General features: G+C 36.2%; 3 protein-coding genes and 1 non-coding gene across 5 annotated transcripts; 1 reads left to right on the forward strand and 3 right to left on the reverse strand.

The window, feature by feature from the left end:
* Positions 1-5531: 5531 nt before the first annotated feature.
* On the reverse strand, positions 5532-5604 carry Trnaa-agc. The gene has a single exon. It is a non-coding gene; the product is annotated as a tRNA-Ala (tRNA).
* Positions 5605-15560: 9956 nt separating this feature from the next.
* On the reverse strand, positions 15561-16180 carry LOC121733673. The gene has a single exon (XM_042123999.1). The coding sequence runs from the start codon at positions 16178-16180 to the stop codon at positions 15614-15616; it is 567 nt and encodes a 188-aa protein (XP_041979933.1). The 3' UTR covers positions 15561-15613.
* Positions 16181-25620: 9440 nt separating this feature from the next.
* On the forward strand, positions 25621-93381 carry LOC121733628 (probable serine/threonine-protein kinase DDB_G0276461). 2 transcript variants are annotated; one of them, XM_042123940.1, is made up of 6 exons: positions 25621-25727; positions 25968-26107; positions 58009-58095; positions 87908-88058; positions 90968-91089; positions 91308-93381. In XM_042123940.1, exons 2-6 carry the CDS (start codon positions 26045-26047, stop codon positions 92571-92573), a joined length of 1689 nt encoding a protein of 562 aa, XP_041979874.1. In that variant the 5' UTR covers positions 25621-25727; positions 25968-26044; the 3' UTR covers positions 92574-93381. The 2 variants fall into 2 exon arrangements, with proteins under 2 accessions (XP_041979874.1, XP_041979875.1); XM_042123941.1 differs by lacking the exon at positions 25621-25727 and having other exon boundaries at positions 25741-26107.
* A 324-nt stretch (positions 93382-93705) lies between these two features.
* On the reverse strand, positions 93706-120551 carry LOC121733905. Its single transcript, XM_042124306.1, has 16 exons — positions 120424-120551; positions 111751-111922; positions 111009-111237; positions 110389-110644; positions 109877-110199; positions 108819-109113; positions 107898-108079; positions 106849-106999; positions 104241-104336; positions 98204-98375; positions 96751-96979; positions 96213-96468; positions 95644-95966; positions 94943-95237; positions 94141-94322; positions 93706-93863 (listed from the first exon to the last, which is right to left on the reverse strand). Exons 1-16 carry the CDS (start codon positions 120539-120541, stop codon positions 93714-93716), a joined length of 3429 nt encoding a protein of 1142 aa, XP_041980240.1. The 5' UTR covers positions 120542-120551; the 3' UTR covers positions 93706-93713.
* Between the last annotated feature and the right edge of the window lie 5596 nt (positions 120552-126147).

The following is a 126147-nucleotide window of genomic DNA, read 5'->3' on the forward strand; positions in this document are numbered from 1 at the left end:
AAATATAATATAATTTTTGAAGCGATTTTAACCAGTATAACGGCAATAATCCTTATTCAATTAAATACTTTTAATACATTATTGATTTAATAAAGATCTATATGGCCCTTTACAGCATAATATTATGATTTAAATGAATATTGTTGAAGATATTACAGTTTTATAAATTGCGGGACGTAGCTTTTGCGGCGGTACCGACCAATGCGGGCCACGGGTAGAAATGAAACTACTAATCATTTCTTCAGTGAGTGACATAGGCTATAATAATTATATTTTATACTCCTGCGAAGCTGGGGCGGGTAGCTAGTTAACCGGCTTCCAAAAAGGAGGAGGTTATATGTTTGGCTGTGGATTTTTTATGCATGCTCAACGATTACTCCGCCGCTTGTGAACCGATTTTCAAATTTTTTTTCTTTTGTTCTATAGGATGTTGTTTCGAGTTGGTACCATGTTCACAAAAGTGGTGGTCTGATGATGGGAACCATGAGGAATCGAGGGGACTTCTTAAAATTCAAATGGGAACATACGGTTTTTTATTACTTTTTTGGACTCTATGGTCATCAAAAGAAGTGTCTGAAACAGAAGCTTGCAGTCTGCACCCATATGACCCCTACCTAAATCATCAGTAATTATTGACAAAGAGGCCAATGATGACAATGATCATATGCTACCAAAATGTAAGAATTTGCACCATCGTATACCACGGTTCCGAAGGTGCTGAACAGAACTCCTGATTCCTTATAGATATATGTTTGGGAGTTTCGGCGTTGCTTAAACCACCAAAAGCATTAGCTACTATGCTGATTACATTAATCATCATCATCATCATCATCACTACACTATGCAACATCACAATATTATGATCCTATTATTGGTACTTTTCATAGGCTTATAGATCGACACTGATGTTTTTAACCCCCGACAAAAAAGAGGGGTGTTATAAGTTTGACGTGTCTGTCTGTCTGTCTGTTTGTCTGTGTGTGTATCTGTCCGTGGCATCGTAGCGTCCAAACGGGTGGACCGATTTTGATCTAGTTTTTTTTGTTTAAAAGCTGACATGATCGAGAGTGTTCTTAGCTATAATTCATCATCATCAGCCTGCTTAGTGCTGGACAATCAGGGTTTATCTGGTTCATGAAAGGCCGTTAGCAACTTGTTGTCGTTTGATAGGTCTTATATTTCATTCTAGTTCTTATACACATATTACTGGAAAGTTGACCTGGTGCTGCAGCATCACCTGGTAATCAATAGGATATCCAATTCCTCGCCAACTTAGAGCAGAGGTTTCGTGTTTGGGCTTATTTTAATTGCGACAACCAGTAAGATGTAGATAGACAGTAAATATTTACATGCTGCTGCTGCAGCATCACCTCGATTCCATACCTAGGAACCGAGCTTCGTATGAACCCAAAGTGGAGGTTTCATGTTTGGGCTCATATTAACGGCCTCATTGAAAAGAACATTGATAGCTGGTAATCATGAGAATATGATTATTCTGCACTATAACCAACACAAGTTTAAAAAGTATGAAATAAAATTAAATTAAGAAATTAAAAAAAAACCCTCGCCAAACAACTTTAAAAAGAAATGAAATAATATTTACTGCCTTAAGTTCAAATAATTTCTAACTTGTCTAAAGTAATATTTTAGTCCATAATTGTTGTCAAGGTGTGTCGGGGGACCGGTAATGTAGATGTTTGATTTCACATAACATTATAGTTTAAGGATCAGTTCACAGCAAACCGAATCGAGATAATCAGCGTCATGGCGGTTGTAGTTTGTAGTTTACTTGGCGGTCCCCCGACACACCGTGACAACAATTATGGACTAAAATATTACTGTAGACAAGTTAGAAATTATTTGAACTTAAAGGCAGTAAATATTATTTCATTTCTTTTTAAAGTTGTTTGGCGGGAGGTTTTTTTAAATTTCTTAATTTAATTGATCATTATTCTGTAGTTTGTCTATCGATTTTAATATTATTTTGTTATTTTAAAGGCTAACAAGGCGGAAATTTGATTACGGGGTATCAATCGGGGTATTCATGTGGTATGTAGGGAACTCCTCGAAATTTATTGTGACAATTGTAGCGACAATGATCTTGTTTTAAGTAGGATAAATAAAAAGAATAAAATTTTTATTTTTTAACAAAAATTAAAACCGAGTTCCAAGGTAAAAACAATAGTAATATTCTTAAATTAACTATAATATTTCTTAAATAATTCTTATTCTCTACTCATTACCTATTTCTGATCTCAATCTCCATAATTTTGAAGTCGGTAGCAGTCCTATTAGTTGCAGTTATACTCGCATTCTATCATAGAACTGGCGATTAGGTTAGCTGGTAGTTGGTACCGATTTTAAAATAATGAAGATTGAGAACAGAAATACTGAGTACAGAATAAGAACAATTATTTAATAAGTTTTAGTTCATTTAAGAATATTACTTTTACCTTGGAAGTCGGTTTTCATGTTTTGTTTAAAAATAATTATTATTATAAATGTCAAAAGTTTTCAGAGTATCGTCTTGTTCTTTCTGTTCGTCCGCTACCTGACGGTGTTCGTGCCGCTGTGTGTGGTCGGCCAGCGGCTCGCCAACGTGTTCGACAACATCCACGTCACCGCCGCCGTCATGCGTGACTCCAGCCATGTGCTGACCAGTGAGTATGTCAGAGTATCATCGGGTCGATGCTGTCCGTCCGCTACCTGACGGTGTTCGTGCCGCTGTGTGTGGTCGGCCAGCGGCTCGCCAACGTGTTCGACAACATCCACGTCACTGCCGCCGTCATGCGTGACTCCAGCCATGTGCTCACCCGCGGTGAGTTTAATAAGTGGTAAAGTAAATATTACCTCGTCTCTTTATTATAGCTAGTGGCTATTGACGAGTATTTTTGAGCTACTTATTAACCATCGTATGTGACAGCCAGTGACAGGGCTACACTATCATTTAATATTTTCTCGCTACCTAAGAAATCCACTCTACCGATGTCCTGTCACGGGCTAACAAGAAAGGTCCAAGAAAATCAAAGCCACACCGTCGCTCGCTCGGAGCTTGTGAGGTTTACCGTAGTTCCTCATTTCAGGCTCGTACGTCCGCAGCGGCGCGCACATGTGCACGGAGGGTGCGCTGCGCGTGCGCCGGCTGCGCGGCTGGTGCGAGCTGGACGCGGCCCTGCCACTGCGCCTGCTCGCCTTCATCGGCAGCCTGCTCGTCGTCATCCTGCAGCTCAGGGTCGGCTTCACCGTATTCGACATCTGATGCAGATATCTGCAAACACGACAGATCCTAGTCACGCATCATAACGGTTACCCGCCTTCCATAGGTGTCTGCCAAATGTGAAACGACGACTCGAGAGACAAACGGAAATGTTTTATTTGCAAAACGACATGTTCCCCGCTTGCGCAGAAACTTTCGGAATTAAAGTTTCCTTTATTTGTTTCGGAATAGATAATATCTACATTAAATTCATATAAGTAATATTCGCTAGTCCACGGTCTGTCTCAGTTTAATTATTAAGGTGCGCACTCCCTTGCATTAATAAATTTTGCTGTGGCTTACGACACTGTTACATCGCTATTGTATAGTACATGATCTCGTCATACCAGTTTCTGCAGCATGCACGGTGTCACCGGTCAAGGCCATCGCGTGTCACCTGTCACGTGACATGTCACCCGGTGTCATGCGACCTGTATATTAAGTTTTTTTCACTAAACAGTGTCTCGACTATATTTTGTATGGCATAAAATTAGTCATCATTATTGCCATGTTAGGGGCGCTGTTTCCAGGTTCAATTCAAGACGAATTGTAGTTTAGGTCCTCGCAGTGGAAACTGCAGAGAAGCCAAAAACTCACACTCGAGTAGTTTTCAAACAAACAACGCATTGCTATTTCTGATTAACAGGTAATTAACATACTGCTGTTCAACTATAATAATTAGAAAGTTATTTTTTATTGCTATTTCTAGTTAAGTATTTTTTTTCATCTATATACATCTATATACTCTATTTACATATAAATAAAATTAGAGTGTCTGTTTGTAATATTGAAAGAAGCGTTTTTTACTAGATGCATATGAATGTATATAGGGTACATACACCAAAACAACATTTTTTAAAATTTTTGTCTGTATGTCTGTCTGTCTGTTTGTCTGTTTGTTCCGGCTAATCTCTGAAATGGCTGGAGCAATTTTGACGGGACTTTCTTTGGCACATAGCTGATGAAGTAAGGCATAACTTAGGCTACTTTTTAACCAACTTCCGAAAAGGAGGAGGATATATTTCACTTTTTTTATATTGGTTCACGGACAACTCCGTCGTTTGTAAACCGATTTCCAAAATTCTTTTGTCGTTGTATGTGATGTAGCCCGAATATGGAAACATATAGTGATTTTACATTTTTCTAAAGGATTTTAAGCTTAAACTACCAAAAAATAAGAATTTGCGCCGAAGTACACCCTGGTTCTGAAGGTGCTGTACAGAACTCTTGAATCCATACCTATAGATAAATGTTCGGCAATTTTGGCGTTGTTTCAACAATGAAAAGCATATTATTATGTCAATGTGTCAATAATACTAATCAGCATCATCACTATAATGATGCCATGAATCATCATTCATCACATAATAATTTTCAAAAATCTTGATTTTCATTATATTATTGTTCCACCGTTTGTTGACTGATTTTCAAAACTCTTTTATTGCTACTTAGAGTTTATAGAGATACAATAACCCGAATTTGGTGCAATGCTTACGAAAGTGGTGATCTGATACTGAATTCGTGAGATATAGAGGAAACTCCTGGATATTTTTTGGGACACACATAGACGCGTCAACTATTTCTGTATTCAATCTTCATAATTTTTTACTCCGTAGCAGCTAACTTTAGCGCAATTTCTATGTGCAATTTACCGCTTTTTTTTGTAGATCTAGATTAAAATAACTAAAAAGTATTAAATAATAATTCATATTCTGTATGAAGTCGGTACCAACTACCAGCTAACCTAATCGCCAGTTCTATGACATAATATAACTACAACTTACCTATGTGACTGGTACTGAGTACCGACTTCAAATTATGAAGATAGAGAACAGAATACTGAGTACAGAATATGAATTATTAATTTATACTTTTTACGTTCATTTAAGAAAATTACTATCCTTATTTATATATTTATTTTATATATATATATTTATTATTATATAATATTTACCTTGAAAGTCGGTATAAATTTTTATTTAAAATTTGAAACCGAAATAATTTTACACTTATTCGTTATCCTTAAGATTTTCTATACAGTATTGGCGTTTTTATCTAAAACTTTAGGTTCATGAAAAGTGATCAGATCAACTACTTATAAGATCCCATTTTTAATATATGGGTAAGGAAGGGGAAAATTTCTCTCTTTTTCGTTTTCTTTTTTTATCACATTTTGCTGCCGCGGACGAAGTCGCGGGCAACAGCTAGTATTCTATATACTTCTAACTTCAAAAGAATAAAATTTGTTTCACACAAAGTAGGAGAAAAAACAGTTTGGAGGCGCCGGGTATCGATCCCGGTACCTCTCGCATGCTAAGCGAGCGCTCTACCATCTGAGCTACGCCCCCTGATGACAGGAATCCGAAATATTGCTACCGCTAAGAATATCAAATTAACTTTAACTTGAACCTAACTTGTTCCCTTTCCAATTGCTATCGCATTGCAGACAGACAGACAGCTCTCGCAAGATACGTGATACGGGAGCGGTTCACGCAAACTTCGTAGCAATTTTTAAGAAATTATTTGGTCACGAGCAGTTAGCAGAAAGATCAGTTGCTGGTAATAGCCACCTACGGTCACTCACATAAAGTAGTTACAGTAGTTACACAACTAAAAGAGCGCCCACGTGCTGGTCGGGCAACGGCTGGATAACAGCAACCAACAAGTCGCTTTCCGGCGCGAGAAGGAAGAGAATGGCTCCCTCCAAGGCTCGGTCACGTAGTCCTGGAGAGGTAAGGCAGGGGCTTATCCAACCGCACCCGCCAAGAAGGTTGTACTGTAGGCCTGTGGGCGGATGATCGGGGGATCACCGCCCACAACGTAGGCCCCGAGAAGGAAGGCTCCCGCGATGCGGGGAGCCTCTCGGTGTAGGCAGGTGGCGGCACAAGCTGCCGCAGTCAAATGTGGTGTAGAAAGCGGCAAGCGCTGTAGAGTGCGGAGGGCGCGGTAGAATGCTTCGCGATCCCGCTCTTTCGCATGTAGTGTTGACGAGGCCATGGGGGGGTTTTAGTCGGTAAACCTCTGCGGAGGGAGTCCGACATACCCCTGCCCCTTCCCCCGAGGAGCGGGAGCGGGGGATGCGTAATGCAGTAGGTAGTTACACAAGTAATAAATCTTCTGGTATTGCTCAAGAACCCCTTATAACCACGTCATGTTCGGCAAACAACGGAAACATTTTCACAAGTGTAGGGGTATTATATGTATATTGTATGAGTATTGTTCATGTATGTAAACGGCAGTACGGCCAGTCATCGGGTGTAAGTGCGCGCGATTAGTTGCGCCCAATAAATATTCAATATATTATCTCTGATTATCATTCCCGTTAGGGGTCTCCTAAATTGGTGACCACCGACAAGAACACGCATCCTTCTGGACATCAATCATCATCAATACTCCCCACCCATCCGCACCACGTCAGCAGAGATCAAGCATAACTTTATGCATGGGCGTTTTATTTGGCCGGGCCTTCTGCCAAAGTTCTCCCATCATGATGATCATCAATCAGCCCTCTCGTTGCCACACCGGATCCCACAATTTTCCTTCTTAAAATGATCTTTGGTCAAATTGTGTAACGCATTGAGCGTAATGTGGCGCCCCGAGGTCGACGCTCGTTATTGACTAAATTACAGTTCACAGCGTTTAATAATGCCCAATAACTAAGGCTCAACCGGCCCTCGATTTAACGCCAATTTGCCAAAATGGCGGGTTACACGCCATAAAAAAATAAAATAATTTAGGGTTAATAAAATATTATGTTAAAGTTGCATCAGTTTATCATGGACGTTTTTTGTGATTTATTTATTTAATAAGGTTTGTCAACAATTGCTAACACTTACAATTAAGTACATAATGCGCTTAATTAATTATCATTCAGTGTTACAACTTCTTACAGACAAACACCAATAAAAATTAACAACAAAATTCTATAATAAAGTAATCCTACTAATATCCTACTTCCTACTAATATTATAAAGGCGAAAGTTTGTTTGGATGTATGGATGTGTGGATGTATGGATGTTTGTTACTCTTTCTCGCAAAAACTACTGAACGGATTTTAATGAGACTTTACAATAATATAGCTTATACATTAGAATAACACATAGGCTACAATTTTAACCGACTTTCAAAATGGGGGAGGTGTTATGTTCGTTTTCTTATATTCAACGATTACTCCGCCGTTTGTTAACCGATTTTCAAAATTTTTCTTTTGGTATATAGGGTATCATCCCAATTTGGTATTATATTCACAAAAGTGGTGATCTGATGAAGGATCCATAAGTAATCGAGTGAGATCCTCAAAACTTATAGGGAAACATGTGGTGACTTCGGTTTCGTGAGAAGTATTCTAAGCATATGCTACCAACAAGTAAGATTTTGCACCGAGATATACCTGGTATACCGTGGTTTGGAAGGTGCTGAGAGAGCTCCTGAGTCTTTATAGATACAAGTTTGGGAGTTTCGGCGTTGTTAAGCATATGCTACTATGCAAATTACATTCATCATCATCATCTTCATCATCACTATCATATTATACCATTTCATAGTCTTTTAGATCGAGACTCGGGTTTGTCAAGCGATAATTAAAAAAAATCTATACCTACCTCATATTATAAGCCTGAAGAGTATGTTTGCTTGAACGCGTCAATCTCAGGAACTACTGGTCCGATTTAAAAACTTATCTCAGTGTTAGATAGATCATTTATCGAGTAAGACTATAGGCTATATTATATTACCACTCTAAGACTAATACGACCGAATAAACTCAGGAAAATATGGGAAAAACGGGGGAAATATTTTTATGGGAAAATGTACGGTTTCTGTAAAATTCCTAATTAACGCGGGCGAAGCCGCGCGGGACATCTAGTACGACTATAAAATTAACATTACATAGGAAGAATCAAACAATACAATACAACAAAATAGAATAGTTAAAATTTCAAGGTAAATAGACAGCAGAAAAATATTTTAGATTTTAAATACTTACACTATTTATCTATTTTTTATACTGAACTAATTTTAGACCAATATTCAAGTTTTCACTTTTGGAGAGACAGTTGTAAGCCTTATAGATCCTTGGCAGAACAGCTGAGAGTCCAAGGTTTGAATTTGAGGCTGGTATGTTAAATAAATTGAAAGCATTGATTCTAGGTAAGTAGGTAGTCTCGAGGGGGCGTTTATTTCCAGCATGTGTAATAACTCGGGGCAATCTATTTCAGAGTTAATTATTTTATGTAAAAAGATTAAATCTATCTTTTTCCTACGACTTTTCAGAGTAATCATCTTGATGTGATTCAACCGGTTATCGTACCCGTGAAGTTTACTTGTCGATATATTGTAGAAGAAACGTTTTTGGACGCTTTCTAGGCGCTTAATTTGAAATAAGCTTTATCTTGATGTAACTTAGCAGCTTAGCTTTTCATTTTGTTCGTAGTTAGTTCTTCTGAAAAGGTAAATCCTAGCCTGTATTATCTAACTGTAGGGATTCAGACGAAGATTTTAACACTTTAGAAGCTAATAGGTGTGCGAGTAATTAGTCTCTCAGTGCGCAGTTAAGTAATGCATCACATACTCATACATATAAGTTATGACTACTCCATTTCTGTAGTTATAACATACTCCTAGTATAGAATTTACACTTTTCAGTGATCACATTTGTCAAGTGTTTTAACCAATCAGTTCGTACTGAGTGACTCCCAAACATTTTAACTAATTTGGCGGTTGCCCACACCATGACTAAGATAGAAGGTGTTTAAAATGGGTATAAACATAAATTACATACAATAAATAAGTAGAAAGAATAGCTGTTGTTTGCAGTGAAGTGTTCCAGTGCCCCTGACCTGCAACTGTCTAATGCCCCATTGTTTGAACTCTGTAGGTGCTTTAACCCTATGTTAGTCATGTCTAAAAGACCGTTACTGCCTTTAAAATGTCATATCATCTTAACAATATACAAAAACTCGAAATCGAAACCAAAATATTATAATATTTATATACTTACTACACAAATTATGGAAAATTATGAAGCAACCATGTTTGTGAAATTCAATAGTATTTGGCAATTTATTTACACATATTGCCTATACGATAAAACATTTAAAACACAATTTTAAAAAGTTCACAATAAAATACAATAGGCGATCTTTAGTACCTACACAAAAAACCTAAGTAACCAATAATTATTATACTTAATCAATGTAAAATAAACCCATAACAAATTACAATAAATTAATCTATGAATCTTGGTCAGTAAGACCGGGCTTATAACTTAAGCGTTAAGCAGTGATTGTGTATTGAACAAATATCGGATGCGCCGCCCGCGCTGCCGGAGACATAATACCATTTTTAACCGTCAACCGACAGGAACTGCGGGTTACCATGCTGTACTAACTTTTAGGACATTTTACGCTAGCTGGTAACGCCGACTGTCCGTTTTGATCATGGCCGAGCATATCACAAAATTGAGATGTACTCGATTGATTTAACGAGACAGCAACATACGAGTAATATTATGTTAATAAATTACTATTTACTTCAACCCTCGTGCGAGTGGGCTTTATATTACTGGAGTTCGCAAAATTTTGAAATGTCACAAATTTTAAGAGTTTTAAGTTTTTGGCCGCTAGACTCATCGCACGGAGTCAAAAAGATCGGCCGTCAAAAACTCATAATAAATTGCGAAACTGAACACGTGGTGCGTGGTAATGAAAAAGTATATTTAAGATAATTTGGCAGCGCGGTGTCGAAAGCGCCATCTTTGGTCATGTCCCCTAATTACGTGCAGTATGGTCACGTTGTGCAAGTAATTGTCACTCGGCCCGAGCGGCCTCGGAACTGCGGACTCACTCGTTTGTCAAGCTCCCCACTCGGAGACAACACAAGGGAACAGTGTAAATCATGCATTTACACTGTTCCCTTGTGTTGTGTCACAGAGATAGCCTTATTAATTGGCTATGGTATGGTTAAGTGTGTGACTGAAAGCGTACCAGCCGAACCTAAATACCCTAGATATATTCTTTGTCTTTAATTCAGTACAAAAATTATCTGAAAATTCCAAATAATTTGGACATAGTATGGCAATTTCGTTAAAACAAGAGGTAACTTTGGGATTTTTTTCTATCGAGTGAAGTTCATGATATTGTGTAATGGAATATAAATTCCACTGTGTTAGATCCTTAACTAACACATATATTTTTTTCAGAATTTAAATTACTATATTTTTATGCCTCCTGTCTCTTTTAAATCTTGAAAATCGTAAGTTTCTGGGAATACAGGGCCTTAATGGTACTTTATGAATTGTCTCACTACATTGAATATGATACCGACAGATCATTGCAGAGAACGATCTCGGTTCATAAGACTCTGTGCAGTCTATAGTTGGGTATAACTATCTGCAGTAGTGTGTTATGGACTCCAAACAGTAGTTAGGGCCTTTTCACACGACGTATTTTTTCTGATACGCTCGTCTTCTGCGCGTTTTCATCGCGTTTTGGCAGATATAAAGTTTAAAACGTGTTGGCTTCCTTCTGTTTGCTGATCGTTCAACTTGCGTTTGTATCGATACAAACGAGCGTAAAAAAGCATCCTGTGCAAGGGCCTTGTTTGCAAAATATACCTATGCAAATCTTAAGAACGTGTAAGCAGTAAAAAATTGTTCGCTCTTATAACGTTATAACGCCCTCCTTACTTCCATACGAAGTCTGCTTGCCAAAATATCAAAATAACATTCAAATAAAACCGTCTCTACATGGAAGTCAGCTTTGTATGAAGCGCATGTAGTGCTCCAAATAACTCACCAACTCGTTTCAAACGCCTGTTTAGATATCAATTCATCAATTCAATATACATTATAAATATGTTTAGATAATAGTGTAGAAGGTATATGGCGAAATTATTTCGCCATATTTATTTATTTATTTTATTTTCTTAGGAAAACTTACAGCATTTTAAGACAACAGTGAGATACACGTTACACAGCGATATGCCAATTAAAAGTTTCCACTAGTGTATAATAAGTTACACTTAAATCTAACACGAAGCATCAAATCATGACCAACACAACACAATAATATGACTTACAATAAGCTACATAAATTTAAAACTGTTAACTAACAATAAACAACAATGCTTATTAAACCACAAGAATATAAAATGTATATATAATAATAATATATATAATAATAAGAAAATACGTTTAAATATAATTGTTATACTGACGGTAAATAGAACAATATAATATGCAGTAAATTACGATAAAAAGGGAAAGAAAATTAGAGAAATACTTAATGTAAATAAAGAGTTTACTGAATAGAATTAAAATAGGTATCAGTTAAAAGTTTTCTAATTTAATTCGGTGTAAGGGAAAATATGTCTTCAAGCGGATTCATATTTAGAAATCTGTTAAATTGTGCACTCGATCTTAACACGAAGGAATTCCTACGATAGAAGGTGTTGTAAGGTGGGACATAAAGTGGCATAAAATGACGAGCGTTTCTAAATGGTATATTAATATTAAATCTATTGAGCAACTCGGGTGCATCTATTTTACTTTTAAGTACTTTACATAAGAAAGCAAGGTCGCTAATGTTCCTTCGTTGGCAGAGTGGAAGAAAATGGATATTTTTACTGGAGATATCTAAGAAAGTGTTTTTGGATAGACTCTAATCTATCTATGTATATATTGTACGCAGGGTTCCCTAGCTCCGAACAGTACTCCATGATACTGCGAACATAGGCACAATTCAGGACCTTGACCACTGTAATAGATTTAAAATTTCATATACCATACTTCACTAACTTATCAGTTATCTATACTTCTATCAGGTGATCTGACAGTTTCCCATCACACCTTACCCGGGCCGGCGGCGAAAAGTATCTAACGATGGCGTTACCACACGTCTGGTCACGTTTGACTCGAATGGGTACCACTAATTACTATTGTTTGGAGTTCTTCTCCAAGGACTCTTGGGAATTAAATTTGACATTTATAAGTATTTAGAAGTCATATCTTATAACTTTAAACGAGCAATTCTTGTATATACCAAATTTCATGAAAATCGTTGGAGCCGATTCCGATATAGATATATATATATATATATATATATATGTATATATTATATATTATATATTATCTCGGAATCGGCTCCAACGATTTTCATGAAATTTGGTATATAGGTATCATTTTTAGAAAATGTCATTTAATTACTGTTTTATACAATAGTAAATAGCTAGTAGTTCTTTATCAGCGAAGACTCTTCGAGGCATTTATGGTTGTGGCCAAGTGTGTCTGTAAGCGTTTACCATAGTATTCTAATTAACAACATATTATTGGTTTGAGTCTAGTATAGGCTAGTTTTGATTACGTAAAATGTATGGCTTATGAGCGCTTTCATTGTCCAGACACTTACTTGTCTTGAAAATCTTGTTAAACATAAATAAATAGGTGGAACGAGGATGTCCTGCAATAAAATTATTCAGTTGTGTTGTTAAATCATTGCTAAACGACATACAACTAGGAGCTAGCCATTGGCACTAAACAAATCAACCAAAGCTTGTTTAGGTTAATCGTTAGTCGGATATTATTATGCATTTTTTACATTATTAATCGCCGAGAGCGATAGCATGATATTTAATCAAGAATTACAGACACTACCGAAATTGGAAGTAAGCTTTACAATGAGCAAGTTATTGCCACAGAATTGGCAATAATTAGCCACGGGTTATGGTCACTAAATAGCCACAACTATAATGATCCCATCACCGACCTCCGACGCCATCAGACATTATCAGATAAGTCACAGCCGGCCAATATCTATAAAAGTCGCGATCGTGACGTAAAGGTCAGTTTGTAAACTGGGACATTAGCGGCTGATATTATTACGTTTAATGGTTGTAGCTTAGGAGCTAGCTGGTTAATAAGGATACCTAGTAATTTTGTTGTGTAACACCAAAAACATGTTTCGCTTTTCAATTTGTTTGAAGATTCTATTAATTTCTTTTCAATCGTGGAAATATAATATCATCTTTATTACATTTATGCTGTTAAAGTTCCATAATACATGCAAAACTAAATATTAATATTATGCTAAGCAGGGAAAATTATGTTCTCTCTTAATTACGACTAGAAATGCCTAGTCTTTACTTTGACATTAGAACATACACGCGTATGTCACCCCAACCGGACTCTGAAGGAGTGAGGGACGGCCCTCTTTTAAGCAATAACACTAATAACTACAGCTCATCTACCGTGATAACTCGTACACAGCTAGTTTTTGCTACCGCGCGTGAGCAGCCTCTCTCGTCAGAGAGTGAGTAAGGGGTCGGACCCCTTAAGAGGAGGGGGGACCCGTGTCCCAACGTCAGATAAAAATAGCTTATTTTCGTAGCTCTTCCCAACATTGCCCGATTAGAATGTCACACGTGTGACTTTAGGGGCCAGGCCCCCCTCATTGTTTATCTAATATCTCCAAGCCAACTAGAAACAGACTAGTTATAGCCATGATTAAACTACCATGGTCTTAACCAGACCAGTAGCTTAGAGCCTTAGGCTCTTTGGAAAAAAAAGACCTAGTCTACCTCAGAATATGACATTACATGTCTTCTCATAATATGAGACTCATATCCATTACCATTTTAACTGACTAACCAGATAAAAGGCTTTAATCGTGGATCGTAATACATATTAGCGTTTATCTCTTGGACTATTCGCGCGTGCAGTATCGCCCCAGTTTCGTCACCTATTGTGGATGCTCCGATTGTGCCAATTCCAAACATTACAAAATTATTGTTAGAATAATATTAGATTATTATTTATAGCGGATATGAAATTATCTTAAATTTTTATAAATTTTTAAAACTCATTCTCTGAGTCTCCGGGCGCTGGATTTCTGTGACGGTATCGCCTGCAACTCACCCAGGGCCAGGTCTCGTCTTATGGACGAGAGGAACTTGGTGGATGGCAGAGCGCAGGCGCTGTACAGCAGGTAGTCCTTTTTGATCTTCTTGTATCATCGAGGAAATTGATTTCTAGGCAATTAACAGAACTTTTGGCTTAGGTCAATTCAATGTTAGCTGTGATGGGTCGGATGGGTTTGACTTCACGCGACCAAAATATTACTTAGGTCCTCCATCTGCCTAGGAATCAACTTCTCTGATACGTTGTACCTTCCCTGGTACCGCAACCGCTTAAATTTTGCTGCGCATAAAACCTACCAAAAACCTTTAAAGGGATCCCTCTTGTCGACACCCAGTATTAAACTTGACAATGTTAACGTTAAATGCAAGCAGTCGCTCTGTTATCTCGGGTTTCACTTAGAAAATAAATTTTCACTTTTAGATCATATTAATTCAGATTTCAGACCGGTGAAAAAGCTAAACGTAACTTTTATTAATTTACCAAAATATCTACCTCAACATGGGGTTTCTCATTTAAAACTCTTTAACTATCTACTCAGCGACATATTATTATCTTGGTACTATAATATGCTACGGGGCTCCCGTGTGGGCCGAGTGCCGACCGAGTAACTATTGGTGCGGCTCGTCGTTAATACAAAATATGTTTAATACATATCTAATATATAAAATTCTCGTGTCATAGTTTTCGTCGCCATACTCCTCCGAAACGGCTTGACCGATTTTGATGAAATTTTTTGTGCTTATCCGGTATTTATGAGGATCGGCCAACATCTATTTTTCATCCCCCTAAATGTTAGGGGTAGTCCGACCCTAAATTTTTTATTTTATTTTTTAGACAAAATTTTTAATTTCTATTTTTTTATGATACAACATACAAAAATACATACAACCCTAAATTTTTACTTTTTTATCACCAACCCCTATAATTATTAATACTCGAGACTGACGGCGACCATTGTTTGTGCGACGGGATAGCCGCGATGGACGTTGCCATGGTGACATACTTATTTAGTCACTTCAATAAAATAATATGGGCGAAATACTTTATTAAGCAAAACAACGTTTGCCGGGACAGCTAGTTGTATAGTATAAAAGTATTAAATATATTTCCGTTGTCTGATACCCGTAACACAAGTCCTTCAGGTACTTAGTACGGAGCCAGACTGACGTGGTGTGAAGCGTCCATAGATTGTTATATTACAAATAAGAAACTTATTGCAAACCTATCATGGACGTTGGACAGAAATAATTTTGCTGCCATCTTATCTTATATTGCAAATCATGGGTTATTTAAAACAAATCGCTAAACGTGGGGAGCCACGAAGCAGATGCATAAAACTACACCCGCATGGTTTTTATAACATAACGGAGAAATATAATATTATAAAAAAACTTGACATGTTGCCAATTTAATTCTCATTCGCTTACACTGTCACAATTAATACATCAAGGCGCGCAGAATCTTTGCGTCTCCATACGCTGGACTTCCTCAATGGTGGCGATGACCTGCTGCAGCTCCTCCTCCGTCTGGTCTCTCCTCCTGGACAGCAACGTCTTAAAGTTGGGTAGAGCGCACGTGTGAAACAGCATATAGTCATCGTTCACCTTCTTGTACACCTGCCCTTCGTACTTCTCCGTCTCGAAGAATATTTTACTCGGATCCCAAGCCAAGAATTTAGCCTGACTACTCCCTGTGAGCATTCCTTTGTAGTAACCGTCGTGCCGGTCGAAGAGAACGGGCTTGGTGTCGAATTTCAACGCTTCGTCTTCACCGTGGGCCGTTCTGTAGCGCTCCACTTCGTCGGATGGGGCTTCGGTGATCTTGATGTTCACGCAGGATATCGACGGCGGAAGATTCAGCCACATGGCGAATCTGTAGACCTCGTACCAAGTCCCGACCATGAAGTCATTGTCCAGGACTTCCGCGTTCTCGGCGGCGCAGGCTCTCTCCAAGTTCGTCAGCCCGGAGACCAGCTTCAGTAGACACAAGACGAGTACCAGGCGGGAAAACATGTTGGCTCTCTCTGACTCGGTGGGCGAGCTGATACCGTATATAAACATGAGCGTTATCATTAATTATTATTATTATTATGTTTTGATTGATTGTTATATGCCACGTTCTGTAGAAGATAGTGAATATAGTGTGATATATTTAAATGACTAGCTCAAAGCAAAGAAAGTCGATCCATGTGTAGACCTTCGCTAGTTCTCTCGCCGGTCGTGACGGTTAGCCTCCCCACCTGATGGAAGACAGTGATGGAATAAAAAGTGCACCCTGTAATGCCCTGTATATTGCGAACACATTTGGGCACTTTCATATCTCCAGCGTATTTGGAGATCTCGATGAGAGCGGTAGCCGGCGGTCACTGGACTTGGAAAATATTATTTGCATTTGTCTGACTTCTGAGTTTCAATCAAACTGGCCTAACGTCTAAAATACTGTAATACTGTAGTCTGTAATACTGTAAACGCAATTCTATTCTTTACATAATGCCAATCAATACTTTGACATTTTATTAGGTAAGGATTAAAAATAAATAATAGTTTAAAAAACTAAAAATACGATTTTTATAGTAAACCAAACCAAAAATTGAAAATAAATTTCAATAAATATAAATTAATAATAGTGTGAATAAAAAAAATATTTTATTTAAAAAAAAGCTTGGGGTGCTCTTTCTTCGGTTTGCTATAAAAAGCGTATTTTTAGTTTTTTTAAACTATTCTTTATTTTTTACTTTTTAGTTTGGTTATATGTATATACAGGGTGCAATTAAACCTTCCTGCCAAATTTTTTCCAGAGCTTAGGTATCATTAGGAGAGTCTATTTAAGTAAAAAAAAATTGGGTGTTATTTTTTTTCAATGACATATTTTATCCCATTTAAAATCGTTGCAGTACGGTCACTCGCGGCACGGGGGAATGAGAGGGGGTGACGCGGGAATATAGCTGTGTGATCAAATCCATAGTAATAAGGGCTGTGTGATCAAATCCTAAAATCAACACAATAATAATATTATCTATAGGATGGCTGTGTGATCAAATCCATAGTAATATTATTATCTATATAAGATCAAGGATGGCTGTGTGATCAAATCCTAAGATCAACACGATAATATAATCTATAGGATGGCTGTGTGATCAAATCCTAAAATTATCACAATAATAATATTATCTATAGGATGGCTGTGTGATCAAATCCATAGTAATATTATTATCTATATAGGATGGCTGTGTGATCAAATTATAAATTCAACACAATAATATTAGGCTTTAGAGAAACCCAGTCCGCATAATAACATAGAGGCAAAGCATCTCCTATCCGATACCTTAAACAATTTGTAGAAGACATGCAACTAAAACACTTTATGCTATAACTAGTCCCAGATCAAATGATCCAGTCATCATCAGCCTATTGCCGTCCACTGCTGAACGCAGGCCTCCCCCAATGAGCGCCAACCATCCCGATCTTGGGCAGCCCTCATTCATCCGCTACCAGCCACTTTCTTTAAATCGTCGGTCCACCGTGCTGCGGGACGGTCTCCACTCTATGTCAATGGCCCAATGGAAACAGTAAATGGTACCATTACTGACGGACTGAACACTATGTCTTATATAAATATATAAATGAAACTATTTCGGTTGACAAATTAATGGATATAGTATGGTGTATAAATAAATTACCAGCTATTCCATCCAGTGGTCCTAGTGACCGTACTTCGCAACGACAGGCATTAACTGAAAGAAGGACAACAGCAAAACTACTAATTGATAGAAATTATATGACTGTTATGAAAATAGACAAAACTCACAAGAAATGTAGGAAATATTCAGTCGGTGATCTTGTATTGTGGAAAGGGGAAGTTACTAACGACCCCAATGCCAAAGTGACCCAAAAATTGAAAAGTAAGAAGTTTTCAGCTGTAGTAAGGAGTGAGGTATTAAGGCCTTATAAATCAGTAACTTCTGATACTGACGGTTCAACTAGTGATGCTGAAGTAGACACGGATGATCTAATTGACTAACTTATAATTTTTGTAATAAAACTAATACGATTGGAGATAATAATACAGAAAACAAATTTTATTAATATTAAAATTTAATTTTGCAATGATATTACAAAATCGAATAGGTATATACAAATTTAATAACTATTTTATAATAATCACACTTTAGATTTTCTACTTCTGTAATTTTCACAATTGATATTAATAAGAAACTGGTTCCGAAGCTGCACCTAAAAAAAAAATTATTAACATAATTCAAGTCTCTGTGACCAAACAGTTACAAAAGTATTAAAACATAGTCAAAGCTGATGCTAGAATTTATTTTAATTTAGAACTAAACTGATGTTTAGTTCTAAATTAAAATAAATTCTATGTGACCTGATAAAGTAGTCTGTGTGGCCAGCATCTTACAAGATGTAATAAGAGTATTATTTAGTACAAAAATGAACAAGGGTTATATTATAGTCGTCTATGTCCGATGTCTACGTGACCGATGTCTACGTGACCTAATAAGTCTGTGTGACCTTACAAATATTCTAAAATCGAGCTTTTAATTACTACAATAGTAAAGTTGTCTGCATGACAAAATATTATGTTACTGATAACAATACCACAAAAATAAAAATGCATAAATTACATTTAGGCTTCAGAAATGCCACGTGTTGGCTGGAGATGAGATGTGATACTAGTAGATTTTTCTATCATCAATGTATATTTAACTTCTTTTTTTTTAATTTTTACAAAATACTGTTTCTATGTCTTCCGCTGTTTCAGACCACTGGCAGTTCTGGCACTGGTACAGCACAGGGGAGCAAACCATGGGAACGTCGTGGGACACTCCTAATGCAGGATGGCCGAGTGTTAGCGGATGTCAATGGACAAGCTACATGATATTATAATTATTTATTTAAATCGGTATATTATGTTAGTCACTATGTATAATTTTAATAAGTGATTATTATATTTTAAATAGTAATAAGTAAGGTACTTGATTTTGACAATTAGTTAGTTATAAATGGGCGGGAGGATTATTTACTTCAGTTATAACTTCCTCTTCTCATATTATCTAAAATATGAGAAGTACATTAATTAATATTTAGAATGACATACTTAACTTATTCTGAGCCATTCTTAATTTTAATGTATTTCTTATCGGTAATTGAAAGATACTTAAAAAATAGAAACATTGCTGAAAGAATGACTCTGATAGCTTAAAAATTCACCAAGATATGACAATTCAAATATCTCATAAAAAAGCCCTGCCCGAAACGCTACATACAAAGTGCTACGAAAGTATGACGTTAGTCTTTCGTAGTTTGTACGCATCGGGAGACAACTTTGTTCGACAGGTATATCAAATATTGCGTTTATGAAAGTGGTTTCATAACAAAAGTTGCTTTTAATTGCATAAGTTATCGAATTGTATACAAATATTAAGAATATTAATTGAAAAAAAATTCGACTTGAATATCCAACTCTGAAGGCGCATAACAAAAAAAAAAATTCAAAAGCTGAAATTTTGGGAACGCTTATTTTTTACCGTGATTTCTTTATTTTATTAACATAATTCGCTAATCTTTGACCTTGTCATCATCCCTATTGTCAACGGAAGTTCGTTTCTTTTGTGTAAAATAGTATAAAAGCCAGCCATATTGCATTGATTGATTCATTCTCTAATTAACTTTGAGACATGTAAGGTGAAACTCTGCTCGAATAAATATATGTATAATTCAAGACTTTTATTATTCTCTAACACAATAAACAGATTGCTATGATATAATATTATTATGTTTTAGTCGTTTTGTAGTTTGTATGGAGGGGTTCCGTACTAAACGACTCAATAATTGCGTCGCTTGCTGTATGCAAACACTTCTTAAATTATAATATTATTCCTTTATCTTACTTTGTGATAACTATTTTTGGGAGTAAAATGATATAACGATTTTTTAGGTTTATAAAATATAATAATAATTATTAATTGCATTTCAAAGTGGAACACCATGTTTGAATCTAATTAAAAATAAGAAATAGGTTTATGCAGCTGGGAAGATAACGAGCTCTTAGTAGATCGTATCTCATGATCTGATAATATTCGATAACGGTAGTGATAATAATCGGTGGCAAAGTGACACTGATAACAAATGCACAAAACAACATACAGTTTGGTCAGTGTAATGGAACGAACGTATTGTTGGGCGAAGTAGTAAAACAATAATTATGAATAGTTAGAAAAAGCGTAGGAGCGATTTTGGGACAATCATTAACAGGTTTGGTCGCGTTATTTATTTGCATAATGTTGGTAATTTTGCTGAGACGTTTGCACTGAAACAAATTTGAGGTTATATTAATCTCTTTTTAAGGGTTTTATATAGGGCATTTATACATTTAAGTTTTTTTCAAATATTAACATTATTTATATAGTAAGTATACAATATTAACGTATTATTTATATACTAAAATACTTATATCTTTTTCGTAAGATTTAAACTTTATTATTCACTCTTTTCCAAAGTTCAATCCTGGATTTAACGTCAAACAAGGAAGTTTTTTGCTCTGGTAGATTGTGCGAGCGTTTTATATTCAAAAGGTTAATAATGCAATACAACATTATAAGAAGCCTTTCAAAAGTCAAGCCACACGTAACAGCTATCTGGACATCATCTCGTATCGCTCCATCTTCGATTGTGAAGCAACAACAAAGACGATTGTGCAAATTATCAATTTGGAGCAAACATATTAAACATATTAATTATTCGCATTCAGCATACTGTTATGCAAATGAGATGGTCTAATGAGGAACATCTGTTTTAGTTCTTTACTAATATTTTTAGTATCTGTCTGTATATTTGTACCGCTTCCCTGAAAAACGACTTTGATGTTGGAATGGAGATATTTAAATTTCCAGGATAGAAAATAGGTCAATTTTTATTCCGAATAAAAAGATGTAATTATTTAAGAAGAATTCCGGGAAAGAGAATAGGATAATGTTGGAAAAAGTGTATAATACTTGGGCGACAAACGTATTAGGCGCAACTAAGTAGCGGGCAACATTGCAATTACAGACAAACATTACAACTCTGTTATATGCTACAGGTACGTAACATTAACCTATTTAAAGTTGTGATTGACATTCAATTATATGTACCCGAAACTCATTAGCTACATGACACGTGTGGTGGGTTTTATGTCATGACGCAGCATTGACACTGCACCAGCTTACGTGGTCAGGGCCTCTTATTAATCCTCGTTTGATGATCATAATATTATTATGATAAGTGCAATAGAAACAACATAGTCGTAAAGACAGGTCCAGTGTTGGTTGAAATGTCTCTATTTTGCGTGCCCCATTGCAACCCGACTTATGTAAGACCTGTCAAATGATTCTACTATCCGAATAAAACGCGTGTTGATTGACATGATAAAAAAAATGCATATAATACGAGTATATACATTGAATTCAATCAACGTTAAATTAAGATTTAATGTCCGGCGGGACTTGAAACCACTACGACAAAAAGGCGTTAGTTTCGTGTATAGAACGCTGATTTTAATGTTCCAAAAGGCTAATTCTTAATTTCAAACTCACTGAAAGACATAATTTTATTAGTTATCGTGCACTACGATTGCCGTAAGAACATGATATAACTTTTTGTGTCGATGATCGAGAATCGAGATTGGTAATTAGTATTCCAATTACATAACATAAGATCGATTGTTTATTGTTTGTTGCCAGTCACTTCAGCGTGCAGTTTAGTGACTTACCCGACTGTAGTATATGATGAGTGTCATGACACGAAAAGTTTTCCAGTGTTGGATAGTTCTACCTTAAATCGTCTAGTTGCTTCTGTAAGGCATGTAACTGTTCTCTCTGTTTAGCTGACTCGTTATAATTAACTTCTGTTGATGATTCAGAGAACGACATGTTAAAAAGATGATTGATCGGAGCGATATCCCCAAAGGAACCCTGAGAGTTTACGTGTAAAGTGTAAAAAAAAAAGTTTGCGTACTGTCTTCTTGGTGTGAGTGAACTGAACAGTCCTTTGACTTAATCAAGCATCCTTGTTTGACGCTAAACAATCCTGACTGGAACAATTGTGTAGAGCTTATTTCGTCGTCACATAGTATGTTTAAAGAGCAGTAGTCACAGCAAAAGTAAAAATATATGTTGGTCCTGTGAGTGTCGATCCACATCCACATGGTATCACACCCATTAATACTTGAACTGCAACTATAAAGTTGTTGTATTTCTCGATCATCTTTTTTTGTCAGACACTCAGATTAAATGTGTTCTAACCGAACTTGGAACTCACGACCACCTAGCTAAGAGCCACGCTCTAAGCCACTGGAATACGGGGGCGTTGTGTTGGATTGTTAAGTACACAATGTGTGTCATAATTATCATGAGTAACATGTCAATTATATTAGTATGTATCATAAAAACCGTAGCCGAGCCACCTGCATCGCCTTATGCGAGGCGGATGTTGGCATTGTTGGCACTTACCCCGTAATACCGAGTTACTATGTGGATAGGCTACGGACAGATTGTGTTTTTTTTATGAAATAAGGGGGCAAACGAGCAAACGGGTCACCTGATGGAAAGCAACTTCCGTCGCCCATGGACACTCGCAGCATCAGAAGAGCTGTTTCACGCCGGTTTTCTGTGAGAACGTGGTATTTATTTATTTATTTATTATTTTATTTATGGCTCTCCCACGTTTAAGTGTGTTGGTCGAATATAGTTCTTTAGTCGCTTCGAAAGGAATATTTTGACTACATTGGGTGTTAAGTTTTATACACTAGTTCTTAAACAACTGTAAATTTTTTTAACCGACTTCCAAAAAGGAGGAGGTTATATGTTCGGCTGTACATTCGGCTGACAAATTGTATAATAAAATAAATAACAAATAACTTTTATAACAATGCACATAATAGTAGCTAGGAGTAGGATACCGTTTAATGTATGGCAGGCGTAACAAAAATGCTAGCGTGGGTTGGACCTCGGAGCTTTTACTAAACATAAAGATACTTTTTTCTAAAATCAGTACTTGCAGTCAAGGCCTATTACTCATCGGAGCGATATAATGTTTAGCATTAATTACGCTGTATTCGGGCAATATTAAGATAAGCAGTTCCCACAGCGTTGCGACAGCCGCAATATAATGTACTAATTGTAGAAAGGGCACAAGACACCCCTGTTAAATGTTATTTGTGTGAGAATGTAACACTGTCAGGAATTGACGTCATGTCTTGCAGCCATCGAGAGGTGAAGAAAGTGGACGCCTGAGCGGACGGAGGCTCCAAGGAGCATTAGAATAGAGTCGAAACAAAGGAGGAACATAAAAACATGATTAAAATATAAATACTTACGTTGTTAAGAAGCACATTATCATAATCAGAGAAGTTGATTCCTAGGTAGGTAGAGATGGGGGACCTATCTCTACCTACCTACCTACGTAGTTTGGTCGCGTTGCGTCAAACCCAGCCGATAGATCATAATAAAAATTGAATTGACATGATCCGACCAAATGGCGTCAGCTTGTCAACTGCCTAGAAATCAATTTCCCCGATGATACATAATCATTTCGTTTAAAATGTAATTTTCACTTAACTTTAAATAGAAATAAGTAGATCTTAAACTTAAGATCTACTTATTTCTATTTAATGTTAGTCTCGATCACTTCAATAAACGTTAAAAAATAACTTTAGAACTCATTTAATCAATAGCCTAGGCTTCAAATTGGCCAGCTGATTCGACTAGACGTTTGCAATGCTGTGTATGTCGTCAGCACAGCTGTTACCGCTGTTACCGGAGTGTGAGAAAATGAATTTCATACGAGTAAATGTGGCACAGACTACTCACTCACACCGCACAGATGACAACCGATAAGTATTATTGGCATGACAAACGCGGGAAACGCGCACGGCGGGCAACGTTACAAAAATTGTGCTGATTTATAATTTCATAAATCTGTTTGTCGTAATTCCAATATTTTGATACACATTAACTCGTACTGGCCCTTGAGCCAAGATCTGTTCCTTATCGCTTATTTATAGAATCGCCGATTCATCGTCAACGTCATATTAAGAAACGCTTTAAATGTCAATTCCATACATTTTCATCGGCGATTCTGTATTATTTCTACTATGAATATAAAAAGTAGATAAAAACCTATCCTCGGGCCTAACGAATGTACATACACTATTTCATTAAAATTTGAGCTTTTTTGTGACACGAAAATTTTATATAATAATAAATAATAACTCCCACACGGGTTTTGGTGACGGTGGCCGGTTTCATTGAAACCAGGCCAGTTACGCAGGAATAATTTTATTGTGTCCAAGTGTGTGCGCAGTACACAAGAGCACTCTCTATTCCTTTTACTCTCATAACCCAGTGGGACGGAAGACCGACACGACTGGCGAGAGGTCAGGCACAGTACCGACTTTTTACATGCCCATTCGACGCATGGATCATCTTACTTTAGACAATCACATGATCAGTCTGCATTGTCCTAACCAAACTTGGAAACAACAATATTATGTTTCCAACGCGGGATTCAAACCCATGACCTCCGAGTCAAGAGCCATGCTCTGAACCACTGGACCACGGAGGCGTTCAATTTGATATATTTTATGTTTTAACTCCAGGAAACGTGTAGATACAGCCTTACCTATCATCGTGGGAAAGTGATGCATCACCCGAGTTATTACTATAATATCGACAATAACACCATTACTGTATATGTATACTTGTGTCTTGTGTATACATGACGGCGGCTGTAACAATGTTATTATAGGTATAATAAGCCGCCATTAGCCCGTTATTATATTGTATTTATAATGTGTCATCATTTAACATTTTCCAATAAGGATCGTATACTCACGAGGATAAAGCAAAAAGAGTTTAGAATGAGTAAGAGGTCAACATAAGAGCGCTGTTTCACTATTACTACGGATTATACTTAAGTATTCTTATCACACCAAACATCAAGGTGAATCTAACATACCTCTAGAACAATATTTACAGTCTCTGTGTATTTTCAAAGCAAATTGTCAGCTCCAAAACCTTTAACCTAAGAACATTATATTTCACGTCTGATTTAAATTCTAAAAAATACATACTCTCCTACTACATTTCTATCGCTGATAAATTACATTTTCAAATTTCAATAGTCAACATTAGAAAGGAAATATTTAAGTGTTTTAGCGTTAACCTTTTAAGTAAAATACAAGCACTTAAGTTTAAATTCCATTTTAGTGGAAACCTCTAAAATGTAGAGACACGCACTTCCTCAAAGGAAATATAAAGATCTTATTATGGTCCCGAGTCTGTTAATGTCAGTAGGTCAGCTGAGGTACTCCTCAACCCTCAAGGACGCAGGGAGCAGGGGCATACTCCGGGGGCGAGCAGCTGGGGCACCCGGCCGGGGGCACGCCAGTCTCACCGGTGCGCGCGAGAGATGCGCACGCGTTAACGATGCGAATCGATAAATAACATCGATACGGAGTTTGAAAATCGAATCGTTTAGTTAAATTTTTGAATTGAGAATAATAACGGTAATTATTTTATTGTTTTTAATAGTAATATTTAGATGGGTTTTGTAAAGTTTTAGCCTGTGATCTAGTCTGATGAAACTATTCCCACATCGAGTGTGGGACTCGGCCTTACATTACAGATTGTTATAACGATCTGATAACACATTTAGATTAATTCACTCGTAAATAATTACCATTATTATTTCTAAGTGTCCAACCGTCTGACGATTATTTTTTTTCACCTAATCGGTCTGGTTTCAGCGTGTAGTCTATGGTCGTTGTTGACACCTGAACTGTATTATTTATTGTCAAATAGTCAGTGTAGTGACAGTTTCACCATGGACAGAGTTTTTGCAGCAGCGCTGTCCGTGACAGCATTGCTGTACTTGGCCGCGGCTAAGGTGAGGTTTTTGTTTCAATTTATATTAACAAATAAACAAACAAATATTTATTTTCACTTTAATTTTTCTACACGCTAATCTTACACAATCACTGATCTCCACAATAGCTTCTACACCGGTTTCGGTGACGGTGGCCGGTTTCATTGAAACCAGGCCAGCTACGTAGGAGTAATTTTATAGTGCCCAAGTGTGTGCGCAGTACACAAGAGCACTCTCTATTCCTTTACTCTCATAACCCAGTGGGACGGACGACCGATACGACCGGCGAGAGATCAGGCGCAGGACCGACTTTTTACATGCCCATCCGACGCATGGATCATCTTACTTGTCTGACAATCAGGTGATCAGACTGCATTGTCCTAACCAAACTTGGAAATAACATGTTTCCAACGCGGGAATCGAACCCACGACCTCCGAGTCAAGAGCCGCGCTCTATACCACTAGACCACGGAGGCGTTACAATATAAATAGTCAGTACTCAAGATGCGACCCGGTCTCAAGACGCGGTTAGGCTCTGTGATTGGTTTAAATTTTGACAGCCAACCAATCACAGAGCCTGAACCATGTCTTGAGACCGAGATGCATCTTGAGTACTGAATATTTATACCAGCCTAAGATTTATCATATTGAAATCATTATATTCAAGCTGAGTGGAAAGTTGAATCCAACAATGTGTTTTTTTTATTTGAGTTTCAATAGCTGCTCTAAACGACGTTATTCGCAGCTAGGTTTTCATTGTATGTTTGTATTTTTTTTACAATTACCTTCAAAACGTCTATGACATAATAGTATAACTTTTTTAATGTTTAAATTCATAAATTAATAAACATACTCGCACTATTTCTTTTGCTTTGCTTTTTCCAATAAAGCCTTCCCCAAGTCCGAGTTATTACTAGAGTCTAGAAGATACCAGAAGGTAATAGGCACGTATATGAGTAAGCGATTTGGAAAATATTCAACGTTTAAAAATTACGTCCTACACTAATATACTAATATTAAATAGTTCATTGTTCCTAATTTCAATAGAAAATTACCAAAAAACTATCCCTTTAATAGCTATTACGTCAGTGAATATCACCTATATACATATATGACTATGTCCATCGATGCAGTCACCGATGACCTGACATATTGAGGGGTCAACAAAACGGGTAAAAGTGGTTTACTTGTTTGTTCGTGCAGCGAGTAACAAACCGTCCATACATAAGACATCAACGCGCTGCGCATTCTAAACATTTTTTATTTACTTTCCTTACCAAATATTTTAACATAAAACCTGTACATTTTTAACATGCATTGTTTTAGGTACGTGTTTTATGTATTAAAAAATAATATATAAGAATATTTTACGTTAAAACTATACCGAATTTTCAGGTATGTAATTCTGTTAGAAAATGTATATGAAAGTATGGCTTGAAAGTATGATCAGCAGCAGCTGACCTTTCAGACGTGTTTGTCGCAATCAGTTTACTCCCGTCAGTATTTTACTACATATTATATTACCTGATGGCGATAGTGTTGTAATAATTGTGAAGTACTGTATGTAACGCAATATTATTATTAGAAGTTTCCCGAAGCTGAAACTCCTTTCAGTTTGCTGGAATAAAACGATTATGTGTCCTTCAGTAAAATTTCAGTCCTTAAGTAGCCTGATAAATAAATAAATAAAAAAGCGGCCTCTCCTAAGCGGCCAGTTTTCCCAGTTTTCGCAAATTAAAATAAAAAAAACTTCTCATAAGCGGCCAATTTTCGCAAATTGTTTAAAAATAAAAATTTCCTCATATTATTTCGTGTGTGAATATTCTTATGATAAAAACCACGTAATCGAATACTTTTAGTAGTTACGCTATATTCTTATCCACAAATATTCATAATATAACTAGCGTAGAGTGTAGCGAAGTAGAATTCATCCAATATTACTATTATGATGACATTCTGACAGATATATAGAGTATATTTTGGTGACAGACACCTTTTTACTGCTGCTAAATGTGTGATTCGGGAACGGAACTTAAAATCGTGGACTAAAATTATAGTTAATAACGACTTATAGTAGATATCACAATGTTGTTTACTAGTGATAACCCGCCGTGACCCGGCCGGTTATCAGCATGTTCCCGGACCCAGGTCAGTTTTACATAATATTTGTTATTTATATGTTTAACTAATGCGCAAAACTACGTCTAGATGGTTCCTATATTTACAGTTCATGTACACCTGTGTATTATGAGCGTATTAATTCTTTTATTTGTAACGGCACTTCTGAAGTTGGGAAGGCGATCTTCTGATGAGTTTTGGCAATGGTATTTGCTTTCCATCCTAGGCTTGATATAAAAAAAAAACTTCCAAGTCCCAACATAATACTATATAATATCCGAGCCTTAACCCTTTCCCTAGCTTCTTTTTATTTCCTTTCTATGATTTGTCCGAACCTTCAATCTTTCCCAGCTTCCTGTATTCACGGCTCATTTACACTCCTAATAAAGCCTTAAATTTTCAACGCACTTCCGAGTCCCCGCGCACGTCCCGCCGTGACCCTGCTAATTACTCAGTTAACTTTAACTGGCCGTTAGCGCTCATCACGACCACCATGACTTATCGGTTTAATTAATAATATTTCGACGTTTTGTTGAAAAACAATCGATGGATGCGAAGGTTACTCATCGTGTAAATTAAAAGTACTCGATGTATAATTACAAAACAGTAATCGCAGCATGAGCTCTGATGAGATTACAAAATAAACAACATGAGATTGATTAACCGTATACAATTACTTGTAACATTAACGTATGCTAACTTTTCTTCACTCTTTTCCTTATCTAAACAAAGTCTTAGATATATGTTTGATGGTTACAAAAGTCCACACGATACGTTATTGTTAAAGCTGTCTACGCGAGAAAAAATCTAGTGAGGTTTTTTTGTACCGAGATAACATCGATAACGACAAAAGATAAAGTATATACATACTAATAATAAAAATATGAAAGTCTGTCTGTCGGTCTGTCTGTCTATTACCTCTTCACGCTCAAACCGCTGAACCGATTTCGTTGAAATTTGGCATGGAGATACTTCGAGTCCCGCTTACTTTAAAGAGCAAAACAACGTTTGCCGGGACAGCTAGTTTATAATATAAGTATGGATCCAATGGCAATTAAATAACAAAATAATATCCTTCCTCTTCATGACGATGATATCGGCTGGTGATGATGGCGGTGATGATGCTGATCAGACGGAAGGCCCGTAAGGTCACAGGGCACTATCGCTCACCTCGCTACGGTCAAATCGAAGGAAACTGACCACCGCCGCGCCAGTTTCACTCGATTGTGTAAATACTGTTTTACATGGTTTGTTACAGCTTTTTATACAATAAAACGTTAGGTCGAGCCTCATTAAAAAAAGGTGGAAATGTTGATGGTGATAAAATAATGATCATAAAAGGAGAAAAATACGTAATTAGAAAATCAAATTTATCCAGCTTTTTATGGGATACGGATGAGAGACAGACAAGTGGAGACATCGACAGTAGACAAGCTGGGTTGTTTTAAATCTTTGGGTATCGAAACTAATAAAACGTTTGCATAATCCCATACTATAATATTATAAATGCGAAAGCGTGTCTGTCTTACATCATCACGCTCAAACCGCTGAACCGCTGAAATTTGGTACGGAGATACTTTGAGTCCCGGGACAGGACAAAGGATACTTTCATCCTGGAAAAAATGTAAAGTTCCCGCGCGATAAATGTTTTTGGCGCAACGGAGTTTCGGGCGTCATCTAGTAATCCATAACTGATCATGTGGACTGTTAAATTAATCACTATTTTATGGAGACTCAGTAGCTGTATTTTTTTACATATTGTGTTTAAGAAGCTGTTTTTTTCCTAATCCTCAAGTTTGACAGCATCAGCAAAGCTAAAAGAGCTTTCACTCTACCAATACGAAAATATTTGCAATAACAGTCTATTGTATACGTAATGTTACATAACAACAGTAATCCGAACTTATTGTTATGTCTAACAGATGAGCGGTCACTCGGTCAGCAGGATTTCGAAAGTAAGGATGAGCCTCTACAACATTAACATTTTGCCTTCTTCGTACTTCTAAATATACGTTTGGTATAATATAACTCAATAGTTATTGTAGAGTGCTTAGTCCAAATGCATTCGCTGGGTTTGAAATTGAGGTTGAAATATTGCATGAGGCGCTATGACTTAAGCTTTTTCAGCTTTATTTCAAAGCTCATGTTCGGATTCGAATATTTTACTGAAATAAAAGCAAGTAAGACTTCTTACAACAACCACAATATATTTTCAAGTGACAGTTGAATACAAATTTTCCGTTTGATAGGGACATCCACAGGAATGTAAAGCTACATCTAAATAATATTTACACCTTATCATCCCATACATTTTTAACATCTAACTTCGCTATCGAAGCTAGCGAATGTAATTTCCAATTTGTTTATGCACTTGATCTTTATCTGAAATAAATATTTTTTTATGTTCAGCAAAAAAGGAGAAAGGCACTGTCCGAGTTTGAATGTCCGACATTGGTGGACCCCATTGGGACTATTATCATATTGTATTAGTTGTCAGATTGCCATAACACAAGTTTTTACTTAGCATGGGATTAGACCACCCATTAGTGAACCCACAAAATATTACGTATTGAGTTATGAATTACGTTCTTTAGATGATTTAGAACAAGACTGCATTCAAAATTTAACAACAAAAAAAAATGTGGGTTAGGACACTTTAATACTTAACAGCGACTAGTTAGTAAATAATAATAAATCAGACGGGTCGCTTTGGTAGATTTGCGTCGAGCGACAAGTAGATCTGGCAATGAAACAATGTCTTACTTGATCCTAGTCCATTTAGTCAGCCTTAAAGTCAAGTTACATCAGTCAGTCATGAGAGTGTTCAATGTTCATATCATGCTAGCGTCAATCTTCAGAGTTACAAAATGACAGTTTCAAGATACTAATATATATTGATGGACTGCCAAAATGGAACTGAGATCTTATTTCAATATGTGAGTATGTCGTAACATAATGCGGTAGATCAGCAGTTAGGTTATCTTACTCCAATTTTACTACAGATTCGATTTGGTTTAAAAAAATGGTATCCTCGTTATATGGTGAGTCAGTGTCATACGCGTTAAAAGGACTATATCTTAAAGCAATAATATTATTGTCGTCGAGTTATTATTTTGAATTATGAATATTTTGACACAATATTTTGGGCACCAAAATTTTAATTTCATTTAATTTTTAATTTAATTTATTTATTTAATTCAGGCATATTGGCCCATATTATAAATACCTTATAGACTAACATACATACAATTATACTAAAACTAACACTAACACTAAACACTGTCTCAGTCTGTCTGCGACGTGGGGCGCGACGCGTTCGGAAGTCGTCCTCGGAACCTCCTGTAGATGACTCCAATCGGCCAGAACTCAAAATTATTTCAACAATTATTTTAGTGCCCAATTTTATATCGGTAGCTCCGGTATCAGTGGCTGTGGAATGACAAATAAGCATCATTCAAATATTATAGTAATGATGAATGTTCGGTATTTGAATTTTAGTATAATGCTTTAAATATTATTAAAAGAATGACAGCGCTTTACTAAACTTTTATGGCATAATTTTAACTTCGTCACGACTTTAGTTTTGACTAATTACTAATTTTTATTAACTTTCAATCTACGCTACAATACTTAAAATATATAATATATAAATAAAGCGCGCAGCTCCGTTGCGCCAAAATTAGTTTATCGAGCGGGAACCCCCCTTTTTTGCGGGATACTAAGTATCATATATTGTCCTTTACCGGGACTCAAAGTCTCCATACCAAATGTCAGCAAAATCAGTTCAGCGGTTTGGGCGTGAAGAGGTAACAGACAGACAGATGTCTGATATACAGATAGACAGACACACTTTTATATTACCTATAAATTACAAATTATACGTGGGAGAGCCATGCTTCGGCACGAATGGGCCGGCTCGACCGGATAAATACCACGTTCTCACAGAAAACCGGCGTAAAACACCGCTTGCGCTGTGTTTCGCCGAGTGAGTGAGTTTACCGGATGCCCAATCCCCTACCCTATTCCCTTTCCTACCCTCCCCTATTCCCTTCCCTTCCCTACCCTCCCCTATTCCCTTCCCTTCCCTACCCTCCCCTATTCCCTTCCCTTCCCTACCCTCCCCTATTACCCTATTCCCTCTTAAAAGGCCGGCACCGCATATGCAGCTCTTCTAATGCTGCGAGTGTCCATGGGCGACGGAAGTTGCTTTCCATCAGGTGACCCGTTTGCTCGTTTGCCCCCTTATTTCATTAAAAAAAAAAATTAGAGTGGATTATCTTGTTGATACATTCATGTGTGATGAATGATGATGCACAAATAATTTTTTCAAAATTATAATAATGGCGGAAATCCTGCGCACTACCGCAATTTATCACGGTGTGGGTCAAATGTTAATGTTTTTTTCATTAATAAAAGAGCACGATGCGGCGACATTTTTACGTCCTGTTGTCATCGCGTCATGATTTTTATAATTTTTAGCTTTTAAAACTATGATGCCAAGTTTATTTTAGTACTTTAGCTCAAGACGCATTTTTTTAAGAAAAAATATTTCGTACTCTATAACAGGTGCCTACTTATTCTACCCAATCTGACTACATAGTTCATTTCATTTTATTCACAACAGATATAATATTGTTATTTATTATCATATTATTAATTATTAGCTCATCTATGTATGACTAACTATAGTCATAAGTTTTTGTTTAATAATTTATAGAGGTTGACAGTGCAATATCTTCTTACGAAAGCTGGCAAAAATGTATATCTAGATTAATATTATGATATATTTAATCTTTTTGTGTCCAAGTTTGGTGTAGGCGGACACGCCGTGGGATTTCGTCACCTTACATGATGTTGGCGCCACATTACTATATTATACTGTCTATTAGTATAATATTATTTACTTTAATAAATAATAATAACAATTACAGTAACTAGTCCACAAATGCATGGAACGCCTACGAGGCTTGCCGTAGCACTAAATGAGGATGCGTTGGACGCAAAATTTTTTGTTTGCTAGTTTTGCAATATATTTTTTTATTTTTCGTAAATAATGTTGTGATTTATTATTTAACTTATCAGTCCAGTCCAGTCCTACATAGATTATTATAAAAGCGAATATGTTTGTCAGATGCCTTAACACGCTTAAAGCGCTATTTTGAATAGACTTTTGTGTAGAGATATTCTGAGGGCCGGCAAAAAGTGAACTGACAGGTTTATCACAGGAAAACGTATTCGTATGGTTCCCGACCTCAATGTTGTAATGTCATGATACATGATAGTACGTTACGGGCAGCATATTTTGTAAATAATCATTATATTCTGATATAACAGTGATTGAAATAAAATAATGTTTAACTAATATCTGTAATTTAACATCACTTTACACAATTTTCATTTTTAGCGATTTCTTGCGAGTCATGATTTCTAGAAAGTATCGGAGAATAATTTAATCTATGTTATTATCAAAGTGATTATGATTTTTGTGCAACTTATTAATTATCGTATGCACTTATTTACGCTTATCTTATTTGTTATCGATAATAATTATTACATATTGGGCCTTTCAGATTAAAGAATCGATCTTTTTATATCAGATAATAAATACTTTCATGCAAAAGTAGTAATAATAAGGAAAGTAGAAGAAGGTCGCACCATATTGGTCTGGACCAAAATGTTCGCAACATCGGAGGCTGGGAGTCAGGACAGAATCGGATATTACAAAATCATTAATTAGTTGCAACACAAAACGGTAATCCGTTATCTACTGTTTAATTTCTTTTTATTTCATGCGTAAATATAATATGGTTGAGAGTACGGCTCTTGACGCGGAGGTTGTGGGTTCGATTCCCGCGTTGGAAACATGTTATTCCCAAGTTTGGTTAAGACAATGCAGTCTGATCACCTGATTGCCTGACAAGTAGGATGATCCATGCGTCGGATGGGCATGTAAAAAGTCGGTCCTGCGCCTGATGTCTCGCCAGTCGTGTCGGTCATCCGTCCCAACTCCCACTGGGTTAATTTTATTTCTTTACGTAACATGTCCTTTCCGAGTCTTACCAAACTCGGATATCGGAATCGCGATTAATATAGATATTTTGACGTATTACGTCGGCAGGGTGCGTCGCGGCTTAGTATTTTATTTATTTATTTTATTTTACTGGAAAACAAAACAGTAATTAAGTAACAATATGAGTAAATACATATAGTATTGAAAGATGGCAAATTATTTTTCCTGTTTTTATGTAATTTGTAGCTTGACTAAACTTGGTCTGAAGTTAAAAATTTTTAGTTATTGTGTCCACTTAAGTATGATAAGTAGATTTTGCTCACAGTTTCGTTGAGTCAAATATTAGCATAAAATATACTGTTCTAGCATGTGATCTGTGAATGAGGTTAGTATATGCTATATAATATAGTACAAAATATATAATAGTCGAAGAGCCGAAGGCCGCGGAGTGGTAAACTCAGTATTTAACTGCGCGCGTAACCTTTTCGCTAAACCAATTATAATGTCAGAGTCTTCGCTGTGCCGAGTGTGGGTATATAATATGTCATATTAATAATGATAATATTATATTTGAAGATGCGAAATCCAGAGATTTATGTGCAGTTAATAGTTATTGAGACCATGGACTAATTATTATACATCGTCTATGTTGGGGCCTGAGACTGAAAACTTGAGATTTCGTGTGTGAAACGTCAGAGGCCGCGAGTCTATTTCTTTTTTTTTTTAGTTTTAAATGGGGTTCTTTTTTATTTACTTAAAATGGCTTGTAAAATATATGTATAGTCATTACTCATTAGCGACCACTAAAACAAACAGTTAAAAACGATTTGTATTATGTCAAACCATACTAAATAACAATAATAGTTTGTTATTTTGATCGGCCCTAGTTTACAGTTTTACACTCATTTAATTAAAAGTGGTGAAAGGTATTGTAGATTTTCTTTAATGATACTAAAAATTATTATCAATACTTTTATAATTCGGTGGCATTTCAAATTAGTTTTACGACTAAATGATTTAAATGTGCTTAGACGATATACGTCGTGTCTATTTGTAAATGCCAGACTTAAAATATGTGAACTTCATTTATTTTTAGTGGACGCAATATTAAAAAAAAGCTTAAAAATAGTTAATACATTTGATTTTGACTATACTTTGGATTAATTCATATAAGTTATTTAAATATTTCATGATGCTTTAAAATAATAGGATACAAAACTCCGGTCATATACAAGGTATGTTATCTATATATATTAAACTCAAAGGTGACTAACTGACATGGTGATCTATCAACGCACTGCCCAAACCACAGGACCGATCGGGCTGAAATTTGGCGTGCAGGTAGAGGATATGACGCAGGCATCCGCTAAGAAAGGATTTTGATCAATTCCACCTCCCCGGGGTTAAAATACGGGAGGAAAGTTTGTATATAACAATGCTTCTTAACGCGAGCGACTCCGCGGGTAAAAGCTCGTCTACCATGTGACTGGACTTTATACTCCTTCTCTATAATATGACTGGACTTTATACTCTTTCTTTGGTAGACAAAATTTATTTTAAAAAATATTAGTTAAGACACATTTTACAGACACGACAGTCATTATTACAAAATATGTAATGACAGAATCACAGAACGCTGCACATAATTCGAAATGTTAAGACACACATTAAGACTGTTAAATCATTACCCACTTCTTTCGTTGTACTCGGTAAACGGTCTCAAAGAAGTCATAAACGATCTAAGTAACAAAAACAACCAAATATACTATGAATAGTGAATAGAGTTTTGCAACGAGCCACGTGCTCCGAGCGGTCGTCACGAGCGCAGAAGAAGGTTTGACCTAAATCTACTTCTCTTATAATGAGCTTAGTGTAGCAGAAAAATAAAAGTAGCGAATGCAACCCTACATAAAAGGACACTGTTATTTTACATTACACTTTCTTTAGCACTTAATGTTACTAGGACTATTCTAGTAATAGCGAAAACGATGCCATTTAAATTTGAAATATGCAAATCTGAACCTAAAAAATGTATTACAACCTTTGAATAGCTCAATTACAAACGCATTGCAATACCTTGTCACTTTGCAATGTGAAGTGACCCTAAGTAAATGTACCCTATTATGTAAACACGAAACAAATCTCTCTAGGCCGGTATAAATAATCAGTACTCGAGATGCATCTCGGTCTCAAGACACGGTTCAGGCTCTGTGATTGGTTGGCTGTTAAAATTAGGACCAATCATAAAGCCGAACCGCGCCTTGAGACCGAGATGCATCTTGAGTACTGACTATTTATACCGGCCCTATATTATGGTAGTTACTAACTATAAGCCTTTGTCGGCGGTCATCATTACCAATAGACATGTTTGTTAACCGCACTGCTCACAAGCTCATAATATACAGTGAATATTGCCAGTTGCCACACGACCGCACCGAATGTTTCATGTTACACAGATAAACGAAAAGTTGTAAAAGAAGTACGGGTTAGGAAATACAATAAAGTTCAAAGTTTATGACCTAACCAGTAGGTTAGGTCATAAACTTTGAACTTTATTATATGTATTATTGAGTATGTATAGTAATACATACTAATATTATAAATGCAAAAGTGTGTCTGTCTGTCCGTCAGTCTATCTGTCTCTCTGTCCAGGACAAAAGGTATCCTATGTCCTTTCCCGGGACTCAAAGTATCTCCCTGCCAAATTTCAGCAAAACCGGTTCATTGGTTTGGGCGTGAAGAGTTAATGTATCCTATGTCCTTTCAAGGGACTCAAAGTAGATACTTTGAGCCTGAACCCTGCCAAATTTCAGCAAAATTGGTTCATTGGTTTGGGCGTGAAGAGGTAACATCTTCACGCCCAAACCACTGTTCTCGCGCGATAAACGGAGTTGCGGCGTTATCTAGTGAAATATAAGCATCGATTCAGCGTTGATGGTAGCCGAGCTGTGGTCATCATTTATGTTATAAGAAATTCAATTCAAATTCAAACTTCTGTAATAGAAATAGAAAGAGATTGTAATGTTAGTAGGAGAGCGGCAACAAGTTCTACATAGAATAATATTATGTTTGCTCACCGCTGTATAACGACCGCTATATTACGGCAACGGAATCTTAGAAAATCATAACTTTGTAACAGATTACTAAATAGTAAAACGATCTGTATAGATATAAAATATGTGAGTGTTTTCCATTAATATTTAATGTCCAAGTGAATAACATTAGAAAAGGGCATGATGCCTATTTGTTTGTCTTGGTCATGAAGCTATATTAGCTTCATAGTCTTGGTAATTAAAGAACAAAAGTAGAAACATCGGCAAAAGAATTAATGTGTCAGTGCGCGAGTCCAACTCGCACTTAGCCGATTTTTTTCATAAAGTATTTAGTGCCGGGTGCTCATTTCGTGTTGTTTATTTGGAAACACAGCCAATTTTGGTAACGATACATCTAAGACGTATTGTTATAATCAGATTCACCATAAATGGCCTTCACATTATAGTGCTCATATATAATTTGAATATAATAGTGTGTTTGTATGTGACGTGGGCCGCGAGGAGCTCGGGAGCCCTGGGGCGGCGCGGGGCCCACACACTTGACATTATCGTCAAGTCAAGTGTTATATTTACATTAGTCAGTGATGAAATTAAGTAAATATAACACGTCTTGACATTAACTAGATATACAACTTCGCATCGAAATTGGTAGGCTTTACAATTCACTGAAACGATTGTGCTCAATTAAAGCTTTCATCTCAGTGGGCCCCTAGACGATCTATTTTATTGTGCAATATCATTGAATAATTTATTTGACAATAAGATTGAAAGGCATGCAATATCAACCGTAGACGGTCAATAGTATGCCACAATACGTGATATTGCACTATACAATTGATCTCTTAGAGTTTAGACCCTCACCGGGAGCATTCGCTTGTAATGTAATGTTACAGAGTCGAGCATTGCAATGCGCACCTTGTAATTGATACAAAATCGAGCATTACAATGCGCACCTTGTAATGATACAGTGTGGAATATCTTGATACAACTTGTTACATAAACTAGCTATGGAATGCTCAAAGTCGAATGTTACATTACACGCGAATGCTGTCATCCAGGGAGATAGTATTGTAATGTCATGCTCAAAGCGAATAATTAATATTACATTACACGTATAATGTAATGCTCAAAAACATAATATTATCAATACTTGCTCCCTCACCGCGAGCATTCACTTGTAATTTACAAGTGAGTGCTCGCTGTGAGGGAGCACCTTTATACAAAAGTAATAGTGTAGACGCCGCGCCGTAGACATGCGTAGAGGGTTGCTAGTTGCTACGAAACATAACAGCTATTAATGTTTCAATAATTACATACACGCTCTTGCCTACACTATAAGCAGGTAGAGATAGGCCGAACAACTCCGCCTGCATGCAAACATTCCTTCAAAAGAAAAGAGTGTTCGGATAACAAATTAATATTATTATATTATCACTTCGATCGTGGGAATCGCAGACACAATAGATTTTCAATGTTATGCGACAGCCGGGTGCCGCTTGTTTAATAATACTACCATGTTTAATATCGTCAAAATCGGTTCTATGATTTTTGCCTGGAAATAAATAGTCACAAAAAATTATTGACATCCAAAAATATTCATAATATTCATAATTCGTAGGACATTTACTTGACTTATGCCTGTTTTCACCAACGGTCTCCTAACGCTAAGTGTTCCCTAGCGATCTTTGCGGGTCAAATATCTCTTAAGCATCTAAAAAAAAAAGGTAATGTTTTGCAAACGTTCTTACGCCCTGAGGACGAACGTGACACACAAAAATTCGTAAAATCTTGAAGGATATGTACCCTCAATGGCCGCTAGGGGACCACTTAGCGTTACGAGGCGGTTGGTGAAAACAGGCATTACTGATTTTGCAAAGTCCGCTTTGCGACACTGACAGGGTGGACAAACGACGACAGGACAGGACCCTTATTCTGCAAAAGAGACAAAACTAAATCTAGATGGAGGTCATAGGAAGTACTCGAAGTACTGGCCGAGTATCGAGTGTGGCCAAATCGCCTGACCGGATGAGTGCCGTGGGATTTTCACAGATAAACTTATCAGATAAAAAGTGTTGTAAATATTGCCAACTCCGGCGCCCTTCAGCTCGCCTCTCACGAAGTGTCATCACCTAAAAAAACAACTTAAACCATGTTCTAATAGTAAAAAAAAAAAAAAAAACAATATATTATAATAGTTAAAAAAACTAAAAAAACACTTCTTGTTTTTTTAAACTTTTAACAAATTATTGCATTGTCTTGCTCTCAATGCGTATGCAAAGTTTCGAATTAATTAGACTACTGGAGATAGGTAAAAATCGTGCTCAAAGATTCCGTTACATACACAGCCTAAGCTAATAAAAATATGTTAAAAAGGCAACATACAATTATATGTTACGGCAGTTCCGGCAGTTTGACAGACAATGTATTGCTTAATTATGTTGCTTATGTTTATGTCAGAATCTTCATTTAACTACTATAATTAAATACTCCATTATTATTGGATTCTGAGTGCAGCAGTTAGCAACTTTAACGAGTACCCTGCCTCTTCAGAGTCAAACTTTTGACTCCGTATCCTCGAAACTATTTAACGTCAATGTGTAAAGGAAAAAAGTGCATCATCTATACCTTAATGTTTGATCCAAAAGAGACAATAAAGTGCAAGGTGATCTATTAGTCTAGTCCACAAGTGCCATTTTCCTCAAAACATGATCTCATGCACCGAAAATTATGATTTTGGTCTCATTCGATTCGGAATACCATCTAGAACATTCTAACAAAATTGCAAGAGGGGCTGAAAAAAAAGCAAAAGTACGTAAACAAAAAAGAAGGGCTTTTTTAATATTACGAAAACTAAATTTGAGATAATCAAAATTAGGAAATAGATCCTTAAAGCAGGAAATTTCATAAAAAAAGTTCTAGATCCTGGAATCTTATAAACAATTCTTATAACTTTAATTAAGTAAATACGCGTGATTCGGTGATTTGCCGCAATCTGCTACGTGAACTAAAAAATATATTTTAACTGATTAAATATTAATATTAAGGAATAAAAAAAATGAGTACTAATAAGACATATCAATTAACAATAATCCGTCAACAAAATAATTGTCACCATTTGTTTAATTGTTACGCTTTTCCTAATTTGTTAATAGTCACCATTTTAATGTTAACATAAAACGCTGATTATTTCAAAACAATAAATCCAATTTTTTTTATTATTCTTTTGAGCTAATTTAAAAATGGTTTATAAGAGAACGGGGATCCCGTTGAAAAAATTCAAAAATTTTAATTTTTCACTTTTTTATTAACATTCAAAGGCAATTACTTACGGTATTTTTTATGTCCATTTTTTTATGAAATAATGGAGGCAAACGAGCAAACGGGTCACCTGATGGAAAGCAACTTCCGTCGCCCATGGACACTCGCAGCATCAGAAGAGCTGCAGGTGCGTTGCCGGCCTTTATAGAGGGAATAGGGCAATAGGGGAGGGTAGCGAAGGGAATAAGGGAGGGTAGGGAAAGAAATATGGGAGGGTAGGGAAGGGAAAAGGGTAGGGGATTGGGCCTCCGGTAAACTCACTCAGTCGGCGAAACACAGCGAATTATTGTTACTATTTTGTTTTGTTATTTTTAAAAGCCAGATAAAAATATATAATATATTTTTATTTACTAATAAAATTTAAATAATATTTTTTATTGATGAAAAAACCCCTAATTGCTTTTGATTGTTCATAGAAAAGTAAAAAACCAAAATTGTTGAATTTTTTAACGGCGATCTCTTCTAAGCCCTTTTAACATTAGCTCAAAAGAATAATATAAATTTCTAGATTTCTTGTTTTGTAATAATCAGCGTTTTTATGTAACATTAAAATGGTGACTATTAACAAAAGCATAATAAATTAAACAACTAAGCAAATTGTGATAATTGATTTTTATTGACGGATTATTGTTTATTAATATGTCTACTTAGTACCCATTTTTTTTATTCCTTTATATTAATAATTAATCACGCGAAACCCGAACCACGCGTTTTGACCGTTACTTTCGCCGCTCAATCAAAGTTATAAGAAGTGTTGATAAGGTTCCAGGATCTTGGACTTTTTTTTTGGAAATTTCCTGATCTTTAAGTATCTATTTTTCAATTTTGATTATCTCAAATAGTTTTCGATATATTATTAAAAAAACCAAACCCTTCTTTTTTCGTTTACTTAATTGTTTATAACTTTTGCATTTTTTAGCCACTCTTGGAATTTTGATAGAATATTCTAGATGGTATTCTGAATCAAATGAGACCAAAATCATAATTTTCGGTGCATGAGATCAGGTTTTGAGGAAAATGGCACTCGTGAACCAGAATATATCGGACGATTAAGCTACCTGTGTTTATCGCACGCTTATTATTTTATTGTATTACATTATTTTGCGTTTTGATCTAATTCGTCTTTAGCTACAAGCTAATAGCCATGAAGCAAACTCAATATCGTAAATATTATAATAGCATAAAGTCCTAAGTTCCACATAAAACATATTTTATTCAACTAAACAAGTGTTTCTGAAAGTTTAGAAATATAAGTCTTTATCCACAAATTTCAAGTAGCCAATGTTAAATTAGCACTTTTCGCCTGCGCGTACGCACTGTAATAATTAATCGTTTCGATCGAGGTCGGCCGAAGGTCGCTGACCTATTGACAGTGACGTAAGTGTGACATTGACAGCTCGCGGGGAAAGTTGTCCTCCCTCTTCTGTCACCGAAAGTTGGCTAAGCTACTTTCGTAAAGGTTTTCAGGTTACTTTTATTTTCAGTTTCAATGTCAACGTGACTCATTGTTTACTGTGAGAACTTGCGCTGTTGTAACTGCCGTCACTTTGTTTGTTGAAAATAATAATTATATTGTTTCAATTTAAGTAAATTAAGAATAAAATAGGAAATTATTTAATCTCAAATAATGCAAAATTTTATTTACCCGCTAGAGCAAAAAGAGTCTTTATTATAAATATAATTTTTAATGTTTTAAATATTTTATTATGTTACTGAAATCATTATAAATGCATCCATATCACTAGATAGGTATAGCAACAGCCAACACACATTTCAATTAATATAATAAGTATAATTATAAGAATATATTAATGATGTTGCGAAGAAAATTTTAAATATTTTAGCATATTCATTACAACTTTATTGACTTCCGTGATCTTTTTAGGTCACGAAGATTGCGATTTTATTAATTAGTATTATTATTATAAGCTGACAAAATTGCACAGACAAAAATATTTTGAGTACTATACAGAGTATAACAAAACTAAGTGATAATAATTTAGGGTGCGTATGTGTTCCTTGTAGAGAGTTCACTGTGAAAGTAGCAGCGCTGAAAGAGTTACTTTTTTAACTTTTGTATGGAAAAATTCATGACTCTGGGGCGCTTGCCAATACAAATCACAAAAAAATATTAATTTTGCTCTTTCTGCGCTTCTCCTTTAACACAGACACAAATAAGGAACACATACACACCCTAAAGCATTATCAGTTATCACTTAGTTTTGTTACACTGTAGATTACAGTCACATAATATCAGCTGATGATATCGATATCATAATGAGACTGCATTATTGCAAGATTGTACAGCAGAATCCAATACCAACTGTCTACCTCTAGTGATTTTTTATGTCTAACGTATGGATTTTTTCGCGGGGCATTCTTCTTATTCCCGACGTCTCTTGGCTACTTCCAGCAGGTCATGGACTGACCTCTCATTCATAATACACAAAACTAGTATATTAAGTCCCTCCTGCTAAAACCACTGAACACGGAAACTTGCACTCAACCTGTCTGCCGTCGGAGTATTGAGCTCTCGACAATTACGTGCCAGTTTTTGTCCAGTCATTGTCTCGATGTGAATTGAGAATACTTTTTACTACACTTATGTAAACAATGAACTATGAAGCATTAAGGATATAGTGGTGTTTGTGTTTATATCTGTCCCCAAGGCAGAGTCATCAGAATTGTTTGCGTATAAAGATCTTTTGTGGTTTTCCAAATTATATAGAGGTATATTTTTATTTAAAGAGAGGATTTAATATTTCGATTTGATGGTCCTAAAATATGGATTGTTCTATTTGTAGCACAATGTTACTCTTAAATTAAAGACGGAGTCAACGAGAACTTGTTGATTACAGAACCCTAAAACGGAACCCTAACCAACCTTTCTATCTCAGTTAGCTAGGTACATCTTTTGAGAATTTTCGCAGAGGAAATTGTTGTTCGTGTTATCAAAATGAAGCTACTCACGAAAAGTTAGCCTAATAGTAATAAATGAAAAAAATGTTCTAGGGAAGATTCCCTAGAATATTTTTTTTATTTATGTAACACAAACAAAAGTGCTGTAGTACAGTTGTACTACAACACTTTTTGTTGAGAGTTTTACTATAATAATTGAACCATAGCATTTCTAGTTTCTATCATATCTGCTTCTGTGCTAGTCGGCACGATTGTCGATCTAAAATGCTTCAAAAGTAGGCTTGGCAGAATCAGTAATCGGTGATGGCGCCAACGCCACGCCACGTTATAGTTTTCCCGTCGCGGAAAACTTGAAAATTAATATGCACATAAATTATGACGTCACAAGATACTTAAATAAATATATTTTAATTAGTATAAAGCGGGGCGCGCTCGCGTGCTCAAGAGTCAACATCCATGGTGATTACGATTATTCCCGATTCGTTTGAGGAAATTTGAGAAAATTGTAAATATTTTCCTCTTTTACTTGCCTCTTGTTGTAGCAAATTTTCGATTACTTAGAATTTTTATTGGTCAATAAATATGAGGTGTGTAATATTAATGAAATAATATTATGAAGACTTCTACAGTTTATTTGACTCAGTCTCGATAGGTCTCAATTTGCCAGTAGGTCGAATGTATTGAATTTGAATCACGTCACACGATGTACGTAAATAAAAAAAAGTTTTTAAATTTGTAAGGGCCGGTTTCACCACTTTCTGATAAGTGCCGAATAGGCTATTCACAACTTTTTTATCAGATTCTCCATACTACACCTGTCAAGTTAAGTGGTGGATAGCCTCTTCGGCACTTATCAGGAAGTGGTGAAACAGGCCAACTCGAAAATGAGTGACCGATTTGGCTAATTAAAGTCTTGAAATATTTGTGACAGTTCAGGGGAGGTTTATGTTATGAGTGCAGAGTGAGTGACACGAAGTTTACCGGGTATAATACTAGTTTAGACTATATTCTTATTGAATTTTAATTTTGCTTAAAATGAATAATTCACAGTAATAACTTTATAGTACTGTTTATATGTCAGTAAGTAATTATACATCGTGCAATATTTTTTAGCTAATTGGCTAAACTGTATGAAAATTGAAAGGATAATAGAATATGTAAATCTATAAAACCTTGTTAAAAAAGAGTAGTCACTGTACGCAATTTTTTAATCATGTAAAAAACATGAAAAATAAGCGTTAACTGTGGAAATACAAAGAGAAAAAACCATATTTTGAACGTAGGCTTATAAAATTTTGTACTGCATCTACTCTTTCTTGACAGACTGTATGTAGATCCATTATATCTTATATCTTTAAACGAGCAATTCTTGTATATATAATATATAATTGGAATCTCGGAATCGGCTCCAACGATATTTATGAAATTTAGTATATAGGGGGTTTCGGGGGCGATAAATCGATCTAGCTAGGAATCATTTTTATAAAATGACATTTTATTCGTGTTTTATCGAATACCGAGCAAAGCTCGGTCAAATAGCCAGTAGAGATTTATGTAAGTAAAGCAAGTAAAGTTTCAGCTAACAGAAACATGCACATGTTAGTATATCGTACTTGTATGCAATTTTTTATATTGTTGCATGATTACTTCCCGCAATTACATCGTACAATGATGATCACCACAAACAATTGAAACTAAATTGCAATAGGCGATTATAAAACATAGATTTATGTCATAATATGATTTGATATTAAAGTTTATTGTTAAAAAATATGTAATATTTTATAGATTTTATTTATCACCAAATATCTGATGATATTTATTATGTTATCGGCCTTCAGACGAAAAGAAAGCCGGTTTTAAAGATACGATAAAATAAAGTAAAAAGTTGTTTCAAGGTCACCTCTGGAAAGTGTACGGATGTCATAATATAATGCTTTATTATATTATATTCTAATCACGTGACCCGACTGATTTATATAATACTAGATGACGGCCGCAACTCCGTTGCGCCTAAACTCGTTTATCGCGCGGGAACCGTACATTTTCCCGGGACTTAAAGTATCTCCGTGCCAAATATCAGCAAAATCGATTCAGCGGTTTGGGCGTGAAGAGGTAACAGACAGACACACTTTCGCATCTATAATTATTATGGATTACAAATATTAAATACTAGATGACGCCCACAACTCTGTAGCGCCAAATCTCGTTTATCGCGCGGGAACCGTACATTAATCTGGGATAAAAAGTAGCCTATGTCCTTTCCCGGGACTCAAAGAATCTCCCTACCAAATTTCAGAAAATTTGGACGTGAAGAGACGAGAGAAGAGAGAGTAACAGACAGACAGACAAACTTTCGCTTTTATAATATGAGTATGGATAGTATAGATATAGATATTTCAATATAAGGTGTTTCGTTTAAATGTAACTAATTAAAATATTAATAATTAATTATGTGAACAGTATCAGGCCGAGTTACTTAAATTGTTATATAAGTTTTCCATAAGGAAGTTTAACAGTTGACCAATCCATACTGATAATGTAACATCATGTGTTAGCGGATGTCAAAGGACAAGCTATATGATATTATATTTATTTATTTAAATCGGTATATTATGTTAGTCACTATATATAATTTTAATAAGTGATTATTATATTTTAAATAGTAATAAGTGAGGTACTTACTTGATTTTGACAATTAGTTAGTTATAAATGGCGGGAGGATTATTTACTTCCGTTATAACTTCCTCTTCTCATATTTAAGTAAATAATTATCTTAAATATGGGAAGTACATTAATTAATATTTAGAACTATGTATTTAACTTATTCTTAGCCATTTTTAATTATTTTACTATATTTGAATTGTCAACGGCAGTTCGTTTCTTTTGTGTAAAATGGTATAAAAGCCAGCCATATTGCATTGATTGATTCATTCTGTAAATAACTTTGAGACGTGTAAGGTGAAACTCTGTTCGAATAAATACCGCTCAATGTATAGTTATTCAAGACTTTTAATACTCTCTAATACATGTATTATTCTCTTTCACCTCTTCATGTAAGTCTATGAACCGATTTTTAACAACAAAAAATATGGCATGGCATATTTTTGTTGTTAAAAAAATAAGTATAAAAGACACAAGAAGCTACTTTCCCCTATTCCCTTCTCTTCCCTACCCTCCCCTATTCCCTTCCCTGCCTTACCCTCCCCTATTACCCTATTCCCTCTTAAAAGGCCGGCAACGCAATTGCAGCTCTTCTGATGCTGCGAGTGTCCATGGGCGACGGAAGTTGCTTTCCATCAGGTGACCCATTTGCTCGTTTGCCCCCTTATTTCATAAAAAAAATGAAGCGTTTCCGGACTACCAAGTAGCAACTAGCATTTAACTTCTTTTTAAATATATAAAGCTTTGACTTATTGACTTCGACTAACGGACCCGACGGAAGTCATCCCGTATCTATGAAGTTTAAATTGTATTCAGTTTCAATGTTCTCGACATCAGTGCTTACATTTAGCGCATCATTTTTATAAACATATATTATAATATTATGATTACTGATTAGTCCTGAGTCTAAAGCTGTAATATCAAAGAACATTAATAATAAGAAATACATAGATAATAAAAGTAATATTACCTGAAGTTTTTGGTACTTAAAAATTAACATAAAGAAAATTATAGGCCATTCTATTCTTACGTAGGCACTACTTGTCCGGAGATGGCCAAGGGCTCAAAGCGACTATTTGGGCGGTGCAAGGACACGCGAAAACTCGTCGATCTCGCCCACTGCGGCCAACCGCCTCTGCGTCATGATTCATATAGACATTTGGTGGAATAGTTCTCGCCTCCAAGTAGGTCATAGGCCCTGCAATCTGGTATTCGACTTATCTAACTTACGCCTCAAATCATGGCCAATAACATTCCTAGGCTGGTTAGTAAAAGGAATTTGAACTAGGAAACTATATCAAAGACGGAAACTCTAGTTCTCTTTGTAGTTTTTTAGAAATTGAGCCCTAAAAGTTACCATTAAATCCATTATATAGAGGACTTTTTTGTAACCTTACTACAGAATTAAGCAGTATAAATTTAGTACTTTACCAATAAGTATTATAGTTATTCACAACGCTTAAGGTCTCTAAAACATAGTATAACAGTAACTATAACATCAATATATAAGTACAGTAACTTTTAATATTATAAAAGAGGAAGAAGATACAATGAAAAAATTGAGAAAGAAGAAAACGTATCGCGAAAATTTAAATAAATTACTATAATCTTCTAAATATAACGCGAAAGACCTTCGAAAACGAATAAATAATTATAATAGAAGTTAGGAAATGACCAGTGATTGTAAATATTGAACAATATCATTAGCATGCAACGATTCACATTTCAAACAGTTATATAAGGGCGCCAGGTGACCGACACGTCCAAAATGGCGACATGGAGTGAATCTTACAATGTTGTGAAAGACATTCATCTACATTACCTTCTAACAATGGGATATATTACTGCAATGTTTTCACGCTTAAGTGCAGCACCAGCATAGACAGTACAAAAAGATCCGTTCGACGTTTGACAACGTTTCTATCAATATTCTGATATCTAATAATATCTATGGACGCTTCACACCACGTCAGTCTGGCTAAGTAGCTGAAGGACTTGTGGGTACCAGACAACGGAAATATATTTAATACATTTATACTATACATATATTTAAGATTTTTATTATATCATACACATATTTAATACACATCCAAGACCCAGGAACTTTTGAAATACTTTTTTGTTCCGTCGGCGGGATTTGAACCCGCGACCCCCGGCTTGAGCTTACCAGCTTACCCACCAACTGAGCCACAGAGGTCGTCATATAGTGTGTGTCCGATTTTGTTCGGATTATTTAGTGTATGTGCTAGTAGCGTCCTCTTCTCCGATTTTTGCGTATTGTTCCCAACTAGATGTCCCGCGTGACCTCGCCCGCGTTAATTAGGAAGAAAACCGTTCATTTTCCCGCAAAAAAATTGCTTATGTGCCTTCACGTGCTCTATTCTATATCTATGCTAAATAACATAGAAATTGCCCCAGTAGTTCGTGAGACCAAAACCTTTCTTATTTTTCTCGTTTTTTCCACATTTTCCTCTGTTTCTTTGGTCCTATTAGTCTTAGCGTGATAATATATAGCCTCTTATATTCCTCGATAAATAGCTATTTAACACTGAAATATATTTTTTGATCGGACCCGGTTCCTGACATTAGAGCCTTCAATCAAACAAACAAATTCTTCAGGTTTATAATATTAGTAAAGATTTTTTAAATCGCTTGACAAACTCGAGTCTCGGTCTAAAATACTACGAAAAGTACCAATAATAGGGTCATAATAGGCTCATAATCATGGGACGATGCATGGTATAATGGTTTATTGTAGTGATGATGATGATGAACGTAATTCGCATAGGAGCATATGCTTTCCGTTTTTGCGTGAGAGAGTTACAAACATCCATACATCCATACTCACAAACTTTTGGCTTTATTATATTAGTAGGACTAGTCGGATTCAAGTAACATTCGAAAGTAGGTATTTCTTATGAATGTCATTGTATACAAAATGTCTTGATTTCTATAGAATGATGTCTTTTAATATTATGTTATGTCATTTGACATGAAGCCACTTAACAAAATCAGAAATGAAACAAAATAATAAACAATTAGTCCTGTAGATTAGCATGTTGTGTTGCAACATATTATCATATCTGGTGATTACTGATCAATATTGAAGTCCAATTGCTGATTATTACTATCTACGATCAGTAATCGATATGATATTATGATTAATCTATAATTCTATGTAAGTAATCAATTAATTAGGACGACACGTGAGAGAATTAGCGCCTCGGTGTTATTTGAGTGTGATAACAGCGCTTTTTGATATTACTGGACGTGAAGTGATTATAATAATAATAATCGAATCGATTGAGGCACCATAATTGATTTCTACGGTATTTCAGATTGATTCATTCATAAGCAAATGACAGTAGTTTTTAGATGGTTTGAGGAAGTTCAACTTTTTACAGCAAGTCGTGACAAAACCTTTTACCAGCGCTTAGTTTAGGATCAGTAGCTCTACCATGAGTTAAATACTATAGCTTTACTATAGTATTTATCGATACTCGATACCGACTACGTGAATATTTAGTATGGCGATTTTAGTTCTAGAGGCGCGGCTGTAAAATTTGACATATTAAAAATTTATGGTAGTCGGTATCGAGTATCGAAAAATACTATAGTTTTAAACTCATGGTAGAGCTACAGGTACAGAATAAGTTTTGTCCTGCGGTAAAATATCATTTTATCTGTGTCAAATATACGAAAAAAGATGGAACGGGCGGGAAAATTTAAGCGTGCGAGAGCCATGCTTCCAATGGGCCGGCTCGACCGGAGAAATACCACGCTCTCACAGAAAACCGGCGTGAAACAGCGCTTGCGCTGTGTTTCGCCGAGTGAGTGAGTTTACCGGAGGCCCAATTCCCTTCCCTATCCTCCCCTATTCCCTTCCCTTCCCATCCCTACCCTCCCCGATTACCCTATTCCCTCTTAAAAGGCCGGCTACGCACCTGCAGCTCTTCTGATGCTGCGAGTGTCCATGGGCGACGGAACTTGCTTTCCATCAGGTGACCCGATTGCTCGTTTGCCCCCTTCTTTAATTAAGAAAAAAAAGGAGACATATAATTTTTTAAGCAAATATAGCTATTAGTACAAGTTCGGCGCAATAATTGTGTCATATTATTGCAAGTCCTCTAACAGTATGTTTGTAACGTTCAATGCAATCACATATATTCGTCTAAAGCTTGCATTGAAGTGCTAAACTCAAATAGGTCTTTAGAATGTGAATGCGGTATTACGTAACAATCATTCCTCATATAACTGTCAGAATCGCCATCCACCTCGACGTGAGCCTTACAAACATTGAGAGCGCCATTAAATCTTGCCTTATATGTAGTATACACTACACCTCCAGAGCTGGACCTCATGAGTAATCACGTGGTATATGTCATGTGCGAAGGTGTTGTATGTCTCATGTCACAGTGCGTTGGTGGCCTCGTAACTACAAAAGTTATTCCCCAACAGAATATCTAAAGTTTTAAAATTATTGTAAATAAACTGGCAGGGTGTCTTATTTAGTATTCTAATATTTTACACGAGTAAATATATTGCTAGGTATATTAATTCAAGCCAGTAAAGAGGCACTCTTCATTATTCGTGCATAGCAACATCGCACAAGAAAATTTACTTCTCCGAACTTACTTTTAAGTAACGAGTTATTAACGTTGACTCGCTCTTTTCTTATTTCTCTTTCCATGCAGAGATATGCTTTTCCCAATAATTCTTCTTCTCTTTACGTGTAAGCCGAAATAGTACCAACAATGCACACACACACAACAGCTGTCAACCAGTTGGTCCTCCCAGCACCGGTGCTCTGTCTCCAACCTGTTTGTCACTTCCAACATTAATTATTATTATTTATTATAATCTTCTAGCTTCATTATAAATATGTAAATAGCAGATACAGGATCGTCGGAATACCTAAGTTTAAACAGCTTTAGGCGTTGCCCAGCAATGAAGAATCTTTTATTTTTCGGATCTTTTTACTAACTTAGTATAAGTTGTTATTAGATATTACATTTTGATTTATAAATAACTATATATAGTACATAATTTTGCTCTCCAGCGCTGCTACTTTCACTATGAACGTTATACAAGAGACATATTATATACACACTTTAAGTCTACAGTATTATCACCTAGTTTTGTTACAATCTGTATAATATAGGTACATGACATAAATAAATATGAATAATATTATTATAATATTATGACTAAAGTCCCATTACTTTTAGAAACATTTTCCGTATACAGACGCAAAGCTTCCCTTGACCTATAGCGACATACGACTTTTCTTTAACAATCTTTCTCGCTTGTGCCTTTAGCCAAAGCGAAGCGTGACGGTTTTGGGAATCACTGCTTACTTTATTTTAATAAATCTTTCTATCAATAAATAAGTAGATAGATAACATAGGTGATTGGCTATATAGTTTGCGTAGAATGGAACTGCAATACAACTACGAATGCATAAAAATAGCTATCCTTTAAACATTTTAATCTATATATAATATATATAAAACTCAAAGGTGACTGACTGACATGGTGATCTATCAACGCACAGCCCAAACCACTGGACCGATCGGGCTGAAATTTGGCATGCCGGTAGATATTATGACGTAGGCATCCGCTAAGAAAGGATTTTGATCAATTCTACCTCCAAGGGGTTAAAATAGGGGATGAAAGTTTGTATATAATAATACTTCTTAACGCGAGCGAAGCCGCGGGCAAAAGCTCGTATCACTATAAACTGTTTTCTTGTTTCGTACCTTTTAAAGCGTGTTTTAGTAGTCGGGTTTTAAATTTTTAAACTTTTTTTTTAATAATAATAGATGACCTATAATAAATAAATAATATTTAAGTTCAGAAAATTCAATAAATTATCACTATTGAACGAGGAAAACGAAATACATACCCACATAACATAATACATTCAATAATTTATATTGAATAGGATGAAAAATATTTATTTATTTGCCAGTAAACTAATCCACGACCGAGTAGCAAGTTCCGTACAAGGTTTAATATAGACCTACAAGATATAAATAATTATATAAGGTGTAACAAAACTAAGTGATTGAAACTGAAATGAAACTAACCTTAGGATGTGTGTGTGTTCCTTATAGAGTTCTTTTTTTTTAAATTAATTCTCATCTCCTAACTGTGTCAGGGCTTGTTGTTATCTTGTTACATTATTTTGTACTTCATTGTTAAAATTTCTTATACATAAAAATTTCCAATAAATTGCTAATGTTCCCTAGAACCCCTGTAACCTAGAAAGAAACTTCAGCTTAAAAACAAGATATAACTTTTCAATAAATATTAAATTATGTTCCAATTAAAATTACAATTTACAAAATAATATATCAAAATTAAAACAATAAAAAAATACAGCACAACGTTCAACTGCCCTAATATCACAGCTTACAATCACAATAGTTTACTAGAATTTCTCTTTTCGCAACACACACTATCCTCTTACAAAAAGAGAGAAACAAATCTCTCTTTTTTCCCCCAGGATGGCAGGCAGATTATCACCCGTCATCGATGTGCCCAATTCTTATCAATATCATATCTATTTCTAGCAAAAATTGGACACTCGAGTAACAGGTGAGGAACCGTCTCCTCAACTCCTGGCTGACACAGGCACGACGGATCCTCCTTCAACTTGAATCTGTGCAAGTAGAAGGCGAATCCGCCGTGTCCAGTCAGAATCTGTGTGGTGTGGTGTGTGATGTCTGTCTTTTTGACTATTTTATAAAAGAGTCCTTATAGAGTTCACTGTAAAAGTAGCAGTGCTAAACAACCATTTTTTGTGAATTGTATGGGCAAGAACTCCCACTTCATGAATATTTCCATACAAAGGTAAAAAATTGTTACTCTTTCAGCGCTGCAACTTTCACAGCGAACTTATAGAGGATCCATTATACACATTACACATCCTAAAGTATAATCACTTAATCTTATCCTGTATAGATATATTTAATAGTTGTTTTATTGCTAAACAATTAAAACGACTATTAATTATTATTTTGTTATTTGTTGGTGCAATTTTTATTACTCTTATAATTTTAATAGTTTGCTAAATAAGCTAGTCAACATTAAAGTCTAGTACTAAAATATTAAGCGCAAATATAATTTAGCAAAAGCGACATTTCCACACTTATGCGGATTTGAATAGCCCTAGAGACGAAATATTGTCTCAGATATTTCAAAACCTCGTGACGGTACCGTCGCCCGTCGCCGGCACATTATGAATATTTAGATTTTATTACTATGACAATAAGGTCCTGTGTCCTGTGGTAAGTGTTCGTACTGTATGTAGTCTGATCCCGGTGTGGAGGTAACATTGTAGAAGACGAACAAATGCCAATATGGTGTTGACACATTGCAGTAATGGACGATTGTAGCAGATTCACATTTTGTTATCAAAATTATATGAAGATGAAGATTTTGTAATATTCTCAGTTATTTACTTTAAATAGGTCATGAAAGCACTGTATAATAATATGAAGTCGACTGAATGAGGAGAGCGGTTTGGAATTTAAATGCTGAAGAGTTTAGAGATACCAAACAGCGCATAATCCTGAAAGCTGCTATCGCAATTTCAGAATCTTCGATAGCGCGATTTGCGCGACTAAGGGTCAATTCAGACGGCAACGCGACGTGTAGATGCATTTCTGTATTGAATTGACAGACTTGCATGACGCCCCACGCAATTGAAGTCTGCCAAATCAATACAAAAGAAATGCATCTACACGTCACGTTGCGATCTGTATCGACCCTTATACAACGTCTAAAATGACAGCAATGTCCTTGGGAGTGACTGAGCATACGGCCTCGCACGGTCTGAACAATGTTAAAACAATAGCTTTAGATTATAACTATGACAAAATACTGTAAATGGCACTTGTCTCTATAGGGGCAATGGCCTAAACCCTGGCCGTACTCCAAGAGACAACAATGTGAACGAAGTAATAAAAGGCGTATCAGGAATCCTTAAGGTGATACAATCCGCGAATTAGCATATCGCTCCACATCGCTTGTGTTGCAGTTGGGAATTTTTCATATCGAGTCTATTGTGTTACTCTAGACCAGGGGTCACCAAATGGCGGACCGCGGTCCGCATCCGGACCGCCGACCCATTGTGTGCGGACCAAGCATGTTCGAAGATGATCTTCGTTCATCTTAGGACTTCAACATCTCCAGGATTTAATGTCAATATCTATAGCTTGCACCAATATTTCACCCTAAACTTCAGAGAGATAATTGGCTACAAAAATGGTTACTTTTCTCAATTATATCTCAATAAATTCCTATGTAATTTCCGTAATTACCTTTATTTAATATTTTATTTTTATGTAAAATGTATGGACTGCGAAGGTCATTTCATGTCTTAAAACGGACCCCGAGCGAAACTAATTGGTGACCCCTGCTCTAGACGTTGCTCTGATGTGGCGCTAAAAGCTTATACCATCGATGTATATATTATATCGGTAGCAACTTTGTAATTTTACAGTTGAAGGTTTAAACCTAAGAAATGAATAAATTTTAAAATAATCTTTCATAGACGTATTTATGTCTTATTAATTATTATTAAAACTGTATCATTATTATTTTTTGGAGTCATAAAATGCAAATGTCAATTAATTTAAAGTAAATATCAATTAAAACAGAATTCTTTATTATTAAATATTAAAATATAGGATCTTAATTCTTACATAATTGAATTCAAAAAATCTAGATCTGGTTTATATATGTATAATCTATTCTGACACTAAATAGGATAGATCGTGTTTTTTGTAATTTTTCTGATTTCTAAATGATATCAAAACGTTGGCAACTTAATCTATATAAATAAAAATGAATCCATATATCCCTTCGTCTTGACATCACGCGGAAACGGTTGGACCGATTTAGCTAAAATTTGGTAAAGAGATACTTTGAGTACCGAAAAAACAAAGGATAAATTTTGTCCCGAAAAAATGTACGGTTACTGCACAATATAATGATTTGCTCGTAAACTATTCAATCGATTTTGATGAATTTTAGGTATGGAGATACTTTGAGTCTCGGGAAAGGACAAGGGATAGTTTTGTCCCGGAAAACAAACTTTTATGATTTTCGCCTTACCTATTTAATCTATTTTGATGAAATTTTGTATGGAGATACTTTGAGTCTCGGGAAAGAACAAGGAATACTTTTTGTCCCGGAAAATGTACGGCTCCCGAACAATAAACTGTTATGATTTGCGCGTAAACTATTCAATCGATGTACGGGAACAACTATAAATTGAAGTCCACGTGGACGAAGTCGCGGGTTAATAATATTTTGAGAAATTTTACGCATACAATAATATGATTACTGTATCTAGTACACGTGGTTGTCGATGGTTCGCTATAGTATTTATGCGTTATTCAGTATGGGTTTACACGATTTGAATAAATGTAGCAAGATGTGCCCCAGATGTGGCGCTCTCGTGTAGCATTGGCATGGCAAAATTGGCTAATGCGTAAAAACCTACGATAATGATTCAACAAATAATAATTAGCTATTCAAATAGGCTGGTGAAGAAATTCGGAAAGTTTTGGACTCATTAAATATTGATTGTATTCCGTTTTGTAACATACACTTAAATCTCGATGTAATAAAACAAAATTATATTTAATTTAAAAATGTTAAATAGTTCCTATTTTGTAACAATGAAATAGAAATAGGCTGAGCACCGATCCCTGTGGCACACCTCTATTACCTAACAACAGAGGCGCAAACTCCCAGCCGCTGCCGGAAGGTCCCGCGGTATTCCGTGTCCAAAGCCTGCGATTATTCCGCCGCCTCCCGCGCGTAATGCAGTCACGAACTATTGTGTAATCTGTGATGGATTACTTATGAAGCAATGCTGTTATGTCACTGGAATACTGACCCCTTCTCTTGGGCACCTCGGCTTTATACTTATTTACAACAATCAATGAATCTTTTTTAAAAATTAATTTAGTTACAGTTATTTTTGGCAAAAAAGTTCAAAACTACATAATTTGGGGTTTGAAGAAAAGCTAAACAGAAGCCTATAATAACAATAAATCATACTTGTGTTGCCTATCAAAATCAATTAATATAATATCAATTGCCTGCTGATAAGGAAAAGATCATGGTTGTCATAATTATTATCTAATGGGAAACCTGTCTTATTTGAAATTTATATCTTAATTTATTATTGTATTATGGAATGTCTCTTTGTTACAAGACGATAATAGCTCCATACATACAACTCTATCTAATCTTACTCCATTTGGACAATTAGGCATACATTGCCATGACATAAGGTCTCATAAACAAGCCGGAACAGTCTGCCCACACCCTTATATTCTTGACCATCATCATCACCATGATTCACGACTATATTTCATATCGTCTACAAATTGGTAGGTATTTATGCAAATTGGCATTCTTTTGTTCAATATTCACATTATCTAATAATGTTTTTCTTGATTATAAATTATCTATTTATGAACGTTTTCCTCTCGAAGCTAGCTAAATCGTGGTTTTTATTTTGAAATTAGATTTTCATCTTTATATTAGTAGTGACCTTGACAGATGTCTAGTGTCTAGCCTAGCTCGGGCCGTTTGCTATCAAGTGGATAACAATAAAAAGATTAGAATTAACGAACGACACGGTAAACTGTCCAGACTCTAGTAGACAAGTGGCAAGCGATTATCGTAAACGCTAACAAAATGTATGCGATTTGACAATTAAGTCATCGCTTCGCTAGCGAATACTAATGTCAAATCCCATACATTTTGTGACGTTGGCATTGGTGTTTACGATAATAATCGCTTGCCGCTTGTCTATGCCCAGCTGCTAGGTGAAATAGGTTAGTAACACGCTCACTTCTGATGCGCAGGCCCAAGTGCTGTTTACACATCCCCTGTGTAAACAGCACTTATAGGCAAAACAGCTATGTGATACGGGCCAGCAGAAGCTTTAATCAAATTTCGTACGAGTATCCAAACATATACTTATTTATTACCAGCGCGGCGTTTACACATTAAAAAATGTATTTTCTAAAAAAAAGTTGTGCGTGATTTTTATTATTATTTTGTTATGTTTGATACTATATTTTGTGTAATTAGCTACCGACTTTATATTTCTTGTGAGATTATCTGTCTATATGTGAAAACTTTTAATTGGCCTTGTATGTTTTCTTCTGTTTATATTTCAGGCTTCTTTGTCTGAAAATAAATTTTATTTATTTATTTATTTATTTATATTTGTATGTAGCCGTAAGTTTTCTGAATTTGATAAAATAAAAATAAAATAAAGATAAAATTAAATATTTGCTAACAAAATATATTATAGTATCATAATAATTAACCGGTTGCTGAATGTGGCTTGTTAGTTTCACGCTCAATCGTATTCAAGCATTTCACGATAAACAAGTTCGGCGAGTAATTAATTATTGTCTATATTGTTACAATAACTTTAATAAACTAAATCATTAGCACGATTAATAAAATAGGATTATGAATTCAATAGTTTTGTACAAAGTACGAAAAAATAAGAAACCGGAAAAAATGTCAGTACAGAGACAGCCACATAACGCCCAATAATCCCAAAATGTAACTACGAGCTGAAGAAGAAGTGAGGCATTGGATTTATACCTTGCAAGAAAACGAAATATTTAAGGGCTTTAACTTTAAATTTTAGACTATCAAGTGAACAAGGTCTTAAGCCACTAGAAATCGTAACAACCTTATCTAGAAACAAAAATAGGTGCATACTGCAATTCGCCTTCGTTCTAAAATTGTTATTTTTTTAAACAATAATAATATGATTTCTCTCTTTATTTCAGGGCGGCGAGCGCGCGATCCCGCGCACGCGTTTCACGTGCCAGGGGCGCGCGCCGGGCTACTACGCCGACGTCGACACCGGCTGTCAGGTTAGTTGCAGCTCGTTTGCTACTATTCCCTGTCTATAATAGGTTTAGGCTGCGTTTCCACTGAAGCGGAGAGGAGCTTAGCGGTGTCGAATTGACCAATCACCATGCTCGAAATCTTCGCTGTCATTCCGCTGGAATAGCACGATTGGTCAATTCGGGCACCGCTAAGCTCCGCTCCGCTTCAGTGGAAACGCAGCCTAATGGTTATCTGGGATCGCGATGTGGTCACCGTTAACCACATTGAGGATATAAATTAAGTATTACGTTATGTATCATGTTGATGGGCAGGTTACAAAAAAAATTATAGACGTCGTATACAATAACTTCATCCTTTGTTGAAACTCATTTTCAATAAAATTGTTAACGCAACGTGACACATTTTTATTAATAAATAAATAAACTTGATTCAAATCCTAAAATAAATATAAATCAATAAAATATAACAACATTAGATAAGTAAATACTTAAAAATTACCTATTGCTGAACGTTCGCTACTTGCTAGACAACATAGTAAGGATGAAACAAAAATAACTACATACTTTTTTATTAAACATTTTACATAACATTATGTAAATTAAAACATATTATGCTTCGTTTTAAGCGTGAAAGATCGCCATTTTAACTAAATTTAGATGTCAAAGGTGACAAAATTTGCCATAAAAGTAATACGAAATTAAATTATTGATAATCTTATCGCTACAAATTGGAAAATGCATGGAATTAAAATGTATAAATTATATAATGTACTGTAGCTGTTACCCGCGACTTCGTCCGTGTCAACAAAATGTAAAATACATATGTAAAAATAAAAAAGGTAAAAAAATATCCTCCTTTTTGGAAGTCGGTTAAAAAGTAGCCTAAGTACCTTATTACATCAGCTATCTGGCTATAAAAGTCCCATCAAAATTGGTCCAGCCATTTCGGAGATTAGCCGGAACAAACAGACAGACATACAGACAGACAAAAAATCTAAAAATTGTTATTTTGGTGTAAGTACCGTCTAAATATTAATATGCATGTAGTAAAAAACGGTTATTTTAATATTACAAACAGACAATCCAATTTTATTTATATGTATGTATGATGTATGTATAGATTATAATAGAATATTAAACGCCTTTTACAGATTTCTAATGTAAAATATCCGATATAGTCTACCAGATGACTCGCGCAACTCCGCTGTGCCAAAACTCCTAGAACGAAAGTATCCTATGTCCTTTCCCGGGACTCAAAGTCTCTCCATGTCAACAGCAAAATCGGTTCAGCAGTTTGAGCGTGAAGAGGTAACAGACAGACAGACAGAATTAATACTTGACATACATTCTTGTTTTACAGCACCGTAGGACCTAAACAATAGATTTTTTTTATTTAATGAGGTGTGCCCCAAATGATATTATAAGCATTAACTTAACTTTCTTTAAAAATGTGTAAATGTGTGGCTACTTATTTAAAGTTAAGTTATAAAAGAAGCACACAATATAATATATGTGTTATTTCTTTCTCTTGTAACGAAAATTTCGCAGGTCCTTTCTTTTTACGCTTACAAACTAGAGCTACAAATCGGGCACGTAATATACCATGGTTAAAAACAATCGGTTCGTTTTTCCACCGAAGTAGTGCAACCCATTGTCAGCACACAATAGCACCCTATCAGATGTGAGCACACCATGCGCTATCCGTTTTGTAAACGAGCATCCGATCCGACGTGAAAAAACGACACGATATATCGTCTGGTCGTAAGTCACATGGACAGGGGCCTGATTCTCAAATCGTGAGTGTCGTTTCGATCGCTGACCGTCTCAGTAGTTCGTGAGACAGCATGTGCGCACGAGAGTAACGACGGTTACACGATCAATCTGGCATCAGTTCAGTCCATCAGTCTGTGATTGACGCCTGACTGATGACCGAAAAGTAATAATAATAATATCTATGGATGCTTCAAACCACACCAGTCTGGCCCCGTGGTAAGTACCTGAAGGACTTGTGTTTCGGGTACCAGACAACGGAAATATATTTTATACTTTTATACTATGCATATTTTTTAGAATTTCATTATTTTATACATATATTTAATACACATCTAAGACCCAGGAACATTGAAAACTTTTTGTTCCGTCGGCGGGATTCGAACTCGCCCACTCGATCACCGACTGAGCCACAGAAGTTGTCAAAGTGCATCATAAAAAATGATCAGTCCATCAACCCGTGAGTTAGACGATCAGATTCGTGTCAATCTTTACCACATTAATGGACTAAACTGATGAGGAACTGAGCGTGTAACCTACGTCACTTAGATAGACAGTTACGATCGAAGTTCGAACCGACATTCGACGCCTAAGAATCGGGCCCAGGGCCTCTATAACTGGACCTCGATTCACAGTTTCGTTGTGACTGCATATTACGCACACAATTTAACGCCTATACGAATGATTTGGAAAGAGAATTGGTTTGTCTTAAATAATTCATTTTAAAATCCTATCGTCCCTAGTCTCTCATGTATTGCGCACACATTTGGCACCATAAAAGCTCCCGTGTATAAAAAGAAACTTGCAAAAGATGTACGAAGATGTTACTTATTTTTAAATCAATAACATAGTACTATATTAGTATGGTAACTGTGCTCATCCGGGAACATAGATATATACATAGTGGTACCAGTCACACCGGCCACTGGTCATAATATTGTGCAATTATTATTAAGTACGGAGGTTATTAGATGCGGAATAATTGCGCATCCTTGCTGGTAATTAGTGGTTTATACAGACTATAAACACTACTATTACATTTATTATTTTCGCCTATCGCCATATATTTTGCAGCAATAAAAAACGGGATATTTATTAATGCATGCTACATATAATGGACATGACAGCTGTCAAAAACGCTCTAAACATCGTCTCTAAGATAAATTAAAATTAAAATTAAAATAATTATATAATTGGGATATAAAGTGCAACAAGAAGTACAATATAACCTTAAATTACCATACAAGTGTTTGGAACAAAAAACTCCCATCGGGAACAAAACTGTGAGTACATATTGAATACCACTGCAACTGCTCCCATATTAACATCTTCAACATTCAAATCTCACTAGAAGCCTGTTATTAATAATAGAAAATCAAACCTGAATAAGGAAAACATACAAAGAAACCTAAAAGATTCACATCACAGTGTTGGATGGACATATCACAGAAATAATACGTTTCCTTTGTTCGTATCACTTCAGTAAACCGTTTTTTTTCCAAAAATTCAAAATTCAGATTGGCCATTGGATTATATTTGGATTATAGATAATTTTACAGCAAATCTTTACGGTAATCTAACAAAACAACAATAAGTGATATCAACTGACAGGTGACATCATCTTTGTCAAGTGACAACTTCAATTCGACAAGTACCTAATCATAGACCATAGACAACTTCCAAGTTGACAACTGGTTAGAACAAGCACAGATTAAGTATTATATTATAGAAAACAAGGCTACCACACTACAGAATAAGTTTTTTTTTCTAAGTTTAAAAAAGAAGAAGAAGAATAATAATCAAAAGTAAACATTAAATTGAAAATATGGACAGTCCCAGTTACAGTTATGTTACCATGAGACCAAAAAAATTATTTAAATCCATAGACATAATATATACCTAAAGACCAACAAAGAGTGCGAGAGAGAAGAAAATCCTTTATGGAATTATAACAAGATGAAAAGAGAGAGGCAGTCTAATGAAAATTGTAACAACTTTTATTTGACAGGTCGTCAAAAGTCGTCAATCGTTTTTATGCCCTTTCGGTATTTGCAATTTATTATTTAAATCGTATGTTATTTTCAACAAATACTATTATATATAACAATAATAACTTGTGCTGTGAGTGACTGCAGTGTAAATCATAGGAATAATCCTGAAAAATATACATTTCACCCGTAATTAATCTTCATGTCCTAATTGCTACGATGTGTTTATTTTTGCTATATTCTGGTCTTTAGTTCTCTATTTCAAATAAAATATTGTGAATCCTCCCTTTTACTTTCATATTTTGCGTAACTAAAGGTACTATTGTTCCTATATTACACAAATTTTGAAGAAAAATTTTTCATAAAAATTTTTTACATATACGCTAGTGCTTGAATCAAATTTATCGATATGCTTATCGATATTTTACAATAACATAAATCTAAAATAAAAATCATTTACCTTTATATTTATCACCTTAAGCCCGGCCGCACATTATCCGAAATTTCTGATCAGAAAAAATCGGACGCCCGGCGGAACGCACTCTGTTCATACATTTTGTTGTAGACCCACCATACTAAAAGAATTTCTGACGTGTCAAAATGTATGAGCGGGGCGGGGCGTCCGAATTTTAGTAATCACAAATTCGGATAATGTGCGGCCGGACTAAAAGGACATATTATCTTATTTTAACTAATAGTATATTATAATATAGCTAATATAATATAACTACTATAATATAGAGTGACTCTAAAACTAGAGGAAGGTTTATATTTATATATCATAATCATTTGTTTTACAGATTCCCTCAAGATCCTCTAATAAGAGGAAAATGGCTGAAATTAATTGGGCGTGTTGGTTGGAATCCCAAGAAAAATTCAACAATATGTAGCAAACATTTCATTGAAAATTTTTAAAGAAAAATTAGAATAAATACTATTTTGGTTAAAGGAGCTATCCCAACTTTATTTGTGCCAGTAAGTTTGACATACTGTTGCACTTGTTACTGAAGCAATTATTAAAAATAAGCAATTATAAGCAATTAATGCTTTTTAGTTCATTTAAGATTATACTTATATGAACTAAAAAGTATTAAATAATCCTTATTCTGTACTCAATCTTCATAATTTTGAAGTCGGTACCAGTCCTAAGTATATAAGTTGCTGTTATACCTATTCTGTCAGAGAACTGGCGATTAGGTTAGCTGGTACCGATTGCCAATAATAATGAAGATTGAGAACAGAATTATACTGAGTACAGAATAAGAATTATTTAATACTTTTTAGTTCATTTAAGTATAATATTACTATTGTCATTGCCTTGGAAGTCGGTTTTAATTTTTTGTTTAAAAATAATAATTTTACTCATTTTAGCTGTCCTTAACGTTTTCTATACTTACAGTTAGTGTTTTAAAAAATCAAAATCAAAATTGCTTTATTTCTGAACAAATCTAAAATAAAATATATTTTCAGAATACATGGTGCCTACCACCGGTTCGGTAACTAAGCCGACGAGAAGAACCGGCGTAAGAAACTCGCACGCCCACTTTTTACCAAAAAAAGTGAGAAAAAAAAAATCTTTTAAAACAAAATTTACAATGCTGTAACTAAAAATTACACAATGTAAACATTGATAGATACATAATAATTGTAAGTCATGTAGAAGTAGCCTTGCAAGCAGTCATTCAGCATTCTACTCCCAAGATGTGTCATCAATTATGAAATCATTTTGGCTTTGGCACAAAACGTTCTTTGACTACTTTTTTAAATTTATTAATCGAAAGATTTTGAACGTTTTCTGGGACCATATGTTCCCATTTGAATATCAAGGAGTCACTTCGATTTCTCATTATTTCCATCACCAGACCACCACTTTTGTGAACATGATACCTACTCGGAACAATACAATGTACAACAAAAGAAAAAATTTGAAAATCGGTTCATAAACGGCGGAGTAATCGTTGAACATACATAAAAATATATCCACAGGCGAACGTCTAGACTCCTCCTGTTTGGAAGTCGGTTCAAAATAATAATTGTAATAAAATATTATGATATTTTATAATATGTATTTAATTTAAGAATAAAATATAATATACTATGTATGTTGTTTACTTTCAACGTTTACTTTCAATGTAAGGACTGATTTACCAGATAGATTTTACCTGAGTAATAAATAAGTAACTTTATAATGTGTTAAGTGTAAATTATTTACCCCTATAAGAACCTCATGTCATAACATATCCGACGATTGAAAAATCATTCCAAAAGAAAATGTGTATCTACTTTTCAATCGTCACCTTTTTTGCCAATTAAAATTTATGATACCTAATTTGAAATACAAATCTATCAAAGTTGCATATTATTTATTTCTTATAGAAACTCAGGTAAAATAACTCGAACGGACTAAACTATCGATAGCAAAATACTATACTATCGATAGTAAAATATACATCACTAGCACACGCACACATTGACAGATCAAAAATGGTCACGCATTTTCGAGTTGTCAGGTGGTCTTTACGACAGTATATAATAAGTCTATGTTTAAATCTAAGTCATGCGAGTCACTCCAAAACGATTGCCTAAATATATCTGACTTATCAAGTAATTCTGAATATGAACATAGAAGTTTTGACTTATCTACACATGAACCTAATGAAAATTTTTTAGAAATGAAAGAAATCTTGATAATATGTCAGTACAGTTACAAAGCACTCAAAATGAGCTAGAAAATGTAATATTGGAAAATAATACACTGAAAAAAGAAATTATTTACCTAAAACAGCAACTTAATACCTTAAAATTTGTATACACTAGTCCAAAACCAAAAACACCTAGAAACAGTAGCATTAAAAAATCGGAGAAACAGACCAAACTTCACAATGAATACAAAATCACACATTCAGACAATAAGATTAGTAAGTTTAGCGAAAAAGAGGTGCAAACTGATAATACAAAATCACAGTCTCAGCCAGATAATTTAAAAAATACAGTAAAAGAAAATAGCACGGAAAAAATCTTATATTTATTTGGAGGAAGTCAATGTACTGGCCTAGCCAGTATACTTAGGAAAACTAGGAGTTATAGCAAATATGAAAAGTTTGAAGTAGTGTCATTCATCAAATCAGGAGCATCTACTGAAGAAATTTTGAAGACTCCATATTTATATAACATTGATACTAAAGATAAGTTAATTTTAAGTATAGGGCAAAATGATAAAAATCCCATGAAAATTATAACTGACTTGTGTGGTTTCCTCAAAGCTTCTAAAATAACTTGTCCCATATTAATTCTCAGTGTTTTAGAAAATAAGTATCTTAATGAGTGGAAACTAAATAATTTAATTAAGATGACCTGTAAAAATTATTCAAACTGTTACTTTGTTAACCTCAATGATATTAATGTTTTAAAAAAGACTCATATTTGTAATAGAATTAACTTTCACATTGATCAGGTGTATTATGAAAATAATTTTATAAAACTTTACTCTAAAAATAAATACACAAAAAAAGTAACACAAACCGCTTTAACAGGACGACTAGGAATTAATAACACAAGAAATACTCAAAAACAAAAACAATATTTACAATATAACATTAAGAATAAAAAAATATCACATAACTACAACAAAATATCAAAAACGTATACTAAAACTAATAACTCAATTACTCATAACAACAAGAATAAAATACAAAAATACATAACTGACTATTTTAAACCACAACATCCATTTCGTATCAAAACACAAACAAATTAAAATTTTACATCAAAACATTGCTAGCTTCCATACAAAAAGATGTCAACTAGAAATTGCGCTAGCAGAACTAAAATCATACAATAAGGAACCAGATATCATATGCCTAACCGAAACCTTTGTCGAAAAAGGGTCGGAACAAAATATAGCTCTAAACAACTATAATCTAGCATCATTTTACAGTAGGTCTAAGAAACAAAAACGAGGTGGAGTATGCATTCTTATAAAAAATAATACCTATTCCTATAATAATATTGACTATTGTTCCTCAATCGATAATAATTTTGAATGCTGTGGCATAGAAATTGGTGATATAAATATGGTTATTATTTGCTTATATAGAACACCAAATACTGCAGTTAGTATATTTATCGAAAAGCTAGACTCACTTTTGTATAATATAACTAAAAATTCAAAGAAAAATATTAATATAGTCATTGCAGGAGACTTTAATATTAACTTACTTAAAATAAACAGTGACTCAAATGCATTGCGTGATATCTCAAGTAACTATAATTTAACAATCCATTTTAATAAACCAACTAGACAATCCACATGCATAGATAATATTTTAAGTAACTTAACACAAGTCTATAGCGAATTACTTCACATGTGTCTCTCGGATCATAACACAGCGCAATTTATTTCAGCAACAATAGAAACATCTAATAACCTCACCCTACATAAATATTACTATGTCTACAAGAGAGAGTATAAAAAAGACAACATAAAAAAATTCAAAAACTATTTGTCAAACATTTGCTTTGATACATATTTAGACAACTCAAAACCTTTTAACGAAGCATTTAATAATTTTTATGACTTATTCACTATGCTATATAAACTTTGCTTTCCTATAATCCGCCTTAAGGTTACAAATAAACATAAATTACCTCACTGGATAACTAAGGGCTTAAGAGTTAGTTGTAAAACAAAACGAAAATTACAATATAATTATTATAGAAAAAAAGATATTTCCACGAAAAATAAATACAAGCAATAAGTATAGTAAATTACTGAGGAAGTGCTTTAGACTTGCAGAAATAAATTCACATAGTAAATATGTCGCAAATGCAAAAAATAAATGTAAAGCGTCATGGGATATTGTTAAACAATGCTCAAGCAAAGTTAACAACAGTAAATTTATTACAGACATTAAAATTAATAATAAAAAACTTACCACACCCACACATATAGCAAACGCATTTAATGAATATTTTATAAAAACTACAAACATAAATATAGCTTCAAATTCTAATTTTACAAGCAATATTCATGACAATCCTATGAGCATCTTTTTAAAACCTTGCACCTGTGACGAAACAATAAACATTATTAATTCCTTAAAAAATACGAATACAGTTGGTTATGATGAAATTTCCACAAAGGTAATCAAAGAATGTAAATATATAGTTGCCCCCATCTTAACTGAACTGATAAACAAGTCTTTCGTAGAAGGTTGTTTTCCAGACAAGTTAAAAGTTACAATAATAAAACCAATATTCAAAAAAGGTGACAGAAAGCAATTAAGTAATTATAGGCCAATTGCGCTAGTTCCAATTCTATCAAAAATATTTGAAAAAGCAATGCATAAAAGACTAACTTCATTCATAAACAAATTTAATATCTTGAAACATGAACAATTTGGCTTTCAAAAGAACAAATCAACTCAACAAGCATGTTTCAACGTTACTAACCAAATTGTAAACTGCATTGATGAAAAGAACCACTGCATAACTGTTTTCATTGACATGACTAAAGCTTTTGATTTTGTTTCACATAAATTACTACTGAAGAAATTAAGCAAAATGGGAATAAGGGGACCAGCTTTAAATTGGATTAAGGCCTTCCTTGAAAATAGAACGCAATACACAATAATAGAAAACATTAACGGAGATAATGAATTAGTCAATACTGAATCTGCAGTCTTGCTTAATGAATATGGAGTTCCACAAGGCTCTGTACTAGGTCCTCAGCTATTCTTGTTTTACATAAATGACATTCCCATTAAAATTAATAATCCAATAATCATGAATAATTATAAATTTACATTATTTGCTGATGACATATCTATAATATTTACATATAATAAATCGGACGTGAATAAAATCGAAAATGACATAAACTTGACACTTAGACATTTAATTGAATGGCTGACATGTAATAACCTTAAAATTAATGTTAATAAAACTAGGTATATACAATTTAGAACTTATAACAAAAAACCCGTTGACTTAAAATTAACACACAATAATGAAAAAATAGAGGAAGTTGAGGAAAACTTGTTTTTAGGCGTACAAATTGACAAACACTGTAATTGGCATGCACACATAGATAAAGTTTGTTCAAAACTGAACAAATTTGTTTTTGTCTTGCGCAGGTTAGCATGGACAGTTAGTATCCAAACCTCAATTACAGCCTATCACGGCTACGTGTCCTCAGTCCTGCGATATGGTCTAGTTGTCTGGGGAAACTCAACGCATATAGACAAAGCATTCATTGTGCAAAAGAAATGTATTCGTGCTATAGCTAAGATTCCACCGTATGAGTCATGTAAGCCTTTCTTTAAAAAATTCAACATTTTGACTCTACCTAGCATGTACATTTTAGAAATATTTAAATTCGTTATACACAATAAGGACATTTTTACACAATTGATTGACACAAACCCAACTAAATATTTTAGAAATTCAAATAGATTAATTATAAATAAAAAACCAAAAACAACTCTTTTTCTAAATAATGCATATACAATGTGTGTAAAGATTTATAACAAAATACCAGATCACATAAAACACTTGTCTAAAAAACAGTCTATTAGAGAACTAAAAAGAATGCTAATAAATGAATCTTATTATGATGTAAAGGAATTCTTAAACAGTTGACATTAACTTATTTTATTTTATGACAATAGTTTTTAAATTAATTGACATTTTTACTTTATTTAATTTCTTGACATAAATATATAGATTTCTCATTACTCTCATGACATGTTTAATTATTACTAAGTATGCAAAAATTGATTTGAATAGGTATTGTTAGCGTAAAATATATTTTGTATGATTATAATTACTTATATTATAACTTTATGATAATATGTTTAATTATTACTATTATTAATGATGATTGATAACTTATGTATAAAATTGATTTGAATATTTTTAGTGTAAAACATATTTTTGTACATGATTATAATTTAAATATATATTTGCATGCTATTTTATACATAGCTAAAAGTGTTAGATCTTAAGAAAATAATCATTACCACCTACTGTATTCACCACTTTTATAGCAAATAAACGAATTGAATTGAATTGAATTGAATTAATAATAACTCCCACACCGGTTTCAGTGACGGTGGCCGGTTTCATTGAAACCAGGCCAGCTACGCAGGAGTAATTTTATGGTGCTCAAGTGTGTGCGCAGTACACAAGAGCACTCTCTATTCCTTTACTCTCATTACCCAGTGGGACGGAAGACCGACACGACAGGCGAGAGATCAGGCACAGGACCGACGTTTTACATGCCCATCCGACGCATGGATCATCTAATCAGCCTGCGTTGTCTTAACCAAACTTGTAAATAACATGTTTCCAACGCGGGAATCGAACCCACGACCTCCGAGTCAATATATACTACTAGACTACGGAGGCGTTACTCTACATATATAACAATGTTAAGTGAAATATAATTATTTTTTAAAATCACCTAATGATAATCATTTAATAAAAATTATAACTATAAAGCAATTATTATTAAATGACACTTAAAATAATATAACAATAAGAATAATATAAAAATAATATAACACAGAAAACAATTATAGCCTTTGCGCGCGTTTTAGTTTTTTGTATGTAATATGGGAGTGAAATTTGAAAAATATTGAAACCGAATAGCTAAAGGTTATTTATTCTGTTTTTGATTTTGCGTTATAACAGCTCAAATACCTATATAACAATATTTATTTTTGTCTTAAATTGTTGTTGTGTATTTTTTGTAATAGGTATTAAATTACCGAGACTCTATTGTCTTTCGTTCACCCATACTAATGTTATAAATGTGAAAGTGTGTCTGTTACCTAATAATAATACTCCCCACACCGGTTTCGGTGACGGTGGCCGGTTTCATTGAAACCAGGCCAGCTACGCAGGAGTAATTTATAGTGCCCAAGTGTGTGCGCAGTACACAAGAGCACTCTCTATTCCTTTACTCTCATAACCCAGTGGGACGGAAGACCGACACGACTGGCGAGAGATCAGGCGCTCTGTCTGTCTGTTACCTCTTGATGCCTAAACCGCTGAACCGATTTTGCTGAAATTTGGTATGGGGATAATTTGAGTACCGGGAAAGGACATAGGATACTTTTCATCCCTGAAAAATCGCAACGGAGTTGCGGGCATTAAATTATTAAAAATATAATTGTAAAAAAAAATTGTAAAATGAAACAATTTAATTTTCTAAATTTATTATTTATTTCATTAAGAGTCTTATAATTTACCCAAATTATTATTTTATTAAATTTAAATTCTTTCCAACTTTTTACACAAATAATATAACAATCAAACATCAAACATTTAAATAAATCGATTACTTATATTACTTATTTACTTATATTATATATTATAATTATAAGTTATAAGTATTATATAAACTTAAAACACAGCAACAAGTATCTAAATTAATAGAAAATATCAGTAAAGTACAATACTTATCTTATTTCTCTGGTTGCTCCTGTCTCTCGACACAAACTAAACTTTTTCAATATTGACTCTCGTCTTTATACCATCCAAATGGATACTAACAGTTAACAGTCTTAATTAATTAATAAAAAAAAAATCAGAATCAATAAAATATTTCCGGTAGTCTATAAAAACTAGTAAATATATCGGTAAAATATAAAAATATTTTATAATAATAATCTGATTTTATGTATATTAAATAAATTATTAAAATAATAATTAACTTTAATAAAACATTAATCAGACTAGCGGACATATTTTATACCGGAAGTATTTAAAAACAATTTGTAAAACCTGGTAGAAAAAATCACCAGCTAGTGAAATAATGTCACTTTAGATTTAACATTAATTAGACTAATTAAAATTATTATTCTTTTCATTTACATTTAAATTTCTAACTCTAAATAAATTATTTCCGCTAACCTTTTAAAATATGGTTTTAGTACATAAATGTATTTATCGTATTATTATTAATTATTTAACACGGGCGTCATCTAGTTTAAAATAAATGAGGCTATGTGGTCGCTGATTCCAACCGATCACGTTAAGTTTGTAGTGAAATAGCTGCGCAATAAATTATGCTTCACTACTTGCATTCACTGATGACATTTGGACCTCAGCCTTAAGTAATAAGTATATTGAAAAAAAAAGTTGATCGTCAAGACCTTTCAAAGATGTCTGATCAGTGCTCTGTGCTCTGGTATTCACCGACAATGGTACACCGACCCTGACCTGTCACATTCCTCACAGACATCCTCGTTCCTATAGTACATTCACACTTATTCTACCTCGGAAACCACCTTTATCACAACTACATAAGGGTCATCAGATGGCATCGTATACGCACTATTTGGTACCACTCGGCATTTGAATGGCACATTGGTGCTAGATCTTTGGTATCGGTTCAAATGTTTACCGTAGTTCATGATGGAAGGTGTGAAATTCGCATCTTTGTAGATATAGTTAAAAGTACTACATGTCGAACTTATTCCTATTGAGATAGGGTTCGAATTGCTATAGACAACGATAAAACGATGTTTGTTCAAATACTTTACTAGTAATGAGTTTATCGCAGGTGTGATGTGATGAGGCTATTACGCATATCAATGCATAACAGCGTACTGAAAGGGTTCTATACTATTACTAGCTGTCCCGGCAAACGTTTCTTTGCCATGTAAAATATTTCACCCATATTATTTTATTGAAGTGACTAAATAATATGTCACCATGGCAACGTCCATCGCTATCCCGTCGCAAAAACAATGGTCGTCGTCAATCTCGAGTTGTAATAATTTACTATTATTTATTCAACAAATGCACCTATCAATATAATAAGTACCCAGTAGCCGATTCTCAGACATACTGAATATGCATATAAAATTTAGTTAAAATCAGTAAAGCCGTTTCGGAGGAGTACGCGGCCTAACATTGTGACACGAGAATTTTATATATAAGATTTACCAAATTGTACTACCAATAAGGCAGTAAAGAAATGCAATTCGGTGTTATAAACGTTTATTTATTGAAAACAGCTTTTGTGTGCAATAATTGCGTTTAATTTCTTTGGTAACACTTCGATAAATCCTTAGTTGCTTCAGTTTCATTGTACCTTTGAAGAAAATAATTAATTGTTTTTCTTTCATTTGCATATCTTTATTGTTTTCTTCATTGTTAATTAATCTTCAATTTATTATTTAACCCATCAAGCCCCTTAAGCTCACCAGTCACCGGTGAGTGAGACACAATAGAATAACAATAGATTTCTAAGAATTCTCGATCGAAGGATTAAAGAGCAATCTAAGCGTTTATTTAAAACAATAATATCAACTGGTTTATTCTTATCAAATGTTACTTGTACATTATTCCTACGACATTTACTGAACCGCGTCGCCGCGACATATCACTCGACACAGTTGTGTGAACAGTACACGCAGTATAGTAACCTACACCCACTAATTACACTATTCAATCCTAGTAGTAGTTAGTACACACCTTTGTGTATGTCATTACTTGTAGTGGTGTTATAGGGTAAATTCAGACCGCAACGTGTCGCGTAGAGGCATTTCTAAATTTGTACTGATTTGACAGATTTCAATTTTCTAGAAATGATTCCTAGCTAGATCGTTTTATCGCCCCCGAAACCCCCTATATACTAAATTTCATGAAAATCGTTGGAGCCGATTCCGAGATTCCAATTATATATATATATATATATATATATATATATATATATATATATATATATATATATATATATATACAAGAATTGCTCGTTTAAAGATATAAGATATGTGCATTGTATATTATTCAATAATAGACATAGATAGGTGACAATTAAGTTCAAAGCACAGAGTTGAAGCGTAGCGGAGTGACATCCTAATTATACAGAACCTTTTAAGGTATTCGAACAAATTAATTTAACTAATGTGCCGTTTCCAATTCATTTAAGATCAAATGAGGTTTCAAAATGAGCGCTTATTTGCACATTTCTCTCTCTTCTCTATTACAAAAGAAAAATGTGTCGCATATTTTCAGTACCCCAGACCCCAGTATGAAAATAAAATATGATCCACAGACCTATTATTGTCTGAATCGAAGAAATTGATTCAGAGGCAGTTGACAGTCCAACGTCATAATATGGTCGAATTATGTCAAGAGATCTGCGGGGCTAAAATAGTTTTGTAAAATAGTCGCTTTGGAGAATCATATTATGAATCTATAATTCATTTTTTTAAATCTCAAAATGGTCATTTTGCTTGCAATTCATGTCTAGTAATTCGTACTAATTTGACATTCGTCAGTTTGACAGTTTTGACAATTCATTTGCTGAATTGATTGAGAGGAATTACTAAATGTGATCATTTAAGCCCCGCTGTTAACTGGGTTTGACATAACATTATTTACGTAGGTCCGCCATCTTATACGTGGGAGAGCCATGCTTCGGCACGAATGGGCCGGCTTGACCGGAGAAATACCACGTTCTCACAGAAAACCGGCGTGAAACAGCGCTTGCGCTGTGTTTCGCCGAGTGAGTGAGTTTACCGGAGGCCCAATCCCCTATCCTATTCCCTTCCCTTCCTTACCCTCCCCTATTCCCTTCCCTTCCTATCCCTACCCTCCCCTATTACCCTATTCCCTCTTAAAAGGCCGGCAACGCACCTGCAGCTCTTCTGATGCTGCGAGTGTCCATGGGCGACGGAAGTTGCTTTCCATCAGGTGACTCGTTTGCTCGTTTGCCTCCTTATTTCATAAAAAAAAAATCTGCCTATGAATTAACTTCTCTGATAGTTATATTAAGTATCAGCTCACACAGCTAATGTTATTCAAGCTCACGCGAACTAGACGCGCTAGAATTAGCTCAAGGAGGTAGTTTTCAATTAAGATACCATCTCCGACGTGTGAGCAAAAACATTGAACAGATAGGAACAGATTTTGAACAATTAGCTCAAACATATCGGTTATCTACACATCTATGATATATTAATTACATTCGGTGGAAGTAATTCGTGTTGTTTGTAATTAACTCCGCAATTAGATTGATATAAAGATTCATAATTAAGTAAATCAAGAAAAATAAACTCAATTTGATATTAATTCGCTTCTAAATACTAATCTGTTCGGCCTCCTTATAGAAAATGCCCTTCCAATTTCATCTTTCTCGTCTTCCTTTTTAGTGGTTTCCAGTACCAACAAGCTTCGATGATTTTATCGAGCAACCGTACATTTTCCAGGATAAAAAGTATCCTTTATTTTTTCCCAGGACTCAAAGTATCTCCATACCAAATTTCAGCAAAATCGGTTCAGCGGTTTGGGCGTGAAGAGGTAACAGACATACACGCTTTCTCATTTAGAATATTAGTAAAGTATAGATGTATAATGCAAGCCAATTTCGATTATTATAATATTATTTCAAATCTAATCTCACTTTTTTTATCCGCAACATTTTATCACGTCAGTCAAATTCTAAAGGAACCCTACCGTATCATCTGCAGTGAATCTGTATATCGTAGTCCAGTGATCTGTTGGTCCAGTGCGCCAGTTACGTTCACCTTGAACTGTTACGTAAACGACGTAGTGTGGTGCGGGACGGTGCGGGGTGGTGCGGGGCGGTGCGGGGCGGTGCGGGGCGGTGCGGGGCGGTGCGGGGCGACGCGCAGTGAAAGTGTTCCGATGTCTGTGCGATGTCTACTTTTACACTGGAAACACCTACACTGACGAGACGTTGTTTTTAAAATCGTCGTATTACAGAGACAATTTTTAGATGGGGGTTCTTGAGGTAAATTAGGGACTTAGGCCGGTGTATGTAGATATATGATGGACTCCCCAGTAGCCTTAGCACGGCCACCAGTAGAAATACGAAAGTATGGACAAACTGTGGACATAAACTTAAGGTAGCGTTCCGATCTTTTTTCATTCCCAAAAATTCAATTAAAATGCCACTTTATGACAGACTGTCGTCCTAAAAATTCAAATAATATCCTACTCTATGACATATACTATAGTCTGTCATAAAGTGGCATTTTAATTGAATTTTTGTCGGTCGCGATTGTCCGCGGTAAAGATCGGAACGGCACCTTTAGTTTATGTCCACAGTTTGTCCATACTTTCGCATTTCTACTGGTGGCCGTGCTAAGGCTACAGGAGTGAGGTCTACCCAGTAAAAAATGTTCCTATTTTTAGCAAAGTTGCAGGAACAATAAATCACATTAAAACTCTACTAGCAGATACGGAGCCTAGAGCTAAAACATGGCGGAAATAAAATTATATAATTAAACAAGTAAAAGCCGAGGTTTGTGAGGACTCGCGTCGTCACACCTTGACTGACCGATGATAACAAATCTACATAATATCAATAAAAAATACTGTGTTAAAGCACAAATCAATAGACGTGATAGTTTTTCCGTAAAGTGTACCACAAAATGTTCAGGTTGTGGGATTATACTAAGGCTCGCTTCGCTCACCCTGATTTTTGGTACACAGTCTCTATGAACATTGCAGTAATATTTCAACACACAAAAACCCACAAACGTGATTTGGCACACGGACAATTAGTGTTACATACAGTATATGGCAGAATTCAAATAGTTTAAAATACATAAAAGTTTAACTTCAACTACCATTAACTACATTCATTTTAAGAAGCTTTTCGTGCAAAGGTTGCACTGAACTATGATTGTAATTGAGAATTAAGCTCATATTAAAAGCACAGATCGACCTTGGACATAAAGGATGCGTCGCTTAAACGACCTCTTAAAAGCTGTTACTTACTTACAAAAATTTACTTCACATTGAGACAAAACGAAACAGATATTTTTATTATGAAAGTGAATCAAACATTTAACTTAGATAACTTAATAAGTACACAGAAATAGAATATTATATACCTACCCGATTCATTGAAGGAGTTTAGAATTACGAGCTGCATCAGACGACTCTTGGAATAAAACCTATACCTTATCGTGTTCAAAACTAAGTTTAATTTACAATCGCTGTCTTAAAAAATTACAATCCTAACAAAAAATATTTTCCTTTATTAAAAATATATCGCCGCTTCGTGTTATCGTGTTAGCTGACCGTAAGATTGTAATTTTAAATTAAGAGTGTCAATTAAAGTTAAGTTAACGAAGGTAGATAATGTAGTATATCATCAGTAGATTATATTAAACGAGGAAGTAATCAATAATGCGGGCTTTGTAGGTTAACACTATTGCTATTGAAAGACCTTAATTATTCTATTGAAGAAGGTAATTAAGTTCTTTCCTTTGAACCATGAATAAAATGATCTTGAATAGATTGGTTGCATCGGTACATTAGTTGATCTATAAGTAATTAAAGACACATTTTTACTGGTATTCACTGCAATAATTCAAAAAAAATCTGCAATGACTAAAATAAGTGATTTGCCGCATTCATTTTAAACGTGGGAGAGCCATGCTTCGGCACGAATGGGCCGGCTCGACCGGAGAAATACCACGTTATCACAGAAAACCGGCGTGAAACAGCGCTTGCGCTGTGTTTCGCCGAGTGAGTGAGTTTATCGGAGGCCCAATCCCCTAACCTATTCCCTTCCCCTCCCTACCTTCCCCTGTTCCCTTCCCTTCCCTCTCCTATTACCCCATTTCCCTCTTAAAAGGCCGGCAACGCACTTGCAGCTCTTCTGATGCTGCGAGTGTCCATGGGCGACGGATGTTGCTTTCCATCAGGTGACCCGTTTGCTCGTTTCGGTTGTATCACGGAAAGTGCTTTGAGGAATTGTTCCACGCGAAAAATATACCATCCTCATCACCTTGAAGAGTGGCAGCCTTCCACCGTGCGTTTTTTGCGTAAATTTCTACCGCGCACTGTAAAACTCTGGAACGAACTGTCACCAGCAGTATTTCCGGACCTATACGACCTGCAAACCTTCAAGAAGAGAGCGTATTGCTTCTTAACACCTCCATCGTGGGCATCGCAGATACGATAGATTTACAATTGTTATGCGGCAGCCGGCTGCCGCTTGGGGATTGATGGGTTAAAAGGCCGGCAACGCACCTGTAGCTCGAATGTTGCGAGTTTCAATGGGACACGATAATTGCTTTTCATCAGGTGACCCGTTTGCTCGCTTGACCCCTTATTTAATGAATAATAAAATTAAAAAAACCAAAGTAAGAACAAGGTGCATCGCCCTCGAGTATCGCTACCGGCGACGCGGGCGGGCGGCGGCGGGCGGCCCACATTCCGTTTGGGCACAAGGTCACACGTCACATGCTCATCTGCGACATGACCTTCATCATCATCATCATCACAGCTCCCGATGACGTCATTGTCAGCCACAGTGAGAGCGAGACTACGTGTAATATTTTGTTACTTTAGTAAACAATGGCTGGGGCCGGGTCTTCAAATGAAAAAGGTGAATGCCCAAAAATGTATGGACCAAAAACACGGAATCGATTGAAACCATGTAGCCATATATGTAGCATAGTAGACTACTTATACTGCATCCCAAATACAAAGTCCCTTTTGGATTAAACAATCACCGAGTACTTTAAAAACGATCGTAATTAATTGACTTTTCTTATAGGAATCTACCTATATGATATTCAGGACGACGCGACGCGATGCTACAAACGATAGTTTGGCGATTAGAACGTAGTAAAAACATTTTTAATACAGATGTACAGTGTTGTAATTATGTATGCATGAATTTAATGTTTAAATATTTATCACTTTTATATCTGACAGTATAGAATGTTAGTTTGGTATAGAAAATAATTTGTATACAATATGTATTGTTTTTTTAGGATTATTAAGTACACGATATCGGTTATATTATCGTTTTTTTATGAAATAAGGGGGCAAACGAGCAAACGGGTCACCTGATGGAATGCAACTATACTGTCGCCCATGGATACTCGCAACATTAGAAGACCTGCAAGTACGTTGCCACTTGCCGGCCTTTGAAGGTTTGCAGGTCGTATTGACAATATAGTGACAGTTTATTTCAGAGTTTTACAGGGCGCAGCAGAAAGTTACGCAAAAAACGCACGGTGGAAGACTGCCACTTATCAAAGTGATGAGGATGGTATATTTTTTGCATGGAGCGATGGCGAAAAGTTGCAGGTGGTATGATTCCGAACAAATTCTTAGAGCACTCTCTGTGATACAACCGATAGAGGATGTAGAGTGAAGCCACTTGTGATTTAGTTCATTCTTACAATATATTATATTTGACATACTTTTTTAGGGTTCCGTACCCAAAGGTTAAAAACGGGACACTATTACTGAGACTTCGATGTCTGTCCGTCTGTTTGTCTCCAGGCTCTTACTCAAGAACCGCTATTGTGTATATCTGATGCCGCTGTAACAAAAGATACTAAAAACTAAATAAAATTAAGATTCAAGGGAGGCTCCCATACAAAAAACGTGATTTTTTGCCCTTTTTGGCTCCTAATCTATAATGGCTATATTATGTGGACACATGATTTTTTTTACGAAATCCTCAATTTTGTGTGTACTTTAATATTTAATCGCAAAATTAAAATAAAATAAATAATTAAGGGGGGGCTCCTATACAAAAAACAATTTTTCCCTACTTTCGCTCTATAACGGTACGGAACCCTTCGTGCGCGAGTCCGACTCGCACTTGGCCGATTTTTTTTATTTTATTTAATTGTACATTATTGTCTATCAACATTGCTTTCACGAGAAAGATCACAAAAACAAAGGAAATAACTAGTTGATTCGAAGTAGATAGCATACTGTGTATCTCAGATTTATTTTTTCAAATTATCGGTTTCAGTTATGGTTTAGAAAAAAATGAATTGCATATTTTCAATCTAATGTTTATGCTCTACTTTGCTGTACATAAATTATTTTAATCGACTGTGGGTTTTTTTTGGGCATTGTCCTTTGATGCGTTAAATTACTTTATTTCACAACCAGTTAAGTTGACGATGGGCAGACGACTAACTCTCGCAGGAGTTATAGTGCCACGTGAAATATATGACTTTACATACTACAATTACTAAGAATTATAACATACACTACATTACAAAAATATAATCTGTAATTGGAGTAATTGGGGTATCGATTCCCGCAGTCGCTGCAAGAGTTTAGGTGCATTTAGCGGTATACTTGGTAGCCGTTTTCATTGAAATCTGGCTGCATGTTACGCAGGAGTAATTTTATAGTGACCATGTGTGTGCGCAGTACACTCGAGCACTCTCTATTGCTTTACTCTCATAACCCAGTGGGACAGAAGACCGACACGACCGGCGCTGGACCGACTTTTTACATGTACAGCCGACGTGTGGATCATCTTATTTGTCAGACAATCAGGTGATCAGCCTGCATTGGCCTAGCCAAACTTGGAAATAACATATTTCCAACGCCGGAATCGAACCCACGACCTCCGTCGAGAAGATTTAAAGACCCGCAAAGAGCAAAAGTTAGTTGTTTTCACAGCAAAATGTATGATTTTTGCGAGATACATAAACTCTGTGCAACAACGTCTGGTCTACAGATTGTAGAAGTTTATTTCTTAGTTGCAATATCGGCAGTAAAAGTTTATTACACGGCGGCTCGCGGGTTATCGGGTGTCGTCAGCGACCTCGATTGATAACGCATCCAATATATTACATAAATGGTTTTTTGCTGCATACGAGTCATCTTGCCAACAGTACGATGCATTGGTGCTAATAGTCTGTAGAACTTCATAATACCTATTACTTATCCATCCATACTAATAATATAAATGCGAAAGTAAGTCTGTCTGTCTGTCCTCTTCACGCCTAAACCGCTGCACCGATTTTGCTGGGCATGCAGATACTTTAAGTCCCGAGAAAGGACATAGGATATTTTATCTCGGAAAAATGTACGGTTTCCGCGCGATAAACTCATAATATTACTGACGCAACGGAGTTGCGGGCGTCATCTAGTATTACATAAAGGAGTTTTTGCTACATACAAGTCATCTTGTCAATAGTGCGATGCAATTAGTCTGTAATACTTCATAATAATTATTAGACATAAGTTATAACATCTAGTTCTTAAAAATACGGTATTTTTAAGGTTTTGAAGTACAAGAGGTGAACATTAATGAATTCCCTCTTGTCATTTTTCTAAGTTCCTCGCGCGTTGGATACCCCTGTTTTTGTTACAATATCTTCACACTGTACCATATTAGAGCTGGCGCGCACTACGACTTTTTGCCGCGCGATTATTTTACCGACCTACAAAAATTCAAATAAAATGTCACTTTACGACATACGCTATAGGTTTCATTTTGCTCTACGCCACTGAAAAGCAGCGGTGGCATGGGTTGCTAGACCAATGTCGGTAGAAAATGAAAGCTATAGCCAGCTATAGCCTCTGCCTATGTCATAAAGTGTCAATTTATTTGATTTTTTTTCGGACGGTAAAATAATCGCGCGGCAAAAAGTCGTAGTGCGCGCCAGCTCTTAAACGAAAAAATTGTTCGATATACGAATTTCTGGATTGCAGTTTTGCAATATCTATGCTGTGGACATTTCAATTTGTAGAGCAAATCACCAGCTATTGTTTTAATAATTTTGTCGAGGGTTTTTTTTTAATGAAAATAAGGGGGCAAACGAGCAAACGGGTCACCTGATGGAAAGCAGCTTCCGTCGCCCATGGACACTCGCAGCATCAGAAGAGCTGCAGGTGCGTTGCCGGCCTTTTAAGAGGGAAAAGGGTAATAGGGAAGGGTAGGGAAGGGAAAAGGATAGGGGATTGGGCCAAGTGAAGGTACAAGTTGGAAGCCGGCTACACGAAGCGGCAGCAGATGACGTGTCATGACACTACAGGTTTCTATGTATTTCTATGAACAAGTGTCGCTAGCTTCGTGTCGCTAGCTGCGGAGGGTATTTCATAGGAATACATACAGACCAGTAGTGTCGCTGCGACACATCTGCGGCTGCTTCATGTCGCCCGCTGCCAACCGGCACCTTATACTCTACGGCGTCTGGTTGTGACAATATTATATCGCTATTTGCGAGATCAGGTATTCAGTAATTGTCACGAATATTGAATTAGCGATAATAATTTGCGGCTCGTGACGATTTGTAAAATATGTACATAATATTATAATGTTGAGGGCAGGATTTCAGGCTGTACATAATAATAGTGTATACAGGTGCGACACTGCTATTGAACTTAATATATATTATAAATATTATGTTAATCATTATGCTCATATAAGGTCAATTATTATTATAAATGTTTCGTGAATTTCTCCACGTTTCTATGTGGCAAAAATAACATAACAATAAAATACAAAAATTATTCTAACCAAGACGACCCTATTTTATGCAGGTCCATGATACCTCTGCCGTGTTTAACGAAAATTAAATATGCACATAATACGTACAAAAATTAAAAAACACAAAATTCACTTGTACTTGTACTTGAGACGAGTAAAAACTAGGTCTTAAAAATTGCCATACCCAGCAAATAGCAATGTGCAACAACTTTAGTACATTATTTAGTCGACATGAAAACTCCAGACTACATAATATTAGCTACAAAACAGGCGACTCACCGTGTTAATCAATTCGTTACCTCCATTATAAAGCTATAAGGAAACTATTACGAGCGAAATTAATAACTAATGCAATAGAAGATGGCTCCGGCATGCGGCAGTGGCCAGTGCACGCATACTAACTTTATTACTTAGCCTATATTATACAGGGTGTAATAAGACCACTTCCGATAACTTTGGGGTATGATTATACTACATTTTCTGATTACGAATATGTATTTTTTTTTATTTATTTTTTTATTTTTTTTTATTTTTTATTCTTTATTTTTTTATAATTAAAACCCTTTAAACATGATAATAAACCACATAGAAAAATATTTTAAAATATTTTTTTAAATTTTATTATTTTTACCCCAATAAGCATTTGCAAGCGCGCGGTCAACGTTCTCGTGTTCCGAGTACATACCCGAGAACGTTGACCGCGTTAATCAGCTGTTAGCTCCGCCCTACGCACGCTAAGTCGAAAGGTCGTATGCGACGAATGACGATACACTACGAGTTACGACTTACGACAGAACACACAGAAACCCTAATGTATGTCTTTTCAATTTCAAACCCATGAAGGTCACCATGACGTGGAACTTAGAACTCTGACCTCTGACCTCTCATCTAAGCTACTTGCAGTGTTAAGAGTTTAATGGTAGCTCATGCAGAAAACTGTAAGTAACTGTCTGTGCATGTGTAACAACTTACGACAGTATGGCAAACTTCTAAGATTATTAGACTAGTTAAAAAGTTCATCGTAAGTAACGAAACCTATGCGGATGAACTGTTTATCCGCAATCGTCACTTATCAATCGAAATAACAGATGATACACGAAAAAACCTCATACATAAAACTGGCAATTAACTTACGTGAAAAATGTTGAGTTCAAGTGTTCTTACTTCTTTATGCATTTTGAAAATAGTCCTTAACACCAAGCAATAAGACCAGTCACCACCAAGAACGTCAAAAAAACTTCTCGTTAACGAAATGTATCACACCACAAAGTATTTTATTACAACTGAAATAATAATCAATTATTAACACTTTACACAATACTACCACGTTTTGATACTTGAAGTAATTGTTAAAAAATCAAACTTATCTCCCAACAACTCTAACAACCTATTACCTCAATGCTCAAATGGCTACTAAATTAAAAAATCTATTTTAATTTTTGAAATAATGTTCGTCGTGTATCGACTTTCGGAAGTAGTCAAAGGACACCGAACGGCCGGCGGCTTGCTTTGATCGCGCAGTGATGCCAGATTGGGGGGAATCCCCCCAAATTTGGGGGTTTTTTTAAGGTGATGGGGGGAAAATTGGGGGGAACAATTTTTTGGGGGTATTGTTGGAGGAAAAAATCTGGGAACAGACGGCGAAATCTAAGTACTATGGGCCCATTTTTACCCTTTGGTTACGACTTACGGAACCATAAAAATGATCAAGGAGCTCGCGAAGATGCTGATTCTATAAAGATTGGACGCTATTGCAGAAATAGTGTACATTTATCGTATCCATTTGTGAAATTCCCATTCATAATGAACAAAATTTTTCTTTTATAATTTGTGGGGGGATTTTTCTTGAAATCCCGAATTTTGGGGGGATTTCCGCGAACACTTGGGGAGAAACCGAGTTAGCCGTCTGGCAACACTGTGATCGCGGCGCCGACAAAGCGCGCCGCTGTGCAGGTGCCCGACGCACGTGTCGCTAATCCATTTCAAGGACAATCTAAGTGTTGTACCCTATAAATTCAATACTATTTAGTCGATATTTAAATTACCATTAAATAATAAAAATTATAACTATTATTTAGTAGATCTCATCTCATTTTTTTAAATTCGATACCTACATTACCGTGATAAAGTGATTGTTATACCGTGGTACGCGTTATGCGCGTCTAAAATACTTTAATACCTAATTAATTTAATAACTTTTAATTATTGTCGCTTTTCTTAATATTGAGTAGGTATTTGTTTATTTTTAGTTTGACAGTAATCAATACGTACTCGTATGTAAAACAATTAATACGATTTATCGATAAAAAAATTATCGATTACTCAAAATATTCACATTGCACAGGGATACATCCCTATTATTTTACAAAGTTTTTTCTTCAATTTTGTTCAGTCGGCTGTCTAACACGCGCCGTGCTGGTGTAGGTACTGTGACGTTTTTGTTTAAGTTTTGTAATTTTACGTTTAGATGTCATATTATTGCTTGTTTTGTGTATTGTTAACTATTTTTTTTTTATGTTTGTAATTAATAACGGGCCGTGACAAGATACGTCCGATGAATGTGCGATGCTTTAAGGAACAGGTGAACATCGTCGTCGATAGACGATAGTGGGGTTTTAACAGTGGAATAAAAAGTGTTTAAAGAATTGGAATGTCTCCTGTAATTACTTTTGTTAAGTGTTGAATAACTCTGCAATCTACATCGAGTTAGATGGATCATGGAGCACAGTTCGAACTGCATTCATAAAAGCAGACAGCTGATCACAGGTCAGTGAACATGTTATCACGTATGTTTTCCATTGATAGGTATTGATAGGTGCAGTAGGTAACTGTGTATGTATTTTTACAGATGTGTAAATCGGATGATGATCGGATGTGAATTATGATTTCTTTTCCTTTTTGGCCGGAAGTAAAAACTGAGTATTTTTGAGTAAAAACCTGAGAAACGGTAATTAATAAATTGTAACATTTTGTTAAATCGTGAAAACTATTGTAATTTAATAATCATTACAATATTGGTGGTTTATTCACTACCTACGGGCTACGGTATAGGGCACACCACGATCAGCTGTTTTGTCTTAACTCATGACTAGCGCAGAGCCGCGCGCGCGGTATTCGGCGCGGGCGGCGCGGGGGGGCCGGCTCGGCCCGGGGTTTCATTCATCGGCGGCGGGCGATATTATCGCGCATTAACTGCACGCATTATACATTGCGTGTTGAAAATTTTGACTATTTTAAAAACTGGCGATTACATGAAAATTTCTTGCACCAATGGATATATCTCATGCCCTATAATAACCCCACGAAGTTATCGGAAGCGGTCTTTTGACACCCTGTATAGAGTTCTTTTCTACTATTTAGTACTTTGAATAGTTAATTTAAAGGTATAATTCACTACTATGCTGCTATCTTGTAATGAAAGTGTCACTTTGTAGACAAGGGTATTTTATTAAGTACAGTTTCTGTATATATTATCCAATGGCATACGGCCCAAATAAAAACGAATGCTGGTGTCAATATGAGCGACATCTTAACAGATGTCGCTCAAATTGACACCAGGACGTTGACACCAAACTACATCTAACTAACGTTAGGTGTAGTTTGTTACTTACATAACAATGTCATTTAAGTCCTTGTAGATCTGTACAAATTTTGTAGATCTGTGTAAATAAAAAAAATATATCTTATCGTTTTATTAAGTTAGAGGATCTAGGTCAGAGTTTAGTCATATGTGGATAGAGCAGCAAAACACAGAGTGAAGATGCGTGGGACACAGAGTAGGCAATCACAGAGGTCACGGGTCGCCGTTGTCGGCCATTATACTCGCATTAACCTGTGCGTCACTTCATACAAACAATAACCATGGTTCAGTGGCTAACGTGGGCTTTTCTAACGAAGCTTGTTGTACAACAAACGTTGTAGAAGTACATCCAGGTTCATGAAAATTCATCGAAGGCAATGAAATCTAACAACTTATATACTTATTTTAAATTTTGCTCTTCAACAATCAAGGTACCACTAGATTCTTAACTATCTTTATCTGAATCTCACTCATACCCCATAGGCTTCAGATAAAGTCTGAAGATAGCCATGCTGTCGGCATGGGTACGTTATGCGGTCGGCATAAGCTATGTCAAGTCTATGATAACCGTATTAATAGATTGGGTTTGATAATATCCTGACTTGGTTGAACTTATTTGTATCTAATATCGTAAACGTGACTATAAAATTGTTCATGCACAAAGTAAAATTGTATGACGAGTTAAGTACGTCCATTACTGTAAGTGAGTTTTAAATGAGTATAATTGTCTACTTCTCGTATAAAAACTGTAGGTATGTGAGGTCACTCGTCTTCCTATATGTGCTGTGAAGGTTAGGGTCGTGCATTATCTTGCTAATTATTATATCTCATATGAGGATTATTTTGATTGTTTTATAATAACAATAATAATCTCGTTAGAACAAAATAAGCAGCGAAGTTCAAAGAAAAATATCAAATAAAAGAGGCGCTTCTTAGCGCCTCCTGGCATTTTGCGAAAGAGCTGGGGCCGTAGCCAAAGTCCTTTTCGTTTAAAACGATGACGAAATTTATTATCAAAATGTATGGAATTTTACATTAGTCTTCGAACGCAAAATGTAATTTAGCGATGACTTATGTCAAACAACATACATTTTGATAACGAATTTCGTCATCGTTTTTAACGAAAGATACTTTGTCTCAGGGGCAGTTATGATTACATTCAATTTAAATCAAGGACGAGCTTCAATCTACTAAAATGTAGAATAAGAGAGTTGACGATAAGGGCCTGTGAAACACTTTGATAAGTGGGAGTGCAGGTGATTAGTGATTAGGAGAAATTAAAGGACTTGCACTAATCAGTCGCTATCCACACGTACTTCCGCCTGATTACTAATCACGTGCAATAATAATCTGCACTTATCACTAATCAATGTGCATTTAGGCCATAAGAGTATCTTGTTGTACTGCCAAAAAAAAAAAACAATAATCTTTAAAATTTAAATAATTTCATTTTCCGAAAACTACATTTAAACAAATATTTAGTGTAAAGGGACATTTTTGGATTTTTCTTATGCGTTTACAATGTAGGTTACGTTGGCTATTTCTTAGTTCGAATATATGACATCAGAAGGCTTGGCATTACATTTAAAATAAGTACCTAAGTCAAGCTTATAATTACCAACATCAGGTCAAGTCCAGGTCACTAATAACTATCATCACTAACATAACCAGGGTAGTTGATTACAGGAGTGTAATTAACTGCCCCGGTTAATTTTAAACTGTTGGTTAACTTGTCACAAGATGAAGTCACTTTTGACCTACTTATATATATTAATTGATCGTAAATATATACCCACATGCTAATTTTATTGCTAATAACTGTGTCTATTTAGCAGTAATTTTAATCTAAATTTTATAAATTGATCTCCCTTAATAAGTATTAGTTGAGACATAAATTATTGATATCTACATGTTACTTACTGAGGTTATAATCAACACTATTCATAATCTAGATTCTAAATGTAGAACTTTTGAAATTTTTAATTTACAATTTTGACAGCAAAATTGAAGAAACTGTCATTGCTATAATAGGTGTAGTATATTGATAATTAATAAAGATGAACACGCCTACTTAGGTAGTAGGGGTAGTTGGAGTGGTCGCTCGACTTCGGTCTGATGATCACTTCTACACCAGTCGTCACCAGAGTACGAGTGTTCAGTTATACGTTATTCCTGTGTTTAAATCACTCGCCCAGACATTGTACATACTGTACAATAGGTCTTGTAAGTTTTTATTTAGCACTTAGGGTTCTATTTAGTTCTGAAGGCTTCCGTGGCTCCGTCAGTGGTTGTGGAGGGGTTTCGCCAAGTTTTAGTGGGTACAGACTGCGTCACTACCATTTTCAGATTCTACATCCCCCGCGGGATACGGATCGGATACGGTAAAAAAGAGTTCAAGATGAGTAATATTTTCAATTGTTAACTACGCAAGAAAAACTTCCTCTATTTAGCTAAATACAACGTCTGTTTAGCTGCTCATTTAACCACTTAGTTAGTCTTCTACTTGTTAATTTTGTACTTCAATAAGCGATGATCTTAATGCATTAAGTGCAGCGCTAACCTCGCCTCATATTCGGAAGCACGAATATTGTACTTTCGGCCACTTACTGCACCTTGAACTATGTTGTGTGACGGACGGTGATGATTCTCTAATCACAGCTGATTACGGGGTACGCTTGTTTGATTAACCTTTGATTTCTCTTAATTATATTATAGCATAAGTTTGGCCTCGTCAATAAGCTTGTTGAATTTTTGGTTTAGTTCAATTTATAAAAAAATAATAACAAGATGATGTCTAGATCTGTCTAGAATCTAGATCTTGCGCACAAAATCGCACAGACCTGTAGAAATACTATAAATGCGAACGACTATCATTCTTCTTCCTGCTTATTTAAAGAAATTTCGATAACAATTATTGTAGAGGTATTTTGAATCCCGCGGAATAGGACGATAAACGATTTGGGCGCAAGAAAGTAACCTGTAACTTCTAATTAATATTAGTACTTATCGATAAAAACCATAAATTGTCTGTCATTCAGGTTTGACTTTGAGTATATGAACCATGATTATTCAATGATTCATATGCGCAAACTCACCTAATGATTACTCTTTTCTCTTTAGACTATAATATTTAAATGAAATCTAATAAAAATTATAAAAAATAATGATTTCATTGTAATTAAAAAAATATTGTAATTAAAAAATTTGACCTGTGTATTGCAATAAAGATGTATTTATTAATTCCAGGTGTACCACATGTGCGACGGCATGGGTCGGCAGTTCAGCCACGCGTGTCCGAACACCACGCTGTTCCAGCAGCGCATGCTGGTGTGCGATCACTGGTACATGGTGGACTGCGCGCAGTCAGAGGGCAACTACTACGCCAACCTGCTCATAGGTAACTGATACTTTGGTTGTACTGCGACGATAATAAGTGAAGCCCCCGCTTACAGCTATTTCGATATTTTTTATTTATAGGAACGAAGTTCCTTATCGCGCGTTGCGAAAAGGGGCTAGACGGACGGAAATGATACAAGTGTCGGTATACTACAACTAGTGCAAAAATGCTATAGTTGTAAGCCGTGCGGTAGCGCGTGTTTTTATCTCTGTCTCTCTCTCACTTTTATTTTTTTGGTTTTTTTTTCTAACTTCGTTCCATCCGGGTGTCCCTTGACACCTCTCAAGTTTTTTTATTTACAATTTATTGCACATACAAATTTTTAATATGAAATATACACAAGAAAAACGACACAACATGTACTGCTTATCTCTAACAGAAATTACTTCCAGCAGTGTTCGGAGAGAAATGTGATGGGAAAATATTGATGCCAATGTGATGCCACAAAAGTGTATGTATGTATGCAAGTTGTTGTTGTTTTTATGTTCGCATATCTCCGTAACTACAAATCCGATTTAAATAATTCTTTTTTTTTGTTCTAGGTATTGTCCATGTTATATAATCTACATTATCTATAAGTTATGACAGTGATAGTCGTTGCCATAGCACCGAACTTGTTGACTTCACTTCAATATTATTATTACAATAAAGTGTTTACTACAATACAAATGGTATTCTACAATGATATTCTATGTTACTAATTGGTATTCTAAATATACAATATTGGCGACGAGGATGATCACAGACTTGAAGAAATGGAAGAGAATCCGCGCCTCAATACGAGAACAATTTAAGAGGTGGGATTTTTACATAAATACGACTGAGAATCTTGAATACGCAGAGACTCATGTCAGGCTACAACGACTACACGAGGACTTCCAAACACTTCGAGAAATACAGCAAAACATAATAACAGAAATACCAGATGAAGAATTAGACGACGAAATAGAAACAAGCCTCAACATAGAAGAAGAATTCATATCGATCAAAGTTAAACTTCTTCATATGCAAAACCAAGCCGAATCAAACTTAAATACAGAGAACATAACACGCTGCAGTACAACTACAACAGAAAATTCATTGAACGAAGAGAACCTACATTCTATGAAACATTTTGATGATGCGGCTACAGTTTATGACGAGGATAATGTTGATGGTGTTAAACATGAGCCATTGACATCTTCACTATTGGAACCGAGTACACAGAATAAACAATACGAAATCCAATCAGAAAAAGAAATCATAACAGAATATAACGTTTTAGACAATGAGTTTCTAAAATACTAGAGTAGCAATGTCTTACAAAAGATTCTCAGAAATGCGTAACCACTTTTTTGTTCAAAAGACAATGTCAAGTCATATATTCGTTATGTCATTATGTATGTGAGATATGCCTGCAGGCATCTTCGAAGTGGCAACGCGTTGCTACCGTAAACTTCCAATCTAGTTACGTTAGTAACATAGAATATCATTGGTTTTAGACATTAATCCGGCAACTACGAGTATTCTGACGGAAACCCGGAATGACGAGGAACCCAATACTTTGCGAGAAGAAAGAGATACAATTTACAACACTCGGAACATAAATTATACAGAAGGGAACATGATGAAAAGACAAATTACGTTAAAAGCCCATAAACACAAATGGAAAGAAAAAGAGGGAGCAAAAAGAAATACAAGAGAAGGAAGGGATTCATATTTTAAATTCTGGAATAGCGGGGGAGAGCTGTTATATACTCTACATTATCTATAAGTTATGACAGTGATAGTCGTTGCCATAGCACCGAACTTGTTGACTTCACTTCAATATTATTATTACAATAAAGTGTTTACTACAATACAAATGGTATTCTAAATATACAATAGTCCAACTAAAGGAATACTGCAATTTTCATCAAAATGGGTTCAGTAGTTTTTGAGATAGGGAACTTTAATTCTCAGTAACGTACAAGTTTGAAGTCGGTTTAATCTTAAAAAAAAAACGCTTTTATAAATATTTCAAATCGAGCGTCTGTTCACAAAGCTTTTTCAATCATTTTCCTCTAATAAAGATGTCTACGATTATAATATATTGTGTTATAACTTATAAGCAATTATACAGGTTGTCGCGGTAGACGTTCGAATAAAACAGATTCTCGTAGACTCATTTGCTAATCCTTTAATTAAGAAATAAAGGAATCGAGTATGCCTTAAACTTTACGATGAATTAAGATGAGTACTTGTTTCGAGAGAGGTAACATAATATATTTTGAGCATTTAAAAAGGTTCATCTGTTACAATGATATTCTATGTTACTAACGTAACTAGATTGGAAGTTTACGGTAGCAACGCGTTGCCACTTCGAAGATGCCTGCAGGCATATCTCACATACATAATGACATAACGAATATATGACTTGACATTGTCTTTTGAACAAAAAAGTGGTTACGCATTTCTGAGAATCTTTTGTAAGACATTGCTACTCTAGTATTTTAGAAACTCATTGATCTGTTACATCAAATCTTAAAGTAATCGTTCCTGGAACTTCATAATTACTATCGATAATTTTCATGGACAGTAGAAACCCAGTATGCTCTATATATTCTGTGATATGACTCAAGATTTTGACTATATTGATCACATGATCTTGCTTAAAACTTTAAGCATAATATGGTGTACGCGGGATTACATTAAAACTCATTGAATCATATCTCACTAACAGAATATAATATACTGAAATAAGACGGCTCAATTATAAAACACTTTACGAAAAGAGTTTTCTATCAAAACTTAGACATTACATAATATTATACTTAGACGTTTGGTCGGATTAATACAATTCGTGATGTCGGCTCGGTTGATATAACTCGACCGAACAATTTCGCCATGCCTGTGAATCAATTTCTCTGATAGTACACGTTAACTTGCAGGTCAGCGTGACAAGCCGTTCGTGACGGACGACGAGATGCACCTGCGCACCCCCCGCCCCGACATACTGTCCGTGCCCCTCAACAACAACTACTACGACGGACTCAAGGCCGCCGAGTCGAAGGTGACGATCAAGATTATAATAATATCCCAGATTTTTTGGTATTAAAGGGAATATTTAAAGCATACTTTTCAATCTGCTAAAACGTTTTCCCATGTGGACGAATATAATATCATATAACAGTAGAAATGACTCAAATTAGAAATTTCTATATTGCGAACAATATCTCCACGATTGTACACATCGAACCTAAAGAAATTAATATCATTTTATTTTTTCAGTACTCTTTAACACAAACGAACAGTATATCAGACGACGACGACACCATAGTGACGAGTAGCAGCAACAACGACCTGGATAGGGATAAACACAATTTCAACCACAAGCCTAGCTCCAGCAGCTTCGACTCAAAACCTATCTCCAACAGTCTCAACTCAAAGCCAATCCTCAACAATTTCAACTCAAACCCTAGCACCGACAACTCGAACCCGAGCGGTAACAACTTCAACACAAGCGGTCACAACTTTAACCCGAGTTCTGGCGCCAGCAATTTAGACAATCCTAGAGACAGCAATTTCCGAGCGACGACTCCGAACTATCCACGGACAGCTCCCGATGTTCCATCTTATAATAATATTAACGGACTCGTCCCGCCGAACGATGATAATGTTGAGCAGGAATCGTCTACTAGAAGGGTAGCTCACATTCCAAATGTAGCAGTACCATCCAGGGAACTCTCTCCACCAGTTTTACCCACCACTACGACCGCAGCGACTTCAGAAGAATTCCAAATAGACGTAAGAATGAAACCCGCAGCTGACCCGGTCGTCAAGTTTATAAATCGCTTCGATCCGAACTCCCCCGACTCGTTGAACACCTCGATGACGAGAAACGAAATAATCAACATAAACAAGCACCTCCCCGTCGGCCAGCCCGGCTCCGAGGAGGAGAGGACGCCGAGGAAGAACAAAAACTTCGGTAACAGTTTTAATAACGTCCAAACCGATAAGAAGAAAGGTGCCCCAGAAAACTCTAGAGCTGACACGATCAACACGAAATCGAACGCGGAAGGCGAGGACGTCTTCGGCAACGACCCTAATGCTCCGTCTCGGGAGCTCCTCCCGCCGAAATTTGACGTGACTCCTCTCGTGACGACTACGATGGGGCCACCGATTTACTACGAGTGGAAGTGGGCCGTGCCCGCTCTCGACCTGAAACCGCCGAAGATCAGCAACGTCACCTACGTGAACACGACAGAGCCCGAGAGAATCGAGAGGCCGAGGTACAGACCGCGGTCGACGACCGAGGAGCCGGACCTGAAGACGCAGAACGTCGAGTACAACATCAGCTCCTACTTCGTCCCGGACTACGTGTTCCCCCTGGACGGCAGTCACCCCGGGTACGAGGGAGACCACGCGCAGACCTCGTTCCAGGTGGAGATCTCGCGGCCCGGCCGGTCCAGCTTCGGCGAGAACCCCGCCTGCCCGCACTGCCACCCCGCCTACCTCGACCCCGGCTCCTGCGAGCCCTGCGTCGTCCAGCGGTAGTCGAGCCGCGTCACACCCGCCATCACACCTAACATTTCAAGAGATCGGTGTAACGTTACAGGAATTATAATAAGGAATTTAACAATTCACCGACGACCACATTTAAAGACGAATTCGTGCCTTTTCAAGTCATTAAAGAGCTTTCGTTAAAAATATTTTACAAAGTAATGATTAAGTCGATTTGTTAACGAAATCGACTTAATTATACGTTTATAAGTGGCTAACATTCTTCCACATGAGTTTGATATAGACGCTATATCGAACCTAGCAAATGTGGATAGACCCTCCTCGCTAGTTGTTATGATCGTTGGTTTTCACCGACGCGATGCAGTTTCTTTTATTTTATAGTTAATGTTAAGGTTAGATACGTTAAGCTTTTGTACAGAATCGACATGGCCGACGAATTTATAGCTTTAAAGTCTGAGTTTGCTTCTACTTCTTTACTTTCGAACAAACCTCCATTGATACTTTTATATTCTTTTTGTAGCTTCTAAAACTCTCTTATCTCCTTTATACAATATGATATAGTTTATTATAATGAATATTAGAATTTATTGTAATATTTTATACGTCTAAAGATATTTTAAATGTTATAAATAGTGTAAATAGATACTAGTAGTAAGGTCCAGGGCCCAACTCGAATAATGTCAATTATATTATCTCGATGAAGTATCTTGTAATAAAACTGTAAATAAATCTTTTTAGATACATTTTAATTATTATAACATACAGAATTAATGTTTATATTTAAAGCTATTTTAATACAAAGCACGAGCTATGTTGGTTAATAATAAATTATTTAAATAAATGTGTATTTTATTCAAAAACGTTTATCATAAAGACACAATCATGATATTAATAGTAATTACGAAGTAAATCAGCCCAACTTTTGTTTAATAGATAAGTATGCTTCAGACTTTTGTGAAAAACAACAGAAATATCTAAAAGAACGAGTTCTTTAATTACACATTTGTTACCATAGACATAGTTATCTCCTTATACCCTAGAGTCAGTTTCGTCAGTCATTAAGTCAGAAACTGAACACTGCCTTTTTTCACAGAACGTTACTTTTATCCCATAGACCGTGGTTTGTCGAGAAAAGATTAACATTTGACCATTTTCAAAAATGTTTAAGCATGGTTATTGATTCTTTCTGCCGAGTGCCTCTGCCTCCTCTATGGTGTCCGGCAGCTTCTGTCCGAGTGTCTCCGGCTGCGTCAGCACCAGCAGACCAGCTATCACGCCCATGGTGCTGAACAGGAGGGAGGGGAGACCGTGCCAGTAGTTACCCTGCAATAGATCGAGTTATATTTACTAGATAAAAGCATGATTTTAGCAGAATATGTGTTCTCTAAAATATTTAATGTAAATATTAGTTTGTTACCATATTCTAGCAAATAAAATGATGATGATGATGATGATGAATTGAAAATGAACGCAAAGTGGTGGTTTGGTTTAAAAATGTCGACAGCGACAATCATGCGTCGTCGGGCTTATTTAAAACCTTTTGTGCCTCCTACCAGGTCAGGTCAGTTCAGGGTCAGGTAGTTGTTTTTATACGTCATACCAATACAGGCGTGAGCGGCGCAGTGATGGATCCCACTCGTCCCAGCATGGAAGATAGGCTGAGTAGGCTGTGGCGGTGCGCGGTTGGGTACAGCTCCGACGTGTACAGGTACAGGCTGTTCATCACCACCGCCGCGCCGAACTTGCCCAGCAGGAATATCGTGAGGCGGAGTGCGGTCAGACCTGAAATAAAAAATCGGCCAAGTGCGAGTCGGACTCGCTTACGAAGGGTTTCGTCTGGTACCCGGAGCTAAAACTGGCAATAAATTGTATTTTTGTGTGGGAGCCTTCCAGTATTAGATCTATTTTGTTTTTAGTATTTGTAATTATAGCGACAACAGAAATACATAATCTGTGAAAATTTCAACTACAACAATAAGAAGCTACCGTACGTAATAAATATCGCCGTACTTGAGATACAGCCTGGAGACAGACAGGCGGACAGACAGACAAACATCGAAGTCTTAGTAAAATTGGGCCCCGTTTTTGCCCTTTGAGTACGGAACCCTTAAAAGACAAGTAAATAAGGGCCACCGTGCTTATAGTATCCTGCTCCGGAGAAAACGGTTATACCAATTCGCAGACTTGTCAGAGAAAACACTGAATATTGTGCCTGCTGTTTATTCAATGCAAACGCATAGAGAACAACTGCTCACAATATTAGGTACGTCAGTACTCTAGTAGGTTCCTGAGGAAGTTTCTGATGCTCTCAAATGTATAGTCTTAACAAATCAAACTGCTTTATTTAACACACATAACGGCTTAAAAAAGTCTACATTATAAATACACTCAATCTAACTTACCACTAGGAATAAATATAAACGCCAAGTTACACGCGGAGCTGAAGAAGAAACCGCCCGAGAGAGTCGCTCGTCTACCGATTCTGTCCAACAGGAGCAGCGGCAGGAAGAACCCGGGGATCTCGATGGTGGCGGTAAGTATATAGTTGAGGTACATGGTGTCGGAGAGAGTTGTGGAGTTGATGGAGAGGCCGAAGAAGATGAAGATGCCGCTGATCCACCAGACCGGGGTGGTGCAGACCCGACGCAGCATGATCGGAGACCTGATGATACACTTGAAAAGATTCGGTGGTGCTTCCTGAAATTGACACATGATACCTAATTGACATAATATACCTACTATTTAAGTACAGCTCGACAAGGCTTTATATGAACGTGGCGAAAAAAGGAACTAACGCTGCCATCATACAAAAACGTCATTTTTGACAGTTCTCCTTTACCGGCAGCGCCCTGTCCACGTTCATTTAAAGCCTTGGAGCACTTTATATTAATATTTTGTTGACACAGTGTAGTCTGGAGCTAAATTCGGCAAGCTTGTATATGTACCATCGATGAAATTGATTCCTAAGCAGTTGACAGAGCAACGTCATGTGGTCGGATCATGTCAATTCAATGCTAATTGTGATCTGTCAGCTGGGTTTGACGTAACGTGACCAAACTACGTAGGTCCCCCATCTGCCTAGAAATCAACTTCCTGATTGTACCTGTGAGTGTTTAAGGGATTTTGGGTTCGTCAGAGCTTCTAAGCTGCTGTCGCTAATACTGGATTTATTGACTTTGGCGACTTTCAATAAAATTGCTTTAGCCTCCTTGAATTTTTTCTTGGATAGCAGCCACCGCACGCTCTCCGGGAGTATGAAGTAGTAGGAGAGGAGCAGGAACGGAGGGATGTGCAGCGCCATGATGAAGTATCTCCAGGGCTGGACGACCCATGCCACGGTGCCCATCACCACCTGACCCACGGAGTACATTGACGTGGCGGTGGAACTCGCTAGGACTCGGTATTTTGGACCCACGAGCTCCGTCACTGAAATGGAATAAAAACACATCACAGGTTAGACTAAAACGTTCTTAACAAGTTGAACCTTCTGTAAACATTACTAGGGGTGATTTGGTGTATATTGAATAACAGACTGGCAATGCTCTTTTATTCAAATAATGATTCGTAGACAGTTAACACTTAATGTTGTGACCATAAACTATTAAGCATCAGTATTTCTTGCCATATTTTTTCAATATTCTTTAACTTGTCGTATACTGTACTGTAACTTACTTATTACGTATCCAGTGCTAAATATTCCTCCTCCGAGCGTCGTCTGCAGCAGCTGCAGCGCCATATACATGGGGTAGTTGACGGAGAAGGCTCTGATGAGACCGATGACCGCCATGTTGAATATGTTGAGGATGAGCGCGAACTTGCGACCGAAGCGGTCCGAGATGTAGCCGGTGAGGGGGAGTGTGAGGAGAGAGCCCACGCTGTTGAAAGTCCCCGACAATACTCGCAGCCAGTCCTTGCAACCGAGATCGAACTGAAAATTGACAAAACAACGACATTGAAAGAATATTTATTAATGTATTTTAATGTCTTTTATTGTTTTTATATATAGATATTCTCAGTTACAAAGTAAGCGTCAGAAGAATCTTAAGCTGCAAACATAAATGGAGAGGAACAGAACAAAGCTTTATCGTCTAACCTAACGTAGGCATTTTGTTTCTAACGATTCTGAGTGATTTTAATAAAAAAAATGGTTACAGCAGTTTTTCTAGTAACACTTAAACATTTTTTTTAATTTTTTGAAAAAGATTCGTACCTCGTGCACAACAGAATTATCCCGGGCGTAGACGTACCCTTCGCAACCTACAGTGTTGTTTTGATCGAAGAGACTCTCAGGGCAATAGTCTGTTGTACCGTTGGTACCGACGGGCTGGTACCGGGCGCAGCTGGCCAGCCCCGAGCTGGACCGCGGCACCGCATTGTCTATCCACTCCGGCTCGAACAGATCCAAGGGAGATTCCTCACCACATTCTGATATTCGGCATCTGTATCGTTAGATTCACAATTTCACTTCAATTGCAATTTATTAGACCAACGAATGCATTTTATTGGAATTCTTTGCCACAACGTAGGACATTTAGAAATATGTAAAAATAAGCCATGGGTTATGCATTTATAAAGCAGTATTTTTCTTAATTCACTAAAAATAATAGTATTTTAAAATAGTATTTTGAATTTAAAAATTAAAACCGACTTCAAAATTGTACGTCATTGAGAATTAAAATTATTTTACTTTGTTTATCTTGAAAACTGCTAAACCGATTTTGATGAAACTTGCAGTATTCCCTAAGTTGAACCATAGCTAGTGTAACAAAAAAAGAATTACTCGGACTTGTAGCTCCGGATGTATGCGAACACAAACATAAAAACATACATACAATATATACTTTTGAAATTTGGCACATTTGTTCAGACGCAGGTAATATATTGTACTAACTTAAATTATACGAAAACAGGGCAGTTTTGGGAATATTTCATACATACGGGACGAATTGATAACCTCATTTTTTAAGTCGGTTAAAAACAGCATAGACAACAGCAATTACTAACGATCATTTGCAAACAAAACCGGCCTTTATCATCCACAATTCCATACTAATATTATAAATGCGAGAGTGTGTCTGACTTACTGTCTGTTACCTCTTCACGCCCAAACCGTTGAACCGATTTTGCTGAAATTTGCTAAAGAGATACTTTGAGTTCCGGGAAAAGACATATGATACTTCTTATCCCGCAAAAATGTACCGCGGTGCCCTTCGCGATAAACGAATTCTGGCGCAACGGAGTTGCGGGCGTCATCTAGTCTTACATATATTTTTTTAATATAATTAGGAGGCCAACGAACCAGCGGGTCACCTGATGGAAAGCAACTACCGTCGCCCATGGTCACTCGCAACATCAGACGAGCTGCAGGTGCGTTGCCGGCTTTTTTAGAGGGAATAAGCTCTCTTCTTGAAGGTTTGCAGGTCGTATAGGTCCGGAAACACTACTGGTGGTATCACCAACGGTCGGTATACCACCAGTAGCTTTTCCGGATGACACGCCATGCCGAAATTACGTCACGTTATATTGTATGCCATATTTTGTATGCCTAGTGCATTGCAGAGGTAATCATGCCAAACTGCGGCCGCGTATTTTCGGCCAAGTGTCTTTATACACTTAGACTACATAGTAAGAAAATATTAACTAAGTTAGTGTAAGCAACCAACCTGTGTGGTATCGCCGCGGCGGAGAATATGAACTCGCTGAGGAAGGCGGACATGACGAGCGGCGGCACCAGTAGCAGCATCGTCCGCAGCTGGTATCGCCCGAACTGGCCCAGCTCGTCCACCAGCACGTCGTCCAGGTCTACCGACTTCTCTGTATCCATCTTCTGTGACACTACCAAAGACGAGAGTTTAATGAAGTAGGCGCTAGCCTGGGAACTATGTTGATTCCTTCACTTTCGCTGGGGCGATAACAAAAATTAGCGCGTGTTATTCCCGAGCTTATACTTAAGCCATTTTGATTAAAAAATCGTTATTTTTTTTCTTGTTACTATAGCACAATTTTATACGTTACACATGCACTCGAACAATGTTCAACGACACTTCGATAAATTGAAAGAATCGTACAGAAATATTAAGCACAAAACTAATAATCTTGTTGCCGATTACACCGGTTGTTAAACCTAATCTTCGATTAAATATTATCACTTTATTATAATATTGTATTGTTACGTGCTAGGGTTCGAATGATTTGGAGAGAAAGACCTGCTTACCCACTTGAAAATTTTATTCACTAGCACTAGGTCCAACACAAAGCACCTAGGTCCAAATGCTCACGAATATGTCCTAGGTTTCATTGGTATCACTTGTTTTCACTTTTAAGTCGCCTTGACGATAGCTCAACCTGAACTGATCCACTGGCCTGTCTCCCTGCGTCTATTTATATGGGCCAAGGCGAGTGCTAGACTCTTTCTCTTAACGTCCTCTTGACACCTAGATCACCCCCTGATACGCCCTCATGTATTTCACGGAGAACATCTAGTACTCTCGTCTTTGGGATAGTTACCTGAAAATGGAACTCTCTGCCGTTAGTCTTCTCCCATTTCCGGTAGAGTATTCCGTTTTAAAGTATCATACTGTCCCATTGCGCCCAGTACGCCTTAGTGACAGCACCAGTGGGTGCAACCTCACTCCAGATTGGTTTTACGTCACCCCGTTTCTTTCATGTGATGATGTGCCGAAGGTCGTTATCTCTTTCTGGAGTCTTCCTCATAGCATCATTCTCCAAGAGACTCAAAGTACTTGTTCTCGTTAGCTTTGATATTACCTCAGATTCCTGCTTAACATAATGTTTGCAGCCTACCAGAACATGGTCTTTGTAAAAGTGAGTCGGCATTCCTGTGCGTCTTTATGCTCTTGGGAGGTAATAGTTACCGGGGATTTCTCCGCTCAGGGTGTACTGGATGACACGCTGATCCTAAGTCTTGGATTTTATTCGTTTCTCCTGATCCCAGGCAGGGGACGAAATCACTTGCTTTTTTAGGTCCTGAATTTGTCCCTTGATCTTTTTCATCTTCTGCGGGCAGTTGAGCTGAAAATGGTCCCTCTAACCGCACTTATATTAAACGGCTTCAAATCTTTACCTCGTAGGAGCCTTAACTTCCTTGACTTCCTCAGAGACCTAGTGGATCTTGTGAGTCTGCCGTACATCATGGCGAACAGCCTCGACCTCCAAAGCATGCGCCAATGCTTCCTTTAGCGAAGTATGGTGACCAAGCCTTACTCTAGCTCTGACCTCCAGGTCTTTGATTGCGTCGACAAATCTTTGAACAATATTTATGTCGACCATTTTGGTTTCGGCTCCTGTGTATGCCTTTCTGACGAGTTTTTCAATTTCCAACGTCCATTGTTGAAGTCCTTCTCCTGAGCGTTGGCCTCTGTCACGCAGTTGGGCATGGAACACGTGCACCATTCTATCAGGTCTTGGAATCCATTTCCCGTATGCAGCAGTGCCTCCAGGATCGACAACAAACCCTCTGAGCACAATAGTGAGAGTGGTCAAGCATTGTGACTCTTGCAAGGCGCCGAGATTCCTGGAGAGCCTGGTGGGTGGAGCCTGAGGGGCATGGTCAGTGGGCGGGGCCAGTGGGTGAGGCCTGTCCCACAGTGGAAGGAGCTTAGTCCTCAGTGGGTGTGGCCTCCGCAGCTCCTTACGCCCTTGTTCTAACACTCCCCTTGAAGTCCTCTCTTGGAGTCAATGGCATCTCCAAATCTCACTTCCACACCAGTCGTTTTGCTAGGGTTCGTAGGATTTGGAGAGAAAGACCTGCTGACCCCCTTGAAAACTTTATTCACTAGCATTAGGTCCGTCGTTATTTTTTTTTCTTGTTACTCTAGCACAATTTTATACGTTACACATGCACTTGAACAATGTTCAACGACACTTCGATAAATTGAAAGAATCGTACAGAAATATTAAGCACAAAACTAATAATCTTGTTGCCGATTACACCGGTTGTTAAACCTAATCTTCGATTAAATATTATCACTTTATTATAATATTGTATTGTTACGTGCTAGGGTTCGAATGATTTGGAGAGAAAGACCTGCTTACCCACTTGAAAATTTTATTCACTAGTACTAGGTCCAACACAAAGAACTAGGTCCAAACACTAAGCACTCACGATGTCCTAGGTCGTAGCCAAGTCGTAAGTTTCAATGGTATCACTTTTGATCATTTGTTTTCACTTTCAAGTCGCCTTGACGATTGCTCAACCTGAACTGATCCACTGGGCCGTCTCCCTGCGGCTATTTATATGGGTCGAAGCGAGTCCCACACTGTTCCAGAGAGTTTGTTTCTTAAACGTACCTAACTCGCGTAAGCATGGGTTGAACGTTTCTAGAAAATACGCGCATGTAATCGTACACCTACCATCTAGTAGTAGAGTAGGGGATTTATGCTGTCTGTGTTCCCTGAGTGGTTCCACTAGTTAACACTAGATGGCACTGTATGTAACCTTTAGTTCTGTATACGAATGAACGAGAAAGCACGATGTTAACACTAACAGACGTTGGTGAATTTAGTATTTAATCTTTTATCCTGTGTCTGCCCGATATCTTTATGATTTAGGCATTTTTTATTGGAAAGGCCGATCGCTATCTGTCACACACATCTATTTTGTTTGTTTCCATGCGTATGTTATCTTATCGATGTAAGGGTACTTGTAAAATAACTAGTTCTTTCATTTTAAATATATTATAAACACTTAAAAACGCAATGTTTACACATTGCACTTTGCAATGAAGATAGAGTAAGGCTGGTTAGTAAAATTGCATTAGATAATTTCGTTTACAAGATGTATTTGACAAAGTCGTACTTATTTATTCAAAAATTTATAAATATTATTAAGAAATTATGGGATTTTACGGGTTGTTGCCGCATTCAGAGACATTTAATAATGTTTAAACTTTAATAAAATGAATAGTTTGACAGATAATAAATGAAAATCATATCTTATGGGCAGTTTCACCACTTCCTAATAAGTCCCGGATAGGTTATCCACAACTTATCTGACATATAGAGTTAGGAGTATCTATCAAATAAGTTGTGAATAGCCAATTGCCTATCCGGGACTTATCAGGAAAATAAGTAGGGAAACAGGCCCTTAGTTTAATTATTGTTAATTAATATTGATCTCTGAGTGCGGTAGTTAGTGTCTGTGCGTTTATCTATGAAAATATAGAATGCAATTTGAATAATAACTTAGTTGTTTTATTTATAGATACTCACTTTGAAAATACTTAAAAATTATACTACACTATCAACAATAACAAAATAAAATGAAAACTGTATCTACAACAAATGTCCTGCGTATCTCATATTCCAGGACTTACTACACTTGTTTACTAAAAAATCCGCTAATTATATAAGATCGAAGTTCCTTATTGACCAAGAACATCAAAACTAAAAAGGGCAAAGGGGTCATACAAGTTTCATGTGAAGTTTTGTCAGAAGTCAAAGTGCAGGACAACACAAAGAAAACAACAAGTGCATATCAGACGCTATCTGTCACATTAATTTTTGTTACGATACCATCCAGCAGGGCCGAATTTATATTTTTTATGAGTATAGGCCAATTTAATTTTGCTGCCCCTATGTACGAACTCTGCCGCCATCCTAGGACGCTGCCGCTCATAGGCTATGGCCTATACTGCCTATACATAAATCCAGAGCTGCTATAATACAGGCATGCATTTACAAATCAGAAATCGTTTATGTCAGCTACATACTGTTACGGTACATGGACACGTAGTGCCATCTAGCGACAAACCAGCAAAACTTACCGAGGGAACACAGGCAACATAAATCCCCTACTCAATACTAGATGGAGTGAGATGCGCAAGTACGTACTCGAACCTACTAGAAAAGTCCAACAGTTATTTACGTGTTTACCTGTATATTCGTTTACTTGTTTACGTGTTTTTGTGTACATTCGGGAAGAAATGTTCTCGAAAAGTCTAGGGCTCGCCTCGACCCACATAAATAGTCGCAGGAGGACGGGCCGTAATTCAGTTCGTTTCGAGCTATCATCAAGGCAACTTCGGAGTGAACACAAGTGATCAATAGTGAGTGAACCAGTGAAACCTGCGACTTGGCTACGACCTAGGACAGTGATAGTGCTTAGTGTTTTGGGCTTAGTGCTTAGTGTTTTGGACTTAGTGTGTGCTTGTGTGACCTAGTGTTAATAAAGTCTTTAAGAGAGAGTCACCAGGTCTTTCTCTCCAGATCCTCGAACCCTAGCACGTAACAATACTATTTGCAGACAAAAAAAAATCTGCGCTTTCAAATTTAACTCATAGGTCCCGGTTCTGTGATCTCAAATTATCGAAAACTTACTACACGTTACTCTTCGCTTTCGCTAATTTAGATTAATCGACAATATCCATAGTATCCGCATGAATTGAATCTAGGTGCACAGTAGAGAACCCGCCAAGACGCGCCAAGCGAAGAGCAAGGCCACTACCTACCTTTTCTTGAACTGTTTCGTGTTTTTTTGAACCCTCGTATAACTGGTTTCTGATGTACCAGATAGTTCATATTCTCAGGATATGATGTCAATAATAGACTTATTAAACTTGCAAAGTCTCAACAATAATAGACTTATTAAACTTACAAGGTCTGATACTTTAGATTTTATTGATATACGGATATGATATATGGCTACTTCCTAAAGGGCTAGAAAGCTGGGTATGTAATGTAAATAATGTTTAGTATACAAGCAACAAAAAAAAACAAAAACTTATAACTTTCGAGTTAGGCCGTGTAGGTTCAGAAGCTTGGCTCTACATGAGATCTCATAATATCTTTTTCACAGGGTGGTCGTCTTGGCAACATTTTACAAGTAATTTTTTTTTGGTGGGATCATACTTACACAATTTGTTTGGATGTTTATCTGACCATAGTAACAGAGGCTCGTCGGCAGGCGAGTCTGACTTACGATGAAGCGGCGCTTCGGGGCCCGGACTGTCCTCATCATCACTACATGCCATGGTTTACTGGAATACGGGAACCATAAATAACAATAACATAATAATATATTCTAACATTAAATATAATATTAAGGACAGAAAATGTGGCTGAGTTCTTACCGAATAAGCCTTTGAACTGATTTTGATGAAACTTATCGTATATAACGTATAATATAACTTTCAATCTCGGAGAACGACTTAAAATTTTTATTTCTCGGAAATGTTTGCAGTTCGAGTTATGCGAACAAAACAAAATTACGGGCACCAAATATACAAAATAAAGTACATACCTCTGGATACTACTGTTATGTTAAACAGAATTTAATATCTCGTATTTTAATAACAACTGATCACTGATCACATTCCACCGGACTACGAAGACTCAACTACCAGACATGAGACAACTCGACCAGTCACAATCTATTCTAGTTATTCTAAATATTATTATTATAATTTGAATAAATCACAGTTTTCCTCAAAAACGGCCTGTTAATTATACAAAAACAACAAAACAGTACATTAATAGAAGTATTTTAGTTTTAGTTTGCTGAGCAGAAGTTTAAAGACGCATGGGACGTTGCTGTGTTTAAAACTTGAGGACGACTAAGATCAAAATAGTATTTGAGAGGTCCCGGCATGTGCATAACATGGACTTTTTATCGACATCAAGTTTTTAATGAGTATGAAAATGTATGCAAGGATCTACATTCTACATGTTATTGATAATAACCCGCCAACTCTCTCTCGATAAAGTCAGCGGTGTTCAGTGACCCAAACGCTCTCATCTTCAACTCTTCTAAAGTCTGGTCGTGAGAAATGTACCCACCTAGAAGTTGGTAAATTGACCTATAAATATTCAATTATATTCATCTTATCTCTAACGCGATTAACATCGTTTAGAAAATTTTACCCGAAAAAAGGAACAAGTAGATAGGTGAATGACAAATTTCTAAGAGTCGAGCGCCGAGATTATAGCACCATTCTAAATATAACAAAGTTCATAGACAGCTTTCGAGGGGTTCATATTACATAATTTTGATGCAAAGCATCGTCGTCGAGGTTTCCAACTTGCATGGTGGTGAGGGGCCTTGCACGGATATTTTGCCATCATTATTGCTTGTGTGGTGGTGGTGTTTGCAGGTTCTTACGTGCGAGTGTACGCATAAGCAGTGTGGGAGAGGAGAGAGGTGCTGTACGCATGCGTAAGCGTACACTCACTCATTTACTTAAAGGTTGATATTTATTTCGCGGAATATTGCTAAAAATAATAACAAACAAAATTTTAAGCTATGCATTTCCGCAAAGTAACGCCTGATTCTATTAACTATGCAAAGCATCTGTTCGTTAAAGTGACGACAGCAAAAGATTTCATTTCAAATACCCACAAAATTATTTTGACCACGTTGACTCCTCTCAATGTGCTCAAATATGGCATAAGAGTAAAGCAGCTGCCAGCTGCTTTCGAAGTGGCATTTTACAATACCATGTTGGCGATAAAACAGCCTTGTTAATTGCATTTCATCACTCTTGTAGAAACTCTGATGAAAAAATTATTTCACAAATTGACTAAACAACACAATACACTACGTACAGCTATTTCGTTATTATAATAAACTAGCGGCCCGGCCCGGCTTCGCACGGGTGGACATTGGTTTTTAAATTATTTTTTTTAAATAAAGGTAGTCAATCTTTAAGTTAAGCAGAACATAAAAATAGTTTACATTATTTAGCCTGCAACTACTATATTATAATTATTATGTACATATAACACATTTTTATTGTATTTTTTTTTTATATTTTTATATTTTAAGTGTTATGCTTGATTATTTTATCCTTACCTGCAGAAGATACTATTATTTATAATATTTTGCAATTTCTTCATGTTTTTTTTTTGTTTAAAATATTTTATGTTTTTTTTTTGTAGTTTTATGCTTTATTATTTTATGCTTACCTACATCTACTATTATATACATTTTGAAATTTTCTATTTGTTTTTGTATAAAGTATTTTTGATGTACTTTTGCGCTTTATGTTTTTTTACACCATACTTCTTTTTGCGTAAAAGATACCATTAAAATTGGGTTAAAGCTTCCCTGTAAACGATATTTGATGTTGTTTTATTTTGTGGCAGCAAAATAAATTAATTATCAGCAGCTCCAACTCGGGATAGGCCAACGTATAGTTGACCATGAGTAAAACATTCTTTTCGTAGGTCGATGCCTACTAATTTGAAAGTTTGACCTTGGGACTTGATAATAGTCAATGCGAAAGATATTTTTACCGGAAATTGAAGCCGTTTAAATGGGATTGGCAGATCAGTTGGAATCATCGGTATCCTCGGTATATGAGCTAGTTATCTGGTAAGTACTAATACCTGCTGATAAGTAGTTTGGCATGGTTTGTACCAGCGCAACGTTACTATTGCATATTTTTAGATTAAAATATCGATGGACCTGAAAAAGAAACAAGTGGAACCCACAGAACTGCAAAAAGACCGTCATATGGCATTTCTCAGATCAAAAAAATCTCATGAATTAAACAAGGCCATTTTTGACAAGAATAGAATAGATTACAAGTTTAAAAAAGGTGATAAAGTATACATAATGGACTGTAACAAGTTAAATCGGTCTAAAATGGATGAGATTAGAATTGGTCCTTTTGAGATCGAAGAAATGATATCAGATTCATTATGTAGAATAAACACTGGTAAGAATAAAAAGTCCCTGGGATTATACCATGTGACAAAGCTCATTCCCCAATCTGATTGCTCAAATTAACTGCAGTTAATTCGCAGTCTTGAGGGGGGGAGATGTAAGGTTTGTACACTATATTGTGTACCTAACCTAATGTTCAATTATGTGTATCTGGCCTTATAAGCATGACATTTCACGTTGGTCGAAAAATGACAATGACAGGACGCTGAAGAACGGAGCCTGCTCAAAATGCTGATAAATCAAAAACTGGCTTTATTACTTCCGAGTCCTACATCATCTAACATATTACATATATATATATATCTATTTTAGTTATTTCTGTTCAATCAAAGGTTGGACTGATTTACTTCGTAATGACTGTATAAAAAATGTATAATTAAAGAACCCATTCCTCATTTGACTCTGGATACAATTAATATATATATATATATATATATATATATATATATATATATATATATATATATATATATATATATATATATATATATATATATATATATATATATATATATATATATATATATATATATATATATATATATATATATATATATATATATATATATATATATATATATATATTAATTGTATCCAGAGTCAAATGAGGAATTAAGTATAGTTATATTTTGTTCTTTCTGCCGAGTGCCTCCGCCTCCTCTATGGTGTCCGGCAGCTTCTGTCCGAGCGTCTCCGGCTGCGTTAGCACCAGCAGACCGGCTATCACCCCCATAGTGCTGAACATTAGGGAGGGGAGACCGTGCCAGTAGTTACCCTGCAATAGATAAAGTTCAAGTGAAAATGAACGCAAAGTGCTGATTTGAAAATATTGGCAGTGAGTAGTGACATAATCATGCGTCGTCGGGCTTTATTTATTTATTAAAGTTAATTAAAACAGTTTACCCCAATTACAATAATTAACTACAACTAAGCACCATCTTTACTTAAGTGAATGATAACATTGTCACAAATAATACACAAACAGTTAAATACGCACACACAAATTAAATAGTAATAGAAGAAACCCTTTCATACTTTTTTTCACAAAATTTTTTTTTCAAAAAATTTATTTATTTATTTATTTTAAAAGCAACCAATATTAGGTTTACACCTCGTCGGACCTCTAGAGAAACAACCAGTTGGGTACAATATTATGTATAGGTACTAGGTAGCATCCATACTATTTCCTGAATGAAATCTGAGAAACGCTTTTTGTATTTTTTCAACTATCAGAGTAATTGACGTAGCTGTGTAAGGAGTCAGCCACACGCATCTGTTTCCAGCTTGCTGCGCACTAGTGCGTTGTATAGCAGTTTTATAACAGTGGGATTTGTAAAGTCCTTATCCTAGCGATGTGTTGAACAGGTGACATAACGGAACGGTAAAGATGTCTTTGCACGCTTTTAGGACATAGGGGGTACACTATCAGTGCCTCGAGCTTTGTGCTTTGAGCTTGTCAATAGCCTTTCCTACGTCTCCAGGAGTTAAGGACGGAATAATTATATTAGTTCCCACTGAAACCTTTTGGGCCTTCTACCACAAGCCAACTGTTTAAAAGACACCGCCACTCCAATTTTCCGAGAGGTCTCATTTTTCAAGCAGATTTATGGTACACATGTTAGTTAGACTTTTAAAAATCTTAATCTCAATATTGTTTTTATAAGAATTCATACCAATACAGGCGTGAGCGGCGCAGTGATGGATCCCACTCGTCCCAGCATGGAGGACAGGCTGAGCAGGCTGTGGCGGTGCGCGGTCGGGTACAGCTCCGACGTGTACAGGTACAGGCTGTTCATCACCACCGCCGCGCCGAACTTGCCCAGCAGGAATATCATGAGGCGAAGTGCGGTTAAACCTAAATAATCGGCCAAGTGCGAGTCGGACACACGCACGAAGGGTTCCGTACCGTTATAGAGGAAAAATAGGCGAAAAAAATGTATTTTTGTATGGGAGCCCCCCTTAATTTTTTTTATTTTATTTTAATATTATTCTTAAATATTAAAGTAGTATAGTAGTAGTAGTATATAAGTAAGGCCTTTGTGAAAATATCAAGTGCCTACTTATTGCCATTATTCATATCGAGCAAAAAAGGCCAAAAAAATTACGTTTGTTGTATGGGAGCCTCCTTTAAATATTAATTTTATTTAGTTTTTAGTATTTGTTGTTATAGCGGCAACAGATATACACAATCTGTGAAAATTTCAGAACTCTAGCTATAGCGGTTCTTGAGATACAGCATGCAGACAGACAGACGGACAGACAGACATCGAAGTCTAATGAATAGGGTCCCGTTTTCACCCTTTGGGTACGGAACCCTAAAAGAGACAAATAGATAGGGGCTATCCTAGGTTCCGGAGAAATGAAGTATGGTTATGCCAATTTGTAGTCTTGTCAGAGAAAACTTTGAGAAAATATGGTGCCTGCTGTTTATTCAATGCAAACGCATAGAGAACATTTGCTCACAATATTATATCAGTACTCTAGGTGTCAGAAGGAGTTTCTAAATAATTCTGATGCTCCCAAAGGATAGAATTTAAATTCAAAAATCAAAATAATACAAAAAACATTCACATTTTAATACAAGTAGAACTTACCGCTAGGAATCAATATAACCGCCAAGTTACACGCGGAGCTGAAGAAGAAACCGCCCGACAGAGTCGCCCGTCGGCCGATCCTGTCCAATAGGAGTAGAGGCAGGAAGTACCCGGGGATCTCGATGGTAGCGGTGAGAATGTAGTTCAGGTACATGGTGTCCGAGATAGTAGTGGAGTTGATGGAGAGGCCGAAGAAGATAAAGATGCCGCTGATCCACCACACCGGAGTGGTGCAGACCCGACGCAGCATAACCCGGGACTTGATGATAGACTTGAAAAGATTCGGTGGTGCTTCCTGAAATTTTTATTTTATTTTGTTTATTAGGGTCTCCAAACAGTCTTACATAAATAGTAACAAAGTAAAGTATACATTGAAATTGACACAAAATACTTAATTGAGATAATGATATATTGTTACGTGCTAGAGTTCGGGGATTTGGAGAGAAAGACCTGGTGACTCTCTTGAAGACTTTATTCACTAAGTCTAGGTCACACAAGCACACAACACTTAGCACTAAGTCCAAACACTAATCACTAGGTCCAATCACTTAGCACTATCACTGTCCTAGGTCGTAGCCAAGTCGCAGGTTTCACTGGTTCACTCACTATTGATCACTTGTTGTCACTCCGAAATCGCCTTGACGATCGTTCGAACTGAACTGAATTCCGGGCCGTCTACCTGCGGCTTTTTATATGGCGAGACGAATTCCAGAAAGTTCCCGATTCACGTAAACAAGTAAACAACCGTGGGAACCTTCTAGGAGGCTCGAGCATGTACCACAATAAAATTAAACAACTAAACACGTAAACACGCAAACAAATAAACGGTAAACACGTGAACAAACATTGGACCTTTCTAAAAGGTTCGAGTATGTACTTGCGCACCTCATGCCAACTAGTATTGAGTAGGGGATTTATGTTGCCTGTGCTCCCTCTGTAAGTTTCGCTGGTTTGCCGCTAGATGGCACCACATGTCCGTATACCGTGTACCATAACAATATTTATGTGTAATAATTAATTGATACAGTGTAGTTAGGAGCTACAAACTGCAAGCGTACCTGTGAGTGATTAAGATGTTTTGGGTTCGTCAAAGCTTCTAAGCTGCTCTCGCTGACACTGGTCTTGTTGACTTTGGCGACTTTTAATAAAATTGCTTTAGCCTCCTTAAATTTACTTTTGGACAGCAGCCACCGTACACTTTCCGGAAGGATGAAGTAGTAAGAGAGGAGCAGGAACAGAGGGATGTGCAGCGCCATGATGAAGTATCTCCAGGGTTGCATGACCCACGCGATGATGCCCAGCACCACCTGACCCACGGAGCTCACTGACATGGCGGTGGAACTCGCTAAAACTCGGTATTTTGGACCCACCAGCTCTGTCACTGAAATAAAGTTATAATACGTGACCGCTTTGAGTGAAGTTATAGTTAAACTTTCTGTAACGTATAACATTACTGGGAGTGGCTTTGCAAGATACTGACGATACTCTTTTATTCAAATTTTACTCTTTTTCTCCTTATTTCGTCAATAAGAAAAAATATTTAACGCCAAGATATAAACCTGCAACTTACTTATTACGTATCCAGTGGTGAATACTCCTCCTCCGAGCGTCGGCTGCAGTAACTGCAGTGCCATATACATGGGGTAGTTAATGGAGAAGGCTCTGATCAATCCTGTCACCGCCATGTTGAAAATGCTGAGGACAAGCGCAAACTTGCGACCGAAGCGGTCCGAGATGTAGCCGGTGAGAGGGAGTGTCAGGAGAAAGCCCACGCTGTGGAAAGTCCCCGACAACACTCGCAGCCATTCCTTGCAACCGAGATCAAACTGAAAATTGACAGACAGACAACGATATTAGAAACAAGTTAATATTAATTGGCTTTTATTGTTCATTAAAGGGGCTTTTCATAATAATTATTAAAGAAAACGTCAGAATAATCTGACGCTGCAAACATGAAATCTATTGCAAGGGATATAATTCATAAATGGTCAGGAATAAATTTTCCGCATTGGTCCTAAACGCTCGGTACAAAATATATTCTAAAAAAGCTTCGTCTAATGGCTAACCTAACCTAACCTAAGCATTTCGTTTCAAATAATTCTGGCTATTTTTAGTCAAAAAAAAACAAATGTCTTCAATCATTGTTGTAAGCGCCATTTTTTATATATTTTACTTGAAAAATAATCATACCTCTTGCACAACGGAGTTGTCTCGGGCGTAGACGAATCCTTCGCAGCCTACAGTGTTGTTTTGATCGAAGAGACTCTCAGGGCAATAGTCTGTGGTACCGTTGGTACCGACGGGCTGGTACCGGGCGCAGCTGGCCAGTGCCGAGCCGGACCGTGGCACCGCATTGTCTATCCACTCCGGCTCGAACAGATCCAAGGGGGATTCCTCACCACACTCTGATATCCGGCATCTGTGTCGTTAGATTCACAATTTCACTTCAATTGTAATTTATTGGCCTTTGCCACCACGAAGGACATTTTAAAATATGAAAAAGTAAGCCTCGGGGTATGTATTAATTAAAAAGCAGCATTTTTCTTAATTCATTCAAAAAACTGATTTAGTTGTGTTTAATTTTAAGACTTAAGTAAGTTTTTTTAAACATTTTGCCAGCAATTGCTTACGATCATTCACAAAAAAATACCGGCCTTTTTTTATACCTATTAAAAAGCTGAAGAGTTTGTTTGTATGCGCTAGTTTCAGGAAACACTAGTCCGATTTGAAAAATTCTTTCAGTGTTAGATAGCTCATTTATGGAGAAAAGCTATAAGCTATATATTATCACGCTATGACTTATAGGAGCGAAGAAACAGAGTAAAAGATGTAAAAGACAGGGAAAATCAATGGTTATTTTTTTTCTAATTTGTCTGTGAAATTCCTAATTTACGCAGACGAAGATGCGTCTAGTCTTACATAATTCACCTACCTGTGTGGTATCGCCGCGGCGGAGAATATGAACTCGCTGTGGAAGGCGGACAGGAGGAGAGGCGGCACCAGCAGCAGCATCGTCCGCAGCTGGTACCGCCCGAACTGACCCAGCTCGCCGGCCAGCACGTCGTCCAGGTCTACCGCCTTCTCTGTCTCCATCTTCTGTGACACTACCACAGACGAGACTTTCATGAAGAAGAGGTTTTTGGGTTGTGTAGGAACCGCGTTGATTCCTTCAGTTTTACTTACGGTTTACGAGATTATTTTAACTGCCTCATCATCACTATAAAAATCAGTACGGTAAGTTATTTCAGAGATAAAACTGGTATTGCCTTTTTCTTTCGATAAAAAAATTGTTACTTATACCATTAGAGGTGGACATTAGCGGCTGTAACCCACGTGTATATATTTGTTGCACTGTGTGTTTTTATTTAAATATAAAGAATTTATTATTAATTTCTATAAAAATTCAAATATATATTTATGTAAGTGTTTCTTTACATAGTATAATACCCATAGTATAATCTCTGTTTAGTTTGGGCCTTGGGGTTAGGTAAATAGTTTATTATTATAAGTTATCGACCAATGATGGTCCCAAGTATAAAATGGCCAAGTAAATACAGTCCAGTAAATAAGCAGGGGCCGTAGTTGTCTTGAAAAGCGCACTTCCGCCATTTAACGGTGAAAGTCTCCAACGCCGCCGGCGGACTGGCCGGCCTTTTCCTGAACCTAAGGGGATTCAGTTTGGGATGTCGGCGATGGACATGGCAGTTATCCGCTCCATGAGCATGTGCGGTACACCGATATGGGCCAAGCGATTGACTTCCAAGTCCAGGAGGATCCCAAGTGGGTTGCAACGGACGATGGCAATAAGGGTGATAAGGGGATACCGCACCATCTCCAAAAATGCCGCGTGTGTCCTTGCCGGCAGCATCTCGTGGGATATTAAAGCCGAATCACTGGCCAAAATATTTTGGCTATGCCAGGAGGAACGCAAAGAAGGACGGATCCCACCGCCTGACCAGATGCGATAGACAAGAGCAGCACGGGACCGAGACTTAGACCTTTGGCTCGATCGTTCAAATGGGTCCCCACTCCCCAGTCAGCGCTGAATTGCTAAGCGCAGTACATCCCGTACTGCCCTCAGTTCAGCCATTCCCCAATGGCTGGACAGGGACATGGCATGACATGGGTGGTCGAGACATTCGCTGAAGCGGTAATGTCGTCGAAGGAGGAGGCGGAGCGCAGGTGAGAGGCGGAGGCACTAAATCCTCGGAGAAGGCCGAGACGGAGTCCAAGGGCCAAACATGGTCACGACGTCCCGCCTTACGTTGGCATTGGGCTGCCATCGCCCATGACATCGAGTCACGGGTAGGCCACGATGCGCTAGGTGCTCCAACGCATCGTCGCGGAGTGATGTGGAGTGTAGTGTTTCCACGGGTGGTGCCAAAAGAGGCAGAGGTGGTGGGGCTGCGGTCGTGTATCACGCGTTTCCCGTGGTCTCATCTTCAGGAGCAGGAACATCATTAGGATTATAGTGGGTAGTCCCGGGTGCGGATCTTCCGTCCACCCCGGGGAGTCCCACATTCCTTGGTCCCCAGGCCCCGGGGATGCGTAAACGCATCCCCCCCCCCCCCCCCAAAAAAGAGGGTCGCACTTGTAAACCCCAATAACAAAAAGGAACAACACGTGAACGTACACTGCAACGAACGAACTAAGGTTTGGGCGACTACCTGCCCGCGCAAGAGCGTGGGTCGGAAAGCGGGGGAAGGGGGTTATTTTGTATCCGGTTAAGGGTTATCTTTACGTCTTTAAAAAAAATGCGCCGCCCGCCGCTGTGCACTAGAGAATAGATGAATGAGCATATTGTATTTTGGAATTAGTCGTAAAATAATACGAGTACGTTAACGAGAAATGTATGTGTTTAAACGTAAGAAACCATGAGAACCATTTTGCCAAGATATATCAATTGAGCTAATTGAGCCTTTCATTAATTATTGTGTTAATGGGTGGGAACGATTCCGCCCATAGTCCAAATGCTTATTTAATGAGACTTGCGAGATAAACGTCTCAAATTTGGCTCATTTAATGAGATTTGCGAGATAAAGATTTAAATTTCATAAACACATCTCAAACAGTTATTTAGATAATCACGTCCGAAAATCGACATTTTTATCACTGACTGGCTGACTGATATGATCCATAGATCAAAATTCTAACCCACTTCCAAGTTCCAGATGACCTAGGTCCTAGAAGGAAATTTGGTATCCACCTCGGTAATTGTGTGTAAGCTCAGGAAAAAATAAACAAATTCGGCCAAGTGTGAGTCGGACAGAGCGAAAGTAGGCAAAAATTGTGTTTTTGTATGGGAACCCCACTTAAATATTTTTTTTATTTTACTTTTATTATAAAAATTTAGTAAATATATAATTTAAGATTTTCTGAATATTTCAAGTGCCTACCCGCTGCCTTTATTGATTATGACCAAAAAACGCCAAAATAGTTGTATTATAGAATTACCGAAAATGACATATTTTAATAATATTTTTTATTTTATTAAATAAAAACCTGCTAAAAACTAAAAAGTAAATATTGCGTGTGACAGTGACATTTCGATTTTTTTTATTAAATAAGGGAGCAAACGAGCAAACCATCTCCTGATGGTAAGCAACTACCGTCGCCCATGGACACTCATCATATCACATACATACACCACATCAGAAGACTGAAGAGCTGCAGGTGCATTGTCGGCCTTTTCGATGTCATACCCATACAAAGATTTTTGTTCTTTGGAGGACCGTGATGTCGTCGTCGACAAAATTTAATAAGTGTTTTCTTATTTATTTAAATAAGAGTGTATTTATTTTTCATATTATATATTTTCTACAAAAATAGTCTACACCCCTATTAACGTGATAGTTAATTATGGTAAACTCATAACACTTTTCAGACATTAAAAAGAGATTACAAAAGTGGGCCATTCGCAATGAAATAGTACAAACATAGTGATAACAGAGAACAGTTTATCTGTTGCTAGATTACAATTATCAGTATCTAGTAATTTAGAGGAGCAGCGCTTCGTATTTAACGCCACGTGCACAGTTGTAACAAATAGTTATTTTAAATGGATGTCTTCAAACTCTACCTTGCAAAGGACTTACTTGCTTTTAATTGCTTTTAATTCATACGCCGTAAGGGTGACTTTATATGGAACTAGATAACGACTGCAACTCCGTTGCGCCAAAATTCGTGTATCGTGAGTCGTGACTCAAAGTATTTTCATACAAAATTTTAGCAAAATTAGCTCCGCGGTTTGAAAGTGAAGAATTAACAGACACACAGACAAAGTTTCGCCACTTTATAGACATATTTATATAGACACAGACAAACTTTATAATATTAAATGGTCAGTATGGTAGTATGGACGCGGCAACCGCAAATTTTTCCGGGATAAAAAGTATCCTTTGTCCTTTCCCGAGACTCAAAGTATCTCCATAGATACTAAATTTCAGCAAAATCGATTCAGCAGTTTGAGCCTGAAGAGGTTACAGACAGACACACTATCGCATTTATAATATTACGTATGAATGAATGAAATATTCTTTATGGTGCACAGTGCTCACTATACAGAGAGAATATAAACAAAATAATACATAGGTGTCACAATGGCGGCCTTATTTCTAGGTAGCAATCTCTTCTAAGCAACTACGAGCGAAGATGAAATTGTAGTAGAGATAAGTGTGCATGCGCAAACAAAATAATACAAAATATTATATATAGTTATCAGGCACCGAATTCCAGAGCTTAACACCGGTAACGACAAACGAAGAAACGTAACATTATTTGGTTCGATCACGGATATCAGCCGGGCATTTCTAGATGATAATTTGACTCTGCGTCCTCTTAACCATTTTACAGTGGCTTGGCGAAATAAAAATTTTTCTTTCAAGTATAGAGGTAAACTAGCATCATAATATTATAATAAATATTAATTATAATACTTACATTAAACAAGTGATAGGACACGAGCATCTCGACGAAAACGTATCGGCAACCACCTCAGACGTGTTCGAAATTCTGACACGTGATCGAATTCATTTAATCCGAAGAAAAATATTATATTCGAAGATAAGTATGTATTAATACTTAAGCCAGGCCATTACACTATAATTGAAGCCAATGTTTAGTAGTTGCAGGTTTTAGTGCAAAACAATCTCTCGAGAGCAAAAAGTGTAGGTAAACTTGTTAAATTATATTTGTAACCTGATCTTTGCATACTTAATATAAACGTATCAATAAAGTTAGTTTCACGTGACCCGTAGGTTTTATATATATAGTTACGCATGTTATTAATATTATTATTATCGCTTCCTTGTTAAAGCTTGAGATTTGTAAGTACTTCTTAATGTTTTAATGTGGTAAAACATCAATGAGCAAACGTATTATAATATTTTGAAATCTTATTTTGTCGGCTACGATTCAATTAAGTACTAATACTTATCGTCATCTTGAAAAAATTGTTGCTGCAAATAGTCAATTAATTTGATAGATATAAGCAATAAATGTATTATCCATTTTAATAGCTTTCATAAATCAATCAATATAACGTAAAAAAACTAAAGGCGTGAGAGAGTGGAAGAACCAGATTAAAAAAGATTTTATAAATAAGGACAATATTAGGCATTATTCCCTTATAATTTGAACAAACTTTATAACTTACACATAAAATCATTTTTTTTTATTTCAAAATATTTTCCCGGCCCTAAAACCTCCGTTTATGCAAAAACGGCAAAATTTTAATAGTTACTTATCTGCTTATTCCACTCACGAATTTCAATTCAATTCAATTCATGTTTTAAACTACTTCAAAAAAGGAGGAGGTTATAATTGTTCGTATGTTTTTTTTTGTATGTTCAACGATCACTTCGCCGATTGTGGACCCATTTTCAAGATTTTTTCGCTATTGTATCGGGTTTAATCCAAATTTGGTATTGGCATAAAAAAGATGACTTGATGATGGGATCCATAAGTAATCAAGGGAATTTCTCGCTATTTATACCAAAAACCTATTTATCTGGATGATATTGTGATTTCGATTCATAATCTGATGTACCTATTTCAAATGAAAACTAATAGTGATTTTGGATTAATAATGAAGTATTCCAAGTAAATCTTACGAAAAAGTCAGATATTGCACCAACATAATATAACATGATTCGAAGGTGGTGAACAGATCTCCAGCCTCCTTATAGATACATGTTTGGGGGTTTCGACGTTGTTTTAAGAATTGTAGGCATATGCTATGTACCATACATTAGATTAATCATCGTCATCGTCTCTACCCTTACATTTTGCAACATCACATTATGACTCTATGTTTATAAGTATTATTTGTGTTTTTCATAGTTTTTTACATCGAGACAGATATCTTTGATCATTATTCCGCTGTTTGTGGACCGATATCGAAAATTATTTTGTTGTTATATAATAGGGTATAATCCGAGTTTGGTACAAACAGGTTTTTGTGTACTGCGCATACACTTGGGCACTATAAAAGTACTCCTGCGTAACAGGCCTGGTTTCAATGAAACTGGCCGTCACCGAAACCGGTGTGGGGAGTATTATTATTATTATTATAGTAACTCAAGCATATGTTACAAATAAGTGAAATTTCAAATGATGATTTCGCTGGATCCAAAGGCACTGAATAGAAGTCGTGAACCTTTAAACATAAGAGCTCGGAGATTTCGGCATCGCTTAGATAACTGCAAGCATTTACCACAATTTCGCTTTGAGTCATATAATGTGTAATATATTATGTATATATAATGCGTAGATAACCACTACCAAAGTTCGTAGTTATCTACGCATAGAGCTTTGTGGTCGTGTAGATAACTAAAAAGAGTAAAATTATTATTTTTAATAAATAATTGAACCCGGCTAAGTTCTATCTCAAATATCTCAATTCAAGGCTGGTACCGACTTCAAAATATACGAATGAAAATTGCGTACAGAATAATTTGAGGTCGAGGTTGAAATTGGAAAAATGCACTAATGAAGAATATGAATTATTTCATTCTTTTTAGATCATATTTTTTAAGAATATTGTTTTTACCTTGGAAGTCGGGTTATATCGTTTAACAGAGGTATTTGACCTATATAATATGTTCAAGAATTTATGAAGATTATTAAGAATTTATGGGATTTTCTCATAACGCATCGCTTATGGCTGCACTTCAATTTAGTGAAGAACTTGAGAGATTGTGATGAATAAATGGGGCTAAAATCATAGTCTTACTTTAATTAATACTAGTGACCCGCCCCGGCTTCGCACGGGCACAAAATATAAATAGCAACTGAAAAAATGATTAAAATCGATTCAGCAGTTTTGATTTATATTCATTATAGCGGTCGCCCGCGGCTCCGCCCGCTGCTTAAAGCATGACCCAGGAAAGACTCAGTCAGCAAAATGATTGCCAGGTCAATTCACAGACTCCGACGCTAACATCGACGACGCAGTCAACGCGTCTGCACAGTGCACACTGCATAGATTGTCTTCCTCCCGCACGCGCACCCTCGCCTTGGTGACGTCTACTATCGTAATATTTTAATTTCGCCATTAGATACTTATAAACCAAACGTCCAGTTTTAATCATTCAAAGACTACAAATAATAAAAACTAAGGAAACATAACTCCCATACTATTACCGTTTTAAATTTGGTTCCTTTCGAACTGTCATGTAACGTCAGCCTTAATACCGCTCAAGGCCACATAAATATTGCAAATGTATTGAAAAGTGTACCTAAGGTACACTTTTTTGACAAGTATTGTGGTGCATGATTTTTGACGGAGTTACTTTTCCTTAGTTTTTATTATTCGTAGTTCAAAGACCAAATATTATCTGCATGTAATGAACTTAGTGATGAAATAATTTATTTTGATAAGGATTATTAGACATAGATAGGTATAGTGTGTCGCGGACATTTTTGTAGATATTTATAAGATCTACATTTACTTAGAACATCGTATCGTTCTATCTTTTATAGTTTAGGCAGCGTACGCAAAATAAGTAAATTTTCTGGTTGTTTCCGAAAAACTGAAATATCTTACGGAACCCTATATTTTACAAAATAAAAAGTAGCCTATGTTACTCGTAAATAATGTAGCTTTCGAATGGTGAAAGAATTTTTAAAATCGGTCCAGTAGTTTTTGAGCCTATTCATTACAATTGAACAAACAAACAAACAAAGTTCACCTCTTTATAATAATTTTAGTATTAGCATTATAGATGAATCGTCTCTGTGCGGCTGTTAGTGTCTGTGCATCTAATGATGTAATATAGAATGCAACTTGAATAATAACTTTGTTGTTTTATTTATAGATACTCACTTTGAAAATAATAAATAATCCTAATTACCGCTATCAACAATAACAAAAGAAAATAAAAACTATACTTATTTATACTAGCTACAACACCTTTTTTAACAACAACTGTGTCTCTCGTCTTTCAGAACTAACTACACTTGTTTACTAAAAAAATCTGCTTATTATATAAGACCGAAGTTCCTAATTGACCAAGAACAGGTTCCGTAGTAGGTACCACTAGTTTTTGATATTTTTAGGGTTCCGTACCTCAAAAGGAAAAAACGGAACCCTTATAGGATCACTTTGTTGTCCGTCTGTCCGTCTGTCAAGACCCTTTTTCTCAGGAACGCGTGGAGGTATGAAGCTGAAATTTATATCAATTACTCAGGTCTACTGTCCCTTGAAGCTGTGAAAAAATCAAACTTCTAAGCCAACGCAATCAAAAGATACAGCCGTTTATGCCGCAAATTTTCGACACTTGCAAGGGAATCAAAACCTACAGGGTGCTTCCCGTGAACTCAGAATCTTGAAATTTGGTACGAAGCAACGTCTTATAGCATAGATAAAGGAAAAATTACGAAAACCATAAATTTTTAGTTACATCACATAATATATATTTTTTTAATAATTTTAAACTTACTACCCATTTCCTCAAACGCGTAGAGGTATTAAATTGAAATTCATACCAAATACTCAGGTCTATAATACCTTTAAGCTGTCGGAACCCTCGGTGCGCGAGTCCGACTCGCACTTGGCCGGTTTTTATTTTAATGTTCAATGAATACTACATTTATAACGTGTTTTACACTACTAATAACATCATCTCAGTTACGTTTAAAGGAATTTGAACGAAAAGTTCCTTTATACTTCTCCGAATATTTTTTTTAGTTGGTCGACTATTACTCAATACATTATGAAGTCTTCTTAGCCGTGATTGTTTTCCTTTTAAATTCAGCATATTTCCTACTCCCGAGAATTTTTCCACATTTCCAAAAGCATCCGTTTAGCTGGTAAAATAGGAGTCTTAAACACTTGACTCTAATATTTTTTTCTACTTTAAAACTTCATATTTCACAAATGAATCCACCGTCGATCGTGGATTCTTATTTCTTAGAAATCTATTGTTTTTCTATTGTTATCGCGGTTCACTTGGGGCTTAAGAGGTTAAATCGAAAATCCCTTGATATGATCTCAGGAAGCCCGCCCGATGCTAAAGCTGTCTTGGGACCCACAACGAAATTAATCAGAAGAAAATAGGAGGAGTAGAAAGAATTTCAGTATCTGCATGAATTGACGCATACTTACGCAGTCTCTTTGGATGTTCATCTGATGATAGTAATAGAGGCTCTTCTGCAGGCGAGTCAGACGTACGACGGAGCGGCGCTGTGGATCCCGGACTATCCTCATCATCACTACACGCCATGGTTACTGGAACACAGTGACAATCAATAACAATAGTATAATCTAATATATAAAATTCTAGTGTCACAGTGTTCGTGCGCGAACGGCTCAACCGATTTTAATGAAATTTTGTGTATACCCTGTGCGGCGGTTGGTCGAAGAGTGTCCATCACTCCGACTTCAGGCGAGGACTCCCCACCAGTTCGTGGACGTATCTATCTTTATATATGATATTACAATATTGATACTAGACATAATTTATCAGATAGTATCTTGTATATATCAATGATTCTAAAGTGTGTCAATATAGTTCAATTATGTCTGAGTTTCATGAAATTTCGTATACAGAATACAGATCTGCATTATCAACATGGGAAAAGAACTTTAAATGCTTTGTACGGTACTTAGAAAGATTATAAAATGTAGGTAATCTCTCACTCCAAACTCCCTGTCAAAAAACTTGTCATTTTCTATATAAGCCGCGATTGACAATGAAGTGTCAGATGTTCCTAGTAGTCGGGTGATATCGTATTTTGCACACTCGATGTGAACTGAATATGAAGCATATCACTTCGAACTCATAAAAGGTTTTTCGATGAATTTGTAATAATCTGTGTCTTTATAAGAGGTCAATTTTTAACCGACTTCCAAAAAGGAGGAGGTTCTATGTTTGGCTGTGTTTTTTTTTTATTTGTGTATGTTCAACGTTTACTCCGCCGTTTGTGAACCGATTTTCAAAATTTTTGATTTGTTTTATTAGATTTCACTCCAATTTGGTGTCGCATAGCGACATGGATATGTCACATAGCGACATCTATTAGGCGTCTTTGTTACCTTTACGTCTAATCGATTGCGATCGTTTGAATAAAAAATGAGGTTGGCAGCGCCATCTTTTAGCAAATGTTGTAGACTGATTAATTCTCTGCTGAGATATCTGTTACTTTTATCAGATATTTTTCCTTTTTATTAGACTGTTTATTAAGTAAATAAAGGGTATTGTTTTTTTTTATTATCTTAAGATATATTTTTCATATCCTAAATAAAATAATGACCTTCCACCTTTGTTTCTTGACAGTTACTCTGTCAACTTTAAAAAAATATACCAGCTCGGGGGTATAAAAACCCTCCGGCTCGCTACATAATCCTTTTTATTCCTTTTTTTAAAGGTCCCCGTTATAGGTGAGTGAGTGTTTTGTGTGTGTCCGTGGAATTTTCCAAGGTATTTGTCTTTTAATTCCTTTATTCTTGTAATCCAGCTTTATTCTGTATTTCGTTTTAATTGTTGGCGAAAAAGCATATTGTATTTTGTCTAAATTGAAAAATCTTTTCTTGTGACCGACCACGTGTTCGTCAACTTTCTTTGTTTCAACTTTTTTGTAATCAGTTCAATTCCTAAACCTTGTAAAAGTAGATTTTATTTGAAATATTAACTGTATTAAGCTCTTTACCGTGGTCATACTATTTTATGTTTTATTTGTCATAACAAAATTGGTCATGACCTAGTTATGGCTGTCATTGTCAAAAGTTCCATAACCTTTTGTTGTTGTAGCTTTTTCTAAATTTTACTGTTTCTTTTGATAGTTTTTTTTTTTTTGTGAAATTAATGTTTGTGATGGACTCCGCAACCACGTGCTCGAAGTCTTCGGGTGGAGAACACGTGCTTGCGGGGGGTCATCAACAGCGTGAACACCTGTCCTAAGACTCTGGTTCGGAACATTCCAGGGGTGCTCGGTCCCGGACAACTCTACTCTGCCCTGCTCGGTCCCGGACAACTCAACTCTGCCCTGCTCGGTCCCGGACAACTCTACTCTGCCCTGCTCGGTCCCGGACAACTCAACTCTGCCCTGCTCGGTCCCGGACAACTCTACTCCCGGACAACTCTACTCTGCCCTGCTCTTTCCCGGACAACTTTGCCCTGCTCTGTCCCGGACAACGGACCACTACTATCTTGCAGCAGAGTTTGGTCGCCTGGAGCCGACCACGTGCTGCTCATGCCGTCTGATTGACGCACCTACCGCACACTGAACTAGCTGCCACCGACGGGGTCCCAAACACCTCGGCACCAACAGCTGGCCGTCGACCCTACGCCTGTCCGGTAGATCACGGAGACCTGAGGAGCTGGAGTCCCCCACGTCGCTGTCTGATCCCAAGATAAGTGTAGTGTCCCTACCCGTGAATTCAAAGAACCCCGAAATAGACTGAGGCTAGGCTTCGTACCCACATTACCCGCTCTCCGACTGACTAGGTTTCTCTTCTCTTTTTCCTTCAAATAAATTTGTCAAATTGTTTAATCCTCTTTTTTATTTCTCTCTTCTCTTTCCTCTTTTTATTGTCCCTGCTCTGGGCCAGATGACATTGGTACCATGTTCACAAAAGTGGTGACCTGATGATGGGATCCATGAGTAATCGAGGGAACTCCTCAAAATTTATATGGAAACATATGATGATTTTAGTTTTATGAGAAGTATCATAAGCATATGCTACCAAAATATAAGATTTTGCACCGAGGTATACTATGGTTCCGAAGATACTAAGAGAACTCCGGATTCCTCATAGATACAAGTTTGGGGATTTATTCGCTGTTTTAAGATCTGAAAGCATATGCTACTATGCAAATTACATTCATCATCATCATCATCATTTAAAATAATGAAATATTATGTGCACATAATATTTCATTATTTTAAATTAAACTTTATTTGTACCAAATTTTTAAGCTTATTTAGCCCTCCATTACACAAATTTACCCATTTAGTATAATTTTATCATTGATAGGTGTAAGGTTACGTCACTGCATAGATAAACTATGAAGTACTGAGCAGTCATGAGTTATAATTACAACGTATATAACAATCGAAAAATGTGGTAAGAGATGGTACCACCTCTTATAGAAGCACGCAAGAGCAAGCGATAGCGCGATGTAGACGACTCTTAGCGCCATCTGTGATGAATTTTTGAAACTAACTTAATTTGAACAAATTGACGTATTTAAACACACCCTTACAACCCCTTTTAGATTAGACATTTCGCACTGTAGTTAAACCAATTGTTAAAGTAAGTTGGTGCAACCCACCCTTAACAAAATATTGTAATAAGATACGTAGAATATACGCGATGGTTTACCTACTAGGTAACTGAAAAGAGTGAAATTATTATTTAAAAAAAAATTAAAACCGACTTCCAAGGTAAAAACAATAATAATATCATCCTTTTAATATGAACTAAAAAGTATTAAATAATTTTCCTATCTAATAGTGCCTTTTCCGAGTTCGGCTAAACCTCAACTATTTCTGTACTCAATCTTCATAATTTTGAAAAGAAAAGGAAGGAAAAGGCACTATTAGATAGAAAAAATTATTTAATACTTTTTAGTTCATGTTAAAAGGATGATATTATGGTTTTTACCTTCGAAGTCGGTTTTAATTTTTTGTTAAAAATAATAATATTCATAAATATTCTAAATACAGTGCGAGCATTTTTCATTTAGCGCCTAGACTAAATGTCAATGACCGCTACCGCCTCGTTTCGCCGAGTACAGTATAATTAATTTACGCAGCATTTAACACTCCTTCATTGGGATGTCCTTGACACAAAGAGGTCATTTTCAGACATCTGATGATTTTTTCAATTTCTTGCGTAACATGCCATAATTTGTAACAGAGTAACGCAATAGTACCAATAAAACCTTAGCTCGGTAGTTCAAACGAATAATGTCATAATAATATATTATTATGGTGAGTGTGGCAAAGAGCGCCAACCCCGGCAAGTGCGCCATATAGATATAATTCCGTGATTCCATATTGATTGGCCACACTCACTATAACAACTATTTTATAGTCTCGAGGTGGCCTGCTCCTTGTCTGTGGGGGACGAGGCGAGTCTCTCGGCATCGGCGATGGTGTCCGGCTGGCGCTCGTTGAGCGTCTCCGGCTTAAATCCGATCATCGATTTGTGTCTATTGATCCACACCAGCCATTGGTAGTTAACTTGCAGAAGCTAACTTCTGCCAGACATTGTAGGCCTAAACGATGTTCTTATTTCAATTTTGCAGCGTGTGTTGTTTCAGTTTCCCCGGAGTTAAATAACATCGATTGGTCTCAGGTTTCATGTTTAGAATATTTTTGCTAAATAATAAACACAGATTAAATAATATGAGATGGTACAAGGTAATAAGATGGTAATAAGAGTAGATAATTTGCATTCCTATACTAAATAATTTGTAAGATACAATTAATTTTAACAGTTTTAAGGAAAAGATGCAGTAAATTGGTAAAAGACTGTTATGAATCCTTTAACAATAATGCCCTAGAACATATCAAAAGTAATCCACAGCACTTTTGGAAATTTCCACAGGAGATGTTTTTGGGTAGCGCTACAGCGAAAGGAGGACAGAAGATATGAGAACTAATTGCTCAGCACTTTATGAGTATCTATAATCAGTTCATCAGGAAGGTAATTTACGTAATGTAATAATTAATGATTAAAAAAACAATTCAACCCTTTCATAATTTAACACAGAACAGGAGGCAGTCAATAATTATCTTAAGACTCTAGACGGTAACAAAGACCAGACGAATAGCCACCGATGTTTTTGAAAAAATGCGCAAAATCTCTTGCGAGTCCACTCTGTAATATTTACAACTACTCTTTAAAAACAGGGATATTTCCTAGTCGTTGGAAATTTGCTCACGTTACACCGATTCACAAGGCAAGGATATATCCTGCTGATTATTATGAATTAAATGTTCATCATTATCTATAGATGGTATTACTAATTATAGGTCAGTATCGATTCTCTCCATCCCAGGAGAAATTCTTAAATCTTTTGTACAGCGTAAGATTTACTTTCATTTTAAACATTTAATTCATAATAATCAGCATGGCAACCTACCTCGTAGGTCAACTACAATTAACTTAGTCTCATGTATTATGTATCCGTGTATTAATTAGTCTCTAGGGTAAGGCCGCCAAAATTGTCAATTTATTTGTGTGAAATTTTTGTCGTTTTTTTCTGCAGTATCTTATGGTTGGAATATCCATAAAATTTTAGAGAATATCTGAATAATAAGTATACTTACCGTCGAAGAATTACATGATAGTCCCTTGCTCTAATATTAATATTGTTGCGAAAACCCTTCAATTGACTTGTTTTGTCGATAGTTTAAAATAAAATATGGCGTTTTATTTTGTGTTACGTATTATTTGTGTGACGAATTTTTACCCCAAAAGTACTATTTAAAGAGTCAACGAGCAAATGCAGTGTTAATACGGCAGCACTGTCATCAACAAAATTAAGAAAAAAATGCTAGGTTTATTATTTCAGGAGTAAATGAGTCTAAACTGATCGTAACGTTTTTGTTTATGTGGAAAAAAATAAAAGTAAATGTGAATTCTAAGGTAATGAACAGATATTTGAATATTATTGTATTATATTTGCTAGCGATGAGGTCAAAGGTATAATTATTATAAATCGCCCATTAATGCCTAGTTGCAATAAATAACCGAAATCTTATATCTATTAGCGAGTAATAATACTATTTTGTGAGCAACTAATTCTTTTAATGACCAGCAGAGGGCGTTATTAAGTAACACGAAGTCAATGAGTGTTTGCTATACCGAGCAAAGCTC

The sequence above is a fragment of the Aricia agestis genome, chromosome 14 (genome assembly GCF_905147365.1).
Source record: "Aricia agestis chromosome 14, ilAriAges1.1, whole genome shotgun sequence".
Lineage (NCBI taxonomy): Eukaryota > Metazoa > Arthropoda > Insecta > Lepidoptera > Lycaenidae > Aricia > Aricia agestis.

Excerpts from the sequence above, each read along its gene's own strand:
- LOC121733628 (XM_042123940.1), top strand. The coding sequence starts at position 26,045 with ATGGACAGAGTTTTTGCAGCAGCGCTGTCCGTGACAGCATTGCTGTAC. Across the intron at positions 26,108-58,008 it reads TGTACTTGGCCGCGGCTAAG|GGCGGCGAGCGCGCGATCCC; the intron begins GTGAGGTTTTTG and ends TCTTTATTTCAG. Across the intron at positions 88,059-90,967 it reads CTACGCCAACCTGCTCATAG|GTCAGCGTGACAAGCCGTTC; the intron begins GTAACTGATACT and ends GTTAACTTGCAG.
- LOC121733905 (XM_042124306.1), bottom strand. The coding sequence starts at position 120,541 with ATGGCGTGTAGTGATGATGAGGATAGTCCGGGATCCACAGCGCCGCTC. Across the intron at positions 109,114-109,876 it reads AACATCTTAATCACTCACAG|GAAGCACCACCGAATCTTTT; the intron begins GTACGCTTGCAG and ends TAAAAATTTCAG. Across the intron at positions 104,337-106,848 it reads CGGCAGAAAGAACAAAATAT|GTGGGTACATTTCTCACGAC; the intron begins AACTATACTTAA and ends ACCAACTTCTAG.
- LOC121733673 (XM_042123999.1), bottom strand. The coding sequence starts at position 16,180 with ATGTTTTCCCGCCTGGTACTCGTCTTGTGTCTACTGAAGCTGGTCTCC.